General features: G+C 39.8%; 7 protein-coding genes across 14 annotated transcripts; 2 read left to right on the top strand and 5 right to left on the bottom strand.

Moving 5' to 3' along the window:
- Window positions 1-3,069: 3,069 nt before the first annotated feature.
- Window positions 3,070-14,801, bottom strand: syn2a (synapsin IIa). Of its 2 annotated transcripts, XM_051425670.1 has the most exons (13): window positions 14,287-14,801; window positions 8,998-9,055; window positions 8,797-8,888; window positions 8,396-8,552; window positions 8,132-8,221; window positions 7,917-7,979; window positions 7,618-7,760; window positions 7,439-7,513; window positions 7,167-7,269; window positions 6,823-6,969; window positions 6,617-6,683; window positions 3,922-4,023; window positions 3,070-3,522 (listed from the first exon to the last, which is right to left on the bottom strand). In XM_051425670.1, exons 1-12 carry the CDS (start codon window positions 14,625-14,627, stop codon window positions 3,923-3,925), a joined length of 1,437 nt encoding a protein of 478 aa, XP_051281630.1. In that variant the 5' UTR covers window positions 14,628-14,801; the 3' UTR covers window positions 3,070-3,522; window position 3,922. The 2 variants fall into 2 exon arrangements, with proteins under 2 accessions (XP_051281630.1, XP_051281631.1); XM_051425671.1 differs by lacking the exons at window positions 3,070-3,522; window positions 3,922-4,023 and having other exon boundaries at window positions 4,393-6,683; window positions 14,287-14,798.
- A 1,144-nt stretch (window positions 14,802-15,945) lies between these two features.
- Window positions 15,946-25,211, top strand: vgll4a (vestigial-like family member 4a). 3 transcript variants are annotated; one of them, XM_051425423.1, is made up of 7 exons: window positions 15,946-16,069; window positions 17,166-17,279; window positions 17,846-18,000; window positions 19,003-19,165; window positions 21,064-21,289; window positions 22,557-22,671; window positions 22,824-25,211. In XM_051425423.1, exons 3-7 carry the CDS (start codon window positions 17,919-17,921, stop codon window positions 23,021-23,023), a joined length of 786 nt encoding a protein of 261 aa, XP_051281383.1. In that variant the 5' UTR covers window positions 15,946-16,069; window positions 17,166-17,279; window positions 17,846-17,918; the 3' UTR covers window positions 23,024-25,211. The 3 variants fall into 3 exon arrangements, with proteins under 3 accessions (XP_051281383.1, XP_051281382.1, XP_051281384.1); XM_051425422.1 differs by having other exon boundaries at window positions 17,166-17,350; XM_051425424.1 differs by lacking the exon at window positions 17,166-17,279.
- A 13,602-nt stretch (window positions 25,212-38,813) lies between these two features.
- On the bottom strand, window positions 38,814-48,072 carry slc6a1a (solute carrier family 6 member 1a). Of its 2 annotated transcripts, none has more exons than XM_051425721.1 (15): window positions 47,741-48,072; window positions 46,317-46,701; window positions 45,931-46,062; window positions 45,642-45,742; window positions 45,366-45,475; window positions 45,074-45,206; window positions 44,282-44,416; window positions 44,080-44,183; window positions 43,311-43,435; window positions 43,009-43,121; window positions 42,229-42,360; window positions 41,893-41,995; window positions 41,519-41,619; window positions 41,187-41,354; window positions 38,814-41,059 (listed from the first exon to the last, which is right to left on the bottom strand). In XM_051425721.1, the coding sequence occupies exons 2-15, from the start codon at window positions 46,546-46,548 to the stop codon at window positions 40,613-40,615; spliced, it is 2,136 nt and encodes a 711-aa protein (XP_051281681.1). In that variant the 5' UTR covers window positions 46,549-46,701; window positions 47,741-48,072; the 3' UTR covers window positions 38,814-40,612. The 2 variants fall into 2 exon arrangements, with proteins under 2 accessions (XP_051281681.1, XP_051281682.1); XM_051425722.1 differs by lacking the exon at window positions 47,741-48,072 and adding an exon at window positions 47,265-47,426.
- An 811-nt stretch (window positions 48,073-48,883) lies between these two features.
- On the top strand, window positions 48,884-70,528 carry tnnc1a (troponin C type 1a (slow)). The gene is made up of 7 exons (XM_051425267.1): window positions 48,884-49,028; window positions 65,465-66,461; window positions 67,875-67,905; window positions 68,098-68,244; window positions 68,894-69,008; window positions 69,539-69,675; window positions 69,825-70,528. Exons 2-7 carry the CDS (start codon window positions 66,438-66,440, stop codon window positions 69,854-69,856), a joined length of 486 nt encoding a protein of 161 aa, XP_051281227.1. The 5' UTR covers window positions 48,884-49,028; window positions 65,465-66,437; the 3' UTR covers window positions 69,857-70,528.
- A 7,917-nt stretch (window positions 70,529-78,445) lies between these two features.
- LOC127377415 (dual specificity protein phosphatase 7) lies at window positions 78,446-82,826 on the bottom strand. Its single transcript, XM_051425266.1, has 3 exons — window positions 82,093-82,826; window positions 80,935-81,363; window positions 78,446-80,128 (listed from the first exon to the last, which is right to left on the bottom strand). The coding sequence occupies exons 1-3, from the start codon at window positions 82,460-82,462 to the stop codon at window positions 79,818-79,820; spliced, it is 1,110 nt and encodes a 369-aa protein (XP_051281226.1). The 5' UTR covers window positions 82,463-82,826; the 3' UTR covers window positions 78,446-79,817.
- A 2,570-nt stretch (window positions 82,827-85,396) lies between these two features.
- LOC127377693 (5-aminolevulinate synthase, non-specific, mitochondrial-like) lies at window positions 85,397-91,406 on the bottom strand. Of its 2 annotated transcripts, none has more exons than XM_051425802.1 (12): window positions 91,262-91,406; window positions 90,632-90,745; window positions 89,990-90,201; window positions 89,681-89,857; window positions 89,409-89,534; window positions 89,065-89,284; window positions 88,734-88,918; window positions 88,395-88,574; window positions 88,044-88,208; window positions 87,680-87,948; window positions 86,914-87,076; window positions 85,397-86,514 (listed from the first exon to the last, which is right to left on the bottom strand). In XM_051425802.1, the coding sequence occupies exons 3-12, from the start codon at window positions 90,183-90,185 to the stop codon at window positions 86,354-86,356; spliced, it is 1,842 nt and encodes a 613-aa protein (XP_051281762.1). In that variant the 5' UTR covers window positions 90,186-90,201; window positions 90,632-90,745; window positions 91,262-91,406; the 3' UTR covers window positions 85,397-86,353. The 2 variants fall into 2 exon arrangements, with proteins under 2 accessions (XP_051281762.1, XP_051281761.1); XM_051425801.1 differs by having other exon boundaries at window positions 90,632-90,718.
- Window positions 91,407-91,892: 486 nt separating this feature from the next.
- Window positions 91,893-98,791, bottom strand: spo11 (SPO11 initiator of meiotic double stranded breaks). 3 transcript variants are annotated; one of them, XM_051426120.1, is made up of 13 exons: window positions 98,584-98,789; window positions 97,384-97,494; window positions 96,447-96,535; window positions 95,986-96,052; window positions 95,763-95,871; window positions 95,344-95,430; window positions 94,964-95,000; window positions 94,713-94,822; window positions 94,511-94,610; window positions 94,090-94,127; window positions 93,600-93,676; window positions 93,080-93,191; window positions 91,893-92,219 (listed from the first exon to the last, which is right to left on the bottom strand). In XM_051426120.1, exons 1-13 carry the CDS (start codon window positions 98,688-98,690, stop codon window positions 92,100-92,102), a joined length of 1,164 nt encoding a protein of 387 aa, XP_051282080.1. In that variant the 5' UTR covers window positions 98,691-98,789; the 3' UTR covers window positions 91,893-92,099. The 3 variants fall into 3 exon arrangements, 2 of the variants coding, with proteins under 2 accessions (XP_051282080.1, XP_051282078.1); XM_051426118.1 differs by having other exon boundaries at window positions 97,384-97,497; window positions 98,584-98,788; XR_007887781.1 differs by having other exon boundaries at window positions 92,097-92,219; window positions 93,080-93,184; window positions 97,384-97,497; window positions 98,584-98,791.
- Window positions 98,792-103,954: the final 5,163 nt, after the last annotated feature.

Raw genomic sequence — 103,954 nt, 5'->3', positions numbered from 1 at the left:
GGCAAGAAACATGATGGAAGCTTTTTGAGTTCTTTATCTTATTTGAATCACGTGTCTCAAAAAGCCCCATCACAGGGTAAAATATGCCTGATGTCAACAGCAGCGGCAACAACAGTTTTGCTATATGTGTTTATCTGTTCTATTTCTGCATTCTGACAAGCCACACAGGCTGCCCAAAATGAAACCAACAGCCCAAATGTCCAACATGCCTGACCTAATAGCTCCATCTAGTGGGGGTTGTCTGTGATGGTCGTCAGCCTTCTTCACATAGGACCTGCAAAATAATCAGGGGCAGAAGAAGAATTCCAATACAACAATGAAGAATACTCCATTACAAGTAACAGTCCTGCATTCAAAACACTAGCTAAGTAATAAGTAATGATGTATGGAGTGCCCTGGTAGCTCACTTTGTTGGACTGGCAGGAGTCCTTGCAGCAGCGATGGGTCCGACCTGTTGTCCTTTGCTGCATCCCCTCTCTCTCCCCCATTTCCTGTCTATCTTGAGCTGTCCTATCAAATAAATAAAATAATTATATATATATATATATATATATATATATATATATATATATATATATATATATATATATGAAAGTACAATAGTATAGTGACTGAGAAATTATCATAAATGACAATATTACACTGCATAGATTCCATTTTACTGTTGAAGCTGTTTGAGGTGGAGTTACTACTTTACATACAGTTTGCATTGTATTTCATAAGTTTATCATATGTTTTTAATGTAAAATTGATCCTAAAAATAAAGTAGAATATTTGTCTCTGTAACTGAAAATGGAAATACCTAAGTAAAGCATAAGTACCTCAAAACTGCACTTAAGTAAAAGTATTTGAGTAACTGCACACAGGCAGAGCGAACGGGCAGCTCTCACTGCTCTGGACTGGAGAACACAAATAGAGAGAGAGACATTTTCCTTTACCATTAAACTAATGCGATTTGACACAACCTGGTGCACCAATCTATAATAGGAGCTCTTCGATCAATTCATCTCTGCCAAGACGGCCTCCTACTCTATCTGGTAATAAAACCCCATCGATTTGATATTCACCAGTATTATGGGCCTACAATATAAGGCCTCCATCTTCATCTGTGATGCTATGGCAGCAGACTTGAGCATGAAGACAATCAGTTGCAAAGTGTGTGTGTTTGTTGTCATTTCAATGGTTGTTTAAATTCTGTGACAAAGTGAAGGCACACTCATGCAGCTCAAGTGGCTAATTATATAACCGTAACAACACTGATGCTGTGATTTCGCAAGTTGTTCCTCAACTCCACCACCAGATGGCAACAAGAAGCTCTGTGTGACTACCGGGTTGTCTCCAGTATGTAAGATATTGAAGCAGCAATGTTGATGGTGTTATTTTGTTTTGTTCCACCTTAAACCAGTAAACCTAACAAATAATAAAAAAGAAACCATGTTATGTCATGTTCTAAATAATAATCAGCTGCGTTACATGACATTCAATGATCCCTGTGTTTATCACACATCACCTTGACATTCTCCTTCATTATGGGATAGAAATACTACTCCTCCACTGTGTTCTTCAGCAGATGGTCAGTGCAGCGTGCCCCCACAGGGCACGAGTTGTTCATGTCGTGCAGCAGCTTGGCAGACAGCTGGGAGGAGTCTAGACGGAAGCTCCTCTGCTGAATCTTCAGGGCCCACGGTGTCATTCCTCTGAGTTCTCCAGTGGCTTTTACTAACACCAGGTCAGTCTGCTTGTTATGAGGGAAAAAAAACATCAGTACCATCTGGAAGCCTTACAAATACATAATGCTGAGCATATTTTATCAGTGGGAGATGTTTGCTGATATTTGTTAAAGAAAACAACATGAATCTGCTGTTCTAAGACAAATAACAGATGTGATGTCAGATACACAGTCATCTAGCTGCAGTATATTAGACTCCTCAGCAAATGTATGCTCCCACGAGGACATAGAAGGGTCTCTGCAGCCAATTACTCATGGGACATTTGTAGGCAGACAGTGTTACAGTGCTGATGGCTGTCTGCAGTTAACAAAGTTCTGACCAGAACTCTCCTGTCATGAATTACAAGAGGAGGAGCACACCAGGGCGTTGTGTCAGTTAAAAAAGCCAAACTAGAGATACAGGATTTATCAGATTATCTGGTCTTTGAGCTTCTCTTTGCAGAATGATATATGTGCATGTCATATGACCAAGATCTTGTGACATCGCAGCTAATTTGTTAGTCAATCTTGGTCCAGTATGCAACTCATGAAAGTGTGACATGGGAACTTAAAGCTTCAAGTGCACACACAATGAGATTGGACCTTTTTAATGAAGTAATTTGATTAGAAATTTGCATATTCATAGATTCAAATCATACATATCAATTGTATATCAACCCATTGTGGTGCAAAAACATCAAAAAGGTGCAAGAATAAGGAGTGTTCCATGTATGATAACTTGATAATAAATGCATATGTTGATAGCTAGAAGGTAGCTCAGGTATAGAAGGAACTGTTTGGTGACACAAAGTCTCCAAGGTGAAGAAATTAAGGTTTGGTGGGGCATTGTAATACTGTCAACAGTTGACTGATGCAGTATAGCTCAAAGGCAAAAAAATATATGAAGCAATAAAACCGAACCAATAATGTCATAATGGGCTCTCTGAGCACCTATCATAATTTTCTGAGATACTGTTCAATGTGGAGAAAGCGCAATCAAGAGAATAATAAACATCAAACCTGAATGATTAATAAACGTTAAAAGTTGGTAATGAATGTGCCCAATAAAATAGACCTGTCTCGATGTAATATAAAATGTTTCTGTCATACAGTCGTTATTTGAATGAAAAGTTAATCAAATTTGATTTCTTGCATTTTCTGCTTCATCTCACCTCATAACTTGGACTTTAAATCACAAGAAGAACTGTTCACATTCATAACTCAACTACTTTAAGTTTAAAGCAAGGACGAAATACATTTATAATTTAAGTCCAGCGAGTCATCACAGTTGGTCTAAAGTAAACATTATTAGAAATAGATAGGAAAAGAAATAGATAGAAAAATAACCACTACAAACACTATTTAGTACATAGTATTTACTATTGATAATCACTATAATCACAATTTTGCAAACACAACAATGCATTATTAACTGTTCTGAAGGTGAGTAGCAGGCATACATAACTAAGCGTATCACTGTATTACTGGTAATTATTGTAATTAAATAGTTATTGTAAGTAAAATATACATTTCTAGTGAAGCAATGCAATCACAAATTTAAAAATATTCATCATTATACACAGAGTGGGTATACATCTTATTTGAAAAGACGTTCACCTTACACCTTTACATATCGTTTCATTAACACAACTTTGATAGTCACTATTTCTTGTATAGCTAAGCAACTGTACAGGTGGGTTGACATAGGTTGAAAATAAAGCTACATTTATTCATTAAACAAACTTCGACTTCCTGAAATTGAGAATGGTCTCATCGTTCACTCTTCAGTGGCAGTGATGAGGGACGGGAATTTGCTGGAAGACAAGAGGATCATTACTTTGTATGTGCAGAGTTAGTCAGGATATGCACTCAGTGGACACTTTATAAAGAACACTCTACTTTTATGATGCTTATAATGTTTTAGTGTTGACACTGTCATGGAGGAGTTTCTAATTCTGTGTCCCCCACATGTGTGTAAATGGAAGGAGAAAAAAAGAAACACCCCTCAGTATAATGTAGTCCAGTGCAACAACACCTCAGTAAAAACATATAATTGTGCTTTTCTGACAGTGTCACCCAAAACTGAACATTATAAATGTTGGTAGAGGTGTGGTAGAGGTGTTGTATTTAATTGCATTTAATTACATAGGTGTAACTAAAGTGGCCACTGAGTGTATGTGAATTCACAAGTGAGTTATGTTATTCATTCTTACTTCAGCTATGGAAGTCCTTGTGTGTCTTTTCCTTTGCATCCTCTGCAGGAAATTTGAGTGTCAACTTCGGAGCAGGCCTTTGTGAAAGAAATCCTTGGGCTCCTAATTTCAGCACATTATTACATAATTTACTTGAAGCTATGAAGACAGAATGATGAATGAAACAGTTTCAAATGTGATGTTAGTATAAGTAGCTTTGCATGTTCTCACAGATCACTGGTTTATTAATTAACTTATCGGACACAAGTACAGTAATTCCACATTGTTAACATGTAAGACAGACACCATAAAATAAAAGCTACGAACAAAGCAGAGGGAATATTATCACCATACGGTTATCGCTTCATGCATTGGAACCAATGTGCACTGTGCAGCACCTGAACTGTAAGTATAGCCTCCTCACTTGTAGAGCATAAGTGTTTCCTTAAGAAATGGTATTACTCACAACAACATGAGGACACAGACCAAACATATATTGCAAAGGAAGCTTTATTGCCAGTGACAGAGGGGAAATATCCAGAAAGGAATTTCTTCCACAATATATTGTATTCTGATCTTGAACAGTCCAACACCGGTTTTGAAAGTACACATATTTAGCAAGTTACAATGGCCCTTGATAGTTACAGTCCTGCAGGTCTGAAGATATAAGTTTCACCTCAACACAATGGCCAAATAAACACGTCCAGTTATAAGTTATCAAATATTCAGTCACGATCACTGAACCAAGGCCTAACCATGCACTTGTTGTAACTCTGCATGTTCCTCCCTTGGAAATCAATGCCATGGCATATTTCCTATTAAACAGAACAACACATCCATAAAGCCTCAGGCATGGCTTTTACAAGGATACGCTCACAGATACAATGGTACTTCATACAACTTGGAAAGGAATTACACACAGAGCTTGCTGAACATACTTCATACTATAGTAACAAACAAATTGTTGGAAAACGGTACAGATTTCTTTTTACAGTTGATTTGGTTGCTTTTTAGCTGTTTCACTATTTGAGTATTAGATATATGAAATGTCCTCCACAAAAGCCACTGGACAACAACCAAGTGATTGTGACATTTGTGTAAAAACGTTTCAAAACAATTCAATATGTGGATGACTATAGCTTTTTGAATCAATTTGATGGAAGATCTGATTTGAAAATAAATAAATTATTGAGTAGAAAATAAAGAGTTATATTGCACTTTCAATCAACTCACAGGAAGTGGGATATGGGCAAACGTGTTGAATCTTTGAATGGCAGTAACACGGGTCCACACACTAAACCTCAGAGCACTTGTGTTGTTGTCATAGCAACACCACCATGATAGCCGTTATTCAGTGTGAGGGCCGAGGGGGGGGGACTTTATATCTGGTGTTTCATGACAGATCATACATTACACAATTTTTCATTGTCAGCCGTAATGTCTGCTTCCACACGACGGAACGCAAAAAGACAATGACAATTTCGAAAACAGCATTAGTTCACCGGTTGTGATTTACAACTGGCTATTTGAAAACATAAGTACTGCGTTGGAACGCTGTTCTCTGATGAAATTACACACTACATGTGACACACTGCAGGATTAACAGTCCCCTCACTGATATTTACATTGTGGGTTACTGGAGTGCAAAGACTGATTGAAAGTAAATAATTTATTCTTTGGTTCAAAATTATACAAATATATTTAAGTTATGTGTGCACACCTGCACAACATCCTACATAATAAAATCTTTAATAAATCTTAGACTAATCTTAATACTTATTATGTGTCAATCTATTAGTATACTAAAATTACTCTAAATAATCTCTCTTGTGACATTATAGATGAAAAAATTAACTTTAAGAAAGGCCACATACTGTATGTCTCTATTGTGTGTATGTGTATGCAAGAGTGTACACTGATCCACTGACTGTGTTAATGCATGTTTGGTAATGAATACATGTATCCTGTAGAACTTATATAAGAATTTCTTATGACACATTCACAATGCATGAATCACAGGGAACACAGCTTGGGTAAAACAGCGATGTTACGTGAACATCCAACTTGATCTGACATTAATAACTGACTTGCACCTGTCTCTGTATCAATCATGCAAAACAAAAATAAATATCTATTAGTATAAGTATGAAAATAATCACCACTACAGCCATACACACTCACGTACTGTATACATATTGAGATATACACAAACTTCAAACTGCACGATAGTCCACAGTTTGAACAATATCTAAAGGTACACACCAAAATAGAAAACATAAAGGGGTAGGGGGCAAATAAAAGATTCATAGCTGGGTCAAACAGGTAGCACAGAGCAGCACTGAACTCAGTGTAGGCACAATCTGCTTTTTACATCATCAACAACAGCCCCAAAGAAAAAACCACAGCTACTGAAACATAGGTGACCTATACAAGCACACAAATCAACAGGTCAACAAGTAGACAGTACATTTTGACACTGCATAGAGTTAAAAACACAGTCCAGGCCAGCACTCCGCTGTACCAAGCTCACATCACCAAGATCTGACTCTAGCTATCAGCATCCACACATACACGTCCGCGCTTGTGTTCAGTTAAGGTACGTCATTGTTATCTAGACTCTGAGACTTCCTCCCTTTTTCCTGTGTGACTCAGTTGGCCTGGACTGGTTTTGGACCCACTGCAACGCCATTACAGTCGAGAATGTACTGCAGACAACCTTGAGGCGGGCGGCCAGCACCGTTCTTAGTGGGTTCACCAACAATTTCTCCTTTCTGGCCAGCTCCCTAAAAAGACATAAAATAACTTACTCATCCAGCAACAGCTGCGATAGTTTTCTTGTAGTGAGATCTAGAAATAACTAGATTATTTGAGTATAGTTTGACACCTACTGTTTCTAATTTCTGCACCTGTGTGTTACTATACCTGGGATGGCTGTATGGTAGTGGGTCTCTGGGGAGTATTGGCCTCTTTCTCTGCTGATTGGTTCATTTCTGCCAGCACCATGTCAGCGATGAGTTGTCTGTCCTCTGCCTGGTGCTCCCCTACTAGGGGCATAGAAGAACCCACCACCTGCGCCACAAGGAGGGTGGTTATAGCAGAGAGAGAGAGGATGTCAACACCACTGAATAGTGCCTTATGTAACCCTGTCTTTATATAAAATACACTGAAATACTTGACCTGAAGGCTACATTTCTACTTTCATGTATTCATACAGTTCGGTGTGTTCCAGAAATATAATTTTAAACTTTTAAAACGAATTATCCTACCTCTGTAATGTAATCTCTGCCATCTTTCCCATGGATAGCTTTGACTGCACAAATAGCCAGTCCCCCAAAAATCTCTGCGCAGGTGTCAACCCACAGCTTGTACCTAAACAAAAAATAAATCAATCAATCAATCATCACTCAACTCACTCAAAGTGGCAACATAATGTGGCACCACAGTCTGATTATCACTTGTTGCAGGTGAGCATACTGATAGTCGAATGCTAATAATCCCCATGTAAGAGACTTAATTGACCTTTTTTGTTAACACTCACCTATCAGTCATTGCCACCTGTTCGAGCATAGCTGAGCCAGTATTGGTCTTCCAGTTACCCGATATAGACGTTCTCCTGAAGTGTGTAAAGCACACAAATTACACTTACAATTTCAGTTTTGTTTCTCATTCCGTTATGAAGCTGAAGTAACAAAAATGTATATGTATATTTATACACACATGTAGGCTTTGTAGTCAGTGCCAATCTTCTGGATCCTGATGTCATACTTGGAGTCGATGAGAGGTTCTGTGGTGGTGTAAGTCTGGGTGAGAGCGACGACACTGGCTATGTCCTGGAATTTACTGTGATTATCCACCTTCACCTTGAGAACCGAACCGAGCAAAATATCCAAGATTTAAAAAGGCAACAGCATGATGCAGACAAATGCATCCTGATATTTTGGTAATATTCCAATTGTTTTAATTAACAGCATATACATTAAACACACATATTGCTGCAAAAAGAAAATTCTCTATACCTTTCCTATACCGGAGTGGGCATGTCCAATCTTCACAACAACAGGGAATGATGGCATGCTTACCTAAAGTAAAGAAGTGTTATTGCTTATAGCAGAATATAAGGCCATAATACTTCCATCTTACATTTGCAAACACACAGCAAGTGTATTGTTTAATGTCAAAGATGCACTAGAAATGTTAAAAGCAGTAGAAAGTGTGTGATGGGTTTTCTCACCATCTCCTTGTAGTTTGGGTAAAAGGTCTGCTCAATGAGAGGGAACTTCTCAGCACCCAGCTTCCTGTGGGTGTTGATAAGTTGGGCAAACTGGAGACACAAAAAGGTAAATAAATCAGTTATCATTTATAAATCGTTTCACAGAATTTTTATTAATTTAATAGATAAAATGCCAATGCAGACAGAGAACAGGTCATTGTTATTGTCCTTTTCCCTGCTGCATTGCCTTATAGTAAAGGTCTCCTTGACTGCTGAGTGCCTTACCGCCCATGGCTTGTCACACAGGTTGTAGATGGACTCAAGGGAGTTGATGGTTTGGACGCCTCCGTACTGCAGGCCGATGATCAAGTTGCGAAAATCTTCATTCTGGGTCATACTGAAGGCATGCTGACGAATGAGGACAAAGTCTGGCTTGAATGACCTAGAAGATAAAATTATGGCAGAGATGTGACAAAGATCTGACCAGAAAATTATAGTAGTGATAGGTTGGTGTTGATAGCAATGTGGATAAATCAGGCAGTCAGCACTGTAGGTGGACATACAACATCCCTATTGATTAAAACATTTTGGAGTATAAATCTTTTCCTCTTTTCTGTGTGTGTGTGTGTGTGTGTGTGTGTGTGTGTGTGTGTGTGTGTGTGTGTGTGTGTTTTTCTGTGTCTCACCTCATAACCTTGGTGCCATTTCTGAGAACTTGCATATTAACATTGCAGGTCCCATTGGCTTGGGCCACAACATTGATCTCATTGAATTCAGCCTGAGGAGTTGATGATTAGAGAAGCATATGAGGACAGAGTACTTAAAACGTCTTTATTCTGTTTTACATAAGTACTTAAAATGGATATCACTGGCTTGGTGAAACGTACCTGCTCCACTTTGATGTCGTAATCCCCATGTACTTTCTTTCCCCGGAATAATTTAGCCCTGTTTAAAACAGAAACAGAGAGAATGTATTAACTCTTAATGTAATACGATAGAGACTTCCAACTAATAACAAATCCAAGTATAAATCTAGCATTGTAATAATAACAACCTGGAATATGAATTGATGTTGAATAGATATCACTTTGTTGAGAAGACAAATGCTCCCTTTCATGCTTTTCCAACTGCTGATACAGAGCCTAGCACTAACACTTCTCCCCTTCTGTCTGGTAATATAACACTTTTAAAGGCTGTATCATTTTTAAAGGCATATCTTACACAGCATACACAGAGATGCAAGTAAGCATTTCCTGATGCCTGTTCCACTAGCAGTGGGGTATGATGCAGTAAGTAACATTCCTATTGAACACAATGAATTCACAATTTCGGGAAATGGCTGCACCTTTCATGAGTTGAGTGATTGAGTGATTCAGCACTCACTCTAAACCGGAGTGAGAGAGTCTCTAGCTTTTCTGGCTTGAATAAAAAGTACACCTGCAGCTCCCTCAAACTCTTTTCCCCCTGGGATCACCGTTTTTTCCATAGGATTTAAGACGCCACACGTTGATTGTCATATGCCGGAGCAAGGCCTGACAACATAAGCTTTCACAGTACAGAATACTGGGGTGATCTACAGTAAATCAATACTAATGAGGGCCCAAAAAATAACCCAATCTGGTTTTTATTTCCACAGCTTCAAGTTCTCAACAGCTAGCTACTGAAGTACAATAGTGGTAAACCGGTGTGGTGCAAAACATAATGAAACCACCTTTATCCAAATTTGTATTTGTAGACTGTTGATATATTTTGCCGACATGTTGTGTTCCTCTTCCTTTTAGTTTGTATCACCCTGCTGTCACGTACCCTGCACTCCCTGCCTATTCAGTGAGGAGGTAAGGCTGAATAATTCATCCCCAATCTAATTAGAGGATGGGGATCTATTTGGCTGTGGAGGAAAACAAGCCTTAAAATATGAATCACTGCTCCTATACTGTATCTGAGAAAATTAAAAGCCTAGTCTGCACTGTGATAAATGCTGTTTGCCAATACATACTGTCGACTGAGACGGTGCTTCCAAAACACGACCTCTCAGAACAAACACAGAGACGAGGCATGAAAAAGACAAGCCTCTGATTTAATTTTGTCATTGACATTTTAATCTTTGTTAGCATGGGGGGAGATGGCTAAATGGCTGAATGGGAGGGAGGATTGCATTATGTGTTTGGTCTATACTTTATCACTCTGCCCAGCTCAACTCAACATGCTGAGCCACCCAAAAATAACATCATTAATTGTAAGTTTAACATAGTATGTTTTCCATACTATTAGGATAACATAATGCATTAATATGCATCAGTATTTGACACCTCACTAGGCCGCTTATCTGGTTAAAGTTTAGGCCCTTCTGTGTTGTCCTTGTATTTGCTTTCATCCAAAAACAAAGGACATTACTGTTATACATTAGGAATGCTTTGTCCATTGCCCTTGACCAACATACTGGCCTTAAAACTGGAGTTTTCCTCTGGGTGCTGTGCTATAGCTGCTCACTGAGAGAGAAAGAGGATGCATGCTTGTAGACGTTTACTTGGATCATTCATTTGTAAGAATCAATATGGGTACTATTTGACTTTAATTAAAAATTAGATTAGGAACCAAATAAGACAACAAAAAGAAAATAGAGATAAGTACGACAATATAGACAATGTAAAATTAAGCAGCTTCATTAATAGTCGCAAGCTGCTATGTTAAAGTATTGCCAAATTAAATATTGCTGTGACAGAATTTTTCATTCGGATGATTCACCCGAGAGCTTGGTAAGCGGGAGGCCTTGCTGAATTTTAATGTCTCATCACGTCTCCTGCTTAACATTCACTCTCACATGTGGGTAATGTTTGAATAAGGTTAAGCTCACAGTACAAAACATTTCTGTCTCGATTCCACTTAAAGCAGTCCCTTATGTATTTTTGTCATTTGTGAACATTAAATGACTAAATAAAAGGAATCTAAACCAAGCTATTTAAACCGAGCTATTATAGAGAGAATAAGGAAGCAGTGCATGTCGGCCATTAGTCTGATAGGTAAAACATCTGCTCCTCCTGTCACAATTTATAGCACAGTATTCCTGGCACAAAACAAATCTCTCTGGATGACTGGCAGCTTCATCTAACAAGTTAAAACACTGGCTGAGTGACAGAAGGCTTCTGTCTCTATATGTGCTGTGATCCTGGCAATCACTGATTTTATCCACACACATTTAATCCTACACAGTTAATTGTTCTGCTTAACACAGTCTGTTGCACAACAAGGTACTTATTCAAATAATCGTCCATGTTAAGGTCTTCTGTTGTCTTTATATGGCAGGATATTTTGAGCCCTCCTTGAAATTTTACATGTTTACTGTTGGTCGAGCAAGATGTGTAATAATGAAAACATTTAAAACTGTATTTTCTAACACTGTTAGAAAATACAGCTTATAATGTCTTGTAATGTCTCATTCCTCATATAGAGTATATACTATATGATGATGTATTTATATATATGTATATATATCATCTGGGATTTGACTCATCTCAAATGAATAAATAGATGTTGATGGCTGAACCTTCTGCCAGACGCAATTAGTCTGCAGGACTCTTTCTGATTTCATTCTGTGTGACTTGGGGCCACCAGGATTTCATCACTCTGGCTTTCATATGTGTTAGCGGGCAGAAAAAAGTCTTAAAACAGCCCACCACACAATGAGATACAGCACAAAAACAGACAACATTACAGAGAACATTAGGTACTCAGCAAAACCTGCATAAAAATAAAGACACATTTCATCTTCTTAAAGCTTGCCAACAGCTATATGTCTTATGGTTTACATTGAGCTACTGTGAGAGCTGAATATAAAGCATGTAGTACTTCAAAGACGAAAGGTCTCATAAAAGCAACCAAACACAACCACATGTAGTGAAATAATAGGTACAACTCCCAACCCAGTGATATTGAGCAGCCATGAAAAATAGATGCAGTGCTTGGGCAGAGGAAGCCTTTGGAATTGAGTATTTTAGCTGATCTCCCCGGTGGATGTGTAACATTAAGAGCAATACTAGTCTGTGGAGAATACAGTGAACTAACATTATATTAGACAACAGGAATGATGTAAAAAGCAGGAAATTGCTTGACGTTTTTATTAAATCCAGAGGAATTACTTCATATCAGATCTTGTTAAATATTAACAGTGAGAACGGTGGAGTGTAAAACATTATCTTACTGCCAACCCAACCTACTCAATATTCTCAATTAGAATGACCTTCAATGAATGACATGGCTTTAGTTTAATATATTATAATGTGCTCCTCTGCCAGAACTACAGAGCATTGCCAGGGCACATCAGACTGTGATCCTTTTTCCTCAACAAGCTCCTTTCTTTCCACTCACAACAAATGTGGAACAAATGAATGCATGTGGCTGGAATCCATCTCCCCAACGAGGGTCTGATCTTATTAATATTGATCAAGGTTTCTTTTTTGTAATTACCCAGTCTTGCAAGCGTAAGATGACACTGCAAAACCACCTGAATTAATCAGAATCAGAATCAGAAATGGAACATTTCTGATTCTGATTCTGCAAGCCTATATCCTTATATTAGTGTGATTTGGTGTGTTTTGAGGGCAATTTCCTCCAAAGATTCAATTAAATTCAGTGGTATATGTATCTTAATCAGTGCAAAATGAAATCCCACCACAGTGGCCTTCTTGTTATGGTCTCTACATGATACACAATGCATTCGGCATGAATACAACATTACACTTTGCACTGGTGGATCCCAAATGTGAAGGCCTTTTGCCATCTGCACAGTGCACAAATATATCTTTGAGGAGTCTGTTTCCTTGCTCTGTAAAGAAATGGCTAAGACATTACTGTAGGTAATTTTCAGAAATGAATTCACTTAAAATCAGATCTAACTAGCAAATACTTTGGTGTTGACCAATGCTTAAAGAAGGTGGGTGTAGATTTAATTCAGATTTTATTGCCATGTCTCAGGAAAGCCCAAAGATTCCACAAAGTCAGCATATCACCGGTGGGAAAGTAGTCTCTTTGCACTGTACATAAGTCATCACAGAGTTGGGAGAAAATAGAAATCACACCCATAACTGTGCAAATGTGTGGGGCATCCACTGTACCATCCAGCTGCACAGCTCTAACACACACATCGCTGTGGAAAATTTGTCAGCTGTGTAAACAAGTGTTGATCACGTGGTGACAGAATTACCATATTCTTTATTTTTCAACAACATGTCAGTGTCTATGAAAAAGATTTCCACTAAATCCACGTGCATACTGATTTTAAACACTTTGCCACAGCAGACCGATGATGGGTGTTTTAATTTCCCTCTGAGCAAGATCCCTGAGGACACTGACTGCAAGGGCTTAAATGCCTCAAGCCCACCCTTAACATTAATGACACAATGGTCCTTTCTCAGAGAAGGCTGAGAAATACAGCCATTAGATGATGTTATTCCATTTTTCTATTTTGTGTTTTTACTTACCTATCTGCTGTTTGTAGGATCAACTAATAAAACCCTACGTACCATGGGATGCTGTTACATGAATCGGTCCCTGTGTTAGCGCAGGGCATGTCATGTGATCTGCTATCAGTAAGCAGGGGGAAACCCCACTGATGGAGGGAAAGCGCTGCAGTATGTAGACTAGTATGTAGTGCACATTTCCCAATTCTGCACAACCTGTGGAACATCCATTTTAAGGAAAGGTAAAATGCCACACGACAGGGCAATACTATCAATTATTTAAGTTTTATTATTATTTTTACAAGCAGCTGTCAAAAACCCTACCCTTCTATTGCCCCAATATGTATAACAAAATGAAATACCACAAAAAAAAAAAAAGACAACACACACAAAATAGAAGGCAATAAAAATCCTCTATCTTGGTGTGATATCTTTACTGCTGAGAATCAATGGACCGTATTTGCTTAAGTATTGACTGCCTCAATGTATTATCGTAACACTGGCACGCTGTACCACCATCAAACCACAGCAGCAGCAACCATTCACATCTGCAGGGTGCTTGATACAGATGTTGTTTCAGTGGTTCTTTAACCCTTACCTAACTACTACAGTCAAATGGATCATGAGGATAAAATCAGCATTAAGGATGAGCAAACAACAATAGGCTATAAATGATTGAAGATGAAGTATATGACTGAGTAGAGCAACATTTTTTCTTACCACTCCTGTTGTGGTTCGTCAATTACCAGGAGAATCTTGAACTTCTTAGGTGTCGTGACTTGGGTCTGCTCCACTAGCCCTGCTGAGGCAGCTGTCTGCTTAACAACGTTGGTGATGGAGCTAAAAAAACCCGCTCCAGTGGACTGAGAAGTCTGGGGTTTCCTCTCTGGAGCAGGAGAAGTGGCTGGAGGTGTAGGCCCAGCTGTAGGAGACTTGGCAGGGGTGGTGGAGGCAGGTGGAGGAGGCTGAGCTTGCTCAGGCCTCTGGAGGTCTGTCATGTAGCCATTGGGCAGGTTCGAGATGAACGTGCTGTCCGAGAGACGCCGACGCAAATAATTCATGGCTGCAGTGGAGAGAGCAGAAGAGTCAACAAGCACTGGGTGTGGAAAATGATTCTGCAGAGGAGTCCCTGGTCTCAGTGTACAGCTAATAATGGCTGAGCTCTAAATGCAAACTCCCAGCGAATGTATTCCCTCCCAGTTCAGCGTAGCATCCTTAGAGCTCCCCCTCACTGACAGTGACGCTACACTCACCCTCAACCAATCCCCTTACCCTGTGCTTTCCTCAACCATTCCCACTGATGCTGTGGTTATGCCTCTCCTTCCTCCTCTTGTCCTCCCCTCTCTCCACTCTCACTCACTGGCGTAACTGCCTTCCCTTCCCCTCCCCCATTTTCTACTGCCTCACAGGCGTCACGCTTTCTTGAACCACAGCATTCAAAATAGAGGGGTTTCCAGAGTAAGTGCAAGAGGGTATACTGAGTACTACATCACAGTCACCTTGCCCATGCTCCCTCTGTTACTCGTGTTCGCCCTGCCCCCTGCCCATGCACTTCTGTATGGCATTTCTGTGTGTGTAAAATGCAACAGTGAAATCTAAAATGGCTGTTAGGACTAGTGGGCAATGTTGAATGAGAGGACAAACGTCAGCAGCGGTCCTTTGAGACACAGATGCATGTAGTAAATCCTCTCTCTTAATTGATTTATCAATCTCTATGTAGCTACTGTTTTTAATTATTATAATTGCCTACAAGACATGCTTTACCTCACTGCTTTATTAGACATAATTGGACAGCACATGTCCGCTATGGGTGCTTTAGTTTATTACAATGTCCAATTATATCTTCATACAGACATTCACTTCTGCACACCTAAAATATAAATGTTTATGATATTTTTCTCTATTCAGATATCTTTTTAAAGCACATATTAATAACTTCATTACTAATTTTGGAGAAAATAAATAATTATACAGCCACTGGTAATACATTAACAGGCTGTTCTAACATGTTTTAATTGGTCTATATACAAACAATATAGGAGGAACGAAAGCTGTGTGATGAAGCCATTGCAGACGACCATGTCTTCAACACAGGATATTTTGAAAATGAAACAGATCAATAAATCAATAACTCGGAGGGAGAAGGTCACCACAAATCTGGCCCAGAGGCTGCACAGTTTCAACTGATTAGCTATAAAATAAAGATTTATATATCTTATTGCTGACGCAATTAAATCCTTATTTCTCAGCGTGAATATTTTTTATATAATCATAAAACTACAATGACTAGCTGGCTGTTGTCTATTGAAAACCTGCTCAACTGGTTAACTGTTGATCTCTGAGCACACTCCCTAGGCCATCAGAAGATTTAAACTGCACTGACAGGCACAGAGAGCGCAACAACAGGAGAGGGAATTGGTAATAAAAGACTAAATAATCCTGAAAAATAACACCATTTCCCAAAGCTGAGCTTCACATGAATAGTGGAGTTGAGTCCATGACGGTAAACAAACCAGCTCTTACTTGATTATTTTCTTTTTGTTTAATATTGTCGTTCTACTTCTCCATATTCTAATTTGACTGTCACCCTGTCTGGTTACTCATTATACTCTTGTATTGCATTTTTTTTTTTCCTGTTGGAGGGTGTGGAGTTTTTCCTTAATTATATGATCAAATGACAGAGGGTGTTGTATGTTGTCCAGATTGTAAAGCTCTATGGGTCAAATTTCTGATTTGAGGACATAAATAAAGGCTATGCGTTGTATGCTGTACTCTCCATAATGTACAGTACAGTATGCAGAACAGTATAGGGTGAAGATTGGGTGCAAGCCTGTTATACTCACTGAAACTGAACCTGGATGTATAATTTTCTTTTTAAATGTTGGTCATTAGAGACAGTGATGAGGACAGTCTACAATTTTACTCGTGTGTTGGCTCGAGAAAAGCTACACTATGCGCTGAATCGTATGCATAGATGCTAGGGTGACATCAGCTGGTAGTAGTGGTGTAGTGAACATCTAAACCAACCTCCACTTTGCTGAAGTGTTTCATCTTTAAGGTCAGATGACTAAACCCCCCCTCCCCAGTGGTCCTTGCGTTGTGCAGTTTGATTGTAGGCCTAAGCTTATTCTGTGAAAATCATTGCAATATTTGGTATGTTCGGGTTATGGCACATTTATGTTGGACGACCACACACACACACACAGAGAGAGAGAGCTCTGCCCATTTATGAGTGCAATAGATTGTATGAACAAAATAAATATGCAAAAACAATTAACCGACAAGTTAAACATCTGTGTAACAGCTGCTTGGAGAATTTTAAAGCCACACAGTCCTTTGTTTGGGCAATATGAAGTTTGTGTCACACTTTTTAATTAAAGATATTCTATTTATATTTTTCCACTTTTGCAGTGCGGTGTCGCTGAGACATCTTTTGTAAATTAAATTGTTTATGTTGCAGACACTGCACTACATGGACAATGACAGTACTTCATGTGAAATAAACACAGACTTTATGATAAATATGAATAAAAGCACCTCTTGAGTTGAACGTTATCACACGACGGTAACTTCGCCCTCGTTTGCCTCGTCTCCACTAGGGCCGCTCACCACTCTTTTGTGCGGTGCGGTGGGAAAGTGCGTGAATGCAGCGCAGAGACAAGCGGGGTTAGCCATGGTGATGTTGTGACTGCAGAGCTAATGCTGTCGATGAAGTGAGTTGACATTAACTCCACTACTACAATCCTGTTTTTTGGACATAAACCCCACTGAGCGTTACCCAACTGTAAGTCGTCACTGTCTGTGTGTAGTTCGACGTTTGTTCGGGTTTGCTCGTTGAATCGGGAACCTTCAAAGTAGCTACAACTAAACCAAACTACAAAGTTGGGGACTAGCCGTAAATGGCTAACGTTAGTTTGTGTGACAAAGTAGCTAAAGTTAGCCAGCGAGTGTGCTAACTCCTGTAACTAAGGTAACAGTCAAGTTAAGTTAACCGCTGTTAACAACATGTACAAACCAGTTTATTGTATTAATAATTGCTACCATAATATCAGCGTATGTAGCCGTAAAAGCTAGTGGGGGTAAGCTCGGCTAACGTTAGCTGAGCCTACGTGTTTAGCTTCGGACTTGTTAACGTCAGCGTCAGGATGCATATCGTTAGCCAGCTAACAGCTAACTCCAAGAGAGTATTGTCCATTTCCATTAAATTGCTTTTAATGTAAGCCCAGTTTGCGTTTCCGCTTACTGTCTAATTTGTCCAATTTTCTTTCTCTTCCTATAGGATAGAAGTGTTTTGTTATCTTCGCTGGTATATCTTGCTAACATCGATGTTAGCAACTAGCCTGTTCGTGTAAATGCTATTCACTAGAATGGACCTGTTGAACTCTCAGTTCCTGGACAAGATGAACAATAACATCGGGAGACTGCACTACGAAGGTTAGTGTGCCACTGTTTGCTCGTTGTCATGTGTCTTTACGGTGTGTGTTTTAACTTGTTTGTGGGACTGCGACTTCTGTTGGTCCTCTAACCAACATACATTTGTTTTGGTTTGCGTCTTGACGTTGACTTTGTGGCAAGAGTCAAGCGCACAACTTTACGTCAATTTCGATGCTAGGTTCAACTCATACTGTGAACTGAGGATAGAGAGGACAGCGTGTGTATGTTTTAGTTTCTTTGTGAGGAATATCAGAACTTTTGATATCGGTCAATGTAATGTTTCATCATTTAATACCGGAAATACGAGTGTAAATGGCACATTGTCGCCTTAACACAACCATAAACCCTCATATTTAGCAGGTAAAATGTACCCATAAAATGTGTAAGTGGCTCAGAACAATAACAGTAAACATAAACACATACACGTTTAGCCATATTTGATGCTGCAGATTCAAACTTGGTGCTGTTTACACTCTTCTCTGCAAAAGAAGAAAGTAAGCACAGGTTTTGTCATCTGTATCTTGTTGTTTTTGTGCATAGAATTACCTCCGTTTTCACAAAGGGATTTTGCCAGAAGTAGTTTATTGCTCGATTGACCTTTTTTGATCCGTTCCCATCAGATATCAGTCATCAATCTTAACAAAGTCCTCATCTTTCCATATTTGGGATGTCAGTAGGGTAATTGGGATCACAGTTTGGCAGCCTTTTCCCGATCATGTTTAGGATGACATGACTTAAGTAAAATGCACTTTTGAACTGTTTTCTGCTTTTATTCTTTACAGACCAACTCATTGGTTTACCTAATCTGTAGATCTGGCTAAGAAGTGATTTGCTTAAATGTATATTAAATTAATCAGAACAACTTAGAACTGTTTACACATGGTCATTATACAATAAATGTGGACTTATTAGGCTATAGTAATTACTATTCAGTGTGAACTTATGCACTCTAGATTTTAAATTAATTACATTATTTGTACTGCTCTGATTCCTTGCCCACAGATGAGTCCAGGACACCCTCCCTGCCCACTGCTATGGCCAATATAACTGGGCCTCCTCCACACTGCCCCAGCAAACGAAAGTATGGCGAAGAACAAATGGACGACCGGATAAACTGTGATGATGACCACATGACCAAAATGAGCAGATTGTTTGCCACTCAGCTGTAAGTGTCTTTCAAAAATGAACGCATACATTATTATCCCTTGTCAACGCATTGGCTCTTTAAATTTTATTGGTCAAATAAATTGTGTGCAGAGTTTCTTATGTATTCATCTTTGATCCATGTAGCAAGTAATATGCGATGCAATGAAGTCTACTGGATACTTTTTTCATTATCATACACAAAAATGTATCATGAAGCCTGAGCTGTCGATACAGATTTTGTCCTTATCGTTTGCTTTGTCATATTTATATAGATTACTTTTTTATTTTGTATTAATGTAGATTAGCAAAGTGAGCTACCCTTTTTTAGTTGTTAAGAAAAGTTATTTAGCTGGTCTTACTGTAGCTTACTGTAGGGCTGGGCAATATGGCTTAAAAATAAAATCTCAGATTTTTTCACACCAAACCCGATTTACGATTTTAATAGTGGGTATTTGTGGGCTGCGGTCCTGTATATCTCGCAGAGAGCAACATTTCTCCCACTCGGCTGCATGCCTCTGCTTGAGGTGCTGGAATAAATTCGTCGTACTGCTACCTTTTGGTTGTAACAGCTTTCAAACAAACTTTGCAGTGGGTCGTGGTTTGTTCGCTGTCAGACACCACAAAACCAAACCAGTTCCAAACAACCAACGACACTGTGCATTTTTTGGGGACGAGCTCATCCTGGCTTGCTGCCATGTTGTGTTTATCTGTGGAGAGGCGGGGGGAGGGGTCAGCGCACTCTGACCTATGGGAGCCCAAAGGGAGCGCCGGTGTTGTGGAAGTTCAAGAGAAAACTGTGATTAACTAAAAATAAATCGTGTTTAACTACAAATTCGAATTAATCGATAAAATCAATTTATCGCCCAGCCCTAGCTTACTGTGTCATAACTCAATCATAACTTAAATTTGTGCATTTGTGTATCACTGAATAAAATCTCAAAATTGGAGTTGGTTTATCTCAACTAGTGGAAATACTTATGACAGCACAGGGTAATTATACACATCATCATCATCATCATTATTATTATTATTATTATTATTATTAGATATATTACATCATATATATGACATAATGGGACGTAATGTGATCATGTTTTTTTTATTTCCCCAATAGGGAATAGTTCCCCTTAATTGATTCAAGAATATTGCACATGTAGAAGAGCAGTTTGCTATTATTTTTTATTTTATTTTGCACTCGTCTACCCAATGGAGGGTGACTGAATGTGTGTCTTTATCTCTTTGTGGCATTTGCTGTAAACTCTCGGCAGTCATAATCCCAACAGTGAAGCCTAAAGTAAAATTTTCTTGCCTACCAGATAATGGCAGGTGAGTAGGACTACACTCTTGACTGTGAAGAAACCAAAGACTTCCACACAAAGCTGTTGAATTGCACTTACTTTATTAATTATGTTTCAGTCCTCAGGCGTCATTTGGTACAGTTCATATAGATAAACTGCACCGGAACCACAGTCATATTTGAATAAAACTGGTGGAAAAATCAGAAATCCTCAAATTGTATTGAGTCGAAGAAGAATCAAATCATTCAGCCTGAAATAGTCCAGTTTGAGGTTGTGAAATAAAAGTCTGAACATGGCCTTACGGCATTAATTCTGGTGAATTGCAAAATCTACCTCCAGGCTGGAAAGTGTTGTGATTCTAAGAGACAACTTAGATTATCAGCAAAACAAATACTGCAAGTGGGAAATCAGGCATATAATATTTGAGTAATTCTAATGTTGCCTACATATATGATAGGATGGTTGCACAAAAAAAAAGGAAAACAAGACCACAACCACGGCCTAAGCTGTGTGCGGTCATCTTTTCATAGACGCTGCATGCAACAGCTGATTTGTGAATTGTCTATGAAAAGGTGAAGCTGTTGGTGGTATATGTTTAATTTGTACTCTCTTTATCAAGGGCCCGTCCCTCTGCTGGAGACAACCGCAATGAGCACTGGAGCCACAGTCACACTCCTGTTGAGCACATTACTTCCTCCTCCAACGGTCTCCATGGAAACCACCTGTATTCTTCCATTTCTGGCTATGTTGTAGACCAGCCTCTGGCTCTGACCAAAAGCAGCAACGACACTGGAGGTGGGGGCAGAGAGAGGCCTGTCATGAGTGGGACTGCAGAGCGGCAGCAGGTATGTCAACTTGTCGCACTTATGGGGGGTAGATCTGATGTTCACAGTGAAAAAAGCACTAAATCTTAAAAGGGGTATTGAAGATAAAATAGTATTATTAAATAAATACACTATCTTTATCCTGGATAAACCAAAGCCCAGTCCATGCTTCATGTATCTGCATGGCCTCAAGCGATTCATGTGATGTAAATTTCGTTATTTGCCAATGTCCACGAAGACCCTCATGTGGATGTCTCCTTGCTGACCAAAGTTTTTGACTACGCAAGTTATATGCATTACAAGTTTTACCGTGAAAAAGTTCAGAAATTTGGGGGGGGGGGGAGATTAACAAAATGTTTTAGAAAAGTTTTGACTACACCTCTTTTGGGTATTGTTTCAAATATATTGATAAAAATCCCATAATGCGTTCCTTGTATTATAGATTTAAAATCTAGTATGACCGTCATCACTGGTATCATGCAATACACATATGCATATGCAGCCAGTTGGTGGTGGGAATATCTAATGAAGTAAAGTCAGCAAGTGCTAGCAGTTTGCTTATCTGCAAAAATGCTAGGGAGTGCGTGTTTAATAATGCACAAGGCTCGAGAGAGGCCATGACCCTAGCCATGCTGGTTGCAGGCTCTGCACCAAAATTGGCAACATTGGGGAAGCGGCTCTGGTCAGCTATGCTAAAGGGGAAAAAGCATCAATACAACCAAAAGGCCCCTCAACAGACTGCCAGTGTTGGAACATTTTTCTTGCTGTAGCCAAGCCCGATGATGTTACTGCTACTACCAGCACGGCAAGTATAGCTGCAAAACAACTGCAACCGACTCTCAACCAATACAATGATCTGCTATATAAGAAGTGTTTTAGGCACTGAAGACAATGGACTCTATTATTTGTACAGCTCTTGTGATAACACAGGTGAGCTCACACTGGAATAAGAGCCTTGTCTTTGCACCCTATTAAACTAGTTAAAGAAAGTCATGGCAACGGGGTAACATGTTATGGAAAAGTGTTGAAAAATCATTGGTAAACAACCCTGACTGGAAGATACATTCATCTCTGTATTTATATATTCATAGATGTAGAATTATCATTTAAGATGAAATAGTAGCTGTGCGTATTTTCAGTATTTTATTAAACATTTCTGGACAATATAATCAATTCTGAGCATTTCAACTCTCTCTGGGGGAGATTCATAAGGGCGTATACCAACCGCCTACCTCTACTTTGTGCTGTGTCTTCGTTTGCTTACTGTATGTTTTTTTCCTACCTGTAGAATCGTCCCTCCGTTATTACCTGTGCTCCTGCGAGCAACCGCAATTGTAACCTCTCGCACTGCCACATGAATGGGTGCTCACCCAGCCCACCTGCTGATCAGAGGAAGCCCAATGGTAAGCCTTTATCATGACATTACTGTGTCTACTATTACTACTTTTTATTGACTTGATGGAGTAATCATAGATATGTTCTTTTTTTATACATTACATTGCTTGGTAGTAACCAGGTTGTTGCTCTCCTTCTTCTACATATAATGTTATTTTAGCTAACACGGTAAGCGATCCTGTGATTGAGGAGCACTTCCGTCGCAGCCTTGGAAAAAACTACAAAGAAGCAGAGCCTGTGTCCAACTCGGTGTCCATAACAGGTTCAGTGGATGACCACTTTGCCAAGGCGCTAGGTGATGCCTGGCTCCAAATCAAGGCCAAGGGCGGGGATCATCAAACCCCGGAGGCAGATCCATGAAGCTGGGTTGGAGTAAACATTACAATCACTTTTTTAGTGTTTGCATATGAGAGTGGAGATTGCCCACTGTCATTTCTTGCCAAGCATCAACTTCCTTTAGCCACGAACAATGTAAGACATATGGTGCTCACATAGGCGGTTCAGTTGTAGACCTCAAGGTCAGATTTGTGCTCTAAAATTGGTAAAGTCTCCATTAAAATTGCCTAGTTAGGTTGACAATTTTAGTGGTGGAAACTGTACAATCATAGATGTTATTTTGCATTGATAATGAGATTCATAAAGTGGTTGGTTGTTAGGAGCTTATGTTCTGATTCATCTGCCTTTCACCTGCCTTGATAGCCAAAGAAATGTTCTGCCTTTCCCATCAACACATAAGCCATAGATCTGGTCTTTTTTTGTTTTCATTCTAAAATCACACTGCTTTTTAAATATATATTACTTGAAAAGGACAGCCAGGTCTCATTTGCGCTATTATGTTTCTGACCGTTTAGGTAGCAGGTTACCTGTTACAGTTGGAACTAATGTGTTCAAGAATGCATCCTGTGTTTTGAAATTGTGATAATGCAATTAAGGCTCTGGCCCCCCCTGCTTTTTGAAGACGCTAGACTAGTGTGTCTTCTTTATGATCCTGAACTGGACTTATCCACTGTTAACTAAATAATTTTAGTTTCCTGTCTTTATGCTCACTGTGGCTGATTACTTAGTAAACTAATATCAATCATAGTAGATGTGTCTAGCTAGAAAGCATGTTTCAAATAGCTGGTTTCTATTACAAACCTTATTCTATACTATATATTTACTCAGAATTTATTTTTTATCTGTAACATTTTAGAAATACTCACTGCTGGTACAGTTGTACTCAATATATTTTTTGTATCTGGTTTTCATTACTATATGTAGGTGTATATCATAGCATCCATCTACAAATCACAGCCTCTGGCAAGGTTGTCTGAATGCAGTTTAAAAGGCTATTGCTTTGTTATTCTGTGGAGCTGGATGCTATAGCTTTATACATGACTGAATACAGCTAAATCGGACCTTCTGTAGCACAGTCTATTAGCAGTGGCTTTATTTATTCTGAACATGTCGATAGTTTCATGTTGACTTTTGGCTAGAACATAGTGACAGCAGAATTCTAACTTTGATTTGTTTCTTTCTGACAACAAACAACTGACGATGTCTCCATTCCTTCAATAACAAAGTTGATTTCCCTTTAAAACTAAGATTTTAATTTGCATGCAATAGGTTTCCTTAATTTACGAGTAGGCATCCACATTCCACCATGACTGCCAGACACTGTTACTTCAGTTGTGTTTAGCAAGCTCAACTGAAGTGACAAGTATGTTTGTCTTTTGTTAATCAAGGTGATGTCGTGGTTTGAGTTGCAAAAATCTTCATGTATTATGGAGAAAAGGTAAAAGTCAAAAAGGTTTTTTGTGCAGTTGAGTTTTGTTTAAATTAACTTCCCTTCTGAAATTCTCTAATAGTAGCGTAACATATTTGTCAACACTGATTAAGATATGGTATTGTAAATTCAGATTTGTTTTTGTATGTCAATTAACTGTCTGTGCAAGCATATACATTTGTATTAATATTCTACAGTTTTTAAATTGTTACATACACTATCCTATCTTTATATTTTATTTTACTCATATAAGACTATCATTGCGCCGCGCGGAATGATCATAGATATTTTGTTTCTATTCAGAGTAGTGTACTCACGTAGCATGGATGTTTAGTACCTTCTAACCATGCTTTTTTTTTTATCTTTCTAAAAATTTATTATTTTCCCATAATTGTCAGAGGATGAATAAGTGCAGGAACACAAACAGTCTTTTGATCAAAGACTTTGTTGGTGCAACGTCAGAAAGACTTCTGTACTAACAGTTTAACAAGTTTGTTTAGCTCTCTGTGTGCACCGTAGTGGAATTTCGGGATTATCATGGGATCTGCTTGTTTGACACAAGTAGGTTTTTCAGTAATGTATTTTGGGGTATTAGTCCATTGTTATTTAATTGCTACATTTAGACTACCTGTTTCTCAAAGACTGTTGGCAGAAAATACCTGCTCCGGGTGTCATCCACATAGAAAAAAAAGAAACACTTGTTCACTTTTGACTTTATTTCTCTGGAAGAAAATGCCACTGTTTTGTACTTAATTTCTTCCAAATAAACATAAAATGCTCACATTTGCATATTTCTTGTCATTCTTTTTCCTAAATAAAATGTGACACGCTGACAAGATTTCTTACATTTTTGTTTTACACTTTTGTTCAGATTCCTGATTATTTTCCAGTTTAAAAAATGAAGACTTGTGGCTTTAGACTACCTACAAAGTCATGGTTGGTACGGGTGAAAATGGCTATCAATGGGTATGATGACAGCGAAACTCATTCAGGATCCATTCAGATTTAGGCAAAAACATTTTGTGTTGCTATATATGTGACATGCATTTATTTAGCAGTAAATGTTGAAGAGCCCTTTGGAAAGTCCTTAACAGACCTGGAGTAAGAGGGGTTATTTCTGAATGTGTAGGGCAGGTTGTTCTCTCAAATCAAATACTACTGCTGTATATGTTAATTGTAAAATTACATAGACCTCTTTGTTGCAACTTCGAAGTCACAGACACTTGAGTCAGTAATAAGTTGGTTACACTGATTAGAGCACTGCTTCTTCAACCGAGCAATCAGGAGTCATTGCTCTCACTCTATTGTCATTGGGCAAGTGTCGCTATGGCCACAATATTAAGTGCTTTATAAACTAATTAGCCAAACCTCTCAAAAGGATGAGCATTGAACAAATCTCCTTTTATAGTAGACCTTAGATAACTACTCGCCTAAATCATCTTTGTTTAGGTTGGACATCCTGATGTTTGTGTTTCTTCCTGGAACAGCCTTGTTATGTTCGGTTTCCAGTCACTAGCTTACTTTTTTTGGCTAAAACAAATCTAAATGAGTCGAAGCTGCGAATCAACGGATGTTTAAAACATCACATTGCAGGAACTGTTGCTTTTTAGAGTTAGCTACCGGAATACTTGCCGTATTGGTATAGTGAGTCACACTCTCGTCCCCTCTTTCCAGTGAAAAATATAAAACCTGTTGACATGTAACCTCAAAACAGCTGTAAATTTAATGTCTTTCTATTTCTACTTAATAGCTATGTGTGTGATAAATTCTCTGGCCGAGTCATCATGCTCTCGACAAGCAGCTGACGTCTTTGGACATAGATGTTGTTTAGTTGATTTGGTGTCATGGTAACAAAAGACTGGGTAATTGCTGCTGGAAAAATCCATTACTTTTAAACTGAGAAAAGGGTATTGTGATTCATGACTCAGTGATGAGGGTTGTTTGATTCAAACCCAAGCATTGACCTAGAAAGCATGTAGTCTCCACATTATTATAATGGCAATGGGATAATATGACTGATGAATCTTGTGAGACCAGGCTGTAGTTGGATCAGAGATGAGCTGACTTCTCTTTCTCAACCAGCAGATGGCGATTTTAAACCACTCTACAGGCACCCCTTCAAATCCTCAATTCCCTGGAGATCAAACAAAGACATGAGCGTCATCATTCTGGGAAGATTGATATGGATGCAGGATTTATTCTGTGTGTCTGTTAGTAATGTGAAAATATACGTTACATGTTAAAAGGGTCTATAAGTAAGACATGCTTTCATTCCGAGTGCAGAAAGCATTGTTCGTATTACCCAACATGGCTCTGGATCGCAGACTCTTGCTTTAAAGGATCTCTTTTTTAGAATGTCATTGTAAATGTATTTATGTATTGAAACGTGTGGGATTAGCACATCTATAGTCAAATAAGATATAAATAGAATCCTTAAAGGCTGAATGAAAATGTAAATGAGTATACCTCTCCATTTTGGCTAATTTAAATTTTCACCATTCATAACACAAATCTTTAAACTAGAAAAGAAAGATCTTTTCTCTTTTTTTCTTTTAGCTTGCTGTTGCTCTCACCCCTCAGGCTCAAATCTGCTCAAAAGCCCCTCCAACAGACCACTGCCTCCACGAGATTAGACCAAACCATTCACCAACCACAATGCCCCTGCTTCTGCTGCACCATGCCTTCCAAGGAAGCCTGCTCTTGTGGGATTATGGAGAGGAGATCCACATTTTCTCTGCTTGCGCAAAACCAAATGCAGATCCGCATGCACGCACTCAGATATCGGGCCACATTGGTAGCCGACATGAAACTAGTGTCTAAATCAAAATGACACATCAGGGTCGCGCCAAAATCAGCATGGCCCCTTCAGTGTGTGAAGGCCACAAGGAGCATGACATCTGTGCTTGCGATAGAGGACTGGTCTCTCAGTCGCTGCCTCCTGTTATTGCTGTAACAGGATGGTCTCCGCTGCTTTCAGACACGGTCAAGGCACACATATGTTGAACACTGTCCTCTCCATTTTGCTCTCTCTCGGTTACGTTAAAGCAATGAACCAATGAAAACGCTTTGGACACGGTATGGAGTGATGATTAATCCAATTGGATAACTGATTCATTTTTACTACAGACTAAATTGGAAAAGTGGCCCTTGCCATTGCACGTTGGCTCATATATTGCGTATATGTTAGCCTGTACAAATGGCTGATAGAGATCTCATTCTTTCGTTTGCATAATTCCAAATTTGTTGTGCTTGAATAGAACACGAGGCTGCACCCCTATCTGCAGCATCCCCGAGTGCACGTCTGGGGAGTTTGCATGATTGCCTGTAGATTATTTGAACATTATCTATTCCCCCTCCTCTTTTTCTTATTTCTGTGGCTCTCTGCTGTGAGGATGCACACACATCCTTGGGCAAAAGAATCTAAAATAGATCATACAAGCAACTGGAGTAGATGCACAGGCACAGGAAGCAGCTCACGGGCAGACTTGAGTCATGCTGGCAAGATCATGCACCCTGAGCTGACAGCCCAACACACCCGATTACCAAGCATGTCATTTCTAAAATGCAGCCGCAGCCTCACTATAGGTTGAAAACAAGGGGGAAAATATTGGAGATCCAGCTCTGATTTACCCATAAAAGACTCTTGAATGTGGTATGGATTGAATTCGGGGTTGTACGTACTTTAAGACTGACCTGATGAGCTTCTCTGGCATTAGCAATTGTTGCTCATTCATTGTGTCATGTGGACTGCTGGCAATGGCATAACCTTTGTGGAGGGAAGGGAAGACAACACGGTCACTCTGGATAACAGTCTTGCAATGAACAGAAACAGACCCTGTCAGGCCATCTCAACATCAGTTTTCAGCTGCACACCACCAACACACTCTACCAATCGCTCTTTGCCTTTTCCTCACTTCCTCCTTCCATCAGTTAGGACAGCGCCTTCTTGATAAGGCCCCCTTGTGTGGCGTGCATGCTACATTGATTTGGCAGGTTCCTATTAATACATTTATCCTTTACATCCCCTCTATGTTGCATGCTGCCTCAGCTCCATCTTTGACCTGTTTTGTTGCGCACATTTGGCCTGCCTTACGGCCATACGGTGCTTGACACAGCCAGTGATTTCCCACTAATACAGTTGGCTTACATTTCATACTTTTATATATTATTGATTGATTTGTTAATGATTGATTTAAAGAGCCATCTGCTGCACAATAGCATGACTGCGCTGCCGTTGTGTTGTTCCTTCAAGATAATGAATTGCTTCCAATTAGGACATACAAATGATAGGCTAATATTTCTTGTTAGCAAGAGACCATATTTTTCCTGCAAGAGCAGGGCCCCATATAATTATCCAAATTTCCTCTCTTAACAACAAGCGGAAAAGGATGTGCATTGAGACAGTGGGTTTTGGGCACTGAGCAGCAGATAAATGTTTGAACCATCACTAAAGGGCATTTTAATGTCTCATTATGAGGCTTGTTAGGGCCTACATTACAGCTGCTTGACTGAGCAGCTGTAATAAGGAAAGTGACCCAACACCAATATGAGCAGCAATGTTTTTACTCTCACGTCCATTTACTACTGTCTTCCATGGCCCTATCTCTTTCCTCTTGTCTGTCTGCCCCCCCCCTTGCCACAGCACCCCACCACCACCATCACCGCCACTACCACTCCCCCCGTGTGTTTGGCAGTCACACAGTCGGCCATGTGTGTGCTGAAGACGTTACATAATGCCCTCCTTTCACTGCACTCCAGATCAAAGAGAACAATCCAGCACAAAAAAATTGCTCCTTGCTGATTTTTCTTCTCTTCCACCATCACATTGTTGTATCAGACTTCAGTATCCACAGATTGTACAGTAGACTGCATTATTATCTGCTACAGCATTCCCCTTCATGTTGAAAACCAAACAGAGCAAATGGAGAATGATCAGAGGTTCGCCGTAAAAAAAAAAAAAGCCAACCAGGTTAGACCAGATAGGCAAGATGTGACAAAGATGCTTCAGGCATAGCAATCTTAACACCTCACGTTTTTTGATGTGCTCTCATTCATTTACTTGCTTCGTTACACGCATATGCAGGAAAGTCAACTTTAAAAATCTAGTAGGCGATGGACAGAGATTGATTTTAATAAAAGAAAATTGAGTCGCCTCAATATAAAAACATATTAAATTCAGTGAAGCTTTAACATTTAATCCATGGGGCCCTGAGTGTCTTTTACATTACGAAAAACACCCCTTAAAAAACTGATGCAATTATGATGAAGTGATTATTGTTAAAGGGTTTCCGCTCAACATTTTGCAGAGTTTTCTTTTTACTTCTGTGTGTTAACAAGTAGAATAATTGTCACTGCTACAAAGTAACCTAATGTGACATAATGTTCTACCACACATGCTCACACAAAGCCAGGTAGGCTTGATAAAATTAAATTAATAGCAAAAGCAAAAAAAAAAAGAAAGAAAGAATGAAAGCCTCTCCATCAAGGGGAAGAAATGGTGACACAGAAAGAGAAAGAGCAAGAGAGCATCAAACGCTGTCAGAGTGGCAGGGCCTGTCCACAGCCTTGTGAGGATTGAAATAATGAGTGTGTGCTGGGGGAACATTTACCTCCAATGCCAAATGTAGACAGCACATTTTTGGACCAAGGGGCATAAATGACAAACTAAAGAACAGAAAAAAAAATTGAGCTTTTACTGTGCAATTTGGAGAGAACAGATCCTCTGAAGGAGGGGAACATTTTTAGCTGTTGTACAGTGATATAAAAAAATCAAATAGGATGACGTAGATTATGTTTTATTGCATGTAGGTTATATGTGTTATAACATGCACCATTGTCTCCGACTATCTAAGTATCCCCACGGTGAACCTCAGCTGATGCAGAAGTATTTGATTCCCTCCAAAGAGCTGGGATCAGCAGCAGTCTTATCTCTGTAAACCCCCCAGTGATGGAGAGTGGTTCACTGGTCTGAGGGAGCAGAGCGGAGGGGTTATCTCTGGCCTTCAGCCTGGAGGGAATATGCAGGTGAACCAGGAATCAAAGCATCTTTAGGGCACAGCACATGCTTGCAGTAGTGCATAGCAGACCGCGAGCTGTGCGGCTGCAGCATCAAATGAATTGTGGGGGAATGGGAGAGGGCAAGGCTTCAGAGTGGGTTTGGTGCTCAAACTGTTATCACACCTGACAGTGTCTGGTTTGGGATCCAGTGGTGCACGCGGCATACGTAAGCGGCTGGTCATCTGTAAGGCAGAGTGATAGGGTGTGACGTGTCACACGCCACATTAGGCCCTGCCAGAGGATGTGTTTGACAGACCACAGGAACTTCACTCCAGCACAATGCTTTGCCTCCACTCATATTGTCAGACCTACTTGATAGTTCCAAGTTCACATCTGGGTTCTTATTTATAGAATATCGACTTGAATTCCATCCTGGATTTAGGCAGCGTTTGTAGAATGAAAAAATGAAGAGTAAAGTAAAGTGCGGAATACGGGTAGCACTCTGGGCACAGGCACAATGAGGATTTATGATTTGAGAGTATTGGATAGAGAGCTTTACCTTTGTGTCTTTGCTGCCATATTTGACACAACCAAAAGAAGTGTGTGCAGTATCTGGTGTACAGTGAGTAAACCACTGACTGAACTATGGGAATCTTAAAGGTTTTACACACAACCAAAAAAACTGTTATGCTTATTCAACTGTCTGTCATTGTGTAACTCATCATCAGTAAGTGAATTATTGTAAATAATACATGTGCTTTCAATTCAAACTTAGTGTCTTTCACTTACACTGTCATGTGAATCTGGGATATTAAGTCCAATGCACATATTGCATCACACGACAAATGACGTGGTAGAAAGCATCCACTGACTTACAGTTAAGAACCAGAACAATCAAACATTAGAAAAGAAAGACATCTGGAGCACACGGTATGAATAAAGTTTAATAAGGTGCAGGTGTTAATCAGTTCCTCCAGGAAGTTGCCATGTTGCAGTGGCAATAATTAACGCAAATTCAACCAATCCATGTGAGTTCACCAATCGTAGGCAGTCCCCTGTGCAAAATGTTGAGCTATACGTCACCAACTTGCAATTTTATTCTCACTGGAACAAGTTGCCTTTTACTTTTAATGAATTATATAAAATACAAAAAGAATTTTTTTATTTTCAATTTCTCCCACAATTCTATTGCAGAAAATACCTAAAACCCTCACAACATGCGCTGCAATTTTCAAAAAACTGCAGTAAAATCCATCTTTTTGGCTTCAATAATCCCCCAAAAAGCTTCGAGGGGCTGGTTAATGTTGAAGCATACAGGTTTCCAATATAACTGTCGTTGGTAATGTGTGAGCTTTCAGTGCTCTAAATAAATGGGACACAAATTTAAGTGTAAATGTCAAACTGGAAGCTGTTACATTCAGAAATTTTCTTTAACTACAGGCAGATGTTTGACTGAACCAGAATCATCTAACTGAAGTCAAATTGATGAAGTTGCGGCCAAAGAATCTGCAGTGTTAAACGATCATCTGGACACCTTTTTTATTTGGATTTTAGCAGGGATATGAAACACTTCAATGACAAAGACAATTGCCTTTTATAATTTGCCATAAAGGAACAATGTATTTTCATAAAGAAATGAGCATTGGGCACTGACCCCGCTAGACCCGGAACAGAAACATACACATACAGCAGGAAAACAAGAAATCTTAAAAACAAAATATCGCGAAACGCGAAATATCTGAAAATGTATTATTCTTAATGTACTTGAAAAAGGGGCCCCAGACCTTGAAAAATGCATTGGACCTTTCTTGGAGAGAGAGTCTTATTTTCTCCAACTTAAGAAAGTAAAGGACATCTCGAATCCAATGTGCACATGATGGGGGTGCAGGAGATTTCCACTTTATCAGGATCAGTCTTCTAGCCAGTAGAGTGGTGAAGGCAATTACATTCTTTTGGGATACAGAGAAAGAGGGCAAGGACACCCAAAATAGAGCACTGAGAGGGTTAGGGTCAAGCTCTTTTTACTTTTTATACACAATAAGGTTTATAGATGGAGCAAACAGTGTGTGTTTGACACAATTTTAAATGATCACAATATACAGCTGTCATGTGCTGTGGGAGTTATTTGGTATTATTATAGTCAATATTTAACCTTGACCTGAAAGTGGCAGTAGAGTTTTAAATTTGCATACGGGTACAAAGAGGACCCTAAAATGACATGCAGCAAAGGGCCACAGGTTTGAATTGAACTTGGGCCGCTGTGGTAAGTTTTCATAGAGAAAGACTGGATGACTTTTTTCCAACAGACTGCTTTTTTCTTTTTCTTTTTTTGTGGTAAAACTAAAAATGCTGGCTAAATTCAAGTGGCTGAAGTCAATGACATTGTTGGATCCATCTTAACCCAGTGGACTAATTGATGGACCAATGTTTGTTGATTTGTTAAGTGCTAAAAGGTTACAGTTGAACTTGACCCAAGGGAATGATAATAATGAACTATTGATTGAGGCTAGTTGCATCATTGAGCTCTTTGACATGACACAGCATTTATTACAAACTGAGAACTTCATAATTGACACTAAATCTATTCTTTCATTATGTGATTAAGTAGGAGGAAGTTAAACAAAATAGAAAAAAAATGTACATTCGTACACTATTATTTATATTTATAAATGTGTGGAATTGATGCAGAATGATGCAGATGGTTTACCCTCTGTAAATGCTCTTAAAAAAGGAGAGGATGTGATATATCTAAAAAATAAGTATTAAATAAGGAAATATTATGTGAGTAATCTGGAATAATTTAATAGAAAATATCAGAACATGTTTTATATTATGTGGCAATGTCAAGATATTTCTTATCTTCTGCAGAATAGCCATTGATCTTGTCATTCATGTGTGTCTCAGTGAGGTAACATCAGTGATTGTACTCTGTTTGCTCCACTGTTTGGCTCTGTATTGTCCTCATTGACCCCTGCTGTGTCTCTCAGCCCTGCATTGTGCGGGCTGCTCTCAGGGCGTCTTACCTGTCACTGTTTAGTTCAGGGTAGGGAGACAGCAGAGCTGAGGTGCCTGAGGAGGAGGAAGGACAGACTGGGCAGGCCGCTGTGGTCCTGCCTGGTCCGGCTCACTCATCAGTGAGCACAGTTCCCAAACCTCTGACAGATCAGAATAGAAAGCCTGCACAACATCATAGCTATGAATCACTGCAGTCCCAAGTCCAAGTGTGCCTTGAAGGCCCTCAGACCTCTTAATCATTGTGTGTGCCTGAGTGTGTGTATGTTGTTTAAGGAAGCGAGTGAGACAGACAGGGAATGAATGAGCTTGTTTGCATACGACAGTGCTTCTATAAAAGTTTCCCGTGTGTTTTCTATTTGTCAAAATGAGTAAACTGCATCTTAACATGCCTTCAGAATGTCTCCTAGAGCATAGCACTGTACTTGTCTCGTGTTTGTCGCAGTTTTTGGTTCGTATTTGTGCATGTGGGTTGGCTTGAATATCTGTGTCCTATTCTGTGCAGTCATAATGTGCAGTCAAGGACATAACTACAGGAGTGAAAATGTCATGAAACAGTAGGGATAATGCACGCAAAGCACGTGTGGAGGTCACTTGGTCACATTTGCATATAACGATGTGCCGAAAACCATCAAATCAACGCACACAAACACAAAGACAATGAAATTGTGATTCATGCCTACAATATATCATTTGTCAGTGATTAAAACCATTACCAAGAGCAGGGGCTGGCTCTGGTTTCCAACGTGTTTATTTTCTATAAAAGGACAATAGTTTAATGTCATGAACTTTCTTAATCACCTGCACCTTACCTTCCACCTTCCTTTCAGTTTGCAGCTGTAATAAACTGAGGAGACTCAGCCAATGTCCTGAGGAGTGAAGTGTTAAGTGTGTGCTGGCGTAAACTGACAGAATTTATTTAGAATGCAGGTCTTTACTAAAGCTGTGCCTGGAGCAGCTGCCTGGTCCTGTCTTTACACTAAACAGGAGTATGTGTACACGTACAGTAAATCCATGCACAAATACTCACATAAACACAAGCATTCATACAATGTGCATGCATCCATTTATGCAGATGCAACTGTACGCACAGACACACTACATGCATGTACAAGTTCACATCATTTGCACAGACTGTACACACACACACACACACACACACACACACACACACACACACACAGGTGCTCGAAGGTGCATCATTGTTCGTCGGTGTGGGTTAAGTTCCATGAGATTAGCTGCATAATAATGAAATTCAGTGGAGCACAGTGTGTGTTTCTTCTGTTGTCATTTCTGTGTAACAGCGGGGAAACAAATAACTCCATTTGATGTCGGCAGAGTTTTTCATTTGTCAGCTATTATCAAAGTCCCACAGCCTAAAGAGGCCCAGGGTAGAGCACAGGGTCTGAAACCCTTTGGGCAGGGAATCCAGGAGGAAGCCATTAGAGGAGCTTCACTGGAGAGCTAGCCCTTCCTCCCACTAGCTTCACATCAGGGCACAAGATCATCCAGAGCACCCCACTGTGCGTGACATCCAGGCAGAGTAACATGTCTTGCTCACCATGTGGAATTTCTCCCCATGGCTTACGTTTGGCATGAGCTATTCAGTCCTGTAAATTGGCCGCCTCTGAAAATAGTAGGTTGGAATTCATTGGTTTAGATATTCTTCTTCTTCTTCTTTTAGAATCCTTGAATATATGCACACACACACATGCAAAAACACACTTGAAATTTAGAGTATATGACAAATTTATAGTATGAGAATAAAAAAAAATCTTTCTTTTCTAGATATTTCCTGCAACACTGATTCTTTTTTCAGTGTTTCACTTCGCCTGTTCCTCGGCCTGATTTGCATTCAGCGTTTGACCCAGGCAGTAATCTACAATGACTCCCCCATAAGCCTCTGGCACATTGGGGAGATGTTATAAGCTGTGACAAAAGACAAGAAGCGCTACAGCAAACTGAAAGTAGCAGGGGACAGTCTCTTCATTAGCTAAAATTGTCCCCTTTATTGTGACTTTAATTTCACTCTCACTTACAGAGATTCATTTTAATCACAGCTGCTTTTTTCCAATATTCCTTGACTGAAAATTCTATCCCCCTTTTTGATTATACGGGAAAACTGTACCGTTGTTTGTATAGAACAACTGTGGAGAAATTCAAACAGTAAAATATTTACATTAGACACCAGATGGGGCAGACAGGTACAGGTTTCCCCACATGATATTGTAGGTTTATGAGCTGCCAAAATGGGGGGAGGGCAATATAATGTAAATTGAAGCCCTTTTTGAGGGGTTTGTATAAATTCCAGTAGAGGGGGATTTATACATTCAAACCCATAGATATTCCTACACCGAGTGTGATAAGCCCTTATGATTTGTGACAGGGTAACCTCTTTGGTATGAGCTTCAGAATCTGATATTTGCATCTGTACAGAAATCATATGCTCCGCTTGCCTCCGAGCTTCGCTGCCTGAAATAACCGCAATATTTGCTGTGTCACGAGAACACATCACCAAATAGCAAAATCATCAGGAATCCACGATTTCACATGTCCCAGAGCGCACCCAATAATCTCAGATCTCACCCAGCTGCACGGCATCAACATAGGCTGAATATGTAACCACCAATGCAGTTTGTGTGCATGTGCATAAAGACGCTTTGGTCCCTTAAAAGTGAACTGGTAAACAAGTTAATTTCAGCAAGGTTCATATTCAGATTGGAAAATGGAGCCCAATTAGCATATATGCAGAGAGGCTTTGCATGCTTGACATCCTCTCAGCCCCTCTGCTGGAAATAGCCATGCACACAACATCCTCTGATTACATTGATATGTAGATTCATGCATCTGCAAAGATTAGTTATTCATTAATGTATTTGCTTTGAATTCTCGGGTGAGTGTACCTCAGACAGACGTCTGGGGCAAACCAAACGCATCAGAAGAAAAAATGTCACAAATGATCACAGAAAATCCACATCAAAAATATGCAGGTTCGGTGACCCACAACCACATAACCCAATAGGGCGTTACGATTAAGAAAATCCTTTGGCACTGGGGTTAAAAACAGAGAAAGTATAAACATAATTATCAGCCTTTTCATCTTCACAGCAGAATTAGTTTTTTCTTGCTCTAAGTGGGCTATGCAGATTAATCATTGCAGCCTGTGTGAGTTTATAAGCTGTAGCGTTCTGTCATCCTTTCATAAAAGCATCATGGATCACCAGTTTGCTACTTCAGTGTCCTCTCTCGCGGCCACACTGCAAGCACTTTTTAACTTTAAAAATAGGCTCGCGACAGAGAGTGCCAAGAAATGCTAAACACCAAACAATGTCCCCTTGCTCAGATCCTGGCCACAAAATGGAGCTGATAAGCCCAGTGACTCTCCATATAAAAAAAATAGTATCACATTAATTAATGCCATCTATATCAATTAATGTTTATACTGCTGTTACATATACATATTCATATACATATACATATACATATACATACCTAATGGAATGTCAGATTACGGTCAAGTTAATTTACAGTATATGCTGGTTGACAAAATTAAAACAGAATAATAAAATGCATTAAAACTGATCCAAGTTGTTTGGACATCAGCACCAAGTTTGATGCCGTCGTCACTGCTGTAAGATCATGGAAATGGGTGTTACACACACCCTGTCAGATTCAGTGACGCTAGGGGGTCAGTTTTGGAAAAATGTTGATGGACTGACCAAGTATTCACAGGTGAATTGTTAGTGCTTTAAAGACAGACCTATACACCAGTTTCTGCCACCATGGCTATCAAAATTTGTGACCAAATCCCAATATTATAGGGTTACAATTTTTGTTTAACAGCTATCAGCTAAATATTTCGAAGTATCGGAATAGTATGAAGGGACCATTTTTGGTGACACACACAGTATGTCACTATGATAAAACATCTGGAGTGAGCAATGCAGCTAATATTCCTAATCAGGTCACACAATCGATGGGTCACAGAACACTGGGATGTCAGCAAGTTATTGGTCAAGGAGGGGGAAAAAAGAAGGAAGTTCAGAAATAGGTCAAATATTTGTATGTCCTGGTAGAAAAATGGAAAGCACATATTTTGAACCTTGCTAAAGCCCAGATTCCCCCCCCCTTTGTCTGTATTATTGTGTGTAAGTATTGTTAATAAAAAAAAAAATTTTAAAGTTCAATCCATCACTGCTGAAGCTGCTGAAAATTGTTGGCCCTAGCATAAGACTAATTGTGTTCTGCTAGATTGCTCCCAACTAATCAAGAGCTTCCTCCTCCCGTCCTCCCCTGCCGAAAATGATGATCTATGGCTCTTGTGGACGTAAGACATCAGTTTGGGTTGTCTCGGTGGTGACTGGTTTTCATAGGTAATGATGCTAAATTACACAACTGGGAATAAAGGAGGCTAGTAAGTCATCCATCAGGGGCTAGTTTATACAAGCTGCCATTAGGGGCATTATTCAAACCCCAGTCCACTCAAACACATAGCTTTCTGTCCCTAACCTCTCTCTGTCTCTGTCTCCCTCTTACAAACACACACACACGCACACACACACACACACACACACACACACACACACACACACACACACATACTTTGCCACAAGCTACTAGAGGGGACATCTCATTCTTTTATCCATGGCGAGTCATTGTGGTGGTGTCAGCTGGTGCTGTCTCTTTTATCACACTGGAAGCTAATGGAAGCAGCAACTGCAGGAGGTGGGGGAGAAAAGGCACACACACACACACACACACACACACATACACACACAAATAGATACACACAGAGCCATAAGAGGTTGGGGAGATGGGGCGGGTGGGCACGCCAGGCCCCGGGGCAAGAGCTGTTCTATGGTGATGTTTTTCTTGCCGAGGCCTCTCTCTGTATCAGCTTGTGTTTCTGACACTCAATAAACCACATGGAAGGGCTTCAGACATTTTTCTCTCATTCTATTTTGATGTTCCTTTTTTTTCTTACCCCCATGGTAATGTTAAGCTAGATGTCATCTTCACCCAATACTGAAGAAAGGTTTTGTTTAATTTGCACGTCCCACCTGATCTCCTTCTAACTCAAAAATTAATCCAGCTATACAACTCTATGTTTTTTTTTTTCACTTAATCACTGCTTATACTAGTGTTGGTCTCACATTTATTTTCCTTTATCTACTGACTTGAAATACTCTATGGACAACAACAGGGTTTATCTACATGAGAGGGAACAATAGCCAGTTACTACATGAGGATTCAGCAGCTGCATACATCTTTTGATAGGATAGTGGGGTTGACCTAATTTCCTTATAACAGTGTTGAAAAGCAACGGGGCTGCTACTTTAAACACACATTCTATAAGGGACATATGCCAGGCATGTATTGTATTTATATTTTCTATAATTCTTTATTTTTTCAGTCTTTTTTCTGTTTGTATAACATAACAATCGTGCTTTATCATGTGACACCATTTAGATACATATCATGTTTATATTATGTTTTACATTAGGCAGTGAGACAGTTAAAAATATACAAAACAATATTGTTTTACTAGACATAGTTTCTATTTTTAATATAATCGTCAGTATCTTCATTGTCATCATCATTTCGTATATTTCTGTAAGATATGTGCTTTAGCTTCTGTGATCAAAATATTATTGCAGAAAACAGCAACTCCATTTTTTCAACATTTAGACAATAACTTCCAATGTAATACAGACATTCACAGTTACATGTTTTACACAGTACAGTTTTACAACAAAGTTCCAGAGAAAACTGTGGTAGAGTAACTTTATACAAAATTCACAGGACATGAACTGTAGCCATTTCACATTTTCGCTCAGTTGTTTTGCTTTTCAAAGTAAACATGTTCTGTTCAACCAGATGCCTTTCACAGTAGCTGCCATAGAAGCAAACTAACATTGTCCTAACACGCCATGGCAAAAGTCTGGGGAAATTAAAGCTTTGTGCTTTTCACTAGTAAAGCAAAGACAACATAAACAATATGAGAAACAGACCACTTGCTTACTGGCCTGCACTTATACATCTACATATGTATTGCTGAATACATATTGATCAAACTATGACTGATCATTACACATAAAGAAAAAATAATGACTGTACTTTAACACAGAGTTGGTCCAGGTTTTTGTGCTAGCATACAAAGTTGTATTTTGTAGTTCTGCCCAGTCATGTAAACAGACTATGGCTTAGTGGAAATTGGTGTATTGGCTTAAGGCCCTCTCTGTTCTTCTATTTTTTTTTTGTTTGTCAGGAGACATTTCAGAAATTTTTCACTGATGTTCCTGAGGAAAGCATGCAAAACGTAAACAGGATTGACTGTCAGCATTAAGGGATAGTCGATGTTTGTAAATCATTTTTCTAACCCTGTGCTTTTTTTTCGTACTTCTTTGTACCTTGTGCTTTGCCAACCTAACACTAAATGGCATAGTTTTTGCTTTTGTCTGCCTATTGATTTTGGTCCTCCATCACAACACATATAGTATAAAACATCCTAAAAATAATTCTAAAAATGTTTCGATCACATAAAAGTTTTCCCTTTTTTCTACTGAAAAAAAAGGAAGGAAAAATAACAGTCTCTCTCACACACAAAATCTTTTGCAACAAATACTGGTTTGCTCCAGAGCTCCTAAACGTGAACTTCTTATTGGCATTGTGCTTACTCAGAGCTCCTCGTTGGCCTGTAGTTTACCTCACAGAGTGCAACGTTTGGAAAAGAGACAACTGTGTGAGGTTTAGTAAACATCCACAATAAAATTGACGCCATCCCTTGCACTCTCAATGATGTCAATTTTGTTCACTACTTCATCTACTATATTCACACGGTATTTACTTGATTCATGAAGATATTCAACAAATCTCTAATCTATATCTCTATATTTTTTTCTTTTCTCACAGTATTACACAGTATGTTTACATTTTTTTATTCAGATTTATGGTTGTATTTGTGAACACTAACAGTCTTTGATATTGTTTTCAGGATGCAAACCAACAATAAGACATCATTGGCTTGGTTTTACAAATGCAGAAAAATTAAACATGGTTTGAAAATCTGTTTTGATCACATATTGCCCCTGGAGGTAGGTGAATCAATTAAAATCTTGGAAGTCCTTTGTAATGTTCTCTTTTGTCTACATGCTCCATGAGGGTTTCTTTGTTGTCTACACGTTGGCCTCTGCATTGGTCAGGTTAGAGGTTGGGCTTGTTGGGTTCGGGGGGTTAACAGACTCCGTTGGGCTAGTTGGGTTGGGTGGTGGGCTGGTTGGGCTAACAGTTGTGGTGGTGGGGTTTGCCGGACTGGCTGTGGTGTTGGTGGTGGTGGTGATGGTGGTGGTGGGACTAGTTGCCGGGTTCACTGGGCTAGTAGCGGTGGCTGGATTTGCTGGTGGAGGAGCCGGGTTAGCGGGGGCCACGGGGCTGGTTGAGTTGACAGGAGCCGGAGTGGTGGGGCTGGAAGGGTTTGCGGGAGCTGGGTTGGCAGGGCTAGCAGGATTGGCTAGATTGGCAGGGCTGGATAGGTTGGCGGTGTTGGTTTCCGCTTGCTGCTCGGGTCCATTCTCCTGAGGCCGTCTGACAACTGCAGGAGGCTGAAGCATTATCCGAAGTCGCTGTGAGAGAAACACAACACAGTTACATAAGAGAAGGGGTATGTTAGGTTAAAGAATAGAAAAATCTGGCAACACAAGCTAGCAAAACCTGTTACCTAACAAACCCAACAGACGATTCCCCTCTTACCTCTTTGTAAGTACCCTTGAGTCCGAGATACATATAGATCATGTATCCTGGTATGAGAACCATGGAGGACATCGCCATGAGCCAGCCCACTCCCTGACCCCAGCTCGGGAATACGTAGTCTCCCATTTTAAGGGGAACCATTTGAATGGCGCTGAACAAGAACACCCCCTGTGGGAGACATTAGACGCTTTATGCATCCTGACAGCCACTGACTAGAGGCAGCACTGTCTCAGCCTGACATGGCTGCAGGCAGGTAATATTGACTTTATTTATTGTTTCATTTTTCATGTCATGACTTTAGATGTACTGTTGTATTAGTTCAGACTACTCACACCGACAATGAGAGGGGTGAACACGACCCAGCAGAGCTTCCACCATATACAAGGCTTGTAGCCAATCATCTCCTGGATGTTGTCGTAGAACTTGTTCACACCTGCGAGACAAATGAATCCATGATCAAAATATTCATATCCAATTTATTTCAATTTGCTGCTGGTCTGCCATGCATGTTGATGAGGATGGTGAGGTGGAACACATGAGTGCTCATGACCTTGAGGCATTTGAAGCTGCGCAAATATCTCTGGATAGGTGTGACATTTTCTAACCTTCATATTTACCCTTACCATTTATATATGTAATGTTTCACTACCTCCATTTATTATATATCCATTTATTCTATATTGCATGAGACATTTATGATACACACCGTAGCACCAGGATATGGAGATGCATTCAAAGAACACCAAGAACAGCAGACACATTCCACTGGCAGAGTAGTAGTCAAACAGTTTGAACACATAGATTCCACCCTGGTCACAGAAAAAATGACAAGTGTTATTAAAAAAAGTATTGTATCTGCATATTTTAGTATTGTATTTGATGCCATTTAGAGAACAAGTCAAAATTTAAATAGCCTCCTGTCCACTGCGTAGATGCATGGACTTTACTTGTAATCTTTGAATTACATCTTTCAACACAGTCACTCATTGGTTTAATCTCATGCCATTAATAGTGGTAACATAAGGGATCTGCACTGCTGTACCTGTGTGATGTTTGAAAGTCCAATCAGATAGGACACCAGACAGACAACTGCGATGAAGAGCTCTCGTCTACCCCTAAGAGCTCTGGGAAACTCATCCACCAGAGCAGTGATGAAGCCTTCAACAGTGCAGAACTGAAGGACAGAATCATAGAAACAATTAAGCATAAGTGTGAATTTGTGCACTATTTGCATAGTTTGCATTATATGTACAGTACATTTATCGTTTTGTTGTAGCATGTAGAGGTCAGTGAATATTTTGCTAAATGTATTCTTCACCAAGGACATTTTATTATAGTAGTTAGGCTGACTGATGATGAGAAATGACAAAGAATTGGAGTGTGCACCAAACCATGGGACAAAAACACTAACGTAATCTTCTGAATGACCAAGCATCCACTTCTTGGAGGCCATTTTGGTAATAGCTCTGTTATGCAAAAGCTCAGTTGCTGTGACATTTAGAAATAGTTATAATTTATGTCTTTTACTTTGAAGTGCTGGTGGTCATGACGGCATGTACGCTTTTTTCTAGTCTCTGTGGCCTTATTTGAACCCAGATATACCCAAAAGAAAGAAACCCAGACAGTGAAACCTGCGGGCAAATGGAGGTGATAAAGTTGCATTAAAAAGACTTGACAGCTGATGTCAAAGCTCAGCTATATCTGTCCACAAGAAGCAAATTGCATGCTTATCATGCAGAGAGCAGGGGTGAGCTGCATGATATGTACCTGCATTTAAAATATTTAGGTCAGCCCATGAGCAGATCATCTACAAGCCCCTTACCTGGCTGTCTATCCCCAGCATGAGCAGCATGGAGAAGAACAGAATGGCCCAGAGAGGAGACACAGGCAACTGGGTTACTGCCTCCGGGTAGGCCAGAAAAGCTAAGCCAGGACCTGGATAGTAAATAGGAAATAATATTTCATCAGGGTTCTTCTCATATCACTCTGATATGACTGCAAACACACACATTCACACAGAACTGATGACTAAAGCTTTGTTTAGCAGTCAGTATATGACAGTGCACATTTTTGTGCAGAGACAGAATCATTATAGAAAAAGGAATATATGCAATCCGTAGTTACCTGAAGCTGCTACGTCGGCAATGTCTCTTTTTGTCACATGTGCCATGAAGCCAACAATAGAGAAGATTACAAAGCCAGCAAACATGCTGGTACATGAGTTGATGCAGCACACAATGATAGAGTCTCTGGGGAGAGGAAACATAAAATAGGCTTGTTGTCAAAGATTTAAGTTGACTTGTTTTTGTTTTGTTTTTTTCTGTATTAAGCCTTCCTTAAACCAATCCACACAGGGGACACTGAGTTCTGAAAGAGTAGCTATGAGAATGCATCAATGATTTGATTTGATCATACAGATGTTTGGCCAATACACATTTATTACTGTTAATGACAGAAATTAACACATTTAATTTAAGGACTAATAGAAATTCTCCTATTTTGTCATAGATATAGATGTAGAAAGATAGGTCTATTTGAAACAAGGACACAAAATGAATGCAACATATTTTTTATGTAACTGATGAAAACACTTAAGCTTTTCAATCATGCTTTTTTTTTCTTCCAGCACGCACACCGACAGCAAGAAATAGCCTTCTCTTTAGCTTGTTATTATATTCATGCCAGGAACTCACATTAATAAGACCATTTAAGGGCTCTTACTAAATATCCTTGAATAAGGTCTTTAATACAGGCTTATAATATAGTAGAATAGCAACAATTTAATTACTGCCATCTTTAGCTATTACAGTTTGCTCTGATATATGAAATTTAGCAGCATCCTCTGTCTCTGTCTCATAGATTATCTCTATTCATGAATTATCACCAGTCTTACCTGTAAACATTGTTATTGAAAGGGTTATAGCTGCCTAGAGCTATAAGTGACCCCAGTCCCAATCCATAGGAGAAAAAGATCTGGGTAGCTGCATCCAGCCATACCTGACAAAGAAACACAAGCATTTAGCTGCGTGAGGCCAAGCTCTGCTCACTCAGTCATGCGGTACATAAGTATGAATCATGCGATAATATGCCATTACCTCCGATTCTTTGAGTTTTTGAAAGTCAGGGGTGATATAGAACAGAATTCCCTCTCTAGCTCCTGGTAGAGTCACCCCACGGATGAAGAGAATGAACAGCATGAAGTAGGGATATGTAGCAGAGAAGTAAACAACCTATAAAATGTGAGACAGTTATCAGAAGGATGACACCAATTACATCTTAAGTAAATTTATAATGATACAGAATTTGTAAATTTGGAATTCACCCACTATTCAGATATCTTCCTAAAATTTACTAGATTTATTTTCTTCAGTCTCTTCCAGACCAAATATTCAGCAAAGAAATCACTGCAGCTTCACTCTGAATGCTTGTGTGCATTCACAACACTGTGCAAGCATTTTGCGAGCAAAATGGGCAGGGGGGATGGGGATATTTTGTGACCAAAACAAATTTTATTTGCCATGGTCACGTGATGCACTAGACTTTCAAAATGTGGCACCACAAGGGAGGGAAACTGCTCCAAGTGAAAAACCAGATTGTAGTGTATGGCTGTTTGTTGCTCCTCCTATCATGAATCCACACTCAGTATAGACACTGTGTCAGGAGAATTGGAATTAGAGGAGCCACCATGAGGCAGAGTAGGATTAGTGAATACGAGTGTTTGATGTCGCTTCTCTTATTTTAAATCTAGACAATCCTGACTGCAATCTAAATGATTGATGAGGTGATATTAGACTCGTTAATATTGCATAGCTGTCACATACTACTCCTGATTGGGAACCAGCATAGCATATAAGGTCTTGGAAACCCAAATCTGGCAAACGTCTTACCTTCCCTGTCCAGCCAACCCCTTTCCAGATACAGAAGTACACAAGGACCCAGGCGATGGCCAGTGTTATGGCTAGTGGCACTCGAATTTGGCCTGGTTTTTCCAAGCCATCGGTCATTTCATGCATGTTGCGCCTGTAAGTCAGAGCGAGCAACAACAAGACTATTAAACACACAGAGAAATAAGCATGCAGCGAAGGAGGCTGTCTTTTATGTAGCCTATCTCGGGGATGCATGCAGGATACTTTAAAGCTCTGCTGTTGTGCAAGCAAGAGAAAGCAGTCAATATCTTACTCCCAAAACTCCATCACTGCACTGGTGAGATTGGTGGTATCTGGAATCGAGTGGTTTGTATAACATTTATCTGTGTTCCATGGATTGTTACATGAGCTCCATGGAAGTTCCTGTAAAATAAAAATTGCAGTTGTTTTTCCTCCTTGACACATTAAGGGGGTTTTATATTTCTTACAGGTATTATACGCTACAATTTGTCATGAACTGATACAACAACCTTGACCCTAGGCTGGTATAGGCTTTATGAATCTTGTGAGTACACCGTGTAATACTTACAGTGGTGAAGGAGTTGTACAGGTAGTAAATGGCCCAAGCAATGATTACAATGTAGTAAATGTTAAGCCAGAAGGACAGGACAGCTGCTGCAAGGCCCACACCTATCATACAGAAATGAATTAGGCAGTGTAGTAAAATTATCATTGGATATGTGTGTAATGTGGCCTCCATAAATCCTGATAGTCAAAATTATTTCTATTAAAGCACCAAACACCTTTTTTTATTTTTAAAGTCAGGCCTGATATAAAAACACAATTGTCCAGAAATATTTAGTTGAAGTGAGGTATACCTTTAAACATAGGAGCCAGTTTCCACACACCAAGCCCTCCAATTGAGGTGTATTGACCAAGGGAGGTTTCCAGTAGAAACAAGGGGACCCCAGCAAATATGAGAGTCAAAAAATAGGGAATCAAGAAGGCTCCTGGATGGATAAAAGTAGATCGAGTTATACATTTAAAAAAAAAAGGAAAAAAAGACCAATCTTGGGCTAAAACTGCACTGACGCATTACTTAAAAACCACAGCACAGCGTCAATTAATTAGGGTTGCAAATGTGGGTGATATTCATTCTATTCATGTAATCGACACGCTCAATTAGGTATGCTCGACTATGTGCATCGTGGAGCTGAATGGGCCGTGCAGTTTGTCTTAAATTAGCTGTGAAAATAATGTTTACCTCCACCGTTTTTTCCACAGAGATAGGGAAATCTCCATACGTTTCCCAGTCCAATTGCATAACCCACACACGACAGGAGAAAATCAAATTTTCCCGCCCATGTTTCTCTATCAGGCAATTCCTTTTTCTGCTTTTCGGGTTTCACGTCCAGTGACTTGGGCTTGTCATTATTAGTGGCCACCTCGTTCAGTTCTGTGACTTGTCCATCCGTTTTGGTGCCGTTCGTCGCCATGTCTCTGGATTTGGCAGAGGTCCTGGCAGTCGGACGGGAGGCTTCAGCACCAGTCCACGTAGACAGCAGCTTCGCGGTTTTTAGACCTAACCTTTGGACCAAATGTCTGGAGATCGAAGCCTGTGCACACACGGCTCGTCAGTCGCCGTTAACCTGGAATCGTGAATAGAGCATTTGGTCGGTTTTTCAGGAGGCGCTGAAAATGTTTGTGAAGCAAATATGGACACATTTTTTTGCAATACATTCATTGACTCCTCCGCAGGTACAATAAAAACAATATCAATTAAATTCAAACAAACACAGTTTTACTGAAAGGTGCATTCAAAAACGCAGACTAAAGCATCTCATGGACATTTGGCACACTGACAAAATTTTCATTCATATCAAGACTCAACAAACAGCAAAAAAAAAAAAAAAAAACATCGATGGCAAAGTCATGTTGGACTTGCTCCCATAACTAAAACACATACGACAGATTGCGCGTAAATGAACAGCAGCCAAAACCAGACCAGCACACACGATAGCTCAAACAAAGTATGCAATAGAATAAGCCACAAAAAAGAAAACGCAAATTGATATCACCTAACATCAACGAAAAAAGAAAAACTTCGAGACAAATTACACGATCCAAAACATGCACTTCAAGCGCAAGACGCACCGTAGCAATAGCAAATAGCCTATGAGAATTAAGCACAATGAAGTCCACCAATTACCACCTGCAGATTCTCCAAACAGTTATCCACATACAGAATTGCAAGCAGCAGGGATACAGAGAGGTCTCAAACAAACTGGAACTCAAAACGCACAGTGGAGACAAAGGGATGTCCAATGCGTAAAAGCTTTACGCATCAGGCTGCACAAATAGCCACCCCAATGTATCCGATTAATTGAGAACCAAACGCGTTATTAAAACGCACGAGAATGTGTCTCCACATTTGCACCATCCAATAGACTGGCAAACAGCAATCAATTCTGCATTTAATTGGCTACAGCGTGTAGGTGCAGAGCGCATCATGCAGTCATTAAATTGACCCCCAGCAACATATTGACAGTCTCATTCACAGATTAATCACACTCACCAACGCTGCAAAAAAAAAAAAGAATCATGCATTAACCAGACTCGTTTGCATGAGGGTTCAAACACGCACACACGCACAGACAGGCGAGAGAATTCAGCACCCAGTTTACTCACAATGAATCTGTGATCTGTGCCGCCGAGGATACGCTGCCTGCCACAAATCTCGAAACGAGGTATCCGTAGATTCCTCCTGTGGATGAAGTTGTAAACTCCCAGTATTTCTTGGAACATAAATAGATTTTACTTCCATTAAAAGACTTAAAGGGACCATGCAGCGTTAGAGGTGTCCAAGCAGGAGCTGTCCAGCGGGGAGCAGTGCTGAAGACCAGGAGGAGGAAGAGGAGGAAGAGGAGGAGGAGGAGGAGGAGGAGGCTGAATCAACACGGAGCACAGCCGCTTCGCCTTGTGCGACTGTCTAACATCAACAACCAGAGACTCAACTCCCATCTACACAGCCTCAATGTCATCTCAAAGTCGCCCCCCCCCTCCTCCTCCTCTTCATCCTCATCTATAGGCTGCACTGACATCGCACTTGCATTGTGTTTGTTTTTAATATTTCAAATTGTTTTACTCTCCCCCCCATGTTATTTAATACCAATGAGGTATTCACGGTTGCTTGTTTTGCCATGACTTCCCATAGACAGGCAAGCAAGTTTTGTCATTCATACAAACTGGCTGAAAATGAAGACAATCCCCATTTCAAAGTCATAGATATTGTTCAGTTTTGGGGCTTTTTAAAAAGGAAAAAAAAAAAGGTTGTTTCCCTCAAACACCTTTAGGTTTCAACTGTTTAAAGAGAATTGCCTCTGCGCCCAGCAACACAAAACATGCCCCCCCCCACCCCCCTACAAAAAGACCCCCTCCCTCCCCTCCAGTAACAAAATGTATGGTCGAGGTGAATAATGGAAACATATGGAGGGTAATAAAAGCAGCATTATCAGGTCCAAACGCGTATATTTGGAAGGTGAGGCCAGTCAGCGGATGTCTGCAAATCTGGCAAATTATGATAAAGGGAGCCCGTCAATAAAGGGAGGGAACATTGGCTGGTTGTCTAACTCTGCCTGTAATCGTCCAAAGCCCGACGTCTTCCACAAATGAGGGGATCATATGCGATGAATAAACTCGTGGACTATAAGCTCATAATTAAAAAAAAAAAAACAAAACCAAAAAACAAGAAAAATGAAAGAAAAGAAAAATATGTTTAAAGATTGAGGGGGAGGAAAAAAAAAAAACACCGCGGGGGCTGGGGGGGAAATGTTCACATGGGTGGCAAATCAGCGAAGAGTGGATCCAGTCGCGGATTTTATATCTTCTACTTTTTCTAAAGAAACCATCCGGAAAGTGAAAGACAAGAATCAAAGATTTTCTTTTGAGGAGAAGTTCGCCAATTTTAAGTGCAACGGTAAGTGATCAACAGCCTGTGTTTAATGGGCCCACTTGTTTGATTTACTTGAATGTTTAGCACAAGTTTTTTCTTCAGCTCAGCTGTTTTTCTTGCGTGAACAGTGATGTCACGTTGGCTTCTCCCTGTCTGTCCTTTTACTAACCACAGCTGAAGGCTTTGGAGTTTGCCTGCATGCTTGTAATTTGGTTTTCAAAACTGTGCTGTGTGCACATGTAGATGCACTTTTTTTTTAATGTCACAGTGGTGGAGGGAGTGCACACTGACTAGTAGTGTAAACTTCTGGAAATGCTCTGGCAGGGAGATCAGGAGCATTTAGACTCCAGTGTGAATGTTCCCATCACGGGCTGAGAGGGCACCAGATGGTAAACCAATGAGGGGTGAACTAACCTACTAAATGATACCACATGAAATGCAGCATTTAAAATCCCATCTGGGTTTGCTGTCCCTGCGGACATGGAGTGTGAAACATGACACATATTTATACACCTGCTGATGGAGCACACAGGCATGTCCAAAAGGCTGGTGACATATACGCTCAGCCAGCTGACCTCCTAACCCCGCAAGCTTTGGTTTGATTCAGCTCACTGCCCCTTTTCACCAGCACACCCCCAGTCTCTTAATTTCAGTCGGAAGCTTGCATTTGGCTCCTTGTGAATGCTGTACGTGCTCCATTAGGCTGGGATTACTTGTCCTTTCTTGTAATGGCTTTTAGAGTATGTGACTGAGATTGAGGCTTGGGTTGCCCCCTCTTTACTGGCCCATTGGCTGTAAAATCATTGTAATGTTGGGGAGGTATTTCTAGAGGGATGCAGCTAAGGTGCACACTGAAGATTCCCTATTGGTTTTGTGTTTTAAGTTTTTTATGGACATAGGTATGGTTATTGTATTAAAATGCAACTATATTCACATCAGAACCAGCATCAAATTAAATATTTCTTCAAATAATGTATTATTACCAACATATGTTGAGAAATTAAATTAGAAAAGACAGTGACATAATGATGAAATTGAATCCCCATTCTTTGGATCTATTAATAAGAATAAAAGCAACCATTATTAAATAGAGATTGATAAAATATTAAAGAAATGTTTTATGTTTAAATACAACCTGAAGTAAACTAAAACACATGAGAATGTAACAAAATGTAGTCCACTGTATGAGCCTGCCCTCCATTTTCTCCCTTGATGTCTATACTTTTTATGAAATGATTGTTTTAACTGCTGGGTCATCTCTGTTCAATTCTGTTCAAAAACCAGTCTGCAATTTGAGGCCACAAAATGAACTGATTAGCATGATGATTAGTCATTAGTATGCTAATCATAAGCAATTCACATATTTTATTCATATTATTGCAGACTTGTTTTTCTCCTGCTGAAATTGTGTACACATTCCATTTTATTTTTTTTGTAAACACACAAGTCAGTCTGGTGACAACTAACAATCTACAGTGATATGATGTTTTACATATAATGCATCTTAACATGTCACTATTTGTAATGCTAAGCATAAAGAACATAATTATGTTGAACAATGATGAAAATATTGCTTTAGTTCCATTCTCTGGATAAATCTGGATGCTGAAAAGGTGATACATTAAAGCAAAATCTGCAAAATGCAATAAAAAAATAAGCAATAATAAAACAAAACCCCTTGTTTTGACAGTAAGGCAGCCTTCAACAGGGTTTTTAAAATATGTCTTATTAGGTGATCCCACAAATAGTTATAGTATCAGAAGCCTGTGAGTGCAGCCTTTTTTGTTGCTGTCTGCTCTTTGTTTTCATCAGCCTCTAACCATGATTGCTGCTGTACATTTTTCTGGACTTGTAAGCAAGAGAGAGTGTAGAGTACAATACCGCTGTGTGTGTACCACTTATGTCTGACAGAGAGACTGGCGTACATGTATTTCGCTAGGGAAGTAAGACATAACTGAATAACAGCTCACTCAATATCTCTATATAAAGCATAAATATAATTTGGTCTGTCCTCCCAGGGATGATTGATGAAATTTACCTCACACCTGCACATGCTGCACAGAGACCCCGGAGATATTCCCTGCATGTATGCAGCTACACTACACTACATTGTGCTCTTCACTGTGTACAGCCTCCAAAGACACTGAAATCACTTCAAGGCTAGATGCCCTTATTTATCTGTGCTTCTTTAGTATAGCATTTGTTTAGCATGACCTAAATTGCTGTGAAGTGAGTGCCTCAGCAGCTCTGTCTCGCCTCTCTCTTTCTCCCTCCTTACGTCTCTCTCTCTGTCTCTTTGTATGTCTCCTTTTCTGTTTCACTCTCTCTCTCACACACGCGTGCACACACACACACAATTTACAAACAGGCAAAATAAGCTGAGAGGACAGTTTTTTTTAATAACAAACAGCTTTTGCCAGATATTATTTACATGCGTAGTGAAGTATTGTGGGATGCAGGAATCGGTGAGGTGGGCTGGCCAATGATATTTCAGGAATAGTGAGTGAATCATCTACCAAATTTGTGGAGCATGCTCTGTTTCTCTCTTTGTTTTTGTTTTTTTCTTTTCTGATTTTTACCTTCCTGAAGGGATCAACTATGCAAAGAAGTTAAATCACGCAGCTGCAGAAGACTTGCTTTTTCCTCTGTTGGGATTCTGATGTAGCATTTGCCACTCATTCAAAAGAATGAGCCGTTTCCACAAATCCGTGGAATCAGACAGCCATGATTTTAGAGACATTCAGCCTAGTTGCAGGTTTAACATGTTTGGCATCAACATGTCAGCGTGCACCAAGCAAGATGGGGACAGGTACTTGTGTTGATCTGTTGACAGCCCTGTGTGACAGCGAGCACACGGTGTGGATTTAGTAAACATATGACCTCCATGATAACCAGTATGGGGGCACTAAATCGCTTCAAATTTTGTACATGTGTTGCTAGGCAACAGCATAATCGGTCTCCGTCTCTCCCTCCTTATATGGCTCTCTACTGGGATTGCTGTGCTGCTATCATTGAAAATGGTTAATTAACTTCTACAAAAAGTCCATTAATGGTGCAGATTATGCTTCTGAGGGTTAAAAAGCACATCTAGGCTATGGAGAAATATACGCCAATATACAAATGTATGTCAAAGATTAATAGGGCCTTTGAAATGAATTATCCTAGAACCTTGCATCTGGTTGTATTCTAGCTTAAATTACTGTTATAAACAATATTATCAAAATAAAAAGGTTATGTGCCAAATTGGACATACTGGGTCCATTGCTGACAAACTCATTTACAGAGATAATCTGTTATTATTGATTCTCAAAATGAGCAAACAATTGAATAACAAGGGCTGATACAATAATAAATGCAGCACTGTTCGAAAGATGTGTTGAAACACAGCATTGTCACGTACAAATAGTCTAGATTTATAATGTTTGGATATGTGTAAACACAATACACACAAATATAGCACCTCTTTTTACACTGATATTACGAAGATATTAAGTTCAAATATGACTGATACTGACCTTTGATTTAATATCACCTGTAAAAATTAGTAACATTTTTGAAATAAATACAATATATGCACAGACTTTGGAGAAGATAGGGTACCACACACACACACACACACACAAAAAAATTTAATCAATTACAGGTAACATCACCTACATAATATGCCTTACATATTTTCATTTGGTCAAATGAACTGTTCATACAACATCAGTACACCACAATGCACCACAGAACAGAGATATATATGTGGTGTACTGTGAGCTGAATCTTCAAATAAACAAAATGACAGGAAGGAAATTACTGTTATGAAAATAAGTACTGGTGTATCTTGAATAACATGAATCTTTACTATAAATTAATGGTAAATTAGATAAATATGTATAATGTAAGACTTGTTTAGATTCTCTCTTCCTAACAGCCAAATGCATAGAGAATATAGATTATTAATGTTTTTTATTTCATAAAATGTTTTAATTCTGTATTAATGTGTATACTGAATATATATTATATAAGTCATGCAGTATACATCTACCTGACACCTTCCAAATCATTCTGATGTTAGTATGTGTTTTTCAGTTGTACTTATCAAATGAGTTCAATGGTGTAGAAAAGTGGATGATAATTTTCTAGTGTTTGATAAATTGCACATCACTTCAGTCATGTTGGAAAACTCTGAAATCCTGCAAATAAAATCCATTTTCACTGTGTTCAGCCTCAGCATTGGCCATGAACCTGAGAACTGGCACTGCAAGCCCTTTTTTCTGATACTATATTCTTTTTATATTTCCTTATCTAGAATAAATTAAATTTTTTTCCAAATTGTATTTGAAAAAAAAAACTACCGAAGTGCTCTCAGTGATGACTCTCGATAAGTGTGGATTTAAAGGTTGTTCTTAGATGTGGATGGTTACTGTGATGGGTATTTCAAAAGGAATAATAGATAACAATATAAAAAAGGATTTTAAAAGCTATTTGGTCTTCACTTTGAATTGTTTTATACATCTGCCTGCTTGAATTTATATAGGTATTTAAGATGAATAATTTTGAATCTCAACCTCAGTGCAAGACCAAGTTAATCTCAGCGTATCAATGGTACAGAATCCAATAATAAGTGGAATTATATCAAGAATTTAATTGTCTGGCTTCTTCTTGTTACACTGCTCATCATGCAATTAAAAGTTGCATCTCAGATCACATAATTCTTTGCCTGGTAAGACTCCCTAGTCCTCAATACAGCCATGGTTACAGAGTAATAGATGGAAAATAAAAATAAAAGGATTAAAGCAATTTGATTACAAATGAATATGCCACAATAATCAGATTGCTGATAATTTTGGGAGAGCTTGATTAATGATCGTATTACTGACAGCTATTTGAAGGGGAAAATGTACTCAGTCTGAGATTACACACAAAACTAGCTTGACATAATATTAAGCCATAGTGATAGGGATTACATTCTTAAATTTACTGTCTATGAACTAGCAAAAATGTTATGTTCGTGCTTATTCTGGAGATTTAAAGGGAAACTAATCCATACAGTATAATCTGGATGTGTTTACTGAAAAAGCTGCATGTTGTAGTGGTGGAGATTGAAAGTTGGACTACAGAAAAGTGGTGTATAATGCAATTCGGAATGTTTTTAGTTTAGATGTGGCAGCAGGGTTTGCACTAGGGTCTTGTGTTACTGTGAACAAGTGGCTCAACAGATATTGTACACCTGAGAAACCACTGCAGAAAAGAAGATAGCCGTTTCAGTGCACATAAAACAGGTCTGTGCCAGGGAAAGTGTGGGGAGTGGAGGGATACGAAGGGTCCATCATCAGTATCACCAAATAGGAAGGAGCCACGACATGGAGCTCTTTAAATGCAAGCTTTGACAGAAGCCTGCAATCCTTTCTCACCACACTGCCCCAGCTAATCCCCTCCATTCAACCACATCACTATGGAAACTGACTGGATGTTTCACCCTTGCTGCCTAACTTGTGCCATCCAGCCATGTCTGCCACTGACATGAAGGTTGTGCAGTTAAATGCTGGCTGATCACCGTTCCACTACACGTCACGTCTTCATGCTGTGACATTATTGGCTATTATTGGCTGGCATATTGATGCAGAGCCATTGGGTTAATGTGCTTTAAGATCTGCGAGACAGCTCCAGAAGAGACAATCACTGTAGTGTAAACTCAAAGCTTTGCAAGCACTTTGCCTTTTTAAAAGAAAAACTTGGCTGTGTGGTGGGAAGTTTGAGATGGATGGAGCAAATTTTCATATTCCTGCGCCCGCTACCTATTTCATTTCTTTGCCTTTCCTCTGGCAAAATTGCAGGAGAATATTTGTCATGGTTTTAAAAGGTTTATCAGCTTCAAAGCTGAGGGAGCTGGTCGTCCAACCCATCAGTGAGACCACGCAATCCTTCCAGCACTGACAAGAATGGGTTAGAGCATGTGGACAAAATTCCCCAGCTAAGCTCCCAATTCAGAGCTTTTACATAAAGCTTCGAGAAGCAAATTTGCATTTGCCATTGACGTCAGCTTTAATCCATCCCAAACCACTTCTTCAACCCCCTCAACATCTTGGAGAAGAGCTGCAGTAATTGCTAATTACATGAAAAAGATGGTTATAATCACTAGCTCAATCAGCCTGGTCAGCGCTAACACTGATAGCCTGAGATAAGCTGGGATCAGCTAGAGAATGGAGCCCACAGGTAAACACAACCTAAACATAAGCAAGTGAAAATGAAGCCTGTGCTACAAGCATCTTGAGATGTTTAAGGCTTCTGAAATAAACCAGGAAAGCAAATTCATCACACCCACATTTATTTTGGTTGTTGCTGTCATCTTGCATCTTTTCATAAAAATGCCAAAAGCATGGCTGGGACCTGAATTACCTGCCTGGGTGAGTTTTTGTCCGAAAGCTGACACACATTGCATGTTGTGCTGTGCCACCATGTGTTTAATTAGGTGTTAGGCTTAAATGGTCGTAGTTATTTCAGAAACCATACCCACTGCATTATTTTTTCTTTATTTTTTGATAAAACAATCTATCGCCTTTTCTATGCAATGTCAAAAACTGTTGTTTCTATTACAAGTTAGTACAAGTTACCACAGCCCAAAGTGGAGCCTTCAAATTGCTTTTTTTTTGGTCAGGGATTCAACTGACACTGATGTGAAAAAAGCAGAAAAAGTACTTGCAAAATCAAATTCATTTGGATTTCAGTTTCAACCCTGTACCTGTGATAATTTGATCTAATTTCAGATAAGACAGTAGGTTTAGATGTAAATGTAAAATGTGTATGTACTTTCAATTGGCATTACCTGATAGATGTTCCCAAACACAGTTTTTTTTCTTGGACTTATCCACATCATCTGACCCATTGCAGGATAAATAAATAATAAACCCATTGCTTTCATTGAGAGAAATTAAAGGCTTGGATGGTTGGGAAATATTTTTATTATCATAAAAAAAAACTTGCAAAGAAATAGTTTGTCTTTTCTATGCAAGTTTAGTCCCTTCCCCACAAATTGTCATTTGTGCAACACATCATCAAATTGTGAACTATGAAATGAATAAAAAAATTATGGCCTTGATAAATGATTCATGAATCATTTGTTCTTACAAATTCATATCTTGCAGTGCAACAATCAACTCTATTTTAACATTTATGAGGGTGGTTTTGGACCATCTCATATGCTGTTGAGACATGCTGTGTTGATTCTGTCTCAGTGGAGAAAATAACATCTGGTCTGGCGTGTTTGGCCAACTAAAACATTTTTCAAATCACAGGTTTTGGGCAAATTCATCTTTTTTGCATGTGCAAGAAAACATATGCAAAGACAAGCTTTCCCTTGAACAGAGACAGCCAAAGAAATGTGCATTCTTATTTTATTTATTCAGCTTTGAAGTGTTAGGAAGCATGCGGTTCCACACACATTTATAAAACAAACATTTTCATCATGTCTACAGTGTAAAGAGATAAATATTAAGCTTAAAAAATACATACTTTTTTTAAGGAGAATTCCAAAGGTAACTGCTTGAGACATCCCTTAAGGCGTAAAGGATATACACACAAGAAGCAAAACCATTCACACAGAGGAGAAAGGCAACAAACACAAAGAGGGAGAGAGAGAGAGAGAGAAATGCAAGAGGGGAGGCTGAATCTCCTGGAGGATGAAGATTCAGATCCAAAACATTTGGAAAGAGAAGCACCGACAACCAGGGTAGAGACAGGGGACGGCCAAGGGTTCAGCACAGAGAAGCTTGAGTAAAATTACAGAAAAAGGAAGAGAAAATAGGGTGATAGAGAGGGAGAAAAGTTAAAGAGAGAGGGAGAGAGAGAGGTATGCATCTTGGACATCAGCTCCTGTGCTTGTGGGACAACAAATAAACAGGCTGAGAGAAATGCTGTGTTTTTCAGAAAGTTCACAGTGTTCTCATGGGCAAGACAAACATGGACTATAAATACTAGACTTAATAGATTCATTGAGACTGATACTGTCCTGCTGGAAGAATAATGTTAACAGGTACAAGGCATGAAGTAATCAAAAAATAAGCAACTAACTGAAAGTTATGGTGAAAATATGAGTTTTAAGTTTGTTAGACTGTTTGATATTAGCAGGGAGGTTATTCTAGAGGAAGGGGGAATGATAGGAAAATGCCTTACAACCTGCTGACTTTCAGGACCCTGGATTCTGAGAGAGGAGAATGTGAGATGGAATATTTATAAGATTTAAGAAGATCAGACAGATATGAAGGGGCGTTCCCATTTGTAATTTTTTAAGTCATCAGAAGCACCTGATCTAACATGGATGGTTAGTCAATGAAAGAAAGATAAAATTGGTGTAATATGGTAAAACATTTGACTCCTTTTAGTACTAGCTGTCGTTTGACAGCTAAGAAATATTACATCTTGAGAGTGTTTGGAATTAAGGAGCAGGAAATTATGTGACATCCAGGTTTTTTTTTTTACAGCAGACAAGCAGACCTCTAATTTAATCATTTTGTATGAGCACAACAGCCACATTACAGCCACATATAGCTGAATATCAGTGTAGCAGTGGAAATTAATTTCATGACTGCATATAATCTGGCCAAGAGGTGAAATATAGACAGACAGGCAGAGGGCCAAGAACAGGGCCCTAGGGTACTCCATATGTCACATTAGACATTTTAAATGTGGTACTACTATGGAAAACAAACCGTGTTCTTTAGAATAAGTAAGACTATAACCATGTTAGAGCCAGGCCAAATAGATTTTTGGTGTAGGAGTATATAGTGAGGTAATCCAACATTCCTGCTTTTCAGTTCCTTGACTTTCCAACAAGATATATATGTACACTACACTACATGAGGCTCTGCCTCAAAGGCTGCCTGACCCCTTGGGTCCCTGGGCCTTGTGCCCTGTAGGCTCATTCAATAATCCATCCATGATCACAAGGCTGCAAGAACTACATTACTACAAATTTAGAACTTTGTTACACAGGCAATGTTAAAATAAACTGGCATATTTCTTCCAAATTTCTGTATAGTGGGTTGTTGTTTTTTGAATCAGTGAGGGCCTTGGATGATCTTTTGCAGTGAATAAGTGGCTATGACTAGATCTTCATGTATAATTATTAAAGGTTCAGTGTTTAGTATAAACATGAGAGAAGAGTAGCCACTCTTCCTGTAGATAAAAGTGGCTCATTCTAAGGTAATGACAACACATCAATTCTTATTTTCAGGAGATACATCAATAAAGACATATCTATGAATATTATTGCCTGCATAATGAATTGTTGTGTACAAAAAAAGATTAACTCACATTGTGTGTGTTCTTTTAGTTATAAGGTGCATGATTGTACCTCTGGTGTAATGCCTGTCTCTCACCAAAGATGCTGGCTGCTTAATTGTCAGTTTAATATAATAGGGTGCTTTAAACTTTGATTACAAATCCCAAACTAGCTTGAGTTATCATCCCTCAGCCTCTACACCTACCACTGCTAATTCTATCTAACTTATTTCCTCCATGACCTGCCATGTCTCCCCATGGTACAGTAAACTGTACAAAGTAAACCACATTTTATTCAGAGAGCAACAGATTTTCTAGGGGCATAGACCAGTGGTGTACTGGAAAATTTATTTAAAGTTGCCCAATTAATCAGTGTGATGAGTGTTTTAGCACATAGATATTCCATTAGGGTTTTTTCCACTGGGGCATTATGGAGTCCCAGAGTTTTTGGACATTTGTCAGGATTTATTTTCTCTTTGCTTAAAAACACCCACTAGTTATAGCTCCGATAGCTGTGTTTGTCTTTCCAACAGTTTACTTTATATTGGACTGTTCTTAATCTATTTTTGAACATCCTTCAGGTTCTGTGCTTCTTTGCATGTAAATAGCAACATGTTTAGTTTCACAGGATTGTTATTTCTTTTTTCATCGCTCCATGTGCATAACAGCTTTGTAGTCTCCATTACAGCAGGAATGTTTTGGAGCTTTTGCACATGAGTACAAATGCATTATTACTAATGGATACGTATACAAGATGAATGCATGACCCCAAAGCCATTTTAGGACAGCGACACACATTGACAGTTGCACCAAAAACTGCCCTTTTGGTTGATTTGGACTACATTCTCTTTTGTGTATGTACCTAGTGACTAAGCTAAATGATGCTATTTAACCTTTTGCACTCTGTCGGGATAAAGAACATAGATCACAATTTGTTTTATGAGAGAAGCAGTGGAGACGTGTTAATATGCTGCTGTCACTGTCAGACATGACATGCATGAAGACAAACCCAGAGGTTGTGAGTATGTGCTATTTGCCTGATGGTGGGTGTGTTGCTATACATATATCCACATCTAGAGATGGCAGATGAGCTTGTGTAACAAACCCAATGTGTGTATATGTGTATGTATGTATGTATAGATGCTTGTTGTGTTGTGTTTTTGTGTCATTGCAGTGTATGAGCAAAGTGATGCAACACCTCCAATGTATCCATCTCCTAAAATGGGACAGATGCATGAGCAAGAGATGAAGTCACTTAATTTAGTTGTTGGCAATGGCATCAGGAAACATTGACCTTTCGTTGGTTCCTTGAGGCCACAAAATGAGTCACATGACAGCCGGATATTTACAGTGCCTCCTGTCACTGGCCTTGTCAAATCACAGCACACTTCACTGAAGCCTAGTAGGCTCTAGGCTGGACTTCAGCCACACAGACAGATGCAAAGGTGTTTTTTTCCTCCTCTTTTAGCCTTAGTACTGCAACCCTGAATAACACAGAACACGAGGGCATTAAGGGGCGTGCGTGTATGTTAGTTTGTGTTTGTGAGTGTTTGTGTGGGTGTGCTTTCACATAAAAGTAGGAGAGAGAGTGAGACAGACAAAGGGAGACACAGACTGTCTGCAGGACCAATGAATTTCAGGCCAATTTATCTTTTGAATGAGCCTCTGGAGGGCATTCATCCCCAGACAGTTCCATGAATTGTATAACAAATAAAACTGTTCTTCTGGACCCACATCGCACAGAGGGCAAAGCCGGAATTGCCCAAAGTTGCAATCAGAGGGTCTTTTTTCTGTAGATGTTGGAATTTTGTTGAGAATAAACAAGCAATGCATGAATTGATAAAGTTAGACATGTGTTAAGGTTCTGCTGGAGTCCATTACTTGTCATCACTTTAAGTCTTTGCATTGAGAAAATGTAGGTCTTCTGTTGTAGCAGATCTCACAATCTGACATGCCTCTACTTGCTACCAAGGCTGAACTAGTTGGCAGGTTTGCATGTTGGTAGCCCCAAATGGCAGAATTGTGGAGTGTTAAACTCATAAACAGGGTAGCTTTGTTTTGATTTCCTTTTCTGGCAAAGGTGACTGAATAGTCAAAACCAAAATAGAACTGATAATTTGATTGCGATGGGACACTTTTCTCTTTTGCCTCACATTTAATGGTGTAGGCTGATTATATTGGTGTATTGCGACATAGAATCTTGCCTGGTGCAGCTTTAATGCTGACAGTCTGTTCAAGGCTCAGGCAGTATCCCAGTTACAGAGCCATTTCAAAACATTTTCTCTTGGACGCAACACACAGAGTACAGATGAGCTCTGGCCAATAGCAAATACCAGGACAGAAATACAGCACCTAGCTTATGAGAACAAGAGTCTACAGTCATATTAGCTGCTCTGTGAGGTACAACGATGCTTTGAGTGAAAAGCTAAAGTCAGCATGCTAACATGCTCACAATGACAAAGCTCACATATTGATGCAAAGCATATAATGTTCACCATCTCAGTTTCACATGCCAAAATTGGTAATGAGCACTAAACACATGTGCAGTTGAGGCTGATGGGAATGTCATTCGTTTTACAGGTATTTGGCCATAAACCAAATATCTTATAGAAAACAAGAATGTCTGAACCAAAGTTTGCAGCAGTGCAGTAGGTGGGGATGCATTTCACTCAAAACTACAAATGTCATCCTCCTGGTGGTGCAAGAGGAAATACCCAATAGAAACATCAGATGGATGTCTGAAAAATTTTGTATTTTTGACAAAGCTTCAGAAGAAGACTGATGGTTGCAGGTTGTATCAGTACTTCTCTTACCTCTATCCTGAAGGCAGTATGTATACCCCTTGCCCAACACACAAGTCTCTCTGAGTGAATTTACAAAGGTCAACACAGAGCTCATTGTTGTATAGAAAAGCAGTGCAGGAAAGACAATATCAGGTAATAAGATAAAAAAATAAAAACTATTTAGGTAATACATTTGTAAAGGGTCCTCTGCAATGCATTCTTCATCAGGGGCTGCCATATGTAAATGCACCATTCAGTGATGATTTTCATTTATTTTAGTATTTTCACAAGTTTTGATGAGGATGATTTCGCCTTATGAAGGTCTAATACTAAAACAATTGCAAATGAATGATATATTGCAAGTTAGACAGTATCTATCTTTGTAATGAGTAAGAGTATGATCACAATTTATTTTATATTTAATGGTAACTGACCATTTACAATATTAATGTTGCTATTTATGCACTTTTTTTTAATTACTGTGTAATGAAACAACATTCTCCAGAATCTCGGTGCAGAAATGTGGCACAACAACTTTGATTTTGCTCAGAAAGCCAACAAGCAAAAGTGGGATGATAACAGTTGCGAGAGCGAAAATTGTGACCCGTTTCCTCTCAATAGAGCTAACTTTTTAAATGTAATAGTGCTGAAGTTATAACGCTATTCATTTTACTTAGGAATGTCATTTTTACTTAGAAATATTGTCATTGGCCCTGAGGGCCTGCAGATTCCATTTCAGAGAGCTTCTATTTGAGGGGAAGAGGAGATGGCAGAGACACTGACAAATCCAAAATGGGTGTGTGTGTACGCAGGGAGAATTTTTACTAAGACAGGCAACTCTTGTCATAGACTACATTTATAAGGGCTTAAAAATACATGTCATTGTATTCAGTTAGTGAACATGTTCCATACCTCACAACCAATTTTTCAACGTTATATTTTAGGTGCCACAGGATAGTAGAATATGCCACATACAAATATCACAGTTGCTGTGTGCACCCTATTTTTCCAACTCTATTCCATCCATAATTTGAAACATATTAATACAAATTTTGTCTCCACTCTAAACACCTTTTTAACAAGTAAAGCAGTATTTGAATCTAGCAAAAATAATCATTAAGTGCACAGTTCTCTATCTTTACTGATGTTTCTGAAAGGCATTGTACAGTGCATGTTTTCCTTGCATTGTATGTTGTTGTATTCTGTGATACTGCATTTGTGGGTATAAACATTTTTGTAAGTAACAGCATTGAGAACTGTAGAGCAGTGACGCTCTGAACTGGCCGTTACTGCTTTGACACACTTGTATCTGTTTATGTAAATGATCACCAATAACATACATTCTCATTTCATTATTCACGGAGAGAAACTCACATGCATAAATGCGGTGACTAGCACACTATTCATTACTGAGCCAAAATAGAAAAACTTTAGAAGGATTATTCTTAATTCACTTGATGGCTACTATTTTTTTCAACATTGCCACTGAAAAGCTTGTTCAATGGTGAATCTCAAGACAGACTCTTGACTGCTCTTTTTGCTGCCACATAGAAGAAACACATTTTCTCTCTTGCTTGAAGGGAACTTCATCTGCCATACATCTGAAAGGAAATCTTTACTCTTTACTGGGTGTCTCATACACTATTATAGAGGTTGGAGGAGAAGAGGGGGGGTTGGGTTTGGGTAGAAAGGGTGATAGGCGACTTGGTAGTCCAGTGGACTGGAAAACGCTGCCCCCTGGCAGAGAGTTAGTGCGTGGCTCTATCGGCAGTGGAGCTAATGTGGCCACTGCCTCATTAGAGCTCTGAAGTAAGGAACACTGCGTTACACCAAGTGCCTCAGCGCAAAGAGTTTCAGAAAGGAACCACTGAACGCAGTGAAGCAAACTGAAGACTACCCTCTCCCTCATCTCGGAAGACAAATCTCTCAATTTGGGTTAGACATTGTCACTGATCAGAGATTGGGCTTCTCTAATAAAGCACTCACTGGACAGGGAGAGATGCTTTCGTGTTGAAAGACACTGTGTTTCATTCAGTCACATGCAGAGCATTCACAGCCTGCCACAACAGGAGCTGCTGACAGGTTGGTCATCAATGAAAGGAGGCAGGGAGAAAGAAATGGATAGAGAGAGGAAGGGAGGAAAGAATAGAGAGAAAGAAAGAGAGGCTGACAGGCTCGGCTCCCCTCCTCCCCTCAGCAATCAAGGAGGTGAGGACACAGAGGGGAGGAGGAGGAGAGAGCGTAGGACCTATGCTTCAAGCTCAGCTGCACGTCAACCCAATCATTGTATCACACGAGTATTTAAATTGACATGATGTATGCTGTGTATAGTAGTAGATCTTCACAAACCTAGTCCAGCTGATTCAGTACTGCCAGCATGAGATGTTATGCCTCGGGCATTTTGACATATTGCACACTTGGAATCCATAATGTTTTCTGCAGGAAAAGATTTTGGTTGATGATGGAAATTCAGCTTTTCAAATAGCGAGTCAGTCAGATAGCTATTATTATGTCAAGTAGGATTCACAAGCACAATGTGCATGCTTGTGCAACTTCAAAACATTTCACATAACCTGGGAAGATGCAAATATAAAAGAAGTGAAGACAATGTATTCCAGTATTCAGCCTTAACATTAAATGTAATCATTTGGACTTGTGGATTTAGTTAAATTGCATGAATGGTTCTGGAGCGCATATAACCATTGTTAACCCTAATTATGACCCCCATAACTGTATGCAATTTTGACGTGCGCATGTATGCGTAGAAGAGGCAAAGAATAGAAAATAATACAGTCACTCTGAGGACAAAATGTGGTGGCAGGGAGGCAGAGAGGGAGGTGGATGGGGAAATAGCCCCGCTCATCTCCTCTCATTTTCTGCCCGCTTCTACCCAGCAGAGTTTCTATGGCAACCCCTCAAAAAGCGGTGTGCGGTGAATTGTGGATTTGAGATGCGCTGTCTGATTGCGCTGTGTGGAGGAGATGGCTGGCTCTTTCGTCAGCCTTCCTCTGTAAGAGGAAATTGGTGGAGAGCTCCAATGAAACAGCACTCCATATGCTTTCTTTGATGTGTGTGCCAGTCTTTGGTTCTACAGCATGTGTGTGGGGGTGTGTGCATGTGTGTACACGCTCAAGAAAGCTTTACATTAGAATCTAGTGCCCCCTGCAGAACTGCTCGTCACTCTTGGCACCCATCAGACTGCACTCAGCTCTCCAAATGAATCTGTCTGGCTGACCATGTAGACTCATCAGTATGCTTTGGATTCAGCTGATGGAGTCGGTGCCACTGATGACGATTCATTTCTATTCTGAATTCCAACAGCAATGAACAATGCAGCGCTGTGTGTTTTGATTATGAAATTCTGACGAATGAGTGAGGAAACACACAAGGACAACTAGCACAAAATCTCATTTTGCCTCATGGCCCCCCCTCTCATCCCCTCCCCACCTCACTGCCTGTCTATTTCCATGGAGAAATGGAGTCACCAGTCACCTTTGCATGTGGCTGATGTGCACTGATGTGAGGTCTTTGTCAGGAGATCTGTGTCTATATCTGTGTAAGAGTAAGGACATGTATGTTGTTCAGTGTGAGCTCCCTCTCTCTCTGTCTCTCTCTGAGTGGCTGTATGATGCTTGTAAGCTGTGCCAGTCCCCATTAGCATCCCATTATAAACCAGCATGATCACTCGTCACTTAGAATGCCTGCCACAGCATGCTCCATGTGTGTGTGCATTTATGTGTGTGTGTGTGTGTGTGAGCTTTTGTGAGAGCACGTGTGTGAACGTGCGTGTGAATCACACAGTCAAGTGATTGAGATGGCCTTGTTTCAAAAGAACATGAAAAAAATGCTGCAAAGTCTTGCACTGTGTACAATTCAATTTAAATGTGTCTGCAAGTGTTTGGTTTGTTTGACCCAGATTTCTCACCTACCCCACTGTTGATAAATTGGATATCCGGCGGCAGCCTTGCGCAACAATTTAATTTAATCGATACATAGTGAACAGCACCCTCTGCTGACTAAATCTGTGTTGCACATGAAGAATTTAAATCTTCATGACTCATGTAGAGTAGGAATTGCCTTAGCTGTGTTTTTCATAGGCTAAATCTAATGGGTATGATTTCAAGATCATTGTGCATGTGATGCAGATAAATTCAGGTATACTGAATGGATAATCCACAGAACACACTGTCAACAGTTTTAAAAGGGATTACTTCTTCAGTAGAAAAAAGGTCCAGTGAAAATTGTTCATAGTGATGCCTGTGGATTATCCAGTCAGGGACATTCTGGAAAGAATCCATTGTATTGGATGGAAACCACAAAACCTCTGGAAGTAAGTGGGAGAATATGATTTTTCATCATTTCGATAAATGGGACTTTTAATTTTACTTCTTTTTTTCTCTTCTCCTACAGATAACAACATGAGAACGCCCTGTACGTTGACACACAAATCCTAATTTCTCATATTTATATAGTGTTAGATTCATTTATCTCATTCCATTTAAAATTCTTATTTAATCTTTATATGACTGGTGCTGTTATTACCCGTTTTTCTCACCCAACACATTTCATTGTACCATAGACCCTGTGTTAACTTACATATGACTAGTAAAACTGAACTGTCAGCTGTGGAACAGATGATTTGCCCGCATCATTTTTCAAGGCAGACATTTTAACAGGTCATAGCAGTAAAAGCACAGGTGTAACTAATAACATTAACAATGGCTGCATTCCATTTAGGTGGTCCAGGTCCAGGGCCCCGCTGTTGTGCACTAGCATAGCTTACTGGAAGCCAATATGTCTGCCATGAAAAAAGCACATACCTGTCTATATGATCAGGTCTTTGAACCACAGTAATACCCCACCCACACCGGACTCCACAGAGCTCTCCTCCCTTCATGGTCTGCTGGCTGTAGTCTGCGTCTGCATCCTGGCCTCCACTCTCTTACCTCCTGTACCACCCCCGCCCTACAAACACACATACACACAACCTCCTGAGCCATCTGCGTCTCTGGTCCAGGTCTAGAGGAATGTTGAGTGTCTCTATAGCCCCCTCCCTGGAGATTAGGCTTCACCATCCACACCCCCCCACCCCTTCACTTCATTCCATTCCAAAGTATGCCCCCTAAGAGCTGTTGCATTTTTATCTGAGCCTGGTGATTGTGACAGATTGGCAAATGACACACATACACAAACACACATTCGTGGACACACGCTGAGGCACAAACAGAGGGGAGGCTGGTCCGCCTGGGGAGGGATCAGACAGCGCCGGGGTCCAGCTATAAAACTGTCCCGTGATGAGGCCAGTGTGCTGCCCTGAGCTGGACAGTACCTCCCTCCTCTGTGCCAGGACGCCGTCAGGACAGGCAGCAGACGAGCCTCCAACATGAACGACATCTACAAGGCAGCGGTACGTCCTCCCACAACCCATACAGCTGAAAGAGTGCAGTTGGCTTCCTCTGATGAAATTATTTTGTTGGATGCTAACCAAAAATCTGTGTGTGAACTAAATCTGGTATGAGAGTGATGTTGTTTAGGATTACAAACCATAATCCCTAACACTTATTATAGTTTGTGACATATGGTCATTGATTTACAGTGTAAGACTATAATTTTATTCCATCCTATTCAAGTGGCTGTCATAGGGAATATTCTGGAACTTTGTTGTATAAAAAAGTCGCCCATCAGTTTGTTCATCTGACATTACTTGAATGCCTGACAAATCCCTGTTGATGCGGCTTGCACAGCACATTACCTCCATCACCAGCTGATGTCAAAAGAGCCTTGACACCATATACGTCTCTAGATGTTCTCCTACTTCAGCCCTATCAGAGCTGATAGGAGCCACTCAGGAGGTCACTGACAGGACAAGTCCCTGGTCCGCACTCTGCTGCTTCATCCATGACTTCAAATGGTACAGTCCCACTTCACATGGCTAATTTTGGCCAGTTGCTTAGACGTTTCTGCGCCCTCGGTTCTCTGGTGCCAGAGAAGGGCTTCAGGTTTAGATAAACCCCCCACGACTGAATTCCAGCATTATCTGTGAGCCCCGAGAGCTGTGTGGCTGTCTGTCCACCTCCACTCGTGGTTGGTCAGCCGGCTGTCCCGTCCACTCACACCCCAAATGAGCAGTGCAGCTGAGACAGTAAAAACACACAGGAATGTACATTACATGTGTTTGTTTAGATGGATTTTTTCATATATCATCACCAGAGGAGTGTGTGTGTGTGAGAGTGTGTCTGCATGTGTGTGTGTTTAATTTATAGTGGACGACAGTAGATAACTCTTACATAAGCAGCTGTCTCCCTCTCTCATTCGTGGTAGCTTTTCCAGGATTACTGTTCCATTGTTGGGCCAGATCCACAGCTATGCTAATTTAAAGCACTGTGTATTGTGTCCTTTATCTGTGGTTCCTGATCCTCCTGTCTGTTTATTTTTAACTCTTCCTCTTACGGGCTCTCACATGTGATATATAGATTCTGTGTTTTGTCAAGGATGGCCCAGTGTGTGGGACCAAAATATTACCCTTGTTGACCTAAAAGTTATCTAAACAGATAGAAATAATCTATTCCAGAGGCCCGTTTCACACTTACATTGTTATATTCAAACTATAATTCAAGACATCAACCCATTGAAACCCAGTGAAACACTTCTTGAGCAAATATAGCTTTTTGGAGCTTTTTTGGTACTAAATTTACAATGATGTAAGAGTACCATACACATTGAAACAGACAGTACTCAGAATGTGCAAAATATATTAATTTCCAAAATTCAAAGTCAGCAAATCAAAGCATTTATTATTTAAACTTTTCACTTTTTGCAGGTGGAGCAGCTGACAGATGAACAGAAAAATGGTATGTAGACTTTACACATATAATCAATCTCTTTAAGCATGCATCAAAAAGTCATCAATTTTTCTTTCGAATATGAATTACTTATATTATTATCTGCACATTATGCGGGATGCTGCAAAGGTGTGGCTCACTTTGTCCAGGTCCATACAGCATTTGTTGGAGTTATAGCATTATGTTCCTGTGGTGTTGCAGAGTTCAAGGCCGCCTTTGACATCTTTGTACAAGATGCAGAGGACGGTTGCATCAGCACCAAGGAGCTGGGGAAGGTGATGAGGATGCTGGGCCAAAACCCCACACCAGAGGAGCTGCAGGAGATGATTGACGAGGTGGATGAAGATGGTAAATCGAAACACTGCTGCACTACAGTAAAAGAAACAAAATGATTGGTTGATTGTCGCTGACCTCTTTGTCTCCACGTACCAGCTGGCAGGTCCATCTTTGTGTTTTGCAGACAAGTGCAGTTCAAACCTTCTGAACTTAATGTCAAATGATGGTCAAGGATCTTATATACAACAAGATGTGTCAGGCTGGATTAAAGGGAAATGCGTATCAGATGATGCACAAGTCATCTTGAATTTTCCATGAGTTGTAATGATGAAACATAAAACAAAAATAGCATCTTGGATTTGTTGGATAAAGCATCAATGTATATGTCATGTAGTCAAATAGTATAAAATATATCATAAATAAGGCTACATGGGGGGACATTTAAAGGTCCGATCCATATTGTTTGGCCATATGAATTACAGGTTTATTTGACATTATACAGTAAATAAAGATTTAGACTTTCATGAATCACGTTCATGATGATATTATCTTGTGTCTGTGTATTATAAATCATTTCAGGTTAAATTCTGTTCATATTGATATATTATACTAATAGAGTGGACCTTTAAGAAGAACATGTTCACTGGTGGCGGTTGAATAATATAAAAGTCTATCCAGTGTGGAGTGTAAGGACATGATAAAGTGCATTATATGTGTGCAGGGAGTGGCACAGTGGACTTCGATGAGTTCCTGGTCATGATGGTGAGGTGCATGAAGGATGACAGCAAAGGAAAGTCAGAGGAAGAACTGGCAGAGCTGTTTCGCATGTTTGACAAGTGAGTTTCATGTTTAAACCCTGTTGCTTGTTTGTCCCATTGAATTAAATGGCAAAAAAAATGAATGCCCTGAGAGCCGTTCACTGGCACAATCTTATGATGAAAAAGATATTGTAATGATGGACTTGACAAAATATCTACAACAATGGGATGCTATCTGAAAATCCTAGACTTGTAATCAAATTGCTCTTCATAGTGTGCTTCCTGCAAAGTACGCTCCCCTCGTGCAATTATGTATACTGACAAAATGCCAAGTATCTCCGCAGAGTACAGCATGTAGTTTGCTCCATAATTCTTTTTGACAGCACAGAATATTTCAAACACCCACTCCATGTAAGCCAGACACCTCGTCTGAGCATCAAAGAACAAACTTGCCATACTTTTTCTCACAGCGATAATTTTCAAATACTTAAGTGAAGGATATGATCCGTGTCACACACAAACACACCACCTCCTCCACTACCATCTGTGAAGCATATAACGTAGGTTTGCTATGTGCATTGATATACTTTACTCCTTTGATTGTGCAGGAACGCAGACGGTTACATTGACCTGGATGAGTTGAAAATTATGCTGGAATCTACTGGAGAGACAATTACTGAAGATGACATTGAGGAGCTCATGAAAGACGGGGACAAGAACAACGACGGCAAAATTGACTATGATGGTGAGGAACACAATTGTTTTAAGATCTATCATTCATCGCCCATTCCTTAAAAATACACGCCAAATAAGATATTTGCTCGATACAGTTTCATAGCAGTTTGTTTAGTGCTCAGTAGCTGACTGCTAACTATGTCTTCCTTTATGTTACAGAGTTCTTGGAGTTCATGAAAGGAGTGGAGTAACCCTGAACAAGAGAAGATCCAGAGTGTTATTTGTGTATTTCTCTGTGACTCCACGGTCATCTGTGGAAAATTGGAAGCTGACTTGGACGATAGAAACAATGGAACGACTTTGCAAGATTCAGTCGAATACTGTAGCGGAATGTTTCTGTATTTTTCTACCATCTCTTGCATTGTTGTAAATACAGTTTGTAACTACTTTTAGAGCCCATGTATACTGAATTTGTGTAAATGTATCCAAATTATTAATATTTTCTATAGAGGCCCAAATAGTATACCAGTTTGGCTGCTTGAAATATCAACATTGTGTTTGTTTCTGACTAAATCTCATGTCTGAAGTGCCACAGCCAGTTTACAAACCTTTTTGCTGAGAGGCTGATATTGTTTAGCTGGGCAGAAAATGTATGTGTGCACAAAGCAGAACATATCCATGAGTCATCCATGAGTTTTACACCAGACTCTGGCAAACTAATCATACTTTTAAAGAAAAGTACTGGATCTATCTGTATACTATATATGTTCCGATGTGCACATTATATACATTTCTGTGCGTTTAAGATACCCTCAGGACTTTTTATTGCCCCCTCATACCCCTGGAACGCCTGCATATTTCTACATGAAAAGTCTGCTTGGAATGTGTGCACATGTAATAAACAAGATGCATTTGTCAGAGAAGTTGTCAGTTTTTAATTTTGTTTAAATAGTCTCATTTCAGTTTTGTTACCGTTAAGAACAGAGTTGATATTCTTGAGAGGTGTGTTGGCTTGATGAGCCCAAAAGACATGTTATTCTGTCCTTGGATCAGTGGTTTTGTTGTTTTTTACAATTACTTGTGGAAAGAGTGAGTAAGACCAGAGTCGCATCAGTGTATCTTGATAATTCATGCTTCTTACTGAAGACTAAATCGGCTATTGTTATTGAGAAACAAACTACACTTATTTTACTGTCTCATTCCTGATTTGCCTTTGGTGTTTGGATTTTACAAGCTGATCACATGCTAGCCTCTCTGCCCTGCCCTGCTGTTCACACAGCAAATAAACAAGCAAAGTAGCCCTGAAATATTACTGTTGTAATGTCAAAACAAGAACTGACACACTGGCACTAACTGTGCTGTTTTTACCTTAAATATTCGGTGTAATTTGTATACTGTAGTGGCTCTTGTCTGCGGCATGTAAAATATTCACATGGTTGTATTGTAAGTATCTAGTTACACAGTCTATTGAGACAGGAGCTATTTATGTCTAATCATGTTAGTGCCCATGTTAGGGGATCTGGATTGACCGACACCAGTTGACAATCAGATGCCTTTGTCCATATAAAGAATGCTATTCATCCACAAAGAGATAACAGTTCTATTGTTAAAACAGCTTTAATCTTGAGATAGATGTTAGTTCATTGAAAAATATGGATTATTTGAGTTGAAAGATTAATTTCATACAACAACAAGAATTCAGTTCTATAATAAATACATATGTAGTCTTTTTTCTCTGTTAGTGGTTTTATATGTCTGTGCCACAGTCAGAGGACTTCCTTAGAAAAAAACAATACAAAAAACAGGTTCATAACATTCTGGATGTTTCTGTTAGTTGTGTAAAACTATCCCAGGTAAACAGGCTGCAGTTTTAGTTGCATAGGACTCATGCAGTTAGCACTGTGGCCACTTGATGTCAGCAGGAAAACACAATCTTATCTGTTTGTTTGGCTCAGTTACAGGAACCAGAAGATGAGATTTCATGGCAAAGCTACACTCTTTTCAAAGATAGATAATACTTACATGCCAGGCTCTGAAAAAAACATAACCAGATCCAGTCAGGAGGACAAGCGGTTGATGATTTTACGTATAGTATGTATTAATAAGATCATGTTCTAAGTGGTTGAAATAATCTTTAAATATCACCACAAATGCACCATTAGTTCATTATAGTATTCGAAAATAAATCAATTCCATTTCTAGACTGAATAATGTTGGGATGAGAGTTAATCTCCATTCTTTTCCAAAATTAATGTATGTCATTTATAGAAAGCACAGCATTTGTAAATCATGAAACTGATCATTCTATAGTTTCGTTTTGTGAAATTGGCTGACTGATGACAATATCCAAAGGCCTCCCCACCTCCCCCTATATCCCTCTCTCTGTTTCCCAGAGGATCCTGTTAGCTCCATTCAATCCTAATGGTCTGTGTTACTTATGGGATTTTAAACCCCAAACAGCAGTGCTGCTCTGTCAGAGCTGAAAAATATAACACATTACATCCACTGCACCATCTACAGTTATCTCCAGTCCAGCTGAACCGATCAAAAATACTGCATTAAGAGCAATTTGAGGTGAAAAGATAGGTTCAGATTTGACGTATTAGTTTTTTCCCGCACAGATTGGACTGCTCTGCTGCCAGAGTTGTTTATAAGCTCTATAAGCCACCGTCTGCAGCATGGAACAGGATGAGTAGTGCTCTCCCTGCCATCAATGGGAGGCTGGGCAGCAGCAGAGCAGAGTGTGTGAATGAATCTGGGGTGTGGCGCACTAGCTGCAAGTTGGGTGGAGAAGTGACGCAGTTACGCAAGACAAGCCTGATGACTCATGCCTGCTGTTATTAACACACACTGCGGTTATGAGCCACCTTTTGTAATGTGGATTTAAGGGACACATAAACCACCATAAGACAATTTCCTTATTGTGTGTACACACATACGCCTCTGTAACACTGACCTTTGAAAGTGACTGAGATAGAGGGGATTTGCATAGGTAATAGTAAGCTATCAATATTATGTAACTGACTTCATTCAGTTTTATTCTACTGGTGTGTGTGTGTGTGTGTGTGTGTGTGTGTGTGTGCGCGCGTGTGTGTGTGTGTGCGTGTGTGTGCAGCAGTGCTGCGTAAAATGGGTTATTTCATTGGCTAAGACTGAGTCAGGCAGATATGGGCTGTACATAGTGCACACACGCACACGCACACGCACACACACACACACACACACACACACACACACACACACACACACACACACACACACACACACTGTTCCACAGTTGTATTGATTTATAAGTCATACATTCAAACCATTACATCACATAAGAGTCATGATCCACCATGAAATTGTCCTAAAACTGTTTCACTAAGCTATGCCAACAGTGTGATGTTTTTATAACCTTTTTCCCAGCTCAGTATGATTTATAGATCCCCGGAAGAACGAGGAATACCCCGGACATGGTTTAGAGCTTGGAAGGCGTTAACTACTCATACCATCTCTCTGCCGCCCACACATGCAGACCTGGTTTGAAGCCAGCAGGCTTTTGGGTTTAGAGGATTCCTGTTTTTCTTGCTTCTCTACATCACATAGTGTTGGATGTTGTCCAATGCCTAATGCCTCAGCCTAATTTCTGGAAATTTCTCATTAACCACTCACAGTGACATAAAATATATCAATATATATTTCAAAATCATCTAGTTGAGAATTAGCTATTATTCTTTTTTAGGACATCTGATAATAATTGATAATGTTTGATGTTTTGTGCTATAATAAGGATGATTTTATGTTGCCATCTAGGAGCAACATCCTCCTCTACGGAACGGAAGCAAACTACGGAATTACCATAAATGATCTCATTGCGAATAAATGCAGAGATGTCGATGATTGCCTTTTTTCGGAGAGCAAATGGTAAGTTGTTTTTGTTGCCATAAATACACAATGAGGAAGTGGAACGCTTTAGACAAAGAGAGAGTGGAAGGACTGCAAATCAAACTTGAACAGACAGAATATTGTATCATGATGCTCCATCCCACTTCTGGTGCTGAGGACAGTGAAGTACTGTTTCTGGACTGCCTGGCCATAATGGCCCACAGAACAGCAAGACTACAAGACACAGAATTCTCAAATTCCACAATAACTATTCATTGATTCAAATGAATAACAGCGATTGTTTTGTTTTAATGTACCACTGGAGGGTTTATCTATTTTTACCACTTTCAAAAAGGAAACTTGTATGTAAAATGGTTAAATAAGTATTAAGATAATATACTAAATCTATACTATATTATCTATACTATAAATACTATAATACTTTAATACTCCACTACAAGTAAAAGTTCTCAAAAATATAATAAGTATAAATACTTATAAATAAAAAAATATAATATAAAATATAAAATAAAGTTATCTATATATTAAAGTGCTCCTTAAGAAAAAGTGTCTTTTATTTTCATGTATTACTGGATTATTATGGTTAACATTAGCATATAAGCAGCGTTTGACGTTGTAGCTGCTAGAACTACTTTCAACCATTTTACGAATTGTTTGATTGATCTGTAAAGTAACTAGCTATCATGTGAAATGTCAAATGAAGAAAAAAATAAATATAATATAATATAAAATAATAATATTTGGCTCTTTAGCTGCTAAATGCTCCACTGTGTCCACCAGATAGTCTCTGTGTTTTGGTGCTGGGTAGGTAGCACACAATGGGCTTATCAGAGCTTTAGTTGCTGAAAACAGCTGCCTGCTGCAGCCAAAAACAACTACTGTGAGAGTGAACCAAAAGAGTAAAGTTGAGAACAGGAAAACCAACACACTATAATGCTCCGTAGAGCTCTGGGGAACTGTGGAGTCGAGTGCTAATTTCTCTGTGGGTTTGTCACCACACATGACCCCTTTCAGGTTACACACAGCAATTTGAACCACTGTTATAAAAATATTGATAATAGCCACTTTAAGTACGTGAATGTACTGTTTCACTACAGTATAAATCTGTAAAAATTAGCAATATTTTACAAACATTTTTGACATTTTCTCCAGCAGGCCTAGTGTAGCCTTGTTTGTTTTAAGTGACAGACTCTTGGAAATTCCTGTCCTCTGAGCTATGACATAATTATTTTGGTCACTAATGTTGTAGAAGCACATCCCAAGGCACAGACATGCTCTTTGGCTCGTTCAGCAATTCTGTACTGTAAGCAACATATGGCCTTGTGTGAATGGCATACCAGACAGCAAGACAGTTCCCAGCATGGCCTCCTCTGTAGATCCCAAGCAAGAACACATGATAGACAGATGACCTTTACTTTGTGTTGGGTCTAGCAAGACACAAGGAATGTTCCCTTTCATTCACTTTGCCACAGATTAAACAGCAAACAAATATCACTTTGTTCTTGGTGCTTGGTGAGCGCAGGCTACTGTACATCACCGGATGGTGAAATTGGCCACGAAATGAGAGACTTCTGGTATTAACAGATGGCTGCCTAGCTCTGCCACTAGTATTCCATGTGGCTCTGCTTTACACATGACCCAGTATTCTCCCTGCCAAAACTAACACTTTTCTTCCTCCTCAGAGGACATACATGTCTCTCAGAAAAGATTTCACAAGAGTTAGTTAGGAGGGCTGTGAGAGCTGTTTTGAAAATATAGTATATCTCTAGTGCTTTCCTGGAGAGATAAGATACTTCCTGTTAGATGGCCAGAAAATCTAACTTTACGGATGTAGTAACAGCAGGCATCTTCACTGGTAACTGCATTGCAAATAAGATCAGCAAGTTATTTGAAGTATTTTGTTAGTTGTTTGTTACAGTATGGCGACAAACCGCACAGTTGAGCCTTGTTCAGCTTCTACATGTGCCCTTGCTCTCTATGTCTGTCTATGCTTATTCTGTTACAAATACAAAGTAGGAAGCGTCGCAAGTTGATGTGATTCAAGGGTTCTGAGAATCGAATGGCAATCCCCGACAACAGGAGATGAAATAACTGGCATGCTAATAATGACATTTCTATACAGTCATACATAGCTCCATGAAACCAAGACTAAAGGGCATTTCCGAGTGAACTGATAATGTCTTAAAATAAATTATAATTGTTGGCAAAAAGTTTAGATGTCACACGGTTCTCTTAAAACTAAAGACAGCACAGCATCCATGATGTCATCCCCTCTTCAGTGACATGATGTCAGGGCTAGCAATCGGCAGAATACTGAGATTAGGATTATTCTCCTCTGCCCTGAACATCTGCTGTACACAGAGTGAGACCAGTGGAAGTAAGAATCCCTGCAGTAAAGATGGGAGTTATTCAGATGAGATTGGCTTTTACAGCAGGATGGTCAAACATTTATCTGTAATAGGATAATAGTGACCCTTTCAGAAATGTCTGAACTATTATTTTATGGAGAGACAAAACACTAATGAAGTCTCCCATGACTACAAGATGAATTGAGTCTCTATATTTGGCTAGGGTGAGCTGAATAAATGAACTATTCCAGTTATTGTGCATCAGAGGCAGAAACAGCTGTGAAAATTATTGTTAGTCATGCAGTATGCTAAGTATGTTCTTATAACCACAGCAGGTGTGAACCAGCTCTGACTGGCTTCAGCTCAGCCTCAACAACACACACACTCAAATACGCCATGCTTGAAAACAGACTCATGGCCCCCTCCTGCCCCCACCCTGAGCTAAAATCCTGTCAGTCTCATGCACATCTGCTTCCCCAGCAACTACTGCTGAGTAAGCACCGCTTTAGCCTCTGCTTCCCCTCATGGGTGATCATAACAGGACAAAAATACTTATCTGTCACACAAAACCTACTGTGAGAGCAAAACACACACACACACACACACACACACACACACACACACACACACACACACATACACATACACATACACAAACACACACACACACACACACACACACACACACACACAAGGCAGTATTTCTATATATGGAAATTATAATTCTTTTCTCATGAAAGGTTTTACTTAAAAAGTTCTCTGTTACAGTCTACAATGAGCTCTGTAATTTCTATATACATGAGCAGACGTGAGTTTCCTACTGATTTTCTTGAGTAACTTAGTAGCAAGGGAAAAAACAGGAGCTGTTAAGACCCCACACCTTGCCTTTGAAGTTGGCAGCAGCACACAAAATGATTTATAATTACAGAATGCACAAGGCTATGCTTACCTCTCAGGTGAGACAGTCAGCATGGAATAGTTGGTGCCAAAATATACTAAAAGCAGCTGCAGGGCAAATCTCACACATGATCAGCTACGGTACATTATATCTGAAGATAAGTGATTGAAGACAGCAATAAAAACTGCTATTCGAATGTTTGTATTCAAATATATATCACTACTCATTACTCCTGTACAGTAGTGCTGATATACTGTAAATGTATTGTGGCACAGATAACACCTCTGCATTGCAGCTATCCATTGCCTCTACCTTATTGTGGGTGTCTTTTCAGACATAATCACAGGTTTGCCCTGCAGGTATGTGAACAGCTGGGTTCAGTCATGCTGGAAAACCCATCACTCAACAGCTTTTATTATCACAAATCCGAGGTGTTGCTACGCAAGTCTCTTCATGTGCTGTATTGCTGTGAAAGTTGAAGATTTTAGTTTCAGCTTGCTACACTATTCTCAGTCATCTCAGCCCCCGAAGCTGGAACTAAACCTGTTTTAGTGCAGTATTTAAGTCATTAAATCCCACAGAGTGACAGTTATTGGGCCATGAACTGCTGCACAGATCACCTACAGTACATTTCCCCTATCCTTTTTATCCTGACTTGGAAAGCTTGTTCATGATGTTCATTCTTCAGGGCAGGGAATTCACGGCATCACCTTTCTGTCATCTGGTGAAGAACATATGAATAAATCTCGCAGACAAAATAGAAACAATATCAAACCAAATTGAGCATTCACGGAGCTGGAACGAAGCATAAATCTTACACAACACATATTACCTCCTAGCAACTTTACACATAAATTTGGAAATGGTCATACTAGTCTTATCATTGGGTGACAAACTAAAGTAAGCACAACTGATTTATGCCGCTAGCAATAACACATGTATCTACAGTAGCTATTCTGATTCACTGAATATTGTTTTGCCTGGAGTTATGAAAATTACTCTTCATTGCTTTTTAAGATTAACTGGTTTCTGAAGAGAAATTGAATATTATATTATAATACAAAAAGACAAATACACAGCAAACAGATGACGTAAATGTGCCTCTCTAAATAGCAGCATGGATGTGAGGATACTAGGGCACTCTCATTTCTTGATTTTTTAAACAACAAAATACTTTTATGGCTTAACAAGATATTCCATTTTTGCCTATGTATGTTAAAATCATAGTAAACAGCAAACATATTTTAACCGAGGCTAATACTAATACTGTTACTAGTACTATTGTGCAACACTGAATTTTATCACTCCCCAACTTGAAGAGGAGAGTCAGAAGTCTTGTATCTGTGTTAGAGTACATGCTGTGTCATCTTCCTCTTCCTTTAAGCACTGTTTGAGTGACTGCTAGTGGGTGTGTCTGCACTGTGGTATTGACAGATCTGGCCCTGTCACTTGTCTTTGTGTCAGAAAGACTGTGGGAGACAGGAAGCCAGACATCAGAGTGGACAGAAAACGGACATCTGACCACACCTAGAGCCTTGGGGCAGCACAGAGCCATTACTTTTCAACTCTTTGACTTCCCAGATCACTCTCAACCTGACTCAACCACTTGTTTAATCAGTGTGCTTTACCAGTCTGCTATCGACTTTCAGTATAAAAAAACAACCACAGTCGGAACAAAGACGAGAAGATAGATATTCAAGAAGATATTCAAGTAAAAATATACAATATATTTGTTGTATAAACTTGTACATAATGTCTTGGACATTTAGCTTTACATACACTATACATAAGAGTCAAAATAGGGCAACATTCGCATCCTTCATGATTCTGAGAAAATGTCCCCATAACAACCATATTTTATGTACATCTTTACAAACATACCAAACAAAACAGCCCTTGGATGCACTTTAGGAGGCCATGACGAGATATGCCTTGTATAAAAATCCCTGAAAATGTCTCTCTGTGAGGTAAGAACACATTTGTCAAACTCATTTCCTTTCATTCCCTCTCATACATGAAACTCACTCACTTGTTCTGAGACGAGACTGGCAAAAGAGAACAGCTAATTATACATTGTGTTTCCCTTAACATTATTGTGCCACAGGAGGAGTAGCTGCAGACTGAAGACTGTCAAAGTAAAAAATAAGGGGAACATCCATTTCTTTATACACTGATTACTTACACATTTGTTCCTTTCAATTGTGGCAAAAGCCAGTCCTATACATTATACCTCGACCTGGTAACCGACATATCAGTTAATGTTAAGGTATTGTCAAGGCATCAACAACAACAGGAAATGTGACCTAAAGGTTACAAAGCAGGGTCCTTGGTAGAACATAATCACATGCAAATAATGCAGTTATAAGCAACAGAATGTACAAGAGTGTTTCTGAAGAATAATATGTTTTAACTTTGATATTTCGCATAAGGGGGCCACTTGATCTTGTATTTAAAGAATAACTATTTAACAGATATTAGCGAAGGTATTACGAGTGAAAGCACAACAGAAATGCTTTTTGTGGTAACTCCATTCTACTGCAAGAGAGCTGCCAACAGTCATCAGAAGAAAGACTGGACATTAATTCAAGGCTGGATCACTTTAGTAGCTTATTTCCCTCAGCTAGAGTACCATCAAAATATCTCGGATTGGTCCCCAGAAAACATTCTGATCAGATTGGCCAAAGACTCCTTTTAGACCATCAAGGCAATAATCATAACTGATACAAAGTAATACATAAACATCCACTTTACAGCTGGTGAATAACAAATAACAGTCAAACAACAATCCTTGATTTAATAGAAAAGTTATGAAATGTCCTGTTGTTATGGCTGTACTTGACCACTGATTAATGTCATGTATGGTGGATAGCTGAATGCATCTGTGTGTTAGGTATTAAGGCATTGAGACTGGATCTAATGGAGCATGTTCTCTGCATACTTTAACAGATCAATGCAGTTCATTTTGGTGTAGTTAACTGTAACTGACTTACTGCTTGTGTCAGCTAGCTGGGCATCTGAGAGGCTCAAAAAACCTCAAAGACACCACAGGAAACAACAAAAAGGCTGTCCAATCAATCCTCATGTGGACTCCAGCGTGTCCAGCTGGAAGACGTTGTGATTGGTTGGTGTGGTGAAGAAGAGCTGCTCTTTGCTGGTGGATCGATTATCACAGGGACTGTGCAGCCCCAGCGTCCTCTCAAAGTCCAGGAGCTGGCCCATGAAGTTGAAGTTTGGGGAAATGTTGGACTTCTTCCTCTTGACAAAGTCGTAAGCGTCGTTGAGAGAGAGGTTGAGTCTCTGCATCAGATAGGCCACGGTGACGGTGACTGAGCGACTGATGCCGGCCAGGCAGTGGACCAGGATGCCACACTGCTTAGACCTAGCCTCATCTGTGAAAGCAAGAGAGAAATATGCTCAACAGAAAGTAACACAAGTACAAAAACATATTTTCATATAATTCTAAATAATATTTTCAGTTATTCATATTTTACTGTCCTACAATGTTTCAGGGCTGTGGTGGTAAAATAAGCTTTTGCTCTTGACTAAGAGGTTCAGTTCTTGTTGTAACATTCAAACAACTGTCAACAAATTAACACTAGACCTAAGTTGTGACAATGCAAACAAATACAACCCCAGAGAGTGGAAACAACATTTCCTTCCTCATTCTATCTCTAAACCTTCTGGAAATTAGATCGTGATCGTAGCCTTGCAACCACCAAACAAACAAGTCAGAAGCTGTGGTTTCAGGTGCAGTCCCAGTGAAAGACAACGAATCAAAAGTGAAATTGAAATGTTGTGGTGCCATCAAAAACAGGAAAATATGTTTATTTTCAAGATGAATGTGTTGTTACTTTGTATAAAAGAAATTCCGTGATATTGTGGTTAAGGAGGGAACGTTTATCGTGTCTCACAGTATAAACAACCTTTTGCTTATGAAAACAAATAAATAAAATATTCACAAGTATTGATAATTATATTATTATCAAACATAGCTAGCAAAAAATGACTTAACTAATTAATTTTGGTTACCAAAAAGTGGCCATCCCACATGGGGTAACTATACTTTAGTCTCTCTTACTATAGTCCTAAACAACTAAACACATACACACACACTAAGAACAATATTTATTTTCTGATACGTGTGAGTGTTTCTGTGAGTCTTACATTTAATAAAGAGAGTTATAGACTTACTCACCTATAAATGATATGGCCTCTGGAAAGAACTGGGACAGGTTCTGACTCCAGTGGTCCGAAATGGGAATCTGTTTGTACCTGAAGTGGCCGTCATGCTCAAACATGTTGGGGAGATTGGGTGTGACATTCAGGATGTACTTGATGTTGTACTGGCCCAGCACGTCCAGGTTAGTGGAGTCTTTGGCGCAGCCCAGGTAAAGGTAGGGCAGGATCTGGACAGGGAAGGCAGGCTGATTGCTGGGAATGGGGCTCTCCTCAGACTCCGTGGCACTGCTCGGCTCTCGATCAGATTCCCCATCGGAACAATCTGAGCTGATCCGAAGATTTCCAAAACCCAGAACGGACAGAGGAGGAGAGGAGCTTGGACAAGAGCTGTCGAGGAGGGTCTCACAGTGGTCTGGATACTCTCTGTGGAACTTTACAAATCCACCTGGACAAGAGCCAAAACACAAGTTAAGAAAGTCACATCATAGGGTTGAATATTATTTTAAATAAAAGCGTCACACCAACTAAATAAAAACAACTTATTTGAATCATATTCTCATATTGTCAATGGCAAAAGGCTGTTGGTTACGTGTAGCAGACTTGTGAAGAAGTAGCAAGTTCCCCCCCAAAAAAAACCATTCATGAAATGCATGCCTGTTCCTGCTGGAGCAAAACACGGCGCAGCCATTTTGGAATTTTAATTGAGAATCTCAGTGACACACACAGCACACAAACTTTTGAACGGCTTACAAAACCGCAAACCCACAACAACACAGGATGAACGTTGGCGCAGAATTAACGTTTGGAACGTGAGAACGCTCTGGTTTTAAAATTCGAATGTCGGTATTTGAAAGTTTAAAAAAAAACCCACATCAAGTTAAAAACTTGGCATTTGGCAGCGTATCTTTAGAAAAAAAAAAAGAAAAGAAAGAAGACTTGTTAGCTTTTTAACACAGCTTATAACGATGCTAGGTTTACTAACATTGCGCCAAAACTAGCTTCATATTTCAACAACGAGCGTTTAAGCGATCGTATTGGAACGTCAGTTTTCTAACGTTGTTACGTTCTATCCCACACTCTATAACAAGCTAGCTAACTGACATTAACGTGTAGTGTTAACATTAATGTCTGGTGCCATTGTTCACTGGGTTAATTCGACAGCAAAACTACTTACCTTCCAAGTAAAACGCCTTACAGCCGTCTTCCCATAGTTTTTGAAGTAACAGACCCAAAACCGACGCCGGACCTCCACAGTCCTGCCAGTCCACCGTGCACTCATCATACAGGACGACCGTGTCCGTCTTGCACCGTCTTATGAACTTCTCTTTATCTTCATGGTTGGGGATGATAGTCCGGATAGGTAGGTTGCCCTTTTTGAACCTCCGGAGCATCAGCCCCGGTATGGCCAGGTTTATGGCGGTCTCTATGTGGGATGATTCATAAAGCTCATGTGAACGGCAGTCCAGCAGGAGCAGAGAAGTGCCTCCGGACTCTAACTCGAGTTGCAGCCATTCCACGCTTTTACTCGGCGTCACATTAGACATATCGGACTCAATATCATACTACATGCAAGCACAAACACTTACTACATGGTCCACCGAACGACGAGAAACTACATTTCATCCGGAAAAAAAAAAAAGAAGCGTTAAATGTTGCCGCGACAGTGCATGGCGCTTCTGGTTGAGCGAAAAGATTTCCCCTTTTTCCTCTTTTCTATTTCCATCAGTCAGTGAGTCTGACCTGCCCCAGAGCTAATGGAGACCTATTTACACTTTAATCCCCCATTAACACTCATAAATGCGAAGGTTTTATAGCCAATGATCTCTTCTCCAACTTCAGCTACTCCACAGCGTACCAAGGTCCTCCATGCACATTGTCGTTTTACCATTCCGATGCATGGGAGGGTTTTTTTTTTTTTTTTAGTTGACAGTAGAGCAACTCAAGAGGGAGGAGTTTATTCCTTATGATTTAAAGTCATAGCAGAAAAGAATTGCTAAAAGTTTCGTTTCAGTAGGTCTCATCGGAATCACTTTGCCAGTCACAGTTTTGTGATGTATTTGTAGTATTATTGCAAAGCTACACTGACTTTAGAGTGGATTGTTATCTGCAACCAATACAATACTGATTCCCAATTGTTTCTTGGGGACTAAACTTGTTCTATTCTATCAAGTAACCTTATGTAACTTTTATCATTTATTAATTTTATAACTAAGATATTCCCATGGGGGGGCTTAAGGAGTGTCTGAGTTAATCTTGCACACGCATTGTTGCAACTGGCATGATACTTTTTTTTTTTTTTAGGTGGGAATTCTTGACAAATGAGGTGGGATTGCATCATTTTTTCTCTTGTTTTCCACCAAATTCCCCAGAGCCATGTAGCATTTTTTAAAAGTGCACTTATGACACACTTTCGACACAGAAATGCTGTATATACTGTATTTTAAGTGGAACCTGATGATGTTAATAACAGCAATAACAGTGTTAGTATCACATATGTGATGATGAATAGTAATATTAGTTATATTACAACAACTATCAGTTTATTACACAGGATTACATTTGCATTGCGATATTTACAATGAAATCACACAAGCACTAACAAACATTCACTCTGTGGATTCCTTTAAAGTAGTGATGCATTTTTCTACAGAAAAAAAAGAGGAAGTATGTTGTTATCTTTCATCATGATAATTAATTGTCAGATTGGACACACCCCAGAAACTGCTCTCTTCTTCAATTTTCGTTTTATTTCTGAGGTGAAAAGTGTATCACTTCATTTGTTCCCATTCTATAAATACATGGTTGCCACAATTGGAAATTCACAAGCATGCTGCTGTGCATGATTGTCTTTTCTTAAAATGCAACCACAATATTCCCATGGTTCTCTGACGTGTATAATAATGCAAGTGAATGGTGAATGTGTAGGAATAGAGAGAGGGCGATGCGTGCAGTGGGAATCCAGCCATGTAGCTCATCTGCCAGCGCACGTGAGTGGGGGGAAACACAGATGTGCAGAGCATCGGGATTAACACAGAATGAGGAATAGAGCTAAACATGCACACACACTCACACCACACACACACACACACACACACACACACACACACACACAACAACACGTTAATACTCTCAACATAGGCTGATCACACACACAAAACAGACACTATCATCGCCACATTACATCAGACCACCATTTCAACACCTCAAACCTCCGACCACCATGTAGTGTCAAGAGTTTGAAAACCAACACACACACACACACACACACACACACACACACACAGACACTGCCTGTGGTCCCTCATACCCATATGATTGCTGTTCCAGTTGAAGTCTCTTGCGGAGGAGGTGTTGGACCTGCCCTAAGACTTTTTTGCAATAAGGAACTGAACAGCCTGCATCTACAAATGACAGTGATGGATTAGAGGAAATAATGTGTGACAATGAGGTCAAACAATGTACAAAGGAGTATTTTCCTGCGAACAACTCACTGACTCACTGGATTCACTGTATATGAAGCAAGAGGTAGTTGGGAAAGAATGACCTTGTTTACTAATCAGATCTAAGAATGATGTAGTGCTGTTGTGTATGACTGTCTGTGTGATGACTATGTCTCAAAAACCAACTAAATCAACACAACACATAACTACATTAACTCAAAATACAACAAATATCAAATATCATTCATGTTTTGAGCAGGCTGACAGTGATGGTCACCTGACTGCTCCACTTTGGTTATGTAATGCGCTTCAAACATGAGCTCATGGTAATTCTCAGAGAGGAAACTTTGATTTAACTTTGGTCTTTTGGTTTACAGAATCCCATTTTTTTGCATGTCAAGTGCTGCTTTGAGGGCTTTCACGCATACCCTGTCATGTGCACATGTACAGTGGGATGCATTCAGAGATGAGACAGATGGGAGGAGAGCTTTGTCTCCATTGATGTTTCTCTGCGTGTGGGAGTAAACAGCTTTTTTATTGAACTAATCTTATCTGAAAATGATGATCATAGGCCAGAGGATAGAAAATGTACAAGGCCAATAAAAATCATATTGTATGAATAAGCTATATAAAACAACCAGGCTTCTCCATTAATGTGAGATACAGGTAACAATTCATTTAAAATGCTCTATGATCATTCTTTTCCCCCCATGTCTGATATACTGACACATGCTGTGAGGTACATTTGCTGTATTTTATTAGAACCAATATGATCTCCCATGTTATCTATGGGAAACACAATATCCTGTTCTCCATTGATACCATCTAGTGGTTCATCATGAAAGCTGCTGCACCAGCTATGAGTCATTTGCAAAGGAGGGAGGTGCCCTACATCACAGCATCACAGCAGCAAATAAGAGACTCAGTATGCCTCCATGTGGTGAAACCAAGAATGCCATTAAATGCATTTCATGAATGACTGACCAGATGACCACAAATCTGCCCTTAAGCTGATTATACATGAACACCACTACTTGATACATCTCTGCCTTTTTACCCCCTTTATTGTGGCATTTATGTAATATGCCCTTTATGATTTATGATGGAATTATTTATTACAATCACTACTATTTATTTTCTTCAGAGTAAATTACACGTATCCCAATATATCTACAGAAGGAAGCAATGACTCATTCTGGATGTCATAATAAACGCAAAAGGATAAAACTAATGGTTGCAACCATATTAGTGATCTGAGATACTGTGTGTTCACTATATAAATGGCTTGGGATGAGTGTGTGATATTTCATCCCATCTGTTATCTCAGTCACTTCATACTTGAAGATCATTCTACCATAAAAAGCTCAGATAGATTATTCAGATTAGATCTTTGCGTAACACATATTATACATATTAGCAACAAATCAGTAAGACATCCCACCTTGTGACACAAAAGATGAAAGAGCATATTACTAGTGGAAAAGAGGATTAACATAAAAAAAATGCAATAATACAATAAAAAACCACAAGAAAGCAACACCTTTGCCTTTGCTGCTTTCTGCTACGAGCACAGCTCTGACACAGCATCTTAACAACCAACAGGAGTTAGAAAATGTTAATTTGCAAGGGTTAAACATATGTACAAATATATGTATTCATAAATGTTTAGTATTATGAAATGATTTCCATCTAAATGCTGACTGATCAGCTGATTTCTAATCTTTATGAGGCAATTGATGCTCACAGTATAACAAGAAGAAGTGTTGGTTCAGCACTTCATTTATTTTTTAAAGTTTGGGTTTATGGTATGAAAACTCCTTTGTCACACTTAAATAAAATCAGTTCATGTCCAAGTCATAATAAATACATTTAAACAAACACACACACACACACACACACACAAAAGTGATATATTTCATTTAAATACAACAAATAGCTTGTATACTAGGAGGTGGGGTTTGCTACGACTCAGTGTTTTTAATTTTTAGTGGAATATCAGGCTACTGCTGATATCATGTGACTGAGGCCTGTGAAGTAGGACTTCTCCCTTTCGCTCATCAGCTCAAAGTGAAGAGGCTGCTGGCAAAAGTCACACTCTGCTGAGGAGTGCGGCATCAGCTCCAAACCCACCTCCTTCCACGTCTTCACCAGCCGGTCTGTGGAGACGAAGCAGAGAACAAACAGCTGATCAGATATACATAAAAGCAGAAAACAGGGTCAAAATACAAAACAGTGCTGGGGTTTGAAATAAATTACTAGTCTCACTACCCAGCATAGCTACTGGACTCCAGAGTTGTAATGTACCCCAATAAGAACACTCTCCTTTAATAGGGTGAAAAACATGCAGAGAATTCATGAAATATTAGTGATCAGGCATTTTATATACTCAAGACTACTTAACTCAACACAAAATACTGTGTCACATGTCTGCATTCTTTGTCAAATATCTAAAGTACATAAATCTTAAACTTTTGAAGAGGTTACAAAAATGTATAATCTTTGGATATTTTTGATTCATGAAATAAGTAATATAATCTACAATAGAGTGGGCATACCAACAAAGTAGTACATCATCTGAGGGGTGTGGTGCGGTGTGGGGGCGACGCGCAGGAGCTCATCTCCTTTAGCCACAGTGGGATAGTTGATGGCCTGGACGTAGATGTTGTAACGAGACATCATAATGTCACAGATCTCTGTATTCTTCTCTGCATCTGCCACCTGCCAAACACAATGAAATAGATCAATTTAAAAACACATAACACTATCAATACTACAACATTTGGAATGAAAATATTTAGATTATGAAATCACTGAAATTTAATTTAAACAAAGTTTAGCCTTTACTGTAATATTTTTGTTTTAATATCAGCTTGCTACATAGTCATGTTCATGCACGTAGCACATACATACATCCAGGATTAGTTACACCTTGTGGTGTATAACAGTTGTGCAGAAGTTTTTAAGCCAGTTCCTTTTTATGTGTAAATAAAAAAGTAATAAACCTGCCTGTGTGAACTGTCCATCGCTGAATAGGGTCGGCCTACACTACTTTAATGTCGGCCATAATGCCTAATACTTTTTGTAGGTAGTACACAGTATGCTAAATTTAAAAAAACACAAAACACTGATTTAGACTATAGGAAACACAATGCCTTCTATAACACTGATATATTAAACTGTAGCAGTGAAAGTCAATACAGCAAATACCAAATAAACAGCTAGTTATGGTGGCAGGGTTGCTTTGTAGTTAAAGAGAGATTGTCCTGTAAGTGAATCCTTGCATTAGCAGCAGTTAAATGGATACATTATTCATTTTCATACCCGGACAGGAATAATGTGGCTTGGGCAGTGGACCACAGGAAGGCCTGAGTCCATCAGCATCTGTCGAAGCAGCTTGACGCTCCTCTGATGTTTTCTCCTGAGCACCTGGCCTTCCTCACTTTTCAGGACCTTGATTGACTCCTTCGCCCCTGCCAGCAGCATGGGGGGCAGGGAAGTGGTGAAGATGAAGCCTGCAGCGTAGGAGCGCACTGTATCCACCAGGGCGCTGCTGCTGGCAATGTAGCCGCCCACACAGCCAAATGCCTTGCCTGGAAACGAAAACCATAACAAGTCAGAGAGGCACATATGTACTTTTTGAGGGTGTTATAAGAGGTTTGTCCTCATTAGCGAGGGTTCTACTTACCGAGGGTACCAGAGATGATGTCCATCTTGTGCATGACTCTGTCTCTGTCCCCGATTCCTCCTCCTCTGGGCCCATACAAGCCCACAGCATGAACTTCATCCACAAAAGTAATGGCACCAAACTTGTGGGCAATATCGCACATCTCTTCTAGTGGGCACACAGCCCCTGTAGAAAGCACAGTGTTCATTAGACTATTGAAGATTACAAATGAAAGTACTTTAAACCTAAAATCCAGTTCTTTTTTATTTTCCAACTAACACTTTACTAAAAACACATAAATTCAAAATAAATAAATCTTTTATATTCTCTATTAAATAAGACTGATACTTTGATGGTGGGCGGTGTACTTACCATCCATTGAATGCACTGTCTCAAAGGCAACAATCTTTGGAGTGGAAGGGTCAGACTTCTCTAGCAGCTCTTGTAGGTGGTTGACGTCATTGTGACGGAAGATAAACTTTTTGACTCCACTGTTTCTTATACCCTGGATCATTGAAGCATGGTTGCCAGCATCAGAGTAGATTTCACAACCTAGAAAAGTAAACAAATAGAAGAAATGTTTATTCTTCAATTCTCTACTATGGAGTAAAGTCTGATATGTCATCAAATTCATTACAAACTTCAATTACCGCAAAAGCAAGGACCTTTTTGGTCCCATGTTATAATATTTCCAAGCTTAATTGAATGTACCTGGTAGCATTTTTGCCAGAGTGAACAATGTGGAGTCATTGGCTACAAAGCAGGAAGTGAACAGCAGTGCAGCATCCTTGCTGTGCAGGTCAGCTAGCTCATATTCAAGTTCCACGTGGAATTTGCTTGTCCCTGAAATGTTTCGTGTGCCTCCTGCACCAGCACCATGCTTTCTTAAAGTCTCCCTTCAAGAAAAAAAGAAAGACTTTACTATCTTAAAGCAACCGTATTATCATCTTTCATCATCTGAATCTGTAATTATAACCATCCTCTGTTTAATAACACTCATCAGGGTTGGCATGGTTGACCGCTGATCAATGAGCTTACTCACATGATAGCCTGGATGACTTTGGGGTGGCGGCTCATGCCCAGATAGTCATTGCTGCACCACACAGACACGTCTCTTTTAGCGTGAAAAGACGCTGAGTAGTCATCTGCCATGGGGAACGAGAAGGCACGCCGGTTCACTGTCTTAAAAACCCTGTATGTGTGATCTGTCTTCTTGCCTTCAATCTTCTTTTCAAAAAACTTGTCATATTGGAAGGTGACAGCTGATGGAGGAAAACATGGGGGGAGGGTTTGACATGTTTATACAAGTTTATAATAAGTTTAATATAACAGTCTACTATATTTTTTTAGAATTATTATTTACTAAGAAGATTCTGTCTCGCTTACCGTCATGCAGATTATCCTTTAGCAGGTGAGACGCTTTGGAAGATATGGGTTTAAAAAGTTCTTTTGGTGCCTTTGTGTTGGCCTTGTCTGCCTCAATAAGATCCACAACCGACACATCTGTTTTCCCTGTTCACGAAAAACGTAACATTCATCTGCTATGCACCCTAAATGTCACTGAAGTCTGTATGTTTCACACCATGACCTTTCACAATTTACATAGTTGACATCCTCAAAGGGTGTCCAGTTTCACGTGTGGCCGTGCAATTGCTTACCTGTGTGGACAAAGTGCATCCCCTGGACGTCCTCTTGCAGCTCCACGCTGGCCTCTCTTACTACCCTGTTGTTTTTCTGCACCATTTCTGCAGCCAGGAAAGGGCATTTGGAGCCTACAGCCTGGCAAGCAGGTGGAGTGACGTGACCTGGGGGTAACCTGACTTCATGCTTCTGAGCTACAGAGCATGGGAGTACATTTCTAAATTATAATCAGCATACAAAATATAAAATAAAATCATGTTTTTTTTAATTAATTGTGCTGATCGAACAGGTAATCATCATACAATAGGATGTATCATCATATTCACCTTCCAGCTGACCATTTGTTGTTCCTTTGGAGGCAGAAGATGAAGAGGACAGAGCTCTGGACAGAGGTCTGGAGGCCAGGTCCATCATCACAGGGCACCTTTGGGCATAGCTCAAAAGGGATGACTTCCCAGTCAGCTGCAGGCAAACATTGGGCACAAAAGTCAGGAAAGGGCACCTACGGATCACTGCTTCCATATGAGATACTTTTGACCTAAAAGAGAAGGAGAAAAACAGGGAGAATTAAAAATGTGTCAAGATAGTTTTCCTGTCAGTTTTATAAATGCAATGTAAATGTATATAATAAATGCAACCTGCTCTTTGCTAAATCAATATTCTGAAAACCTAACTGAAAAATAAATAATCCAGTTAAAGCTACCATTCCAACAATGTGAAAAGGTAATATTCAGGTATTATTTAAGAATATTTTCTACCAAAACGGATCCCATAAAAAAGCTGCCATTACCTACCTTTCTCTCAGTGTCACACAGTCATTTTTTTTTACCTGAAAACATCCCAGTCCATCTTGATGTAACAGACGAAAAATGTCTTACGAAACATGACTGACTCCACACTGATAATCTATGACTGGTGAGGCCAAAGAGAATGTTATGCTAAAAGCCTAAGAGACTACTTTAACTCACGCTGCTCTGTAGTCAGCTGTCCTTGACAAGTGGGAATGGGATGGCCTCTCAAGGATCTGTCTCGCTACTATGACTGTATTGTCTTACCTAAAACAGAGGAGAAGAGGAAACCATCTGGATGCAATTGAAACAGATACATGAAGTGTAACAGACTGAGCCCCCCCCCAATATACTGCAAAACCAGGGGGTGGATCTCTGTTGCAGATCATAACATCCACAAATTGACGATGTAATGGCTCAGAAATCAATATTGAGATTACCAATAAAAGGATTTAGATTAAAAACCATTTTACCATACATTATATTTCACCCATTTACTTGTAAAATGATTTTCATTAACTATTGTCACAGCATCCACAATCAATTAAAACTTTATCATTAAGCAGAAAATTGGTATTGAAAGAGACATGAATATAATACATAATAAGTTATCCAATTGCTTTTCACATGAGATCTTTCAGCTTTTAGTAAACACTGGTTGACTAGAGCATCATCCTCATCAAAGTCATTATACTGGAACTCATTTTTCTATGAGTAGCTCATCTACAACCAGCTGTACAAGACACTGTATCACATGACATGCAAACTATCTCTGCTATATTCCGTCCTACAGTTCTTATATTAACCCACCTGGATATTGCTTTATACTGAAACGGTGCTGGGCCTGGTGGTCCTCGGCAGTTTTCTGACTTCTTCTTCACACTGGTGAAACTTACGGAGGTGAACTTACATCACTTCGGTCACAGCGGTGACGTTGCAGGAGTATGTTGCACAAGCACAGAGCCAAGCCCACCGACCGTAACGTAATGCTGCCAAAGATCGTCTATTCCAAACAGGAACCACTCTACGTCTTATAAACTGAACTCAGAAACTACTTCTAACCATTTTCTTTCCCCTGTGGAATAACCACGAGATCTTGGTCTGATTTAAACTTTAATTTCTTCAATAGTGTGATAATTTAGCCATATTATTATATCATAAGTGTCTCTAGAATAATACCCCATTCTGTTATTTAATGAACACTGTCTCCACCTGCTGGAGAACAGATTATATAGACAAAAGCTTTCCAGATACTCTATTTCCAAACCACTAAATCCTGATTCTTATCTGTTCACTTGTAGTCCCTGTACCTACATGCATAGTGGTGGTGTTCAGTGGTTGCAAAGCATGTGAGATAATGCTGAAGCAATAGTAGAATAATCCACCCCATGAATAAAACTAATCAACATAGTGTGTTTGAGACCAAAAAACATGTACAGACTTGTCAACTGGATTACAGGGTTTTAATGATATGATAGAATTAAAGACACACAGTCACAAATTAATATGCAAACATTACAAACCAAACCAACTTTCATAATTCAATCTGTCTGACAAGGTCAGGCAGTATAGTTACATGGACCTCACTTAAGTTTTGCAACAAGCCTTGCCAGTTCACTTGTTATTCCACTAAGTGGCAGCATTGTGCTCATACCCAGCCTCCATAACGCAGCTTATTGGGCAGGTAAATGCTGGTGAGGAAATCAGGAGCAATGGCTGCCAGGGACTGTATTTCAGCCTTGACCTTACTCTGCTGCATCAGTTCCATCTACAACAAGAGCAAACACGCAATTTAAGGAGCATGCAGGAGGAAGACTAGCAAACAAGCATTAATCATCAGGTGTTTATGTTTTTTTTCCCCCTGTATTCTCAGTACCAGCGAGCTAAGGGTGCTCTCACAGACATTCCTACGCCATGTGTCACATGAGCAAAATGTTAAAACTGTATAAACCTCTGAGGATTTTTCTTTTTCTAAAGGTGTGTGTGATATGGACAAAATTAAATATCACATATACTATTCAAAATCACATGGTAAAGGTTAAAACTCACTCAATTCACTCAATCGAATCAAATGCTTCTTAATGCTTTAGTAGACAAAACTTCCATGAATTATATGTATTTGAAATTCAACTTATTAATTTAGACAGGAGAACTACTAAAATAATATATAAAATATATAAATAGGAGAACACCATTTGATGGAGATAAAATAAACAATACTGAATTATCTTTCAGGTTTCTGACAAGGTTACGTAAAGGACCTGTGTGTAGGATTTAGTGGGCTCTAGCAGTGAAGCTGCAAACTGAAACCGTTAATACAACTGAGCCTTCCAAGCGTGTAGGAGAAACTACAGCGATCGTGAAACGCACAAGGCCCTATATAGAGCCAGTGTTGGATTGTCTGGTCTGTAGATTTCCCTCTGTAGATAGAAACAGTTAATTCTAAGGTAACAAATACACAATTCTTATTTTCAGGTGATTATACACTAATGAAAACATATCTATGAATATTATATTCCATTTCTTCCAAGCGAACCTCCTAAATGTTACACACCGGACATTTTAAAGATGCTTTATACAGCTCCCACACTTCTATGAAACCTCCAGCCTTCCCTTCTCTCGTCTCACCTCTTTCTGCCAGTCCGGTTGACTGGTTAAGTACGGCCTTTTGAGGAGGCTGTTGAGTTTGCTTTCATCTCTCTCGGTGAGGGGGATCAAGGCATCCTTGGGAACCTGCAACCTCAAGAATGAAATGTTGATTTTACTACACTAAATTAATTTCCTGAAAATGACAGCAGCCAGCAGGCAGTTCTGTTGATGGATGTCACCCCTACAGTGTGTTTCCTCCCATTCTCAACAGACTCACATTGAGGAGTTATTATGTGTATGTTTAGGAGGAAGCATAGGAGGAAAAACTCCAGTGCAGACTACAATTTAATGTATGTCAAAAAGCCCCTCTGGCCTAAATTTGTTGAAGAGGACATATACTTAAAACGCAATATGCTCTCAGACGCAGTTCCTTGAAGGAAAAAAAAAAGTGAGGGCGACAGCAACAGAAACCAAAACAAACAATCTAAATGTCCCCAGAATATAATCCCAATTAGAGGCAGGAGGAGGAAGTAGGAAGTAGCGAATGTTGAGTCCAAACCTCTGGAGGTCAGAGGGGAGGAGGCCTAGCCACATAACGCTGGGGACGGTCAGACTGTGGGCCTCAAACGACATGGCCTGTGGAAAAACCAACGCACAGAGACACACACACACACACACACACACACACACACACACAGTCAAAAAAACAGACACACAACATGCTTATACACAGAATACATCTCAAATAAACACACGGATAATCAGCACTGCACCAACCATAATGCGGTTAGGCCCAACACATGTTCACAATGAAGTTAATGAACATAAGGATGATTACACAACATCAACAAAGACACTGCCACACAATCACTCAACTCTTCACTCCATAAAACGTCACTTTAAATATTGTGAGACGGATGATATGTCCTTTTTTTCTCCTTTTTTTTTACTCAAAGAGGGGCATAATTACATATTGCTAACAGAGTGACACTGAACAGGCAACATTGGATAATATACAGTACAGGAAGAACTGGCATGGTGGGACTCACCACTGATCCGTACTTGTAGATACACATGATCTCAATCCCTGGGAAAATCAGGAGAGACAGAGACACGCTGCAATCACTGGCATACCAGAGCAATTATCCTCCGAGATGTGTAACGGAGCTTAGAAAAAAAGTAAAGCATTACATTTGCGTCTCGCCATGCAATGGGAAAAGGGTTAGAGGTATGGAGACTGATGGAAACAGAGCCATCCCGTCTGGACGAGATCACGCCAACGGAAATAACAGCCCGACTAGGCACCATGACGTACCATACAGGTGCTAACATCTGCTTGCTTAGTGGGACATGTGTGTGTGTAGAGATGAAAAGAGAGTCCAAGTGTTGTTAAATGTGTGGAAATATGTGAAGTATGTGCGGGAGGTAAAACTGGTTTGCCCTCAGACGATGAGTGATGTGTACTGTTACCGTGAGGGTCAGCGTCCACCAGAGCGAAGATGGGGATGTGCAACGTGTCCCAGAGCTTTCTCACCATCAACCTGCTGTTCACATCTGGCACACCTTTACCCTGATCCACACAAACACACCTGTTATGTATACAGAATACTAATACTGCCCTTTTGAGAAGAAGCAACATTCAAATGGATATGAAACAAAGAAATAAACACACTGTGATTATGATGCAAGGAGAGAGCTTTGTGCAGAAATTGTCATCCAGCAGTCTTTGAAATGTTGCATCCTTCTCGACTATCATGACGAATTTTGCAGATGATACAATATCTGAACAGGATCAAAGAAAACACAGACCCTGGAACCATAAAGCTTCCTCCCCACACAGGAAGAAATATATACAATATGACATTCTCAGACAGAGTGACAAAGAAAGGAAAGGAGTGTGCACGAACAAATCACAAAGGATACTTCTAATCCCACCAATGTTTGATGAAACTGCAACAGCCTGAAACAAAAAAAACAGCCATAAAAATCGGTTCCACTAATAAATGTAAATTCCTTTCTGTTATAAGCCTCTGCAGTACTGCTGTTGGATTGGTAGGAAACACAAGGTACCATGTGTAGCTCTGTTGGCTTTTTATTATTATCACAAGTTCTACCAACAAATGACCTGATGATGCTACATGGTCACATTTCTGCTGATGAGTTGGTGTCAGTAATACGCAATTAATGGTGACAATGCAACATACAAACAGGAGCAGATGCACCAATGTCCTCATGTTTCTCAGTGCAGTAACATGAAGGCTGTTTGAATCAATGGGGCAGTTGGTTTAGGTTGTTGAACTTACAGCAGAGCTGGAGTGGCAGTCAATCCTTGTACCGTCCTCCTCCATATAACACAGATCACCTGAGATTAATCCCTTAGACGTGGCCATCTGATGACAAGGAGGTTACACACGAGATAATGCATGCTCATATTAACACATACATAGGTAGACATACTTCTGGAATTGCCTCTTTGAATTAAACTTGAATTAAAATAATTTTTTTCCCCACAGGTGTTTCCTGAGATATGAGGCAGAACAAACTGCTTAAAATACCAGTATTAAACTAACACATTTTATCTGTAGGACCTAAAATATCAATCATAACCAAACACATCTAAAAGGAATTTTGCTATAAGGTTTCAGTGTCTGAGGTGTACGTCTTCTGCAGTACAATCACACAACATGTACACACTCACATTAACATGGACATGCACACTTACCACATGCAGTGATCTGCGAGGAACTTTTAGCATGCAGGAGATATCATCCACTATACTATCAACAGTTTTTTGTGTGCCAAACAGCTGTGTATTATTGTAAAAGATGTCTCTGTGGAAACAAAATGTAAATCCTTGTGAGAGCAAATTTAGCAATAACCAAGCAAAACAAAACTGCTTCACAAAAAAAACCCACATCAACAGAATGTGAATTTTGTGAAATAACCTTTTCGTAGAATATGAGTTGCTCTGCACAAGTCTGTAGATGACCAAGAGAATCTTGAGAATTTGCGCTTTAAAAGAGAGAAACAGATTTTAAAAATCAATAATTTTCTTGTGAACATTAAACAGTATGCTCACTCTCATGAGCGTTTCACCACATCTTTTAAAAGGACTGGAGTGGGGGGGGAAACATATTCTGTTCTTTATTAGGATATCCATGTGGTAAACCAATCCCTAAAAGCCTCTTTCAAGATATTCTGTCTCTGCCAATTTGTCACCTAAAACTAAGTCTGACTTTTACTGCCGTTTGTGCAGTTTATGCATATGTTCACAATGAATATAAATGAAAGCCACATGAAATACAGAACAAGTGTAAAAGTTTTTTGACTAAAAGGAATGTCGGTTGTCAAGAGGAGAAAACCAAAATGAGAAAACACAAGAAGAGAGGTGTGTGCATCTTCTTACCAAATTTAGTGACAGACGAAGCACAGTCGCTCCTAATGGTGGTGACAGAAGTTTCTGAACTCATTTGAAGGCCGATGGCACTGTCGAAACTTAAGTGGGAGGTAATGAAAGAAAAATGTATGGAGATTCACATGGAAAACAAGGGAAGAAAAGGGGGCCATCAAAAAAATCTATACAGATTGGTGCGTGCTACATTTACTTGTTTAGCTTTGAAAATCCGCTCCCCCACCTGTAAGCCATCTAAAATTCCCCATGCACCCTGAGGGCTACCTGTGAGAAGGCCTCCCGCGTACCTCACCGTCCTGATTCCTCTGTGAAACCTTTGGCGTTCAATCTGTGGGATTCTCGCATTTGAAAGGGCTGAGCCAGAATGTGCTTTAAGCTGCGGCAAGGTTTGATCCAAACAAGACGAGACAGTCTGCTTTGTTCTGAGCATAAGGTCTCCGCAGTCTAGTCACATTAAAGCCTTTTGTAAATGTGTGTGTGTGTGTGTGTGTGTGTGTGTGTGTGTGTGTGTGTGTGTGTGTGTGTGTGTGTGTAGGCCAGTGCTTTTCAATTCCTTATCACTCTGTCATCTTTTGAACAGCAGGATGTTATTTCAACTTCAATCTTTAGGAACCAAAGTTGAAAGTTACATTAAAAAAAAATGTATTTACCACCTGGTTGCCCACGTCGTCTGCTTAAAAGACCACTTATACAAATTCAGTTGAAGTGTGTATTTCCCCTTTAAAGGAAATTAAACAGCAATCTGATCATCTTGTGTGGCCTGACCTCCCACAAAAAAAACCTATGTAGGTAAATGGTTATTTCTTTACACAACATGACTGCTTGTGTTTATCTTTTAAAGGTTAGACGGCTTTACACAAATCCCACACAGTCGCTGTGTAAAGCGACTGCAGCGTTCAGGGTGGGGAGAAAAACTTTTCATTTTACTTACCTGACGTTGGCCCAACTGGATCTGTTGGGCAGTGCCAGGACAGGGGCCTCATCTTTGGACAGACTGGTCACTATTCCTAGGATTACGTTTTCAATGCGGGTCAGAATTTCCCTGCTGAACATGAAGATACAGTGAGGATGACAATATATCAGAAACATGAATAATGCAGCAGTTACCACAAAAAACAAAACAACCGACAGTAATTTCTGCTGTGAAAATGGCTTTGACAAAAACCTTCCTCTGGGGTTCTCAATTTTTTTTGTCATGATACTTCAGAAATACTGATATATTGTTATAAAGTATTGGATGCAATAATTATGGATAAAAAAGTCAGACAGTTTATTTTTTGACTAATCCTGTGAATTAAAAGACAAACTGGACAAATCCTAGTACTTCATAGCGCCATAAAGCATCGCTGTAGTATAGACAGTAATGCACAGTATATACGATTTGCAAAAGCTTTGATGCCGACTCATTAGTAAGGTGGCTGGATTTGTTTTGGTCTTGCCTGTATGCAAAACCACTGGTTTTTTGGATTTCTATGTTAAGATTTATTGCTGATCATATCTACCCTTAATTTACAATACTTTGGAGAAATTTACTGTTTGGCTAGACTTAATAAGAGAGGAATCTGAGTTTTATCCAACTACAAACTAGAAGCCAAACACTTGAGAGGCGATTATCTATGTCAAAAATAGCTTTAAAGATGAAAGATTTCTTTTCATTTATTTTTTATTGCCCTTTCTTTTATCATCCTTCTTTCCCTGGCAAATGTGTGTGTAGATTACTTGCTCTATACTTATTATACTGGTTCCAATAAAGTTTATTGGGGGGGGGGAGAAATGGCTCATGGTTGCTAAATCAACAAACTCTGTACAGGTTTGTTAGTCACAGACCTATTTAATATTTCATCCTAATGAGCCCAATCTGACAATATTAACACTTATAAAGGACATAAAGCTAGCTAACTAGCTAGCTATCACCACTGCAATAACACAACCACAGAGCCAAAATCAAGCAAAACTCTACTTTAATAACCAATCATTACATCTAGCTACATAACTGAGCAAGCCAAATACAACCAGCCCCTCACAGCACCTGTTCCATTACACTTCAAACAGGGATGCAATGCTAGCTAGCTAGCAACTCCAGCCCGGTTTACCATCGCTGTTAGCGAGCAGTCGGAGCAGTTGAACTTACTGGCTGAATCCTTCTTCTTCCACACGCTGGCAGTCTTCGACATTGTGTAGCAGATGAGCACGGAGCTTGTCAACTTCACAAAACAGCTCTACTACACGGGATGCCATCGTGTACCATTACAGAGACTGTGGGGTGGTGGAATTCTCGCGCGTTTTGCGCAGCTTACTGATTGGCTGGAAGAAGATTGACCTCACTGTAGTGTTTTATTACTTCACTTCCATCAGTAAGACAATCATACCATGATACACATATAGCCTCATTAGTATTTCTGAATGGGATTCAAGTGGAAAAAACATGACACTATAGTTAAGTATTTACTGAACTACAGTTTTGAGGTACTTACTTACATTTCCTGCAACTTAATATTTAAAAAAAAAAAAAAAAAAAAAAAAAAAAAAAAAAAAAAAAAAAATATATATATATATATATATATATATATATATATATATATATATATATTGTCACTTTTAACAGACATAAGTCAAATAGTATAGAACATTAATGCAACATAATGATAAAGGATTATAAAACATGGCTCCACTTTCAGCAGGACTACATTTAATATAGGTATACTATCAATGGACTAGACATTCAACATAGCATGAAATAGATAAAGTAAGTAAATAAATGAGTAATAAAAAATTTATTAATATATGAAAGGAGTGACTTAATCGAAAAGTAAGCAATAAGATCACATTCATATTTCTGTAAAAAGATTCTTGCAGCATAGTAACTGTATGTGTGTGATAGATTATACTACACAACATTATATTAAATATTGTACTGTATATAACAGTAAACAGTAAATACTTTAGTATTTTTATATGTTTTACGTATGATTTTACTTTAGTTTTTATAGTGTGGTATTGCTGCTTTTATGTAAGGAATGTTCAATCAATAACTCTGCATTTATGATAGGCTGCCACATCTTAATTAAACCAGTTCTTGTGATACTTCTTGATTTCCTTTTGACTAAATCTTCTCCTCTCTGTATTTGTGTGATCAGGTTGCCACAGTTGAGATTGCAGAAATACCAGAGTATACAGTATGTCATTGCAGGCACATAGCAGCCGTAGCAGAAATGCCTCCTTGAGCTAAAGTTCAGTGCACATTTGCAAACGTTGTCCATTAATAAGATCCAGGAATGTGTGTGGGCCAGTTAGCACCTCATTGCTGTAAGGTACTAGACCTACGCTGGTGGTGTTTAGAAAAATCTCTATTATTTAGCACCCTCTGTGGCACTCAGTAATGAGACCCTTTATGCGAGCTTGCTGCTACTTGTCCAGAGCTGTGTCGACTGTATGTGTATTTCGGTTTGTGTGTGTGGTGGTTTCAGAAGAGTGGGTGGGGGCTAATAGGCTGTGGTTAGAGTTTCAGAGAGGCCAAATAAGTATTGTATCTGTCAGCCATGTGGAAGTGATTTTAAAATATAATTTTGATGACGGTGATGGTAACGATAATGCTGGCCAACATGTGTTTCAGGGCTCAATGAGGTGCTTTAAACGTTTTAGCAGTTCAGTTCCCTGTATCAGACAGTTATTGACTAATTTCAGCTGTTTTAAGCTCCAAACATTAAAACCACATTAAATAAATACGACACCTTGAGGAAATCCCACATGTTGCTTCATCAACAATCCTTCAAAACCTGTTTCAGTATCTTTGTTGCGTCATTTTGTAGTCATGTCACTTTATTGTTAAAACAGAAAAATGTGCTTAGATTCTAAAACTGTTAGGTCATCGAGAGTCCCCACCTTCAAGAGTTGCTGGCAGGCATGCTGTGTGTGTTTGCGGAGGCACTGCGGTCTTTCTTTCACAGTGTGAAGGCCTGGTCAGAGTGTGTGGGAGCCAAGATCTAAAGAGAAGAGGTCCGTGCCCCTGACCTGACCCTGAATTTTTCCTAATGTGCAGCTTTACCAAAGGTCCCCCTTTCCCCTGAGTGGCTTTGACAAGCTGCTTCCGTAGCAATGGCTCTTAATTTCTGAGTAATTGCTATCTCTAAGTGATGAGGGACAACCCCTCACCCAAGCTGAAAACAATCTTAACATGTGGAAGACCACAGGTTGTGGGGGTCCTTTTTCTTCTTTTCCAGAAAGGCTGAGACCCCCGCTGTTCCTTTGGCCCGGGAGAGATTTGTGTCGAGTGTGAGGCCCTAACCTGAGGAGACAGAGTGCAACGAGTCATGTGCTTGTCTCGGGATGAGTGTTTGTGCTGGGCAGGAGGGGGGAACATGGGGGAAGTAGGGGGCTGCAGGGTCAGAGGAAAGGGAGCGGGGGCACTCGCTGCAGGTGAGGGGGATTAGCTGCAGCTAGAGGCCCAAAGAAACTAAATACAGATCTGTCAACCTAATCCTCACAAATAGAAAACAGAGCTGCCCTCCCTTCACAATCCACATAGTTCAGCACATCCACCTCCTGCTCCTCTGCCCCCCACCCCTCCATACACACACACACACACAGACACAGACACACACACACACACACACACACACACACACACACACACACACACACACACACATACACTTTCTACCTCAGGCTCTCCTGCTCCTCTGTTTCTCATCAGCTTTTGGCCTGGGCCAGTCTGGCTATGCAGCCTTGTCTCTAATGGCTCCTCAGACTAGCATCCCCTAAAGAGGAGCTGACTGATCACCCAGGGTCCTCTCTGATTGACAGACCTACACAGCCTTACAGAGTGATGAGAGCAAGAGTCAAAGGGGCAAGGTCTCCCACTGCAGAGACAACAATCTAAATGGGACCTCTGTCTAGAGCTGCATGGAACTGGGTAGACCTTTATCAGGCCCTCACACCTCAGTAATGGATGCTGATAAGTATGTGGCCGGGTGAAGAGACCAGCTCAGTGTCAAGCCAGGTCTTTATGCCGATGACACAAGTGACAGTGTGCCTGAGTGATAACATCCTGCAATGGATAAGCTTGACTAAGCCAGGAATTATCGAAAGCTTAACTAAAACGGTATCTCTGACTGTCAGTGACACCAGCTATAACTGATGGGTCTGGCTGGGCTGCTGAGAGCTATGAATCAGGCCCAAGCTACTCTGGTGTTCCAGAGTGCCATGCCCGGGTGCAGACAGACACGGGAGTGACAGGACATACCGGATACAGGTGAAAGTAGGTACTGAGTGATTGCAAGGAGGATTGCAAGGTGCAGTGTTTCAAATAAGATAATCATGTATTCCTCAGTAGAAAATCTCTGCATGTCATTTGGACATGTGATGCTGCCATGAAACTCAACTTCTTATAGTAGTGCCAAACTAATGATGTAGAAATTGATGTATGTATTGAGCATGAAAACATTTTTATTTTCTTAGATAGGTTTTTACATCTGGCAAAAATTAAGTGATGTGTAACTTGAAAAAGTGCAAAACTAAGCAGATTTGACAAGGTATTCCAAAACCACTTGGATTCAATAATTCAATACTGGATCCAGATTTTAAAAAATACTATCAAACCCAAAACCTAAATGGGATATACAAAGTATTTTGAAGCTGTTTCATATACCCACCCCCTCTCTTTCTTCTGCCTGTCTCACAGCTGTGTCTCATATGTTCATGAGGCCCCTGGAAGTGTGAGACACCAGAAGGGGAACATTTGCAATAGCTCAGCTCCACCTGGTTAGGCTGTTTTAACAGGCCGCTGGTTTGTGCAGCGCACACAGTGGGGTTACGCCAAAAACGTGGACAAGGGCGGACAGGACAGGCAGACGGGGAGGGGGGAGAGGAAAAAATGTGCCTCCACCCTCCCCTGTCCTTGCTCCGCGACCCCACACTGCTTCATTTGAGGGTCAGTTTACCCTGAAAAAAGTTTTACTGTATGGTCTGTGGGTCTGCTTGGTCAGACCCCCCTCCACCGAACCTCATCCGCCTCCCTGCATACACAGGCCTTCAAAGGACTGCTGCCTGCTGCTCTCTGAGGCAACACATGAAACAAATATTAATCTGACCTCTGACCTGCTTTGAGCTCCTAAATAGAGATAACCTGGCAAATGGAAAAAGCACCAACTCTTATCAGAGATAAAAAGGAAGAGACAGAGAGAACAATATTATGTGAAGATGAAAAGGATTTTTTTGTGTTGTGGGAGTGCGAAAGAGTTTCCAGGGATGTTTCACTGCACTGCTGTGTGGTCTTCTTTGGAGCTTAGTGTCATGCTGCAACCTGTGCTGAGTGTGGAGGTGTGTATTTGCGCAGGGTGTCTTAGATCATAGAGGGAAGAGTGTTTGCACTGAAAATGCTCCTTGCCAAATGCTGAATTTGAGCTACTGTAAATACAATTTAAATACTGCAGAAACAGAGAACAGTAAGAAGCCAGTGAACATAAATATGATATGTAAAGATCTTGCCTTTGTAAGCCTTAATAGTATAACCCTATTATATCATCACAGTAATGGTTATACAGCCGTCTCACTCACCACATTTCTGCCCTTGAATGATTTACTCAGGTGTACTGGCCGTGCTAGCAGAAGTGTGTTTACTCTCTTCAATGGCCAGGCAGGCATTATTAGTGTATCTTTCATTTTACTTAAAAGTAATGCAGTGCAGGTCTTGACCGTGTGTATAACTGGTTACCAATATATAAGAAGCTTTGTGTATCTTAGAAAAGATATTGAGTTTAGTATGAAATACTTGAGAGATACTTTTCCGCATGTGTCGTCGACGGAAAGTTCAAACACTATTTGTTCTGCTTTTCTGCTTTAGTTTTCCTCGTCAAAGGCCTCTCAGTGCAGCTCACCCAGCCTGGCAGCCTGTGCCCACTGTTTACTGTGACTATCATCAGGCCCATGGAGGCCCAAACAAAGGGGGGTCTGTTCCTATTGTCCTGCCCAGGATTGTCAGCCCCTCTCTGGGCACAAACTGAGCCAAGGGCAGGGGGTTGTTGGAGGAGCACCGGGGGGTTTGACCTCACCAACCTTACAGCAAGGGTAAGAGCGCAAGAGAGTGAGTACAAGACAATGAGAGAGAGGGAAAAGAAAGTGAGAGAGAGAGAGAGAGAGAAAGAGAGGAAGATGTATAGTTCTAACTGAAACCAAGACCCTTTCAAGTCCCCTGTTGGAAACTGCTGTAATGTAAACACCTGCGGCCATTAGCTGATTCTATCTGAGGCACCGGATAGAAATGTTTATATGTTACAGGCTACTACTGAAAGGCCATTTAAAAGCAAATAGAGGATTAGATATACAGAATAAGTAGTGGCAGGCTATGTAAGCTTTCAGGCTTTAAGCCATGTTGAATTGTCATTGGAAAAAGAGGAGTGGAACGCCTTTGAAGACTAGAACAACCACATTAAATGGGCAGGAAGGTGAGCTAAGTGTAGAAGACCCCAAGACACGCTCTGCCTCCTTTCCTCTCTTCCTCTGTT

This window comes from Dicentrarchus labrax, unplaced genomic scaffold (genome assembly GCF_905237075.1).
Source record: "Dicentrarchus labrax unplaced genomic scaffold, dlabrax2021, whole genome shotgun sequence".
NCBI lineage: Eukaryota > Metazoa > Chordata > Actinopteri > Moronidae > Dicentrarchus > Dicentrarchus labrax.
This window is presented reverse-complemented; position numbering and strand designations above follow the sequence as displayed.

Coding starts and splice junctions, on each gene's coding strand:
- spo11 (XM_051426118.1), bottom strand. CDS start 98,690: ATGGCATCCCGTGTAGTAGAGCTGTTTTGTGAAGTTGACAAGCTCCGT. Junction 95,001..95,343: donor ACTGCCACTCCAGCTCTGCT/GTAAGTTCAACA, acceptor TTTTTGTTTCAG/GCTGTTGCAGTTTCATCAAA. Junction 94,128..94,510: donor GGTGGACGCTGACCCTCACG/GTAACAGTACAC, acceptor TGATTTTCCCAG/GGATTGAGATCATGTGTATC.
- tnnc1a (XM_051425267.1), top strand. CDS start 66,438: ATGAACGACATCTACAAGGCAGCG. Junction 66,462..67,874: donor ACGACATCTACAAGGCAGCG/GTACGTCCTCCC, acceptor CACTTTTTGCAG/GTGGAGCAGCTGACAGATGA. Junction 68,245..68,893: donor TGACGAGGTGGATGAAGATG/GTAAATCGAAAC, acceptor ATATGTGTGCAG/GGAGTGGCACAGTGGACTTC.
- LOC127377415 (XM_051425266.1), bottom strand. CDS start 82,462: ATGTCTAATGTGACGCCGAGTAAAAGCGTGGAATGGCTGCAACTCGAG. Junction 81,364..82,092: donor TAAGGCGTTTTACTTGGAAG/GTAAGTAGTTTT, acceptor GCTCTTGTCCAG/GTGGATTTGTAAAGTTCCAC. Junction 80,129..80,934: donor AGAGGCCATATCATTTATAG/GTGAGTAAGTCT, acceptor TTGCTTTCACAG/ATGAGGCTAGGTCTAAGCAG.
- vgll4a (XM_051425424.1), top strand. CDS start 17,919: ATGCTATTCACTAGAATGGACCTGTTGAACTCTCAGTTCCTGGACAAG. Junction 18,001..19,002: donor CGGGAGACTGCACTACGAAG/GTTAGTGTGCCA, acceptor CCTTGCCCACAG/ATGAGTCCAGGACACCCTCC. Junction 19,166..21,063: donor AGATTGTTTGCCACTCAGCT/GTAAGTGTCTTT, acceptor CTCTTTATCAAG/GGCCCGTCCCTCTGCTGGAG.
- slc6a1a (XM_051425721.1), bottom strand. CDS start 46,548: ATGGCGACGAACGGCACCAAAACGGATGGACAAGTCACAGAACTGAAC. Junction 41,996..42,228: donor GACTTTCAAACATCACACAG/GTACAGCAGTGC, acceptor TTCTGTGACCAG/GGTGGAATCTATGTGTTCAA. Junction 41,060..41,186: donor TCAAGGGTACTTACAAAGAG/GTAAGAGGGGAA, acceptor TTTCTCTCACAG/CGACTTCGGATAATGCTTCA.
- LOC127377693 (XM_051425802.1), bottom strand. CDS start 90,185: ATGGAAGCAGTGATCCGTAGGTGCCCTTTCCTGACTTTTGTGCCCAAT. Junction 88,209..88,394: donor GACAGTGCATTCAATGGATG/GTAAGTACACCG, acceptor TGCTTTCTACAG/GGGCTGTGTGCCCACTAGAA. Junction 87,077..87,679: donor GCCACATTATTCCTGTCCGG/GTATGAAAATGA, acceptor TGTGTTTGGCAG/GTGGCAGATGCAGAGAAGAA.
- syn2a (XM_051425670.1), bottom strand. CDS start 14,627: ATGAATTATTTGCGTCGGCGTCTCTCGGACAGCACGTTCATCTCGAAC. Junction 8,553..8,796: donor AATGGCACCAAGGTTATGAG/GTGAGACACAGA, acceptor TTTATCTTCTAG/GTCATTCAAGCCAGACTTTG. Junction 4,024..6,616: donor TGCTGGCCGCCCGCCTCAAG/GTTGTCTGCAGT, acceptor TGCTGAAATTAG/GAGCCCAAGGATTTCTTTCA.